At 37.1% G+C, this 144,179-nt stretch overlaps 1 protein-coding gene across 5 annotated transcripts; it reads left to right on the forward strand.

Moving 5' to 3' along the window:
* Positions 1–3,527: 3,527 nt before the first annotated feature.
* Positions 3,528–106,113, forward strand: LOC129250992 (mucin-2). 5 transcript variants are annotated; one of them, XM_054890489.1, is made up of 8 exons: positions 3,528–3,836; positions 42,933–42,969; positions 85,603–85,691; positions 98,743–98,951; positions 99,039–99,513; positions 99,575–100,884; positions 104,159–104,947; positions 105,016–106,113. In XM_054890489.1, the coding sequence occupies exons 1-8, from the start codon at positions 3,719–3,721 to the stop codon at positions 105,889–105,891; spliced, it is 3,903 nt and encodes a 1,300-aa protein (XP_054746464.1). In that variant the 5' UTR covers positions 3,528–3,718; the 3' UTR covers positions 105,892–106,113. The 5 variants fall into 5 exon arrangements, with proteins under 5 accessions (XP_054746464.1, XP_054746469.1, XP_054746468.1 ...); XM_054890494.1 differs by having other exon boundaries at positions 99,575–100,215; XM_054890493.1 differs by lacking the exon at positions 42,933–42,969 and having other exon boundaries at positions 3,792–3,836.
* Positions 106,114–144,179: the final 38,066 nt, after the last annotated feature.

Consider the following 144,179-nt stretch of genomic DNA (forward strand, 5'->3'; position numbering starts at 1 on the left):
CGGTATCTGAAACCCAAATGACCATAATTGAATGCGATAGCTATGGTATTTTTATATTTAAAATTCCAAGCAAAATTTATAAAATTTGTTACAAAGGCACAGAAGTATAAGCATGAATACGAGTAAGCACATGAATACGTGTGCATACAAAAATACATACATACAAAAAGCATTCTTAGCACTCAAATCTAAAATTCCATAAACTAGGAAAATCATAGCTTACTGACTCAAACACACTCACAGAAGTATGATAGTTGATGTGTGTAAGTTCAAAATGTAACTTCGGAAAATGTGGTTTTCAAGCAAAATTAAAAGAGAAATTACAAAAACTAAAATTGAACGTTCTAAGTAATTAACAAATTGTACCTTTTGTTAAATAACAGATTTTACAGAGTGCATGAAGAGCAAGAAAGTAATTAATAAGTAATAATAAAATTATACGAGTCTGATTGTGTACGAAGAAAAAAAAAATTTTTACTCTAAATTAAGCCGAAAGCATATTGCTTTAAAATTATTACATATGTATGCATGTATATTAGGGCGGCTTAAATTGTTTACCTACTTTTTTTCACTAGAGAGCGTAGGATTGAGGGTCCTATGGTAAGACCGATAGTAATATTTGCAGCACTAGTCTGGTGGCCGGCTATAGAAAAAAAAATACAACCAAACTAAGCTAAACAATACACAAAGATCAGCATGTATCTTAACAACCACAGGAGCGTTTAGCATCAGCCCTACTGAAGCGCTTAATTGGGGGAAACCAGTTTAGACTGATCAAAAAATCGAGTTTTTTTTATTGCATAAATTGTTAGTATAACTACTCAAGAAAATGTGGTAAAAGTTTTAAAGCGAAATTCGCATTATTCCCGATTCTATGTTCACTTAAATGACCGCCCGTTGGTGCGGCACCGTAGCGCTTACGATGCGATGCTTTAATTCAAACGCGTTTTTCTCGAAACGCCTTTTTTCAACTGGTGGGCACTCTATGATCGTTACGAAACTTTTTCGGAGTATTCTTTATTCAATTTTCATTAATATGAACCTAATTCTAGGATTATACTATCTCTAAAAATATTTTTTTTTAAGCAAAATAGATAAAAAATATGGTATGAAAAAATGACATTGTGTTCAAGCGCTACAAAAACATGCAATTTTCAATATTATTTTATCAAAATTAGGTTCATATTCTTAGGAAACATGTTGTTAAAAAAATAACAATTGTTGATTACAGAGAAAAATTGAACTTCAGAAATGCCCACCAGCAAGATACTCGGATGGTGATCGCCCATGGCCAGCAAGCTCTATCGTCACTATTCCCGGCGAAAATGGCTTGAAAAAATTTAAAAGTCTACTTAAAAATATGAATGAAATGCCCTCTAAGTTTAAACAATTTCTGATTATTCCTTCCTTGTTCAAAAAATTCACGGGAAACACCCAAATTTCGGCCTCCTAAACTGGTTTCCCCCTTAACGTGCTAAGACATCTGTTACCATTAGTACGGTGAGACTCAGAGATATAGGAAGCTGGATAACAAAACCGCCTGGTCACAGCAAGCTCATCCTACAGGGACCTTCACTGCTCAAAAACAAATCAGACTTCACAATCCCTGACCTCACCTTCAATAAAGACTTTACGGTACGTTTCCCACCGAGAACCGAATGGAGGAAAGGGAAGGTGATTGGTAGATTCCATGTCGAAACCTACACTGACGGTTCTAAGATGAACTATGGTATGAGAGCTGGCCTCTATTCGGAACCGCTCAACTTATCCAAATCAATTCGACTTCCCATTTAATACAACAACATCAATTTCTTCACACTACTATGCTTTAGCCGAAAGAAGGTGTAAGCAATTAACTACATGTACTACAACAAGGAAAACATAGCCGACGTGCAACATCCAGTCGATGAATTACCTGTTAGGATGCTCACGTTCAAATATTCTACGTATCACTGCAACCTTTACAGGTCACTGGAAGGTAGGGGATAATGTAGCCATGCTTAACCTTCCTTTCAGTCCCATCTGCAGAAGCTGTCAGGCGGAGGGGGTGAAAGAAAGTCTTTTCCGCTATTTATGCGAATGTCCACGTTAAGCTAGAACAAGACTTTTGTGGGACGTCTTGATGTTGTTCCACAAGTGGAGAAACCTACAGTTTTAAGTCAACTCCGTATGGTAAGTCGTTTTTATGAGGAGCTTTTTCGTAGCAAAAATACCCTCGGAGGTTTGCCATTGCTTCCCGAGAGGCGACCGCTATTAGAAAAATAGAGGTTGTTTGTAAAGTCGGTTTACTGACGATAGTTTAACGTGACAACGTTATAAGAAAATACTGATGTAATGGTTGCACTTTTCAAAACAAAATTTTAATTTTATTGGTTTGATAGATATAGAGAAGGAGGTAAATGGAATCGCAATGGAATAAGTCAAGTTATATTTATATACAAATGCCCATATACATACATATATATACTCACTCAAGTAGGAGAGAGCCATTTGTGCTCTTTGTCGTTCGTTCCGCGCTATCGCTTGCAGTTCAAGCAAGGTAACGACGATTGAGCAAGATAACGACCCATTTTTCGCGCGTGCAGCCGGCTAAATCGAATTATAAGACATTATCACGTCAAAAATGTTTCTACATATAATTTTGCTGCTTCATTAAAAAGATTCAAAAGTAAAGGGTTTTCCTATAACAGGTGTTATTTTGAATAGGATTGCGCTATCGAGAGATGATTAACGATTTTTTATGGCTGAAATTGGATGGTATTGTTTAGGACAACGTTTATTTTCAACAGGACGACGTTACGTACCACACAAGCAACGAAACCATTGATCTTTTACGGGAAAAGTTTCCGGACCGTGTTATTTCTGGAAGAGGGGGTCACAATTAGCCACCGAGATCTTGTGATTTAACACCTTGTGACTTTTTTCTTTGGGGCCACGTGAAAGTGAATATCTACGCCTAGTGCTAGAGTTGTTTTTTATGAAATTTTTAATGGTATTTTTTATTTATTTTCTTAATCATTTGATTTAAAATAGTGGAATGAATAGTTTTTGGTTATTTAAAAGTAGTAAACATTGGGTTCCTTCCTTCAAAATTTAAAAATAAGTAGGCTTGAAATCAATACTTCAGCCATGCTTCCTAAACATTTTTGTTCAAAATTGGTTATATTTTCTAAGGACAAATTTCCCCGCACTAATATACATACAAACGCACATAAATATAAAAAAAATTCTTCAAAAAAGTTTAAAAGCATGTAAAAAAATTAATGAGAATTGTCAGTAGAGGAAATCTACAAAGGAGCTAACTAAACAAAAAGTGCTGCTGCGGCAACGTCAAGTGCGATTGATGATGTGATGCAGACGTGATGATGTGACGTGATGTGATGTGATGCGATGATGTGATGGCATAGTGCTGATAGTCGTTCGTTTCGCACATTGCAAGCGAAACTTAAAGCTATTTAATAAAATTAAAAAATTATAAAAAAGAAAAAAAAAGAAAAATCATTAAAGAAATAAATTCAAGGGGCAGTTGAAAGTGTAACAAACAAAAAACAACAACAAAAAAAAACGGCATAACGCCACAAAAGTACATAAATATCTACATACCCACACCTACTTGTATATGTAAATGCCCACCTGAGTGCTATAACTAGCGGAGAGATACGCTGCTGTGGCAAGCAGACGGCGCAACGCAGCAGTCAGACAGTGGCGAAAACGTGTCATGCATTGGCTCGATGGCAGCATTTCCCTGGATGAAAATTTAATTAGTGGACGCGTCAGCGGCGGCAGTAACGGTGAAAATAGCGACAGCAATCAAAGTAAAACATCGTTGAAAGCAAGTAGGTTGCGTTGCTAGCAGGGGTGGAGGGGTGGTGTGACATATGTATTTGCATTTGTGGTGGGGATATGTATTTGAATAGACACGCGTGTGTACATACATATTTAAATGCCTACATACACACATATGTCACCACCCGTTGTGGGTCTCGTATTTCAATTTCGATTTCGATTTCATTCGATTACACATACAACACAAACACACACATATATATTGTTTACATTGAGTTTTAAAAAATACTTACATATCTACACTCTTTCCTACACACATTCACATACATTTTAACATCGATATACATATTTAGCTATGCAACAACAATACAAATTTCCAACGAAGCGAACTCTCAATCATTTGGACGTTAATTGTGCAGTGCTTTTTTTTAACAGAGATTCCATATGCTTACATACATTTGTATATATGTATGTATGTACGCATATAGAATATGCTGAATTAATTTATAGCATCGATTTACATTTATTTGCTCTGCTTGATAAGCTCACCATTTTAATATATTTGAGGCTACTTTGCCACTTATTTATTTATATTCAGGTCAACTATGCCAGTTGACATCTGACCAAGCGACAGGCGCGGAAAGGTGTCGCAATTATGAGTGAATTGCAACAGTTGTTGACTTTAGGGCATATTTAATTTATAAAAAGTATCCCGATTAAGGTAGCTAATAAAATTTAAGACTTGATGCACTAATTGAATTTTTGCACTAAGTGGTCAACTCAAATTCATGCACGCAATCATGCAGTTTTTTATTCGTTATTATTAATCAACTAACAGGATGCTTACAGACTAAAATATATAATAAGCAATAATTAAAGGTGCTGTAAGAGGTCTAATTTTCAGCCTGTGCTAGCCATCTTGAGCTACTTAAAACCTTTGCTTCATCTGGAACGGTGTTTCATAGGTGTTTCTTTAAAAGCGAGTGAAACGAAAATGAAAAAAGATTTTTTATTTTTGTTTTCAGTATTTTATTTTTTGAGCCATTCTTAAAAGACAATCCTTTGGCCTAACGACGTTCATCAAAAAGTTGTCAGCCTTCAAAAAACGGTCTTCCAAAAACAGGTATGTCGCTGGCGACACGGATTCCCGGGCCACAGGTGTCTGAAATCAAAAAGACAAAAAGGCTCTTGTTCAGTATAAATGTCCTTATCGTATGAACTAAGATCTTAAAAAAAATAAAATCTGACAATAATGACATAAAATAAGTAAGCGCATGCTGGTAGCCTAAAGTATAGCTCATGCTGTGAATCCTTCTATCCAACATTTAACTCTTTTGTAAACAAGCCAATTGGATCTCGCTGAATCTTGATGGGTTGATGTAGTTGACAAATGTTTGAGTTGTGAATCGATGCATCCACTCATCCATTCTCATTGCGCTGAATTCGAAGTTTCTCTGAAGTTTTTAGTGTCTGTACTCGTAACCAGAGCTAAGGCTAAAACCCATGCGTTTTCTGCGACTGCAATTAGCTCTGAGATATATGCAAGAGAGCTGATCTGGCGTGAGACGCTGATTCGAAAAAAGGTAGCTCTTCGCATCCTTATTAGTTCTCTATTCAGCGTAACTATTTCTAGAGTCGAAAATAAAACTTGAGTTAATATTTTGCGTTTCCATAACCTGCCCAATTATTAAAAATTTGCGTGAGTCATCTATAAACTATCTATCTCGTCGGCACAATAGTTTATTTTTCTACCCTTTTCTGTTTTTTTCCGCATTCGCTCTTTTCATAAGTTAATTATACATAAATAAGTACAACCATTCACATATTTATGCATATTCCTTTATAGATTTACAAATCCATTAGAACGAAACCAAACATTTTTAATCGACCGGAATATCCAATCAAACGAATACCAACATCGCCATATATAATTAGAAATTGCATTAGTAGAGCGAACAACTGTTGCAAATTCAACGATTCAAAATCGAAACAGAAAGTTAAATATTTTCTGTTTTACCTATTTTTGCTTGAGTAAATTATTTCTTTCATTTATAAAGCATTTCAGTTTGCCTGCGATATGCGCTCGAGTATGAAAGGCAATTGTTTGGTAATTTAAAAACATTTCAAGTGCATGTTTAATTGGAAATATATTCAATTTTCAACGAAATAAAACGATTCAATGATTCGAATTTTAAAAAGGGAAGAAAAGCAACAAAGAAAACAAAAAAAGGAAAGAAAAGGAAAATGAGTGCGTGTGCATAGACTTTTGAAGTAAAATGAGCACGTGAAGAGGCAAAAGTATACATGAGGGTGAGTCGATGTCCATACAAACAAGCAAAGAGTATGAGAAAAGCACTTTCATTTCAAAACATACGAGTATGTGAAGAGTATGTTGAAAGTAAAAAATCTGGATCAACCTAAGAATCCCCAAAATATTTTTTTTAATTAACTTGAGATTTGAGTCCCAATTTTTATAAATAGCTTGCATCCAGTCATGAATTTACTCCTTCGTTGGTCTTTTTTGTGTCTGATCTATGTAAATCCCACAGACCTCTTAAGAGTATACCAAAGTGAAAAAAAAAATTATTTTGGATCACCCTAAAAACCCTCAGAGGACTTTTTTCATAAATTTGTAAAATGATTTTTTTCCATAAATCTGTCATGTGAGTCCCGATTTTTATAATTTTCTTACGTCCACTCGTGAATTTAATCCTAACCTGGTACTTTCTGATCTACCCAAACTCAATGAGTCTATTAAGGGTACGCCAGAATGAAAAAAATTGGATAACCCTAAAAACCTCTAATATGATTTTATTCTCCAAAAATTTAGTATTTGGATCCGGATTTCATTGAGGGGTATTATTACGTGGCGGATACCAAATCCAGCGCACAACCAGATATCCTGGGTTGCTTCGCTTTCTCATATTAGCTCGCTCCCAAGCAGATGTTCGGAAGCCACTCAGAGGATACTTGGGCGAAGGCCGAAAGTTTTGATTAGTTTGGACCATATGCAGAAGAATCCTCCTGGCCACGCCCAAGTGAATGGCGATCAAGTACTTTCTCAACTTATGTGGACTTCTACATATGGAACTATTCTCCATCCAGTGGTACTTAGCTGATGCAAATAAACTCGTGAACCTTATTAGGCCACATTGAACCTCACGTGGACCACTGACCACAAAAATTGCATGCTAGTCACAACAAATAAACTTTCATATGTACATATATGTATATGGGGTGATCAGATAGGAACGATAGGAAAAAACATTTAAGCCCACTCATTTTGATTTAATTTTGAAGCTCAAGTGGATCTCTCGGCTTCGTTGGTAGTATTTCAATCAATCAATAAAATTGTTGATGACTCGGTCAAATATCTGCGAAATATTCCGCCAATAACGTCTCGAATGTTGACCTTGAGCTCATCCAAAATGTTCGGCTGTTAGCTTAGACTAAACATAGGATGCATAAGAAGATCTAGAGAAAATAATCCAGGTGTGTCGTGACGGCCAATTTATGAACGCCGTCGTAAGTTGACCCAGTAGACAAATTTCTGTTTCACAACTTTGAAGGTAGTGTCGCTTATATAGCATATTGTGCCCTTTGCTTGGGACCACTGTTTGAATATATCGATGTTGTCGAGTTCTGGCCACAGAAAGTTGGTTAATATTCCTTTATACCGAGGATCATTCACGGTAACTTGCCTGATTTCTCATTTCGAAAGAAATAAGCGCCTATGTTGCAGCCATGCCATAAACTGTGCCCTGCAGTCAATTTATGAGGAAGTTTGGATGCCTGGTTGAACACTTCTGGATTGTGTTCGAGTCACTTAAGCAGACTAAAGAGCAGTTAAAAAACAGTTAGCCATGCACACATAAAGGCTCTCCCAACCGCAAAAAAAGTTCTCCCCCGCCTTTTTCGATCGTTAATTTATAGCAGGCACAAAATAGATAATGTGAGGAGTCGTTGCGTTACGCTGAACTACTTGCTGAGTCTAGGGAATTGCGTTATTTACTCTCAGAAGTGAATATTTAGAACGACATACTAGTTTTTAGAATAATTTTCAGAATAGTTTCCATTGAACAATTCGTTTTATAGATGTGAAACCCTTAATGAAAAAATTTGGATCCCGATGGTAATTAGATTCACGATTTTATGAAACAGTAATTTTTAAATGAGCTTGGCTCCAATTTTATTGATGATTTTTATTAAAAAATTGGAAAAAATTAATATTATACAATATTAAAAAATATTTAAATTAAAATTTAAGTTTTGTATAGGGAAAATATACTTACAAACAAAAATTTTTAGAAAAAGATAAAATAAATGTTTTTAAATAAATAAAAAAATTGGAAAAAATTAATATTAAATTAATATGATTTTTTTTTCCAAATTTTGTTTTTTTAATTTCTAAAATTTAATTTTAAAAAATTTTAAAAATTTAACTTTAAAAAACTCCGTATCATACTGAGCGTTGAACTAATATTTAAGAAAAAGTGGACGTAACAGCAAACAATTTTTTTTAATAAGCTTCAGTTTTGGGCATATGTCACAAATTAATCAAAAATTACCTAAATAATAATGCCTTAGATTAACCAGGACGACTACCGCGGTAAGCCCCTATAATTACAAAGGGCAGAGTCCTAGAAAATTAAATTTTGATTTTTTCGATTTGCTCACAAAAGTGAGCATTTTTGCCTTCATAATGTAAAAGCTTTCAGAATGCAAACCTTCCAGTGCTGTTCTCAAAAAATTTCGACTCACAGCAACGTATGCTGAGTCGGACGCGTGCGCCGCTGTAAGCACTTTTTGTTTCAATTAAATGCTTGCCCTGATTCCAGTTCCTCCAGCCAAATAGTATTGAATTCCCTATTTTTATGCTTTGATTTTTATTGTTGTTCTGTTCGTTTGATTTCCTGTGCACACACACACACACACACACACACAAATATGTATGTGTAATGCAATAAGAAATGTTGCCATTGATGTTTCATTTTGATTGCCTATATACAATTATAGCTATTGTTTGTATTACTTCTCCTCGTACGAGTATATTGCGCTTTATATTTATTTATAAAAGCGCTTTTTAAAATTGCTGCAGGCAATAATGGGTTTCAAGAATTTTGAAAACTTGTTTTACTTTTAAGGTGATACAAAATTTGCACACTCTTTTTATTTATTCCACAAGACCATTTTTCACACGCGCTTATTTTCCATGTATGCATGTGTATGTATGTGTAATCCGAATGTTTAGTGCGAATTGATGGCTGTAATGAGTTGAGCTGAGTGATTGGGGAAATTGTGAAAATGTGCAAATTTCGAATGGTTTGAATGATATGGAATTTGCGATTTATTATTTATTTTACGATTCTCAATTTTGGAACTCGTAGAGCTGAAATATTCATTTAAATTTATCAAGAAGTAAGCTTGAACTATGTTTTTTTTTAGTTAATATGTTTTTTCCAAAATTTCGTACATTATAATTATTTATTTTCCCATCAGCAACCAGACAGAATAAACAGAATCTACTTTCGCTGAAAAACACACCATGTCAGAAATCTGACGGCTTATTAACCCTAGAAAGCCATGGGACACTATAGAAAAAAGATAGCCGTACGTCTTAGAAGCGCTTGATTTTGAAACGAGTCAGTTTTACTCTAGTATTGAATATTTATGTAAAAAATCTAATAGTTTTATATATAGTTTTAAAAACGAAATGCAAGCTTATTATAAATTTGTGTATTATAAATACTTTTAAACATAAATCACTTGAGTTCTTATGAAAAATTAACAGTTTATAAGTTTGCAAGCTTTTCGGACGGGCGCACAGTGGTGCAAAACTGGGATTTACTATTCAAAACAGCCTACAGCACACATTTCTTGACCGATTTGCAATTTATTTTTTTTTAATTGCTCAGGATAAAATTGCTAACAACTCTGTCGTTGCGGATTTTTAAAATATTTTGCTAATATTGAAATATTTAAACAAATACATTTAAAAAACAAAACTTTCAAACTTACAAAACTTACAAAATCTTTTAAAAATTAATTATTTTTATGAAACTTGGCATCCGGGGGTTTTCGGGGTCGCTGATGACGAATCTGATATCATATTTACAAAATTCAAAATGGCGGATCCAATATGGCGGACAAACTTTTTTAAATCCAATCGAATTCGCTTGAAACTTGTTACCTGAGGGTTTTTGGGGTCGTTGATTACGAATATAATGTCATGGGGCTTATAATAGATCAGCCAGCACATGGTTCTGGATCTTCTAATGATGGCAACACTGCGCGTACAGGATATTGAGTTAACATCAGAAATAACAAAAGTAGATAAAGAGTTAATATATAGATTCAGTATAATTTTAAAAATGTTAAGTGGAAGTAGAAAAATACCAAAAGACTTTTTGAACGACTATACTTACAAAACAGCTGAGTTGTTCATAAAGCTCTATCCCTGGTACTATATGCCGCCTTCTATTCATAAAGTGTTAATACATGGTGGTAAAGTAATAGAAAAATTTTTACTACCTATAGGGAAATATTCAGAAGAGGCTGCTGAAGCCAGAAATAAGGATTTCAAACGTTTCAGGGAGTTCAATACTCGTAAAATGTCACGAACCATAACAAATGAAGACTTAATACATAAACTTTTAGTTTCTTCAGACCTTTACATAGCCTCATTAAGAAAAGAATGGAGAAGCAATTCTGCAGCAAATGATCCCGAAATAGAAGAACTTATACAGCAATTTGAATCAAAGAAAATGTAAAACTTTGTCTTTAAAATCTACTAGACTATTAGACTATTACTAGACCTCTTGCCTTTACTGGCTGGAGATCTTCTCCCCTTGCCTTTACTGGCTGGAGATTTCTTCCTCTTGCCTTTATTGGCTGGAGATCTCGTCCTCTTGCCTTTACTGACTGGAGATCTTTGTCTCTCGCCTTTACTGGCTGGAGATCTCTTCCTCTTGTCTTTACTAGCTGGAGATCTTTTCCTCTCGCCTTTACTGGCTGGAGATCTTTTCCTCTCGCCTTTACTGGCTGGAGATTTTTTCCTCTTGCCTTTGCTGGCTGGAGATCTTTTCCCCTTGCCTTTACTGGCTGGAGATCTTTTCCTCTTGCCTTTACTGGCTGGAGAACTTTTCCTCTCACCTTTACTGACTCGAGATCATTTCTTCTCGCCTTTACCCTGTTTTGCAACTTTTCATCGTATCAGATCTACCATTTCAAGTTTAGGAATATTAACATCGGATTTGTAATCAACGATCCCAAAAACCCCCGAGTTACAAGTTTTAAGTAAATTCGAATAAATTTTAAAAAATTTCTCCGCCATATTGGATCCGCCATTTTGAATTTTGCAAATATGATATCAGATTCGTAATCAGCTACCCTGAAAACCCCCGTATGTCAAGTTTCATAAAAAATAATTAAGTTTTAGAAATTTCGACCGCCATATTGGATCCGCCATTTTGAATTTTAAAAATCTGAAAACCCCCGGATACCAAGTTTCATAAAAATAATTAATTTTTAAAAGATTTTGTAAGTTTGTAAGTTTTGTTTTTTAAATGTATTTGTTTAAATATTTCAATATTAGCAAACTATTTTAAAAATCCGCAACGACAGAGTTGTTAGCAATTTTATCCTGAGCAATTCAAAAAAATAAATTGCAAATCGGTCAAGAAATGTGTGCTGTAGGCTGTTTTGAATAGTAAATTCCAGTTTTGCACCACTGTGGGGCGTAAAGTGGGAATTTTCTGACACATTTGTTCAAAAATGGCTACAGGATCCAGTTTTTGACCACTTTTAATAATTTTATTCTTCAAATGCTCGTAAAAGATTTTCGAAGAGCTTGTCCAGACCTGAATTAATTTTTGAAGTGAAACTTCTTAGGCGTCGATGGATGAGCGAGAATGGAGAGTAAAATTTCAAGGCCATGCAACGTTTTGAGCATTTTCGTTCCACGAGAGAGAAAAAAGATATAGCGTAGAGGAAAAGGAGACAGAGAGCTATACCTTATATATATCTAAGATACACTTCAGGCTATTTTTCCTGAGTTTTTCCTTGTGGTTGCTAATTTCTAGTGAGAAATAACACTGCCTACTTGTTGGCACTTGTTTGTTGGTGCAAACTTGTAGGAAATATATTTTTGGTGCCTACTTTTTGGCGTTATATTTCCCTGGTGCCTACTGTTTTAAGCGTTTTTTGGTCCCAATTTTTTTGGCGTGTTTTTGGTGCCTACTTTTTGGCGCTTATTTCCGTTTCCTGGCTAGTGCTTCTGCGTACTATAAAGTGCTATATATTCTGGAGTCGAATTTATTGGTGTGGTCCTGAAATCGCTGCGTTTGTGCGGGTGATAAACGCTCGGAGTAGTGCGCGTTGTTGTCACGGTTTGTGTCCGGCGTTCACCTACACCGGTCGGCCCTTCTCCGTTTTTTGTAAATTTTGTCTATTTGTATTCTCTGCAAATGTTGTGAATTTATTTACACATATATTCTTTGTCTCTCTCTCTCTTTATCTCTTTCATTCTCTCTCGGATCTCTCCGTCTTTCTTTGTCTGCCTTGAAAGTTTCACTTCTGTTATGTGTACTACGCTGCACGCACTTTTTCTTTTTATTATATCAAAACACAATATTGAATATTTGAATTGAGAAATTTAAAAAAACTTAAAAAATAGAAAATTGTATGAATTCAAATTTCGGTTTGACATATTTTAATGCAGCTCGAATCAACTTCAATGCATCCCAGCATCAAATTTCCAGTCCCCCTTTAGTTCACCTCTTACCACCTAAAAACTGAAAAACTAATTTTTTTCCAAGGACAAACTTAGAATATTAGCCGAAAAAATCAAAAAAATTTTGTATACACGTTTTTGGGGTTGCTGAGTTCGAATTTGTTGTCCATTTGTCCTTGTGGGATCAAATTGAAGGTCAGTTTAAAATGAAACGCAGAATATTTGTCCAAAATAATAAAAGAAAAATAGAGAGCCACATATACAAGAATATAACAGAGAGAGAAAGAGAGTGACGCGTAAACGTACACCACTAACGCCATATTACTATAGTAGAGCGAAAGAGAGCAACATATTGTTAGAACAGGATAATTAGTATTGCGCATGCGCGTGCCTTGTTTTTGTAAATTTTGTTTATTTGTATTCTTATATATATATTCTTTCTCTCTCTCTCTCTCATTCTCTCTCGGGTCTCTACCTCTTTCTTTGTCTGCCTTGAAAGTTGCACTTCTGCTTTTTGCACTATCTGGCATATCGCCCCGTCTCGAGGAGACTTTATATCGTCAATAATAGCCCACAATACATATACAAGAAAAGAAGGTTTTGTGCTATCTATCCATTGACGGTAATAATATTTCCAACTGCATTTTCGAATATTTTTTTATACCGTTTGCCACGGTTTCTTGAGCTCCTGAAAGAACTAGTGCGGTTTTTAGGTGATCCTGAGAAAAGCATCGATTTTTCTTTAAATTGCTCTTAGCAGATTCGGTTCCTGTATTAAATTTTTGGAAAAGTAGTCCATTACAACATAGTTCTAAAGCCAATTTTGAGCAGCCCAAATTTAAAGAAGCTATTTTCAGTTTTTCTGACAGTTTCTCTCGAAAGAATATATTTAATGCATGAAATATGTTGTACTCTATAGAATTAATTTTATATGATGATATGTTGACGAGCTTGAACTGGACGTCAATATCATTCAAACTTTTCTTCTTTCCTCTTGAAGTAGCTAAATATTTGTCCTCAAAATAAACTTATCTTTATTGAAAGAACGGGAAAACATTTGAAGTAGAGAACTATCAGCAACCTACATATTTAAGTATTTTTCGAACAGAAAAAAAAATATTTTACTAAAATTAACTGCCATATTTTTGCATCTCACTAACAACTCGTGAATGCTTGCCAAAAATATTAGGGGGTTTCAGGCAGAGCGCGGTAAGGCAGTTAAAGCTTTGTCATAGGCAAAATAGTTTAGATACCAAATACCAAACTGGAAAAAATCGAGTAGTTACTTGCAAGTACAGGTGTCGAGGAAACACTAGTCACGTTGCGAGCCATTTCTGGGATGAAAAAGCTCTTTATAAAATTCATTTATCATACTCAGGCGTCATAGAACTGTAAATAGAGGACAACATCCACAAGTTAAAGTTGAATCTTGGAGAGGGAGTACTATACTGAATGCTGCAAAGTTTATATAGTCACATACCCATGCTCGGAATACCAACAACATACACTTCTTTACACATTCTCTCCCTATCTCTCCTACTCAAGAATAATAGAAACAAGATTGCGCCCATCAGAGAGGGTGTGAATCTTTAAGTTTGGTGTTTGATTCTTTTTTTTTTAATTTAAAGCTACCGAAAATGTAAGTTAAAAAGGAAACTCTATTATTAAACAAAAGAAGGTTAAAAAAATCACTCTCAATTTTGATAATATCAAAGTGCAAATTTAATTTTTTGTTCCTTTTAAGGTTATGCAAGAATATTAAATCTTCTTTTCTAAACTATTTTTAACATGGCAAACCTTTTTACACATTTTAAAAAGCGTTTGAATTTACTGAATGCAATTTAAACTACAGAGTTCGTTTTTTCCGGTCCTCAATCCTTAGTGGGACATAGGTCATCAAGAGGTGTATTCATAGTAAAAATAAACAAAAAAATACCGAGAAATACAGAAGAAACCACAACAAAATTTTTGCAAAAAGAGTGCCTTATCTTGTTAATACATAACCTCAAATATAGCAAAAAAGTCGTTCTCTTAAAAAAAGGGTTTCTCTTAACAAAAAACTTATAAATTAAATTGTAGATAACTATAACACATTTAGTCAAAAAAACAACGCACATTTTAAATTCAATTGGTTACGCATACAAAGTTCTTTAAGTAATTAATAATAATATAATAAATACCAAATAAACCAATAAAAATTTGGTATTCTATTTTCTTTAAATGGGCATTTTAGATCGTTTTTATATTCAAATCTAGGCAACACTGCAGTAGCGAGGGAGAGACTTGACTGGTGGAAGGAGAAGAACATCAACAGCAACCGCAATCGCGGGCAATGCGACCAGATGTTAAAAAAAGGGAAGCTAAATAAAACTCAGTGAATTATTGAATTAATTTTTAAAAAACGTATATTTTACAAAATTTTAATTAATCACTCGGTAGCAACGGTACCACGATAGGCGCCATCTCATTATTCTTTCCGTTATATTCTCACATCTCTTCTTCAAGTTTCTTAATTTGCTCCCTTACTAACTGATCTTTTTTGAAATGACATTATCAAACCAACCTATTTCTTTTGTTACATAACAACAACAACGTTTTACATTTTGACTCTTCCTAAATTGTTAAGCTTATTTTGTTGCAAGATTATTAAAGCTATCTTCGAAAAGAACGGATTATTATATCATTGAGACCCATCCAGTTGCCATGACTTACCTTGTAAAGTCACTAAATTGCGAATTTGCTATATATTCCCATGACTTGCAACTTTATTTATAACTTTTTATTGTGCTGAGTTCTTCCTTTAAAGTCTAATGAATTAAATTGCCACCCAAGTAAACATTTCAGCCGAAACATTATTAACTGCAGGTTTTAGCATCAACGCAATAATATCTAAATTTCTCGAGTAATTTCCAAAATTGGCACACCTCACTACTTCCAGTTTATGTTTAGTCTAAATTTATTTCCATTTTCAATCGTTTTCCGACTATAATAAAATTTCGCCAAAATATCGATCGTCTCTATGATTCATTGCTTTTGCTGTACATAAATATTTCGGTACATTTAATTGCATTTTGCGCGCGGTTTTTATAAATATTTATAATAGAATTTAATATGCTAGTGTGCAAAGTAAATTTTGTGAGGAAGGCCTGCCTTTATTTTTATTTATTTAAACAATAAAATAACGCAAATAAATCCATAAGAAATCTAAGTCTAAGCTAAAGCACCTGACCAGCTAAATATTTCTAGGTTCGCTAAATATTTTTGCTAGTTTGGAATGCTTGGAATTTCTGTCTTGAAATTTTGGTGAAAGCAGAGAAATGTCTTGAACTGCTCAAGAGCGAATCGATTAATTAGCCTCTTAAAGCGATCACCATTCTCGCTGACGCTGTTGACGGCTCTTAATTTGTTTTACTTTATTTATTTATTTACATTAGAAGGTATACGTATACACATAGGGGGAGATATAATTAAAGCATTTACTATATTTTTATTTTGAGCCTCTTTGCCTTGATTTATTTCAATTTTGTTGCACCACTGCGCTCTGGTGTGATGGCTTTGCAGGCGTCGCGAGTGTCTGAGTTACTTTGTGTTTCGGTCTGGTCGTAACGAAAATCGATTTTGATTTTTGACACATTAAAAATGCGTTTAAATATAAACATGGCACGGAAAAACGCGAAATGCGCTGTGCTGAAGAGTCGCGCATCAGAGCAAAGAACCAATTAGTTTTCAATGATAGCCACACTGTAAAAAAATAGCGGAATAGTGAGATGACAAGAATGATGGAATACAAGAATGAGGGGAATTTCGGTGTGATGTGCGTTGTGAGAGAGAACTGTGTGGAAACTGTCAAAATTGCTTACTCTTGTAAATAAAAATGAAAAGTTAAGTTAGGTTACGCTGAAAATGGAGGGAGATTAAAAAGAGAATAAATGGAAAAAAGGGAGAGAGAGATTATAATATAATAATAAAAGTCATGATGGAAAGAATAATGAGATGGCGCCCATCGTGGTACCGTTACTTTGCTCTCCGCGAATTTGACAATGAGTTACGTAACTTGATTTAGCATTTTTTTTATTTAGTCTCAGAGTTTCAGTTCTTTTTTCATGACATTTTTCTAGCCTGTTCTAATTAAAAGTAATGCTTATAATTTTGTAAAATATACAGTTTTTAAAGATCAGTTCAATAATTTACTCAGTTTTATTTAGCTTTACTTTTTTTAACATCTGGTCGCATTGCCCGCGATTGCAGTTGTTGTTGGTGTTGTTCTGCATTCAGCAGTCCAATCTCTCTCTCGCTATTGCAGTGTTGCCTAGCTTTGGATATAAAAACGCACTAAAATGCTTATTTAAAAAAATAAAATACCAAATTTTGATTGAATTACTTAAAGAGCTTTGTATGCGTGACAAATTGTCTTTAAAAGGTGCGTTTTTTTTTTAATAAATGTGTTATGGATATGTACGATTTAATTTATAAGTTTTTTGTTAAAAGAAACTCTTTAGTTAAGGTAACGATGTTTTTACTATATTTGAGGTTATGTAACAACTCTTTTTATAAAAATGTCATATTAAATTTGCACTTTGAAATTATCAAATTTTATAAGAATCAACAAATTTTCATTAACACTAAAATCTTCTCAGAGTGACCTTTTTTAACCTTCTTTTGTTTAATAATATAGTTTGTTTTAACTTACAGTTTCGGTAGCTTTGAATTAAAATAAAAAAAGAAACAAGCTCGAAACTTAAAAATTTTCACATTTGGGATATAAAAAATCACTAAATTTATTGCGGAGAGCGAAGGGTTGGCAACACTGCACAACTCGGCAAACGTGACGTCACGCACTCTTGATGGGCGCAATCTTGCTTCTATCATTCTTGAATAAAACTCATAAATTACGCCACAGATTTTATCAAATTCATTGACGTCCAAGTAGTGGTAGCACAGTATCGTCTGATTGATTATACTGGCTTACAATTAACTAATAATTTTTTGTATCCAGGTAAAGTTAGGTTAAAATGGTTGTCCAAGAAGTAGGCACATTTGTACGAATAAATCGAGTTCATCCTTTGTGATACTATCGCGAAGGAAGTACGGTGGAGAAAGACCGATAGGATGCTGCTGATGAAGCTCATCAAATTTCTAATGTCAAGGCCTGATACAGCAGCAGGCGTAGCAAAGAGGTAAGAGCCAAGGTACCTAAATCTAAGCACCGTGAGAGCGGGGCAGCTAAGGAGAAGGTGCTGAGATGATTCAACCTCATTCTCCATACAGCTGACTCAAAAAGAACTCGAGGTAATTCCAACACACACCTCGCGGATAGTGTTCTGTGAGAGTACCCACGAAGTTTGAGAGCTGAGATTTTGTTAACTTCAGAAGGTCGCTCAATCGCCCGCGATCCCTACGGGGCCAGAAAGATTTCGCGACCTTACAAATTTGTTACTTGCCCAGCGTTCGCTGAGTTGGCGCGAAGTCCATCACTCCAAGAGCAGATCACAGGTGGTTAAGGGGATTCCAATCCTCTTCCTTCGCGGGAAAATCAGCTCACATGCCCTTTGTCTGGCCAGCTCCGCCTCACAAGTTTTGCTTACTAACATAGCCGCCGAGATGAAAATGCACCTGGACAGAAAATATGATTTTCACTTGTTTCAATAAACGCACTGTGTGGACTATAAAGCACTGATTTTGTAAATAATTTTCCTTCCGCGGAGATATGATACTGACTTTCGGTCAGGATTTCCAGTAGGAAAAAGCTACCACTTTTAAAAAAACATATTAAAAAACACTACATGGGCTTCGCTGTACATATACAGATACATACATGAACACTTCAATCGAGAAGACTTGAATCTGAAAGCTTTTTCACTTCTCGATCTTAAATGTGCAGGGTGACATATTTTTAAAACTTTCACTGCATTAGTCGGTTTTACAGCATTTTTCTACCAGCTTGAGAAGCCCATTGCTTACATATGTGCTTATGAGATAAAGTAAAATAAGAAAACATTTTTAATTTCAATATTAAGCTATTTTTTCAGTGTATGTGCAACAGCGCAACAAGCCGCAAGATAGCGAGCGATATATTTTTAGATCCTTCTAACGGCTAAAATTTCTCTGAACTAAACTAAAACTAAATTGTTCAATAAAAAAATTCTTAGACACATAAAAAACGCATAAATATCAAAAACAAGCAGCCGGAAAAGAAGCAAGAAAAGATATACTACAGCAATGCACATAAATTCAAACAAACTCGTACACACACTTGCATATTCTTAGATATGTATACATGAATGCAGAAGCAGAAAGAATATAATTAAACCAATGAATGTATGCCTGTATGTGTGCCCCACAATTGTCCACAAGGCAGTGGCGACACCAGCAAGAACGAAGTTAGTAATGTGCAATGAGCAGCAACCAGCAAACACGCAATGCAAAAACAACAAACAGTATTCGTTTAGGCAACAGCAACAAAACGCAGCTAGGTAAAATGCAGCAATCACTAGGCATTCAATATGCAAACAAAGAAAAAAAACAATAATTATTTACACTAATACTTGCGCGCTGATTTGGATACCCGCTAAAGCTTTGACGTTCACTGCTGCGCGCTCAGCTGGTGCTCACTACTTTGTTTAGTCGACGTCGCTGCTGTTGTTGGCGTTGCTGTTGGATCTGGTGCTGATGGCTACTCACCTACTAATACTTTTATTTGTGACTGTTTACACTTTGTTGCTATAGTTGTTTTTATTATGGTTGCTCGTTTTTTTATTGGCCAATAAGGTGGCTTTAAAATGTGGAAAGCTTTAAGTTCCAACTAGCCCCTACAATACGTACCACAACACGTGATTGGAGAAATTTTTGTTTTGATTTAGTTGGGGTAAGCATAGTATTGTGCATAGGTGACTTCAGCTTCGTGTGTAGCCTTTAATTATTATAATACATATATAATTAGTTTGTTACCACTGCCAATCGGGAAGTCTGAGACTATTCTCTGCCATTTATCGCTGGATCTCCTTATATAACATCTAGTCACATACTCGCAAATACTTGGCTACTGCTGCTCTGCAGTTAAGGAGAATTATACGCGAAAGAGTAGCGAGCAACACAATTACAGATCAACAGATATAGAAATTGGATATCATTCACGGACATTTTTTATAACTGCTTTAGGTGCTTACTCCCACTTAATGGAGCACACAGCACTCATACACATAAATTGCAGTTTTTTCTGAGAATGCTCCTTTTGTTTTCAAAATTTAAATAACGAAAATAAAGAAACAAATAATCGTTATAGATACGAAGAACCTGACATATCACTGAACCCGTATTCGTTACCTACCCAACAGAGAATAGAGGAGAGCGTATGCTGATGGATTCAAGCAAATTTAAGTCGTTAACTCACTAAGGAAAGGAACTCACGAGTAGCTTCAAAGCAGAAGAGCTTGGTACACATATCCGGGGACTGAAGAGTTTTGAAAAGTAAAACTAGAAGTTAGTAAATCCTTGATCGCTTGTGCTATTTCCTTTGCTTCTTGCAGTTAGTACTTTTGCGATTGCACGTCACTACCTGAATTGGATAATTTTAAAATATTTTGCGAATGATGCCCTGTACAACTAGCACTCGTTCATTTATTTTGCCTACTTAGCCAGCCTATTATACAACCTCAATTTCCACATGAGCACAAAAAACGCATGTAACCTCACTTTTGCGAGAATGTAAAGGATATTCGGAATCAGATGCTGAGTGGTTGTAGCAACTCGTTTACAGGTATTCTTCCAACAACTTTTTTCCTTCTATTCTCTGTGTGTTATCTGCCACGGTTGCATTAATCTAACCTGACTTTTAAGTTTTATGTACAAAAGCTGATTCACACTCTCTTCTTAATTATTCTCATCCACAAAAAAGGTAAAGCATAGTTTCGTTAATATTTCCACATCATTTCCTTTGTGGAGTTACGACTGATTATTTGGTTGCGTAGAGTGAATTTCAAGGCTCTCTTTTAACCTCCTTATGCTTTGAATGACGTAGCCGCACTGTGGAAAAATTTTGTATATTAATACGAAACATTTGTTAAACTCGGCCAAAATCGCGTAACAGCTGGATTAGTTCTATTGAAGATTAATAAGCATCAGCAACCGGTGATTTCTTGCCTTTTATTTGGGAAAAAATTTCGCATGAACGCCATTCAATATTTTTTTAAATAAACATATACATACATATACGTACAGTGGCGAGCATAAGGCAAACAATTTGCTTGCTTCAGCGTCTTGGTGCACTACAGGGGTGATGGGAACTATTGCAACGGCAGTGCTTGAAATAATACTCAACCTGATCACCGATTATATGTCTCTGAAATTCAATTGGGTGGGGGAATTCGGAACAATAATAGAAGAAGAGGGGTGGAAAAGAGGAATGTAACCTAGTCTTAATATTGTTAATATATTTACTGACGGCTGGAAACTTTTGGATGGAGTAGGTGCAGAGATCTATTGCGCAGAGCTAGGCATCAGGCAGACGTTCAAGAACCCAGTTAACCAGGAGCGCAGTTTACATGCCATTTAAACAAGAAAACAACATATTAAAACCCTTAAAGACGATCTGCAATGGCATCGTGACGGATATGAAAGGCCGAATAGACAGGAGGTGAAACATTTTAGCCACTTGTAAAACCGCGAAAATGATGTGTAAAAAGAATGCAGAATAATATGCCAGATTCGTAGCCCTGTCTAGAAAAGAGGGCAGAACTATCGTAGGTATACTGACAGGCCACAATTTGCCAGCGGCACACGGATGCTAGATAGGAATTAGAAACACTGATAACTGCATATTTTTCATTGATCTGGAGAGAGGGAAACTTTAGAACACCTTCTATGTTCTTGCACTGCATTAGCTAGAAGACGCAGACTTATTGCAAGATGTCTACTATAGTAGGCCTCCATCTGGTACCACTAAGGACCATTAACTCTATGTGACGGCTTTCAGAGAGCCAGGTCAACCTAACCTAATCTAATATGGCTCATGCAATTTTTTAATTTTAAGCGACTTATTTTTTTTTAATATTTTCTGTTCATAATAATACTTTTCTGAGGGCTATTCGTAATTTATTCCAAGTAAAAATTATTTTCTTGTGGAAAAGAATGCTCAAGATTGCTTGGAATAAAAAAATCGCAAAAAATCAACTGCATTTTGTATAAATTACATGGAAATTTTTTAAATCAACGCGTGAAACTCTCACTTTATTAATTATATTAAATTTGAATGCGATACAAAACTCCATAATACAATTTATTCTAAAATATCAGATTGAAAATTTTGACGAAAATTGTTTTTTTTTTCATAATATTGTATGATATAAAGCTTAAAAGTTTGGTCCCTATGGTTTTGTTAAAGAACAAACAGAAATTGTATCTCGAAAGCAGAGTTTACTCAATTGTGCACACAACTGTATGTCTATATTTGTATTATTTTGTTACTTCTGATATTTTGCGATTTGCACCCAAAAGCTACTGGCGATTTAATATAAATGTAGGGTATTCAGTGCTTTTATCAAATCAAAGCCAAATTTTTCACGCTTTGATATAAATTTATGTTGATTTCTGTGCCGCCTGATAGTTCAATGGAAACCCCAAGGCGAAACTACACAAACTTGTGAGCAGGCGGCAAAAGTAGGATACAGCTGTGCGCACATGACTTGAGTATGGCGCGACTAACAACAAATATTAGAAAACTATCAAAAACAAACACAGGAAACAGAAATGCAAGTTTTGTATATACATACGTACAAGGTGGTGCAAAATTAATCATCCAATAGTGCCTTTGAATAACTTTTGAACTTAATAAAAAAAAAATAGCTTTGAGTGACGGAAATTTCTATTTCGATCTTTACGCGCTCCAGTGCCTGTCTATTTGTGTACTGCAGCTGTTTAATTCACAAAAAACTACATGTTACATAAATTAATTTTGCGCCACCTTGCATATACACACACATGCAAGCCTTTATCAATAGGTGAGACTCAAAATCTCTGCAGTGATCGGTGCAAGCCTACTTAAATTCTTGTGGCCAAATGTGTGGCCGTAAATTGCAACCGCTCCATATGCAAGCTTTTAAAACACCTTGGCAGCAGCAATAACAACAGCCACGAAATCACAGCGCAAGCGACGATGACAACAACAATAGGCAAGTGCAAAATTAAGCAACGGAATGCCCTACAGCTCAACACATATCAAGGAAATTTATTACCATTACCGCCGTTGTAAGCATTGCATTTGTTTGTGTTCCATCACACTTTATGTTATTGTTGTTATAGTAGTGGAACAATAGTTTTTGGCTACCAAACAGCAGCGTTTGTGTCTACGACCACGCCTCCGTCGCAACGTTAACGCACTGCCTGCACACAGCGCGGCTGTCGTTGGCCGCTGCTCTGAGCGTCGTACGCCAACACTTCCGCCGCGGCTGGTGTAGTGGATGCGTGCTCGCTAGCGGTTGCCCGGGTGCCTGGCTGCAGTTGATAGTGGCGCTCATTGGCGCTTACAACGGCCGCATACGCGTCCGCATTGATGCAAGAAACGATCGCTCGCACTTTCGCACCACCACTTGCCACACTGGCACGCACGCTCGCAGCGTTGGAGACGTTTTTCATAGTTCGAGCGCGCATTCATCTGTTGGCCACGGCGCGCTACTTTTTGCGCGTGTTACACTCGCGCCTTCGCACCTACTTAATTGGAACAGTTTTTGTTTTTCGTTTTTTGTTTTCTGGTACTTAATTTCCGTGACGCTCACTTTTGCATTGATTCGATTTGTTTGCTGCTCGTTTCATTGTTTTCAAAATGAAGTCTTATTTATGCTTGTGAAATGTTTGCGGAATTTTAAGCGCTTTTCGGTGAGTTATTAAAAACTAATTGAAGTAAACAAAGTGAAAATAATCGATTTATATTTCACTACTCACTCAACATAGCCACGCGCCGTATGCTAATGCTTACGGCTGAACGCCTCGTGGCTTGTCAGCATCCCGCAGTCAGCGCGCGTCCAGCGAGCGTCACACTCACGCGGTTGCCTGTTCGTCTGTCGTATCTGGCTGACAGTCATTTTCGGTAAAAAAAGAAAAAACAAATATTAAAAACAAGCGCTTTAGTGTCGCGGAAAGGCAGGCCGATCAAAGGCGGCAGGCAAATTGTCATTTCGCTGCGAAATACTTAAACAAGTAAATACATGCACGCATACAAATGCAAACACGCACACACACACACGAATGTACACATGTATGTATTAATAAATAAATATTTTCAGTTAAAACGTCTGCAACAAAAAGTGAAAGTGCCGGCGTAAGTGAGTGTGCAAGTGTGTAAAGTCGCCAGGCCGCGTGTGGTACACAAACACACACATACAAATATGTATTTATGTATACAAAACGTACAAATATAGACGCGAACGAACGAGTGCTTAAGAAAACCACTCCTTATGAGCTATTTTTACGACACGGAGTAAGTTGATGAAAAATACAGATATTTTAAATTGCAATTAACCAGCTGAGGCTAAAAGGTGCTTGGCCGACTTAGGTTGCTTGCAATTGTTGCTCCCAAATTTGTTGTCCCCAAGTGATTGTTGTTATTATCTGTTATTTTAGATAGAGCATAAAAGTGGCGAGAATGCACACTCACATTCACAGCCACACTGAAATAGAAATAATTTAAATAATTTTTTAACAAACGAACTTCTTGATAATTTTTTTTTAACAGGGCGGTTCATACATAGTTGTGTTTTTGACGTATTCATATACAAAGTGGCGCGAAATTAATCACCATATCAGAAAATGCATAATTTTTGTGAGCTAAACAGCTGCAGCATACAAACATACAAACAATGGAGTGCGTGAAGGTTAACATGAAGATTTCAGTCACTCAAAATTATTATTATTATTTTTTTCATTTAATAAAAAAGTTATTCAAAAACAAAATTAATTTTGTGCCACCTTGTAGATTGCTCTGACACTGAAAGATCTCCTCTACTCGTTATATTGACTGTCAGGAAGTATCGCACAACCACGGAATGACATGAGTCGGGTTACGCTGAATCTGAGCGCTCGGTTGCCTAGACTGAGTGTTTATGGAAAAGAAATTTTGAGTAGACAAAAAAACAAAAACAAATGTGCACGTGATTTTCAAAAAGTTAATGCCGTGAGCCACTTCTTCTCTAGAATAACAATAATATTGTAATAATAGTAATAGTAATGATACGAAAATAATAGTAAAAGTTAAAAAATTGTGAAAATTTACAAAAAAAAAAGAAAAAAACAATTTTTGAAAAATTAAATGCTGATTTAAAAATTATGACACCTTTTCGCGCACGAGCACGCGGGTATAAAAACTTTGATAATTAAGTGCACATTTCATAAAAAAAGTAAAATCTGAAATGACTCCGGCTGGCTTTTTTCTCTTTGATAAACGCAAATTACCAAATTCTAGTCGATAGACAATTTGAAAGATATTTGAGTACCTCCACTTCACTTTCAAATTTCTTTCGAATTCTTTAAATATATTTTTAATACTCAAACTCAAATTATGTAAACCATTTCAATTCACTCTACTCTTCAATTTCAATGACATAATTCTTTTCATTTCAATTTACTCTACTTTAATGACATAATTCTTTTCATTTCAATTTACTCTACTCTTTAATTTCAATGACATAAATTCTTTTCCTTTTTTTTGAAACCCGAAACATAAGTAAACACATGGCATACACCAAATACATTTTTTTGTCATATGATACCCCACTCCAAAGCAAAGCCATAGCTTACTGTGAAGTAAGTTAACCTAAACAAAATTTAAGTCAACCTAAGCAAAATTTCATTGTATAGTATTTTTAAGTGATTTGATTTTATTGATTTTTACTTGTAACAATGTTTGATTGTAATTATATATATTTTATTGATGACAAGACAAAAAGAAAGTATAAAATAAAGCCATTCTATCAGAAGGCAGCGCAGTCTCAACCTGATAGTTGGAAGGCAGTCATTTGCCCTAACTGAATAAAAATCTTTTATTTGAAAAGGAATCTTTAGTCGGCAGGTTTGCTCTAAAGCTCTTCCCCGAAGAAAAGCACTTTTCACCAGAACTTAAGTGAATTCCGAAAAATATGCTTGTAATGGTTTTGTTTTTGTTTATTACTCAATGGCAAATTTCGGAAGGGGCCTATTTGGAGTGAGATGCAATAAATATGAATCATTAAAAAATATTTCGTGCTTTTTACACTAATTCTAGAGACTTTTCTGGCTGAGGTTATCAGGAAAGGCATTCTTACTTACTTGCTTAGCTGGCAACTACAACCGATGGTCAATCTTGGCCGTTGGTACCAAAATGTTGCGCCAATCGCCTCTGCATTATGCGGATTGACGCCAGTTAGAAACACCAAGAGCGGTCATATCGTGTCGACTTGGTTTTTTTTAACATAGATGCGCACGTCCTTTTTGGTGAGTTCCACCAGTACATTTCCAAAAGAGCGCCTTCTTTGCTAGAGCGTAATTGTAAATTTGCTCAACGTGACCTAGCCAGCGCAGCCGGTGAATTTTAATGCACTTCACTACGACGATATTGGCGCACAGCTCCATCTTATCCGGTATGCATCATTTATATTTATATTTATATTTTTATATTTATTCATTTATTCAGTCTACCAATAATTCTTACAGACTATATTAGACAAATTTTTAATTATTAATTAAAGATTATAAACAATTGTTGCCTAAAATTATATAAACTTAGTCTAAAGTCGAGGCTAGGATAATTATTGCAGAATCGAATGCATCTCACCATCGGTTCATTGAGGGCATAGTTAGTTCTATACCGTTGGTCTACAAATAAACGAACCTGCCTTAAATCATGGTGCTTTGTTTGAAATGTAATTAGACTCTGTAACTCACGACAATTTATATTGAGATTTAGAAGATTATACACGAAGAGAATCGAAAAGTAGATTCGTCTGTCCTCAAGGCTTTGTAGTCCAATCAATTTGCGTCTGCCTATATAACTAGGGAGCCCTTTAGGCCAGCGCAGCTTACACAATGCATATTTGGTAAAGACTTTTTGGACTTTTTCAATCTTATTTATATGACATTGGTAGAATGGGTTCCATATTAGAGAACAATAGTCTAGTCGGCTTCGAATTAAGGAGACGTAGAGTGCTTTCAAAGTCAAGGGATCTGAAAAGTCTTCCGTATTACGACGTAAAAATCCAATCATAGAAAAAGCTTTAGAGATAATGTAATCAATATGTTTCGAGAACGTAAGTCCTGAATCGAAGATTATGCCCAAGTCTTTGATTTCTTCTTTCCTACTAAGCATAATATTGTTCAAGAAGTAATTAAAGATGAATGGATTGGGTTTCTTCCTGTATGAAACCACGTAGCATTTGTCAGTATTCAAGTGTAGGTGGTTCATGGTACACCAATCTTGAAGATGTTTGAGATCCTTTTGAAGATTGGAACAATCTTCAATACAGCTGATTTGTAAAAATAGCTTTACATCATCTGCAAACATTAAGCATTTTACATATTGAAATATTTTAGGTAAGTCGTTTATGAATATTAAGAAAAGAATTGGCCCACAGTGAGTCCCTTGGGGTATTCCGGACCAAGCATTAATTAATAATGTAGATTTAGACGATGCTATTTTAACGAATAATTTCCTTCCCGTAAGGTAGCTTAAAAAGAATTTTAAAAGTGTTCCCTTAATACCGCATGCACTCAACTTCTTAATGAGAATAGAATGGTCGACTTTATCGAATGCCTTTGAGTAATCCGTGTAAACTACATCTAGTTGTGCGCGATTTACAAAAGCGTTAATAATATTATTTGTGACTAGTGCCAAATTAGTACAAGTGGATTTTAAGGGGACAAAGCCATGCTGGTACTCGCAGATAAGATCACTAATACGACTTAACATTTTAACTTTGAGAATAGAATCAAATAATTTCGAAATGGTGCTTTGTTTAACTATTGGGCGATAGTTGCATACCTCATTTCGGCTTCCTGACTTATAAATTGGCGTGATTGAGCATATTTTCCAAGCATCTAAGAAAATCGATTTGTTTAGACATTTTTTTTTTTTTTTTTTTTTTTTTTTTTTTTTTTTGTCGGGACAACTAGCAAGTGCAGCACTCAGACATTAATTGAGTCCATTGTACTACACTTGGATTCCCTTTTAATTTTCTTTAAATCTACCCGATCTCCGAAGAAATCTGAGTAGATCTTGTGGTGCCAAGGAGCCAAGATGGTCGCTTCTTAACACATCAGTGCCAAAGACCTCAAACCTGATTCGGGCGAAGGCGGGGCAGACACACAGGAAGTGGTCCGCCGTCTCATCCTCCTCTTCACAAGCTGGGCAGAGTACACTGTCTGAGATGCCCAACCTTTCCATGTGCTTTGCCCACAGAAAGTGGCCCGTCATTAGTCCAACCAGCCGTCTGCACTCCCCTCTGCTTAATGACAGAAGGGTTTGCGACAGTTGATCGGACATGACAGGTAACATCAGTTTTGTCCATCTGCAGCCTCTCTCAGCCTGCCAAGCTCGCTTGTGGGTAGTAGTTACCCATTTGCTAACCGTGGCCGTGATGGCCGCAGAGGGGAGTGGCAAAGCGGGCTCTGGGCCAAAGAAGTTGGCTTCAGAGCCCATCTTAGCTAAGGAGTCAGAGGTCTCGTTACCCGCGATACCCACGTGTCCCGGGACCCATGTTAGCATCAGGCTGTTATGTCTGCCGACATAGTTCAGCCTGGATTTACAGGACTTCACTACCCCTGATGTGGTTTGAGGGCTGTCTAAGGCCATAAGCGCTGCTTGGCTGTCGCTGCAGACACAAATAGATCTGCCTCTCCATCGTTTTTCCACAACAAAGTTCATCGCTTCTTGAACTGCATACACCTCCGCTTGAAACACAGATGCATGCATTCCAAGAGCAAAGTGCAGTTTTGTCCCGCTGGATTCCACGTAGACCCCAGAGCCGGAGCCATGCTCGGTCCTGGAGCCATCCGTAAAAATGCGAAAACAGTGTTTGCCGGGCTCATTTTCTGAGTCTCCCCACAACTGAGCCTCTGGTAACACTACACTGTATCTCTTTTCAAGTACGACTCTTGATGGCATTGAGTCAAGGGGCATGGAGAGAATCGTTGGATCGATGTCCATGCCTTCTCTGTGTTCCAATGCTGGACAAGGGCCGTACCAGTTCCCACTGTGTTTCAGTCTGCAGATGGCCTTCAGGGCCTCTCCTCGGATGAAAGCATCAAGTGGTGGTAAACCAATCAGAGCATCTAGTGCCGGGCCTGAAGTAGTCGGAAAAGCTCCGGTGCAACAGATGGCCACAGTGCGTTGTAGTCTCGATAAGGTCCTCCTGACTCCCACTAAGGATAGTCTACTCATCCAGACCACTGATGCATAGGTGATAATGGGTCTTATCATAGCTGTGTAGATCCATAGGACCTTGCTAGGAGAGAGACCCCACGTTTTCCCAAAGACACCTTTGCACTGCCAGAAGGCTGTCAGCGCTTTGGATGCCTTTGTCTCAACGTGTGATTTCCATAGGAGCTTACTATCGAGGATTACTCCTAGATATTTAATTTCCTTGGATAGCTGGATTGTGACTCCTTTTAGCTTTGGCAGAACTATTCCGTCAAGCTTCCTCCTTCTGGTAAAGAGGACAATACCAGTCTTGGCGGGATTTGCCGACAGCCCGTTCGCACAGCACCAAGTGTCAATCCGATCCAGAGTTTTCTGCACTTTCCTGCAGATGTTCATAAGCGAAGAGCCTGTTACTAAACAAGCAACGTCGTCCGCATATGCTTGTGCGTAGACTCCCGAATCGTTTAAGGTGGTGAGCAGAGGATCGATTACCATGCACCAGAGTAACGGAGACAGCACGCCGCCTTGGGGGCAGCCTCTGTTAACCCCAGATGACACCAGCAGATCTTCCTCTGCTCGCACCGAAACGATTCTTTGGGCCAGCATCGAACGAATCCAATTTACTAGCACCCGGTCTACGCCGTGCCTACTAGCAGAGTTACACATACTATCAAAAGTGGCATTATCAAACGCCCCCTCTATGTCTAAAAAGATACCCATAGCGTAGTCCCTCCTGTCGATGGCCAGCTCTATCCTAGCAACAAGGTTTTGCAGTGCCGACTCGCAGGATTTTCCACTCTGATAGGCATGCTGAAATAGAGACAGAGGGTGAGCCTTCAGCGACTTCTGACGTATGCGCAGTTCCACCAGTCGTTCGAGACTTTTCAGCATGAAAGAGGTCATGCTGATTGGTCTAAAGCTTTTGGGGCTGGTGTAGTCGTCTTTTCCAACCTTTGGGATGAAAGCGACCCTCACCATCCTCCAAGAGCGTGGTATGTAAGCCAGTGCCAGGCATGCCGAGAAGATTTTCTTCAGGGCTGCTGGCACGAACTCTGCACCCTCCTTCAGCATGGCAGGAAATATGCCATCTGGCCCGGGCGACTTGTAGTCGTCAAAAGATTTGATGGCAAATCGAATGGCGGCCTCATTCACCACAGATCTGGCAACGAACCAGTCATGCCGAGAAGGTGTAGCAGCTCTGACAACTGCCTCTATCAATAAGGGCTGTTGCCGGCTGATGCTTATCTGATTACCAGGAAAGTGAGACTCCATCAGCAAGCTGAGTGTCTCACTTTTCCGCTCCGTGAAGGAGCCATCAGATTTCCTAAGTGACCCACGCCTCAACATCTGGAGCTCTTGGTTCCACCACGGAACGGGAGTCCGGCTCGGGAGAGGTCGAGTTGGACAGGCTGACTCAAAACAGTCGGTTAGGGCAGCGTTAAGTTTCTCAACAGCCGCCTCAATGGCCTGTTCTTTTCGAAGTCTTGGTGGCGCAACGTCAAGGTCCCGCAACGCCTCCCTAAACTTCTGCCAGTCTGTTTTTCTTGGGTTTCTAGAGGGCAATGGCATATGTGCCTCCTCGCCACACTGAAACTCAATGTACCTGTGGTCCGAGCACGAATCTTCGGCAAGGACTCTCCAGTTCTTGATTGACCACCCAAGTTTTGAGTTTGATAGGGTTAGATCAATCACCTCCTGTCTTCTAGACGTTACAAACGTTGGCTGTGAGCCCTTGTTTTGTATGTCTAGGCAGGAGGACGCGATAAATTCGAATAGTCGAGAGCCCCGTCCATTGCACTTGCTGCTGCCCCAGATTGTATGCTGGGCATTAGCATGGCAACATAGGATGAGACCCAGACTGCGCCGCTCACAGAACCTCACGAGACTATTTATTGAAGAGAATTGAGATCGGTTTCGCTATTGAGGTGGAGACGAGTTTAAAAAATACGGGGCAGAAACCTTCGTGATCGGTAGATGAGCTATTATTCAGTTTTGAAGCTGCTTGTACAACATCATTGGTTGAAACAGTAAAGTCATCATAAGATTCAGAAGAGGATACATTAAGGTTAAGAGTGTCTAATTTGTCAAATTTTTCATAAACTTTTTGGAAAAATTTTGCAAAGAGGTCGCATGAGTCTTGTTCATTATCCGAAACAATGCCATCGTAATTTAAGCAAGTGGGGAAGCCGTTGGTCTTCCGTTTATTGTTGAAATAACGCCAAAAGCTAGAGGGATTTGATTTTAAATTTGATTCAATTCTAAATATATAATGTTTAAATAAGTAGTTATGAAGACAATTGAATTCCCTTTTCAATCGGAGTAAGTTGTCTCGATCGCTTATGCTATTGGTTCTTTTTAACTTCTTGTATGCTTTATTTTTTAAATTTTTCAGATGACAAAGCCTCGAGTTAAACCAGGGGGGTTTCTTATGAGATTTCCAATTTCGTAGAGGAACAAAGCGGGAAATTGTTGATTGTAACTTGTCACATAAAATACTATAAGATGTTTTAGGATCATCGAAAGTGTCCAAAAATGACCAATCTGTGTTATCAATGTATTCGCTCATCTTTGTAACATCAGCTTTAGAGTAATTGCGACCAAGTGTAGTGATCGACGATAGTTTATCGAATTTATAAAATTCAAAATTTATTAAGAGCGCTTTATGATGTTGACTATTACTTAAAATAGGTAAATAGCATTGTTGGCAAGATGAATTCAAGTCTGCAGAAATAAAAGCTAAATCCAATATTCGATTGTTATCGTTTAGAACTGAATTGATCTGTTTAAGGCCAAACGATAATAAAGTGCTTACAAACAGTAACTCTATTTCAGATTTAACGTTAGAAGGTATTAGATTATTATTATATGACAACCATGAAATATTTCCTAAATTAAAGTCTCCAAGATACATAATTTCATCATTTTGAGTTAAATTATTATAAATAGATGCTAAATTATTTAAATGCTTTTCATAGATATCATACGTGCTATCTGGCGGAATGTAGGATAACAAAAAGAAGATACAGCGGTTTAATGAAAATTTTATCTTAACGCATATTTGTTCTATACTGTTAGAGTATAAGTTTAGAGAAACATTACTACTACACAAATTAGCTTTTACTGCCCACAGTACTCCACCTCCTCTAGATAGGCCAGAGGTTGTTGGGTTGCGATCTAAGCGATAGACGTGATAATTTTCGTCGAAAAATTCTGATGAAAATATTTGCTCGTGAAACCAAGTTTCTGATAAAGCAATAATTTCGTAATCGTGTAAATGCATATCACGACGAAACTGAGCAGATTTAGTTCGCATTCCACTAACATTATGATAATATACAGCATATTTGTTAGTAGGATCACTAATATGGTCTTTAGCAGTAGTATGTAGTCAAATTGATTTCTCTGCCGGCGCCGCTGTTTGAAAAAATTTAAAGGGCCGAACGTTTACACTGGCTGGCCATAAGTTTGGATTCATCAATTTATCATAGTATGATGAAGAGATGCCTATTTTAAAATTTACCCTCTTTAGCGAGTCAATTTGGACGTCTCTTTTGATTAATTTATAGCAAGAGATAAGGTTCTTGTCGATGTTTGCATGTTTCGCAATGTATGCTATTATATCTTCCGCTGATACCGACGGTTTAAAAGATGAGATGTGTAACCATATTGAGCGAGTAGCGACGTCAAGTTCGCAGTTATCATTTGCACCAACAACAAGAATATTATTTTCTTTTCTCTTACGCTGTATTGCTAAGCTCGGCACACACAATGAAGAGTTGGTATTACATGAAACAGCAGGTGAAGAGATTACACCTGCACCTTTGACATTTGCAGCAGCAGTAGTATTTGGAGCGAACGGGAGAGGTGTTGTAACGGATTCAAGGTGAGCGGGAACTACAGCATTGGCTTTAGCTACGGCGGCAGTTTGAGCGTAAGAGAGAGATCCAGTGAGAGAATTAGCAGCATTAGAGATCAACACATTAGCATCAGCAACGATTAAAGTATCAGCATCAGTATGCAGAGTGGACGGTCTTAGTTGACAGGGAGAGCTACTTAGAGAGTTTTTAGCGTTGTTTTTGGACCGAAGAGCTGGCGCATCCAGTTTTGTTGCTACGCAAACGTTGTTAGGTTCATTGACCTTTGCCTTAGATCTTGTTACAATTTTATTATCAGCAGCTTTAGTGTTGTTGTTAGAATGCATATTAGAAAGTAAATTAATAAATTCTTGAACATGATTTAGCTTATCCATGACTTCATCAATTTTTGACTGGCTAAGAGATAGCATGCGATCTTTGCAGATACCACACCTGTATACTACATTTAAATTGCAGTTGATTACATTTATGCAGCTGGCACTCAGATTTGAACATTTTATATGCGTTGATGAGCAACATATACCGCACGTAATGTACTCGTTCGCTAAGCACTTTAATTTGCATGACACGCAATTAGCCATAACAAAAGACACAATTAAGCAGCTACAGCTACTTAGAGCACTGTCGATATTAATTAAAAGTCACTAAAATCACTAATTATAGCTTATTGTATGGAGAGTAAATAAATACACGTCCGATCGCGACGAATGCTGCTAATAACGTCCATATTATCGGCGTAAGCGAGCAGCAGGACACTTTTATAGAAAATAATGCCGGAGATGTCGATGTTGACGGCGCGAATAATTTTCGCCATCATCAAATTGAAAAAGTCGCACGTGGCTCGATTTCAACAAATCCAGAACTGACGAGTTGTTGAGAAAGCCACGAGCAGACATATTCAGAATTACGTCATCAATAACCGGTCACTGGCCCTTGGGTGAGCATGCCAGGAAGATGGGGTAGAAGAATCCAAGGAGACAGTATTTCCCTATCTGTGAGAGTGCGTAAGTTTGGATGCTCTACAACATAGAATACCGGGGAAGCCTGGATGGTTAACTTTAAAGAAATTGCAGAAAAGAGAATTGACGACATAGGCTGATTTATAGTTAAATCAAGATGGTTCGACTAATAAAACAAACAGTGGCTCTGCAAGTGGTGTATAAAAATGGAATCTTTTGTGCTAATTGGGTCTGGACTGTGTCGCTCAGACAAAACCTACACCACCACCACCCGCACCATCATCCTTGAAATAATTTCTTTAATTGGTAAATATTTTACCGAAACTTCATTAATGGGTCGTAAAGTGCGTTGATGATTGCGAGGCAACATTAAGGTTGAGTTCATTGTTGGTTAAATTCAATAAATTCAGATTATTTTGCACTTCAATTGGAATTGAGCTAAAAGCATATAATAATTAATACAATATTTGCATACTTTAATGAAGTTTCTTCAATAACTGTTTTCGTATCTTCTTTCATGAAATTTAAATGTCCCATTGACTTTCTGAGTACGTCGCCCTGGCAGACATTGTGACAGATCTATAGCCAGCATTAACAGCAGAAGATGTTGGACGTCAACATAGCTCCCACTCCTCACATGCAAACGTGCACACATACGAGCACAAACCTTCGTATGTGTGCACAAGGATTAGAGCAAATTCGCCTCTAAATCGATAAAGAAGGATGATGACAGGCAGCCAGATAGGCAACTCTGTAGACAATCTGGTTAATGTGCTGTTGTGTATGAATGCCTGTGGCAGCCTTCCAGTACTCACATGTTGCCTTTATGTACCCAATCATAATACAATGCTCACATTGGCAACACCGTTAACGCTAGCGATAGCGTTGACAACGGCAATGGGATAAACATTGTCAACGCTTCTCGCACAAATGTATTTGGAATATTAGCATGTGTGCAAGTATGTGTGTGTATATGTGTATGTATGCATGCAAAGCATACATTAATGAAAGGAATCTTGTTGACAATGTGCACATGGAGGCGTTAGTTGATTATTTGCTGGTAGGTACTTGATGATTTAATCGATAATCAGTCGAATGTGAATGTGTAGGAGTTAGATATTGAACATTTGCGTGCATGCAGCTCTAATTATATAATACGAACGAATACATATACATATGCGAGTACGTTAGAGGCTGACTGCCGCCTTTGGCGTAGGTTGGAGATCAAGGAAATACTCGGCATTTGTGCGGATGTGGCAAAGGATGCGCGACGGTGTGCCTAATTTTACTGCTATCAGAAATGTCATTGAACATCCGCAGCGAAGCAAACAAAGGGTACTACATAACTACAACTACATATGTATGTTTATTGTTGCCCTGTAGGGAAAAGCTGAATTCAAGAAATACATGACTGGTTATGAACTAGTCTGATTTTGCTATTGGCGTGCCACGTTTATAAAAAGTGCGAATAGCGGTCGCCGTCAGCGGTTTTTAACGACTAAATTAAAATTGTGTTAGTGATAGAAGAAAAAACTCACCTTACTTCGTTATTGCCTGATCAACGACAAATTGGACGAGTGTGCGAATAAATATGAAATGAGCGGACTGAGTTTCCGGGGACGTGGCAGTCGATGTTACTCTCACAATATTTCTTCGGATGGCCAAAACTGGTAATTTGATATCCTTAAATTCGGTAATTAATAAAAAACATTCTCCTTGGAAAAACGGCTTAAACTTTATTGGTAGACCCCGGCTTCTGATTCGTAAAATTGCTAATTCGAGTCGTCAAGTAGCGATTATTTTTTTTCTCCCAAAGTCAGTAAATTAATGTCTTCCTTCTGATTTGTATCAAAATAAAATTTTCATAATGCAACAAAACACATTTTTTTTTCAAAACAAAAAGATTGCGCTAACGAAGTGTGGAGTACTTTTGGGTGTGGGTTTACTTTTTGTAGGTAAAAGGTGAATGTTTACAGCAGTGTCAAAGTTTACACTTCCTCAGGATGAGGTATGCAACATATGTAGTAATCGTAAATGAAATATTGGATATTTCTTGGGATATAGTAACTAATGTTGCGGGGAGAATCCTAAATATGTTGCAAGAGGACCCAGTTCATAGAAGCAATAAATTATCCGGCTCGAAGGACCTCACTAATGATGAACACAAATTCCAGTTGGTTATTGTAGCGATGATGTTGCGGCAAAACTCCCAATTTAAAACTAGTTGTTTCAGATTCAAAATTACAATTTTTCCCACTCAATTTATTACAAAATATTCCCTATATACACATTTATTTCAAACAAAACCTACTTATTTTCACAGAAAATTATAACGAATAACAGGAGTTGGAAAACATTAAAGTATTTTAAACGAATACTAAATTGGACTCCCATCTTATTATCTATGGTTCGAACACCAACGAAGCAACATAGGCGTTGATTACCCTGGTAATTTTCTTATGCTACAGTGGACAAACTTCTTTATATGTATGAATAAAATGATTGAAAAAAAAAATTTATGATTGCAAATGTGTTTTTGTTGTTTTCCGGTGCCTTTTGTGCCACACATCTATAACAGAAACACGTGAATATAATTCCAGTAGATACAATATTACAATATTTTTTATATGTAGATATTTTGACAATTTTCAGGGTTTGCGGAGGGATAATTTGTTTACTGAAAATAAAAATAAACTATTGGAAACTCTTTTCTTTAATTTCGGGTACAGTTTTGAAAACATTAAAGGAACTCAGCATTGGATTGATCTCTTTGAGCGCCCCTTTACTAGTCATGTGAGCAAGTATGATTTCGAAATTCATGTAGAAATAATAATCCTACGAAGCGAGATACATTTTTATAACAGAAGCGATATAACTGAATTCTGAAGAAATTTAGATAACAATTTGTATCCTTAACTCAAAGAATTTTCTTTTAAGATAATATCATTTTTTCTTTCCACGCACTTTTGCGAAAAAATTATTTCTGAATTTATTATTTCTATTAAAAACATATACTTCTGACCAGAAACTGTCCCAAAAGTATAAATATTAATATTGAATAAATAACGTTTTGAAGGATATGGTTTTTTTTTCGTCAATTTAATTCCTTTCCAATGCAACATAAATTATATGAAAGAGTTCAATTTCTTTATTTTTCACAGAATCGATGTTTTTTATTTAATTATGCAAATATATAAATTATAATTTTGGGCGTATCTATATCATAGTGGAGTACAACCGTATCCATTTTTCATTGTTGGTGGTTTTGGTCTTTAACTTTTACTCTTTTCACCACTGTGCAGTTAGATTACTCTGTCGAGTCAATTTGCCGACCTCTGATGAAGAGAAAATGCCAACGACCATCGCTTCAGAAAAAAAATTGTCAAAACTTAATACGATTTTTGTGTTACTTGGAACTTGCTCCGTTTGTATGGCAAAATTAGGTGAGCCATAATTCGGCATGCCAAAAATTTTTCTACAAATACTGATTAAAATGTGTGAAATTCTGACCAAATTTGTATAATTTTTTTTAATTTTCAGTAGGTTTGAAACTTGGATTTATAAGGTTTTCGTAGAATAATGAACTATACGAGAATTTCTATACAAAAATTATAAAAATTAAGTAAGAAACAAATAAATTGTCAAAAATTCTTACTGCTACAGTTATTTTACGCAGTGTAGGCCCCCCTTTCTGGCCTTTTCAAGGAAAGTTAAAGCAAAAAAAAAAAAACACCAAATAGGTGCATCCTGGCTTAAAAAGAAGTCAACAAAATTGGTGATTTTTTTTTGGTAAATATAATGTAATATTTCTACTTAGATAAAGTTAATTTCACACTTTTTTGCCAGGTTCATTATTGTGTACTTTAAAATTTAAAGTTAGGCTTAATGTTAAGTAAACTGAAGGCGGTGTGAATGAAGATTAGCAGGGCTAACTCACTGGCTTGACCAGCCTTCACCATACCTGAACCAAATGACGGACTTTCATTGCCGTAGTTTCGCAAGTTTTTCTCTGTCAGGCAGTTAAGTAAATGAAAAGAGTTAAAGGGTACTTTAAAATTAGAAATAGTTTATTGGCTCGATAAGTAAAGATGAGAATTTCATCTATAGGGTGGGCTATGTAAAAATTGCTTTTTGAATCGGCTATAAAAAAAAACTAATCAATATTTTTTCAAACTTTTTTTTTATTTTGAAGACTGAACATTGTCATTTATGAATGAAAAATAATATCGTTCAAATGACTGTCATGGCTGGCTATACAGTAGGCCATGCGATCAACCCAATTTTTAAGCACATTTTCGATTGTTTGGGCTCCAATTTCATGAATGGCAACTTCGATTTCGTGTTTTAAAGCATCAATCGTCTCTGGATGGTTCGCATAGCATTTGTCCTTAACGGCTTCCTACAAGAAATAGTCCAATGGGCTTAGATCACAGCTCCGAGGCGGCCAATTGATATCGGAATTTCGGCTGATTATTGGGCTTTCAAAAACGGTAGCCAAAAGTTCGAGTGTAACTTTGGCAGTGTGACAAGTTGCACCGTCCTGTTGAAACCAAATGTCGTCCATGTCATCCTCTTCAATTTTTGGAAACAACTCGTTGAGCATGTCACGGTAACGCTCGCCATTTACTGTAACCGCGGCTCCTCGCTCATTTTCGAAAAAAAATGGCTCGATGATGCCGCCAGACCAAAAACCGCACCAAACAGTGACTCGTTGTGCATGCATTTGCATCTCTACAGTAACGTGTGGATTTTCTGAGCCCCAAATCCGACAATTTGCTTATTGACGTAGCCACCGATGTGAAAATCAGTAAAGAAGAAGAAGACTCACCACTTTGGAAATAGGTTTTCAATATTTCCCAATTTTGTTCAAGTGTATAGCGTCCCATTTCGTAAATGTCAAACCTTTAAGTAAATTATGAACACATTTGACATGTAATTTGTGTTACCATTCTCAAAAAAATAGGTGGTTCAAAAAGCAAACGCTATATGGTCCACCCTGTACATGTATTATTTATCAAGAAATACAGAAAGAAAAAAAAGTAGAAAAAAAAAAAAATAAATAAAAAAATTAAAATTAATCGAACCTAGCAGCCGTCCACCTCTTCAACTTCCACGCAAAAAGGGAATTCGGTGACTATCGGATCTCCTCTGTCGAATTTAGTATTAAACCTGAACTTTAACACAAATTGATTTTTTCTAGGGTGGCGGTGTTATTTCTAAACTCACTAGCAGCAAAACAGTTTGGCTCTAGCGAATTTTCCAGCTGGGTGTACGAAAATATGCGAACGAGTATGTAAATGTGTGTGTGAATTTTAATATAGGTTTTTTGTTGTAGCTGCAATACTTTTTTCTTTCTAGATTATTTTATATTTTGAAGTGTTAGCATTTCAGTTGATTAAAGAATATATAACAAAATCGTGAAAATTGTGATCGGATCAAATGATTTTGGTATCTGAAAAAAGGCCGTTTTCTCAATGCCTGGTTATTATTGCCTATAACACAAGGCTCGTTAATCAGCTGAGAGCTTTAAATGACAATTTTGCTGTTAGCAAATTATTAAATATTAATAAATCGTTTTTGTGCGACATTAAAGAGACACTCCTTTCTGTAGGCTGATTTTGGAAACGCTTTCAACTTCTGCTGCAAATTTCTCTTTTATTGCCGAAAATAATTAGAGCAGGAAAAGTTATAAGATAGCCTGTCGGCTGATTAGCAAATAGTCGCACACATTACGAGAGTTCTTAGCCAATGCATTAGCGTAAAGAAGATACCTTTCGCAATGAATATTTTCTCTGAATCATCTCTCAATACTTCCATACTTTTTCAACATTTTCAACATTTTCTAAGCAACGAATTTGTGAAGAAGTGTTTCTAAATTAATATACTCGTAATTCATACACAGCTTTTATAATTTTATTGTATTTGAAATTTTAAATTTTGAAGTCTGTAAAACTTTTTTAAAATTTGTTTAAGTTAACGCTATTTTCACCCACTAACAAACGTCTGATTTGCTTTTAAGATTTTCTGTCTACCTTTTTATATGTAGTAGAAGTTCGGATAGTTGCCTAAACTGCTGTCGTAAAAAAAATATTAAAACAATCTTCTCGTATTTTTCTTCTGACACTACCCAACAAAAATGAAAAAGTCGCGCTTATTTTTTGAAGGGAAACTTCTTAGGCGTCGATGGACGAGCGAGAATGGAGAGTAAAATTTCAAGGCCATGCAACGTTTTGGGCATTTTCGTTCCGCGAGAGAGAAAAAAGGTATAACGTAGAGGAAAAGGAGACAGAGAGCTATACCTTATATATATCTAAGATACACTTTAGGCTACTTTTCCTGAGTTTTTCCTTTTGGTTGCTAATTTTCAGTGAGAAATAACACTGCCTACTTTTTGGCGCTTGTTTGTTGGTGTAAACTTGTAGGAAATATATTTTTAGTGCCTACTTTTTAGCGTTATATTTCCTTGGTGCCTAGTGTTTGGAGCGTTTTTTGGTCCCAATTTTTTTGGCGTTTTTTTGGTGCCTACATTTTGGCGCTTATTTTCGTTTCCTGGCAAGTGCTTGTGCGTACTATAAAGTGCTATCCATTCCGGCGTCAGATTTATTGGTATTGCCTTGCGATAATTTGTGCCGTTGCTGGAACAGCTGCGTTTGTGCGGGTGATAAACGCTCGGAGTAGTACGTGTTGTTGCCACGGTTTGTGTCCGGAGTTTACCTATACCGGTCGACCCTTCTCCGTTTTTTGTAAATTTTGTCTATTTGTATTATCTGCAAATGTTGTGAAGTTATTTCCACATATATTCTTTCTCTCTCTCTCTCTCTCTCTCTAATTCTCTTCGGGTCTCTCCGTCTTTCTTTGTCTGCCTTGAAAGTTGGACTTCTGTTATGTGTACTACGGTACACACACTTTTTTCTTTAAGAAGTTGGATTTGCAAACTATAAAATTCTAAGAAACAATATTTTCAAGAATTAAAAAAAATGAATTTTCCAGAAGGCAGCCGGGTAAGTTTTTTCGATATTGTTCCTAGCACTGCCACTATATTTTCCTTAAGGGGTTCGATTTTTAATACTACGAAAGTAAAAAAAACAATATTTTGAGGAATTAAAAAAAATTAATTTTGTCAGGAAGCAGCCGGGCCAATTTTTTTCGACCTCGTTCCTACATAATTTGGAAAAACTCCACTAGAGCATAGCTCTTAAATCAAGATCTAATTTTTCGAATATAATATTATAGTAGGAAAAGATGGTTCCTAGGTGGAATATAGGGGAAAAAGAGAATAGATGTGAATATCAACACCATCGAACGACGACTGCAGGAGGCGAACATATCGTACCCTCAGTCATCATCAAAACCACTGCTCTCTGAAAAACACACTGAGAAACAACAAAACAAGAAAAGGGCGTCACAGTATTGGACTGGCCTACCCAGTCCCCAGACACCAACCCCATTGAAAATGTGTGGAGAACTATGAAAACGCATCTTGCCGGAAAGCCAGTCCATGATTTCAAGCACCTCGTTCATCAAGTTCCCAAAATCTTCCTCTTTGCCGACGAGCTACGCAGAAAAGCTGGTTCAAAGCATTCCGAGAAGATGCCAGCTATACTCGACAACGATGGAGACTACACGGCTTATTGAGTAAATGCATCTAGTAGTTATTTAAATACTTTCATGTTAAAAATTTAAATATATATCTTTTATATTTCATGAATAATCGCGGTTTTTTTTACTCACACAGACTGTATATATTCTTGGCCTTCACCCAGGAAAATTTTATGAATTTACCCGAACTGCTTGAAAATAGCTGCTTGTTCTTTGAGGATTAGTAGCTAAAATTAAAAATAAGTAGGCTAGAAATCTATTTGGAGTTTTGTCTCCCTAGTTATTTTGTTCAGAATTGCCAGTAGAATACTGCAGTTGCCGAAACAAAATAGAGAAAGAATTCAACCCAATGTTCATACATATGAAAAAATAATCTATACAATTAATTTCCAGTATTAAATTGCGCTTATATTTTATAAGATCCAATGAATGTTGAAAAAAAAAAAAAAAGTAATTGTTACTTGTTTTGCCATTTTTGGAGTTCTTTCCCGTTTTGAGATATATAGAAAATTTGTTTACACCAAAGATTTGTCAACTTCGGTTGTGTTACGCTGAATTAAAAATGCCTTAGGGGTAACAACTAAGTACTCGTATTATGCAAAGAAAAACCATAGGGCATAAAGTCAATTTATTGAAAGACTCGCATTTTTCTCTAGCGACGAATTAATTTGTTCTTCTCATAGGGACGACTGTGAGCCGTCTCGTTATGACGCAAAGTTGGTTTTAGTAGACCTACTTTTGACTATAATATTATATGAAATCTGTTTTTGAGCTTAAGTTTAATTTTAGTTAAAATATGTTTTAATTTACAACTATAATTAGTGTGAAAAAATTTTAATTACAAAAAAATTACCCTTACGTACTATTATAAAAAATATTGCATTCACTCATACATACACATATTGCTGTAGTCGTGTAGAAAATTCTACATACTTCACAACTCAAGAATATGACCAAAAAATAAAAAATAGAAAATTCAAATAGAAACTAAATATCCATTTTAAAATTCGATGACCGCTGCATTCTCGAACGCACAAGGCAAAGCTGCATGTCTCAATGAATGAGTAATAAATTGTAAAGTCGATGCTAAAAGTTCACAAGCGTAAATCAACAAAATGAAAACACACACACACATACATGCACAACTTAAAATAAATAAACAATTTAAGTATTTGTAAACAATTCTCTAAAAACAAAAAAAAAAACAACGAAAGAAAAAATAAAGGATTTTATAAAATTTGTGCTTATGTTCAATTTTTTTCTTCTAAATCTTTCTCTTTCATCCAAATGCTGCACCATTTGCCATACTCATTCTAATATTTGTTTGGATTTACTATTCTTATTTATTTATGTCCCATCTCTTTCAAACCAATTCCAATCGTCCATTCTATATAAATGACATTTATACCGTTCGTTTGTTCGTTCGTTTGGTTATTTGTTTCCTTTTTGCGTACTGTTGTTCTTCGTTTCTGTTTTTGTTTTTGTTTTTTTTTCTCGTTTATTTTCAATTTTCTTTTTCTTCTTTTGGTTGCCATTGGTTTCTTCCCATTTTGTTTTTATTCGCACTTTTTGTGGGGGAACCTAACGCAACAATATGCTACGAGAACGAAGACGCCTCGCCCATTACAAGCTCAGCAGCAGGTAACTTATCAATGTACAATACTATTTAATACAATATTTATTTTATATTTTTAGCCATAAATGTTTGCAATTTTTTATATTTTTTACAAATGTCTGTAAATATTTATTTAGCAGTTACATACACACATAAATAGATGGACACACTCGAACGTGCCACTGTGTAGATACAATAAAATCTAAGATATGGTAAGAATGGTAAACACAAATCGCCCACGCTTACAAATCGTAATGCACCTGCCCACAGGCATACATTTCTACGTTTTGTGTAGGAAATTTCAGCAATTTTTGCCTCGTGAAATCTGTAAACATTCGAAATGCCACGAATACAAATCGACAGCATTGCCTATATACAGCGAACAGTGGCTCAAACGCTTAATCGTATATACTTAGCGTGCAACTTGATTGAACAGATTTTCGAAACAATAAATTCATTTTATTTCAAAAACATTATGCTTTTAATTTTATTTATGGTCTACTAAATTTAATCACTTTAAAAAATGATATAATATTGAATGTTTGTACACTGGTAAATAAAAATAAACAAATTCGGAGAATTCATGTGACACCAGTTATTTTACCTTGATCAAAAAGTTCACAGAATATATTCAGGAAATTCAAAACACATGGAGGTTTATTCCTCAAAACTGATATTATCGCTTTCAAATTAATTCCTATCAACTGCAATGCATTAATGCCGGTGTTTGATCCAGCACTAGAAACATATCTGGAACTCACTTCTCGGTATAGCTGTCAGAGCCTTCTTCGATTTTTCCACTACTTCCTTTCGGCTGTTAAAACGCGTTTCCCGTAGTAGGTTTTGACTTGATCAAACAGAAAAAAATCACTGGAAGCCATATCAGGTGAATTCGATGGCTGTTTGATATTATTCGTTTCGAGTGGTTTTCCCATAAATTCTTTTTGTTTTTGCAGAATAGCTCACGTCAACGTCTTCAATTTGACCCTGCAACGATAAGGGCATGACGAATTCGTACTTAGAAACCCCAAAAACGTAATTATATAAAACTTTTTCAGTGAATTTTCTAAATTTGTCATTGAATAAAAAAAAAGTTTTTTTTAAGTTTTTGCGTAGTTAGGGGATGATTTAACCTTTTAAGGGGGCTGGAAATTCGCGTACGTTTCGGGATGTATTACCGTTGAGTACAACTACAAACCGAATTTAAGTACATACAATTTTTAATTTTTAAAGTGTTTCAGAATTTTTCATAAAGATACCCCTTTTGAAGGATGTTTGATATAATTAAAAAAAGAAGAATTCGGGCCTAAAAAATCTCTTTCCAAATCATTTATGAGCATTTTAAGAAAAAAATATTAAAATAGGCTAAAAATTGGATCCTGTATCTATTTTTGAACAAACATGTGACTAAAAGTCTCCACTGTGCGCTTGGATGTAATTTGACACTGAATGCACAGCGAAGGATATATATACTTATAGACTTCTAAAATATGGTAAAATATAACTAAATCATTACTTCTTGTACTTATCCTACAAGTATTATTTTAAGGTATTATATACGGCCTCGGTAGTCTAGCGTAGTGCACTAGCCTGCCATCCTAGAGGTTGTGTTTTCGAACCCCACATAAAGCGGTCCTCGCACTTTTCCAAATTTACCTACTTTCCCTGTTTCCAAAACAAAAAACCTCATTCTTCAAACCCAAAAACTTATCCTTTCCATCCTTACTCCCGCACAATAGTCAGCGCATTATTTGCATTGTGGCTGCTAAAACAAGCAAAAACAAAGAAAAGCACACAGTTACACAATGCATCAGTGGCGCCAGCAAGAGAAAGCGGGCAATCGCAGTTTTAGCGCAGACACACCACTTTAGCGAAGTCCTCAACCATCTGTGCGATCCTTCTGCCAGAAAAATGTGACACACAGATGGCGCCCCAAGCAGTAAGAAGGCGTTGTTTCAAAGCAACGACAGGTGGGCGTACCCACTACTTAGGACTGATAGCGTCACGCTAATCACCTACCCTGTCAAAAATCAAATCGATTAACGAGACCAACGCATGAAAAGTCTTGTCGAGGCCCTATGCTCCCGAGAGGAGTGAGCAAGGAAACAAAAAAAAAAATACTGATGAAAGCAGATATAGAAGGAAAGTGTTATGCTGCAGAAAGCTCAATATATTGCATTTGAGTCGAATAATGAAAAGCTATTGTGGAGCATGGAGGTGTTTCCGCGTGGGCTCAACTACAATTTTGTGATCTCACTATAATCGATCATATTTTGGAGAAATTGTGCACAAATCTAAGTAATAAAGCTTTTCGAAAAAAACCCAACTCAAGGTAGCCTTGAAAACTGAATGATACCATACTTCAACAGATATATAATATGTATGTACGTAAAAGCTTGGTAGAATCTATGCCAAGATATTTGAATGTTGCAATAAAGGCCAAAGGATTAGCCACTGGACATTGAGAAGGGAGATTTTGAAATTTTTTAAGGACATAAAATTTTGTACGATTATTCGTTTGTAGCACAATGGTTTTTCTTACTTCTATTTCCCAGCACAAAAATGTTGAATGCAAATATAATCGATTTATGTAAATAAATAGTGTAGACTCTAAACAAATGAAAAGTATCCCGAACTTTAATTAGCTTACAGCTCTGAAATTCTGTTTTTACCTATGTTGGGCAGAGAGTATTGTACGATTAAGCGTTTCAATCACTGTATATATAAGTATTTTTCTCTATATACTTACGTTATATTACAATACATATACTTACATTTTTTACTTAGTAAAACCCTTACTTTGTTTTTATGCCTTTAAATCTTTTGATATCTGAATTGATGTCAAAGTAGGCGTATTTACGTAAGTATTTTCAAGTGTGCGTTTAAATATAACTTCAAAAAGTAACCAAATATGTAAATAAAACGAGAATCGAACTATTCATTGATAAATTTTTATTCTTTTCCAAGTAATATGCACAGCACACAGCAACCAATGAATACATAAGTACATACACGCGTACACGGTGTGTTTCAAAAGTAATTTGTAAAAAGTAAAGTAAACTCCTCGTCCTATTTGTGGTGTGCGTCTTGATGTTGTTGCAAAAATGGAGGGATCTACAGTTTTAAGCCGACTTCGAACGGCAGATTTTTTTATGGGAAGCTTTTTCATGGCAGAAACACACTCGGACGGTTGCCATTGCCTGCCGAGAGGTGACTGCTATTAGAAACAACTTTTTCTTCATTTTGTGGTTTTACCGAGATTCGAATCTACGTTCTCTCTGGATTCCGCATGGTACTCACGCACCAACCCATTCGGCTTCGGTGGCCGCCATAATCACCAAATTAACTGGAATTTTTATTGCTCCCAAAACGTAAAATACCCAAAAAAGAGTGAGATTTGTCATAATTGTGGGGCTAAAGTTCGCATCGTTTGAAGAGCTATTTCCACTATTATTTTACATATTAGTTTTTCCTTTACCTCCTAGTATATGGCGTGGAAACGGTTTTTGGCCAGAAGTGGTTCCAGAATTAGCGAATAATTGGCGTCAACACTTCTGTTAGGTGTATGGCCGAGCTCCTTCTCAAATCCACTTTTTCCACTTATCTGGATCTTCTCATTCTCCTTTTCTTTACTCAGGGGGCATCAGAACGGACGAATTTTGATTATTTGTCCAAATGGACCACTCGCAAGGGCAACCATTTATCCTAACCTAACCAGGTACACAGGACGTAGAATCCTTTTCGGCTTTTGAAAATTCTTAAAACACACGTTAATTTAAATTATAACGTTTCAATTTGATTTATTTTGAAACAAATAGTTATAAATATTTAAATCGCGATATTTTTTCATTAACGCAAAAACGAACTGTTTTTGTCAATTATTTTTGGTGCCTTGCCTCTGGTAGTCCGGCATTTCTACTATTAGCTATTCATCAGCCCAGGGAGTGGCAATGCTGCCAAGTATTGGTTACGTCAGCCAATCAGCTGTTTCTATGAAATTCACTGATAGTCTGTTAATGGCCACAACTTCTGAATTCTTTGCATCATGTATTGTTTCTTCTAAAAAATCGCAAGTTCCATTCAAGGCCACTCAACTTACTTACGTACTTACTTACGCATATATGTAGTATATATACACCGGCGAACAGAATAATAAAGATTCTCTATAATACAAAATGCACTGCAAGTGGTATATAGACCTCTAGTTTTGCTTTTGTTACATTTAATATGAGAAAGTTGATAGTGCTGCTTTATTTTGTTTTATCATTTATGGAAAGTTGAGCAATAGAGCTACTGTTAAAGTTGTATCCAATCACTTATGAATAAAAGATCCTAAAATTCGTAAAAAAAAAGTGAAAAAGTTAAAGTAAAGAAATATAGAAGGATCATACAAAATGCGGCGTGAGCATTGCTATTATAAAGCTCTAAAAGCTGTTTCAGGAGCTTTGTATTCGAATTTTTAAAAAGTTTTTCGCGGATTAAACTTTACTCTAAAAGCTCCCCGCCTAAAAAGCATAGCAAGATCAGAGTCTCCTGATATGTAAAAATTTGTACGATGGCGCTTTTAAAGCTTTCAGGCTATTTTGATAAACTGAAGCTAAATGTGTGTGATAAAAAGTCAGCACACGAGTAGCAGCGCCTAAAGACAAACAATTGAAAATGAATAACGCACAGTTCGTTAGTTCCATGAATTTTGTATTGTAAAAAATAATTTTTAAGTGGCCATTCTGCTGCATGAATGTGTGTAATGATGGCAGCATGCCTTCGCAAAAGCTGCAGCCATAAAGAAGAATTATAAAGAAAAACAAAAATGTAGTTACAAAAAAAAAAAAAAAAAAAAAACAGAAACAACAAATTATATATTTCCATTAACCAAGCACTGACAGCTTGCAGGAGATTTATTTCCACATTGATGAGTGAGCGTGCCGAGTATTAATGCCACAATTCAAGCGTAAATAGCTTATAATCTCCTTTGTGACGCTTTTACTAGCGGCTATTATTACTTAAAATCCCTCAGAAAGTGGGCAGAATAAATAAAAAGAAGACATGGCAATTGAGCAAATAATAATTGAATTACACACACAGTGATATAAATGCGAATAAACAGTTGTAACTGTAAATATAAATACCTTGTATAAAAAAATATTTAGCTCTTTAATGCTGTTGGATTTGGCAACATTTCCTGTGGTAATTTATCACTTCTGTCACCGGCACGTCAAAAATTTAAACGGTTGGAAATTAACAAAAAAAGTAAGCGCATATATATAAGTTTGTATGTATATATCTCTGTATGTATTGCTATCATTTACATGAGTGCAACGTGTGGAAAAATGGTTGTTTATGATTATTTGGCAATTTCCCTGTAAAAATGTAACAATTGCCAAATTTGCGCTATTTGGAGGACAAGTGAACAATTATGGTAATGGCTTCGTGTACAATTATAACTGCAGTTTTAGAAATGCGGTCATTCATGGCGAATGGCAGGGGGATTTGTTGCTAAAATGTTGATGGATACTCTCGCTTTCATTGTTGCTGATTTGCTGTTATTGCCGAAATAATATGCAATCGATTATTTAGAATTCTTTCGGCACGTATCAGTCACACCCGGGCGTATGAGTGATTTTATGGTACAAAAACGTTAGTTATTGGGAAGCGACAGAACATCACTTTTTCAGGCCGAATGCGAAGCGAACTGAGTGTCGGACAATTTTTGCTAATGTTCGACTGAAATCGAAACGAGGGGAAAATTGCTAAGCATACCAAAGATATGCAAGGATGTAAAAAAAATCAGCTTTTTGATTAAAAGGGGAAGTTTTTCAAATTAATCCGAATTCTCATTATAAGATAAATTGTAGAAAAAATAAGTTGAGACCTCTTTCGATTAATTTTTAGAAAATTTGCGTAAAATATTTCAAAGACTATGCAAGAATATCACTATTTTAAGAATATCACTGGTGAGAGATTAGCCTGTGGGTTAAAAAATGTTCCATCTCATTAGAATTTTGATTCGAAATGACCAAATAATGCATTTTAGGTTAGAAATGAGCATACATAATGTGTATAGATTTTCAAGAACATTCGATTTGAACTTTTTAGTCATTGTGACCGACTTCTTTCGTGCCAATCAGTGTATGTAATTTAACAGCTTTAAGGTAACACTTGCTCCTTTAACAGCAGCTTTGAACAAAGTGAAAGCAAACATTTTTAAAAAATTGCTTTTTGCTACTATAATCAGTTCATTCACATCAATGCCGAAAAATACAGAAATTGTGCTTTTGGTAGATATGATAACAAATAGGTATTTGTTGTTGGGTGCAAATTTCATATTCCAAAATCTGACGTAGCCAACTAACCACTTGGTGGTGAAAAAACTTTGATGTACAGTGTAATTATTTTAAATTCAAATGAATAATTATGTTTTGTAAAGCAAACCCAATAACTTATATGCAGTTATGCCGCGCAGATGGCAGCTGATATCCTGAGTAGGTGGCAGAACTGACCTGGAATCCGAAAAACTGCTCGCTAGTCACACTAGTTTTCGGAGCAAATAGGTACTTTGAAGCCATTGTTTTAATAGATAATGTTGCCTTTACTGTGAGTATTCGAGAATGTTAGAAAAACTAAAAGTTTCTACAATTTGAACATAAATAAAAAATATAAAACTAAAAAATTCGGCCACTACAAAGAATGGACCGATCTTTTGCGGCCGCAGCTGAAATTCGGTCAATCTCTAGCAAATAAATTTTACTGCAATAGTATTCTTCTCGCAGGTACGTGTATTTGCTCTAAATTTTTTCTGAATTTCTAATTGCAAAATACTCCAGTTTTCTTATTGAATATTTTAATTTAATTGCTTAGCAGGTGATTGCGTATTGAGCTTAATTGCCTTATTTGTAGTGGCTGAATTCTTTCTTTTCGAACATGCATATTTACGTAAAAAAAAATTTAAATGCACAACCCAGATTTATAGTGCGTATTTTGGTCAGTAATGCAGAGATAGGCTGATCAGATTTGAATAGAAAATATTTGTGGTTGTTGCTTACAAGTTTTATCACCGTAAGCTGAGTGTCATGACAAAAACCTGACCCATTGATATTTTGCTATTTTAAATGCTGATCGGATTTTCAATATTGAAACTGAAATTTCAGCTTAATTTAAAAATTTAGCATAGCTTCGTGTGCTTTCATCTTTGAAGAAGACTTTGCAAAAATTTTATATATTCATATCTTAGTTTAGAATTATCTGCAGAGCCTATTGGCTTGATTTTTTCGTGGAGAAGGGAACGGCGAACTCTTTAACGCAACTTACCTTCGGTGGCTTGCGTACCAAATATATAAATCTACAACCTCTGAGTTATTCACCGGAAGGGAGTTCATCACTACGCCCGTTCCAAGTTAAAGTTTAAAAATGGGAAGCTTACAGTTTTATGCCACCTCCGAACGGCAAATTTTTTAATTAAGATTCTATGAGAAGCATCTTCATTATAGCAGTACACTCTGAGGGTTGCTATAGAACAAGAAATTTCTATCTTTCATATTTCATGTCCTTATGTTCATATTGGGATTCCAAGCTGAATACTACCGAATGTTAGTAATGCACCAGCCCATTCGACTAAGAGGTTTTATAGGGGCGCCAACGTTATATAGATAATTTATTTTTTAATGTAGAGGACTTCTTCTACTGAAATCTACAATTAAAAATGCAGAACTTTTTACTCTACAATACCTATATTGGAATAAGCAAATGGCGCAGTAAAGTTTTTTCGGCAAACAAAGTCCATACTTTAGATTATTGTCATTAGATTAGATTAGATTGTCATATTTTATGACGTAGAAGTATGGAAATAATAAAATCTGATGCTTTGCACGCTGGTCGGTTCTACGATACCGGAACGAGGCGGATTTATATCAGCCTGAGGACAGTTAAGTCAGCAGAATTTCCTAAATATTTATAGAAAAAGTTTACGATGTTACAATAGTAACAACAACATCTGATGGGGCTATCTTCTTTGGAGTATTTGAGCAAAAGATTCTGCTAGAGATATTTTTGCGAAGTGGGCTTAAAATGGATTGCATATTTGCCTCGTACATTTGAGAATCCCGGAGCATTCCATTTCATTCACATTTCGATATATTTAGTCAATGATATAACCGGTGTATTTTACAAATTATCTTGGAGATACGCTTCCCGGTATACGGACCTTTGAAATCCCTTGAATAGCGGCGCAAAAATGCTTGATTACTGTAAATATTTATATGATTTTGGAACCTGAAATGCTTATTGAACACAACTCCAAGATCAAAAAAATCGTTTACTGAAATAAGTTGATGATTAAAGCATAAATAAGTTGATTATAGGTATAGCACGACTGCCGAACTTCGATAGAACTAGAAATAGACAAGTGGCCACAATTCATGATATTAAACAATACTTTATTCGTGCGATTCAAATTGGCAAGATTATTTAAGCTTCGTTGCAAGAGATGAATACTGGCCTCACAAGTAGTATTACAAAACTACCGCAAATAATCTGAATAGAGTAGAGAATTTAAGTTTTTGAAACAGGAACGGATGCCATTAATAAAAAAAATAAATAAAACTCGAGCCTACGCTTCGCGGAACTACTAGGGCGCTAAAAAAGAGCACGACTTGCAATTTTCTATTTCAACAAATAGCAATTCGTGCAAAAGATAAGAGTTTAGCCAAATCAAAAAAAAAAAAAAAAGAGTACAAACCGATGCATTCGAGTTAATGCAATAATGGGAATGTGTCCGAAAGAAATTCCGAAAATTAGATTTAGTTGTAGTAAGATACTACTACACCCCGGAATTTATTATTAAAGTATCGCTTGTTGGCAAGTTTTGACTTATTTAATTCTTAATTCCAAATATTTTTTGTACAAAAATATCGCAGATTCTATAAAAAAACCACATCAATTCAAGTTTTAACACAAGTTTTGATTATTTATTTATTTTAAATTTTTAAATTAAAAAATTTTTTTTTTAATATATAGCTCAGGCAGGTAGGTAGGCAAGAGTACCCCAGGTACACTTCAAGTAGCCCGTACGTGCCATTTTGATACCATAATGTGGACCACTACCTGTGAAAAGATTAGGGAAGAGAAAAACCGTCTACAGCCATCCAGTGCTTTTGATGCAGTGGAGGAGAGAAAAGGGATCTAGGCTGGAGAATTTCATCAAGTCATCCCCAAAGGTCACGTTAAGGAATCTCAAGCGCCTAGCCGCCAGAGCCGGACATTTGCAGAAAAAGTGTTCCACAGTCTCTTTTTCTGCAGGATCCCCACAGCTCCTGCAATAGGGGTTTTACGGAATTCCAAGCTTCTTGGTATGAGTGCCGATCACCCAGTGACCAGTGATCACCGCAATGAGTTTGGAAATTGAATCGCAGGGGATTCCCATCACCTTAAGTGTTCTGTTTCTATCGTATTGAGGTCATAATATTTTCGAAATAGCACACAATGAGATATGCCTCCATCTGTCTTGCGCTTTTTTTAGAAAGAAATTGTGTAGTTTCTCTTTAACAACGGACAAAGGGACACCGATGTCTGCGAGGGGGACAGCTGAAACCGGTTCTGTCGACCCCTTCCTGGCAAGATCATCGGCAATTTCATTTCCCTCTATATTCCTGTGCCCAGGAACCCAGATAAGGGAGATGTTTCCTGCTCGATCGAGATGTTTGAGTTCCTCTTTACAGGAGTTCACCAGAAGAGATCTGCAATACGGCGACGACAGGGCCTTGATCGCAGCTTGACTATCTGAAAAAATATTAATGTCTCCCTCCCAACGGCGATCCCAAAGCATTTTGCATGCCTGCAGGATCGTGAAAACCACTGCTTGAAAAACGCTGCTTGTTTCCGGCAGTTTAAAGGATACCGAAATACGGGCTGATTTAGAGTAAACCTCCGTTCCCACTCCAGATTCCATCTTGGATCCGTCAGTGAAAACAGAGGTACCTATATCCGTGCCGACTCTCCGAAGTGCATAGAAGATGTTTCAAGATGCTACTATGTCCTACAAGAAGTTGTCTCCAAAGGCCAATCTCCTTCAACATAATAGCACCTTGAGCAGCAATGGATTTAACCTGCAGATCCACAGGAAGTAAGTGCAGAATAACCTTGAGCGCAGCAGCGGGACATGCTCTACAAGCATCAGTGATGCCAACACCTGCAGTTCTCTGCACTCTCTCTAGTTTAGTGGTGTTGTAGCCCTTCTAAAGAGCTACCCACCAAACTAGGCAACCATATGTCAAAATTGGCAAAACAACTAAGTTGTACATCCAAAGTACGACACGTGGCTTGAGACCCCATTTTTTGCCGAACATAGATTTAAAGGCGTAGATGCCTATACTGGCCTTCCTAAGTCGATTTTCTATGTGCAGCTTCCAGTGGAGCTTGGGGTCAAATATTACATCAAGATACTTGACTTCCGATGAGAGAGTAAGACACTGGTTGTTTAGTCTTGGAAGCCTAGAAGATGGAAGCTTCTATTTTCTGGTGAATAACCTCAACTCCGTTTAGTCAGAGTTGAATCTGAGACCGCAACTGGCAGCCTATGTACTGAGTGTAGCCAGTGCACCTTCCAAAATTTCAGCCATTACTGATGGGAAGGGTCCTGAGACCATTAGGACCAAGTCATCGGCAATATATAGCTCATTCTATAATAAAAACTTTAATGATTTATATTTAAAACTTTGTACGAGATTTATAAAAATTTAGGAAAATTTTCAAAATTTCAAAATTTTTATTCAGACAAAAAAAAAATTGGTTATCAATTTTATAGTCCATTAGATTTTAGTATAACAAAGAGCAACTTTAAAGTTGCTCAAAATTTTCGCAGGTTTGTAGTAATTTTCCTCGAAACGATGTTTTGCATTTTCTATGTATAAAAAACAATGCCAAGCATTCGTTACAAAATGTGCTTGCATCCCAAGTTTTTGTGCAAATAAGTACTTTTACTAATTTCCTATTCCCAAATAAAGCCACCAGCGTAATCCAACGTAGGTGTAAATGGTTTTCTATATTAGCGCATCGATGCAATTTGAAATCGAATATATTTTTCATTCAACTGCATTTATTGTAGTTTTTTTATTTGGATAAAATAAAAACAGTTATATAATACTGCTTTTTTAAGTTGCAATTTGTCACTTTTTAAGTTAAAGTCAATTTGAGCCGTTTTTTTGGTGCGCTTGTACAAGGTGTTGGAAAATTAATCACCCTATAGGAAGATTTTAAATTTTTACGTCAATCATATTTGGCACTCTGCTGCACTGCAGGCAAACAATGGAGCGCATAAAAATAATAAATCAAAAAATGAGTCTCAAAATCTCAAAGTTTTTTTTTTCATTTAATAAAAAAGTTATTCAAAACTATAAATGGAAGATTCATTTTGGGCCACCTTGCATGTATATGTACCCAATGAAGTGCGTAAAGGTCGAAACAAAGATTTCCGTCACTCTGACCAATTTTTTTTATAAAAGTTATTTTAAAATAAAACTGAATAATTCATTTTGCGCCACCTTGTATGCATGTGAACATAACCTCAGATAAATGTACACTTTTGTATTTTTAATACAGGTTTTTTCGCATACATAACCATTGTTTTTTACCTTTTTTTTCTAATTGTATTGGCCCCACAGCACTCAATAACGCATATTGCGCAATTATCTCTCCCCTCGATGCATAATTGAATTTTAATGCGATTACAAAAGTCCATAAAATCTGCCGTACAAAGTAAAAGTTGCAAAAAGCTGGTATTTTAAATATGTGAAAAATTGTATTACTAGTGTGAATTCGTTATACTTAAAATGGGGTCAAGCATTGGCGGAGTGGGTGTGTATTTTAATGACCAGCCTACTTTGTATTTACGATCACATACGTACAAATACAAGCTTACATATATATGTAGGTACAGCATAAAATCCCTGCAGTGTAAAACTGAGCTACTCCTCAAGCATTGCAGTTTATGCATTGATATTTAATGGAGGAAGTAATACTAGTTCGCGAGTGGTTAGAATTGTACTAGTTGCAAAATTATTAAACTGAGGTGTGGCCAAATCAAATAGTTTTCCATTGAATAAGAATGGCTGAAGTGTTGGGGATGCACGTACTAAGAGTTCTTCTTCTTTATTTGCTATTTGTAAGTGAATAGAAAATTTAAAAATAATATAATATTAAAACTTTCTTTTTTTTATGCTAATTTTGAAGTATATTGGAAAATAATTCGCGGTGTCTAGCTGCTTCCAAGAGCTTACTCATACTTTGTATACCGGTCCACTGTTCCTCAACCAAGAAAACTGCTTTCGAGCTTGCCCTACAATATGAGTTCTAGCAGTTTATATTTGGCAGACTATGACCCAGATGCAATGTTTTTCTACGTTTGACACACCTGAGTAGTTGTCTGCCACCGTGAACTCTTCGCAGCACTTTTTCATTAGAAACGTGTTTGATACAAAGCATTTTGAGTAATCTCCCGAGAAGCCAAATTTCAAATAAAGGGTGTTTTTTTAGAGGTTAGGTTTTCAAGATGAAATAAAACGTATATAATTTAATGTTATGGCCAAGAATTTAGCTTTATTATAAAGATAAGGGTTTGCCATTATGTTTTAAAAATGATTTCGGGCAAGTGGCCGCTGCGGCTGGCTCGAATAAATTCCAGCTGAGAGGCCCAATTTTCGACCACTTTTAGCAGCAATTGGGGACGTATGTCAGCAATAACGCGCCGAATATTCTCTTCCAAGACGTCAATAGTCTCGGGCTTATCTGCGTAGACAAGCGACTTCACATAGCCCCACAAGAAATAGTCCAGCGGTGTTATATCGCACGATCTTGGAGGCCACGCCACAGGTCCACGGCGCGAGATAATGCGCTCACCAAAAGTTTCCTTCAATAAATCGATTGTTGCGTTGGCTGTATGGCATGTAGCGCCGTCTTGTTGGAACCAAAGGTCGTCCACATCAACATCGTCCAATTCAGGCACGAGAAAGTCATTAATCATGGCTCTATAGCGCTCTCCATTGACTGTAACATTATGGCCGGCTTCATTTTTAAAGAAATATGGACCAATGATTCCCTCTGCCCATAGAGCACACCAAACAGTGACTTTTTGAGGATGTAACGGCGTCTCAGCAATGGCTTGTGGATTATGTTCACTCCAAATGCGACAATTTTGCTTATTGACATACCCATTCAACCAAAAGTGAGCTTCATCGCTGAACAAAATTTTCTTCGATGCGTCGCGCGAACCGAACCATTATTTTCGTAATAAATTTGCTCGATTTGCAAACGTTGTTCAGGTGTAAGTCTATTCATTATGAAATGGCAAACCAAACTGAGCATAAATCAAGTGACAGCTGTCAAAAAGACCATCTACGAAAAAAGTAGTGCCAACTTGGTTAGGTTTAACCTCTAAAAAAACACCCTTTACCTCCAGTCTGTTCATGTGTGACAATTTTATGGACCATATATCCATGGCATATAGCTGAAATGACCATACATAGCATTTTATGAAGCGTATGTTTAGTTGCTGATTGAAGTCGCGACAATTTAGGGCTTTGCCATATTTAATAAATGTAGACCTTACCAATTCAATGCGAGATCTTTTTTTGGTGATACATCCCATGAGCACACATCCAATGTATCTCAATTTATTTACTCTTTCTACAGGAGTGGATTTTGAGATTTTGAGGCCGTATAGTTGACTGTAAACTGTCAAAATTTATGTTCATTAACACCATCAAAACGCAAGCTATTTAGATCGCCCGCACCCCTTAGAAGTAGTAAATGAATTCTGCTATCTCGGCAGCATTCTTACAAAGCGGATCAGCTGTAGATATTCGCAATCGCATATCAGATTGACGTTCTGCCTTTGGTTTGCTGGATAAAATCTGGAGATCGGCGCATATATCCTAAAACCATAAGTAACACTGAGAAATGGGTAAGCACTAAACAAGTGCCCATCCTCCTCGAAGTAGGACGTCGCAAATACAATTCGTAAACCCCTGGACGACATCACAAGAGCTGCATTATATTGAATTTCTCAAAGGGTTTCGCAGACGCGGGAGATCTACTTTGATACCTCAATGCTTTCTAATGCTTCTTGGAGTATTCTTTCAGAGTGCATTAACTGGTAAAGCACTGACGCAGAGGCACACAAATGACATTTCATAGAGCAACGGCATGTTGAAAAAAGATAGAAGATGAACTACTTCAGCTGATCAGCGATAGTAGGATTGAATAGAGGGATATTGCGTGGATACCATATTCAACTTACACACATACATACATACATGCTTATAATGAAGTCAAACCTTTTTTCTTGAGTAATAACTGTATTTGCGCAAAAGCAAATGTATTATATATTATGAGTCAAGTGTTTTCCAAGGCTTAAGGGAATTTTTTCACCTCTATGGATTTTAAGTCTGGACATATTTTTTATAAATTTAATACAATAAAGTCAATAATGGTTACATGTTCTAGTATGAAATAATTTTTTTAGAAAAATTTAGCTGGAAATATAAATATTCTATACAAATAGGTAAGTCGGTAAGGCGATTAAATTACAATAAAAAAAATATATAAATTTAGCGACTTAACTTTTTTTATAAGAGGTATAGTGGAGTGAATAGAAAGTAAATTGGAGAAACCATTTTTCCATTACTGATACCAAACTAATAAAATTAAAACTGCTACACCTCACGAAAAAGTTGTAATATCAAATAAATTTCTCATATTTTTATTATCAGTTTAGGGCTAACAATTTATGTTTTTAATATTTAAACTTTTTATGATGAATGTTTTAAAAATATTCAGAAATAAGCACACATTTCACGCAACTTAAATGAATTATTAAGAAGAGTAAAATCTATAGAACGAAAAAGGGATAAGAGCAGTGCTATTATAAAGGGGGGTTAAGTTTCAAGGGCCGGTGTTGATTTTGAATAAAATTCAATTTTTTGTAGGAAATTATTTTCATTTCTCTTTATTATGATAATGCTGGTATGGCTCAATTATGTAAGAAACAAAATATTGGCCAAATGGCCGCCGCGGCCTCGGCGGCACACCTGCATCCGATGGTCAAAATTTTCGATGACGCTGAGGCGTAATTGAGGTTCTATGCCGTTAATGTGCCGAATTATCTCATTCTTTAGCTCTTGAATTATTGCTGGCTTATCGACGTACACCTTTTGATTCAAATGAGTCCATCGGTGTCGTAGACGTTTAGGTATGGTTCACATTCAACATCGGCCCTTAAAATTTAACCACTTGTTATTTAAAATAAAGAAATATAATTTTTGAGATTATTTTATAATTTGGTGCTGAGTAGTTTGTGCTTGATCCCTCTTTGACTATAATTCATACTTTTATGATTATTTTTGTATTTATTTATAATATTTTGATAAATTTTTGTCCATTCGACATTAATCGCACTTCTAAGGCCTTTAGCGCTATCAAACTGTCTTAAATTTTTAAAACCGATTGAGAAAGCATTGCCTTCCACGTTACATATGAAGGGTGCCTTGTATATGTCGGGATTTGGCAACCCTGGTATTGCAATCTGGCAACTGACAGCTGTATCGCAAAGTTTGACATTTCATTTTGGCTTTTACGTACTCAGAACGTTTTGAAATACCAGCGCTATTTGTGTTGTTTACAGTAACTTAAAAGATTCATCTCGGTCCAAAAATGGAATTAAATGGTGAACATTTTCGTGCGATTATTTTTTACAACTTTCGACATGGATTAACTCAGCAACATTGCATGGATGAACTAAATTCATTTTTTGGCGATGAAGCTCCATCAAGGACCAGTGTTTATCGATGGTATGGTGAATTCAATCGTGGTCGTAGTTCACTCCAAGACGAATTTCGTGAATGTCGTCCAAAATCAGTTGTTGTTCCGAAAACCATTGATGCTGTGCGCGAACTGATGTTGCAAGATCGTCATGTGACCTATCGTGAGATTGAGACAATCTTAGGCATTAGTGGGACCAGCATACATTCAATATTGCATAAACATTTGACTGTCAACAAAATTTGTTCGCGTTAGATCCCACACAATTTGTCAATCGCTCAAAAAAAGGCTCGTGCCGATTGGTCGAAGGATATGCTCAAAAAATACGATCGCGGGGCTTCGAAACACGTCTATGACATCGTGACAGGTGATGAATCATGGATTTACGCGTATGAGCCCGAAAGTAAACAGCAGTCGACTGTATGGGTGTTTCAAGATGACCCAAATCCAACAAAAGTTATTCGCGCACGAAGCACTTCCAAGCAAATGGTCGCCTGTTTTTTCGGAGAAACTGGACATGTCGCAACCGTACCACTAGAACAACGCAGAACAGAATTCTGAGTGGTACACAACCATTTGTTTGCCGGTTGTCTTCCAAGAAATTAGGAAAACCAATCGCCAAAGACGGATCACTCTTCACCAGGACAATGCGAGCTCTCACACATCGGCTCAAACAACTGCATTTTTGAGCACCCAAAATATCGAATTAATGGGTCATCCGCCGTATAGTCCTGACTTGGCACCGAATGACTTCTTTTTATTCCCGTACGTAAAAACCAAACTGAGAGGTCAACGTTTTTCGACACCTGAAGAAGCGGGTGCGGCATTCAGAATGCATATTTTGGAGGTACCTCATTCAGAGTGGCAAAAGTGCTTCGTCAATTGGTTCAAACGCATGCAAAAGTGTATAGATCTTCATGGAGAATATTTTGAAAAACAAAAAAGTGATTTTCGATGATTAAAATTTGTTTTTGTTCTCTTATCCCGAAATATAAAAAGCACCCCTCGTATTCGATTGTATTAGGGTGAAGGCTGCAGGCAGGGAATTTTCGTTGAAGAAATTCAATTGTTACATTCGCAGTGTGGCATGGCGCACCGTTTTGTTGAAACCAGTAACCGTCTTAACCTTTCTCACGCATTTGCGGGCAGACATAACGAGTCAACATCCATCGATATCGATTTCTCGGTAAAAATATAGCCCAATGATAGTTTTGGCACAAATGCCGGCCCAAACAGTTACTTTCCGGTCATGCAATTGAGTTTCATGAATCTCGTGTGGATTCTCAGTTCCCAAATGCGACAGAGAGGTTATTCACGCTGCCAGAGAGGTTAAAATGTGCCTCATTAAATGTGTCACTCATTAAAATTTGCTTCCAAAAATTGGGTTCAGTGTTAACCATTCGAGCAACTGTTTGGCAGGATTGCAAGCGACGTATTGGTCTGTTAGCAATATTCTTTGTGTCAATTGCATTTTATACGGAAACAAATTTAAACCATCCTTGAAAATGCGCCGCATTGACACTGTTGGCTCCTGGGCAACGCTCTCCCTCACTGCTTCAAAAAGTTCAATGGAACATCTCGGTTGTTGATGAACGGTATATTGACGATCTCCAACTGTCCCGTGCTCAAAAAAATTCGATATCAAACGGCGAATAGTATTGTCAGACGGTGCCTGATTTGCGGTTTGTGACGTGTGGTTAACTGAGATTCAGGTATTCGTTTTACATAAGACTAGAATCCGCTTGCGAAACTTGTTGCTCACGGGTTAGTGACTTTCAAATGAAGAGTGTGCTCCATTTCAGCAGGGCTATTTTATTTATTTATAGCTAAATGTTTGATTTCCCGAATATCACTAGCGCTAAGTTTTGGAGCGTACGTACTTTTCTTTCAAATGGAAGTAATGCGAAGCCACAGTTTTTAAGACCCCCCTCGCATATTAACATGTATCCCTGCTCAAAATCAGACAAAGTTTTTCCACGCGGCATATTTTTGTTTCTAAACCAAAACAACCACACAAAAAATATAGGAACGGGATATTGAGCGCTTTATGATCGCAGTTATGATATAATAATTTTAACTTGTAAGTTATCAATTGTACACTTTTAAATAAAAAGCAAATGCAAAATTTGGTCTTATAATTTTACGTTTTGAGCAGAACAAAATACCGGAATAATTTCCGTTATGAGATACCGTTTTAAACATACATTCAACGAAATGATATGGGGACATTTTTCTATTATTTTTAGTCATCTTGGTCTTATAATTTTTCACGGTGTATCAAATACAGGTATAGGGTTGCCACTGATTAAAATGAAGTAGAAGTAATATCGCAGAAGTAATAAGGCGGAATACAATATACGTCATTTGTCTGATGTTATTTTCCACTATTAACGGCGTACCTTCCTCTTTATAATGAAATAAACATCCGATCATTTATATTAAAAAATAGCATTTTTCTTTGAATATCAAAATAACACCTCTCATTGGAAAACCCTTTATAATAAAGCTATTTGTGAAAGCTTTAATTTGCACACATTTTTTAAAAAGGGTTGTAATCTATCTCAAAATGAAGTAAGTAGGTAAGTAAATAGTTGATTTTGAATTTTGTTATTTTGACGTATTTTTTGAACACGATTCCCACCTATCTAAAAATTTACTAAGTAAAGACATAATTGATTTTGAATTTTGTAACTTTCGACCAGATAATTCACTAGAAATTCTTAAATGTCTACAAACACCAGCTAATTTATTTTTTAATATTAAATAATATTAAATAAATAATTTATTGCAATGCAAGCATACATCGAATGTAGCACCTGTTTCATTTGAGCCCCATTTTAACTAGAGTTGCCACTTTCTTAATATTTTATATAATTATTTCTAAATAATTTTTTATTTGATCTGCACAAATTACAAAATTTACTTTAAACGGGAAGACTTTTAAGCTAAGCATATATTTAATTAGGGCTGCCACTTACATAAAAATTTATATAAACGATATATGAGTTTTAATGAAGTTGTTTAAAAATAGTTTAATTTGGAATATTTAGCATAGACCGAAAGCTGATTGGGAGTGTTTTAATTTGTGAAACAGTTTTGTAGGATTACCATGATTTTACTAAAGCAATGTATTACCAACAACACCAGCAGCGCCGTCAGAATTGGGAAGGACCTCTCCGAGCCGTTTGATACCAAACGAGGTTTCAGACACAGTGACTCGCTGTCGTGTGACTTCTTTAACCTGATGTTGGAGAGCATCGTACGAGCCGCAGAACTTAATCGCTCAGGTACAATATTTTATAAGAGCGTACAATTGTTGGCGTATGCCGATGATATTGACATCATTGTCCTTAACAACCGCGCTGTTAGTTCTGCCTTCTCCAAACTGGATAAAGAGTCAAAGCGAATGGGTCTGGTGGTGAACGAGGACAAAACGAAGTACCTCTTGTCTTCAAACAAACAGTCGGCGCACTCGCGTATCGGCACCCACGTCACTGTTGACAGTTATAATTCGAGGTTTTAAAAGACTTCGTATATTTATTTAACTAACACTCTACAAGGCTTTCATTATGCCCGTCCTAACGTATGGCGCAGAAGCGTGGGCGTTGGAAAGATCAGGTGAAGAAGGGCTTGGCTTCACTTGGTGTGTCCAATTGGCGCCGGTTAGCACGAGAAAGAAACGAATGGTGCGCTTTGTTAAGCTCGGCCAAAATCGCGTAAGCGGTTATAGCGCCAATTAAGAAGAAGAAGAAGAGATTATCGCTGAAACTGAGTTCTATTTTGAGGCAAAACCATAATACCACATAAGTGGTATTGAAATCTTAGAGCGGTGCTGGAACGATTGCGTTTTTCTTGATGGAAATTACGTTGATGAATAGAGTTAATTTTGAACAAAGAAAATAAAACGATTTTTCTTTGTTAGGCCTTTGGTTTTTCAGCCCATGTGTTAAGTGGTGCTTTTATTTTATTTCTTTGTTTTTTTTTCCTTGGTCACTCCACTCGGGAGCATAGGGCCTTGACAAGACTTGTCTTACGTTGATTATATTTGATTTCAGACAGCGTAGGTGATTAACCTGACGCTACCAGGGATTCGAACCCACAACCTCTGGGATGGCTGGGAGGCTAGTGCACTTATGCTAGATTACCGAGGCCGCAAGTGCTTTTGTAATATACGATATTACATTTTGTCTTTGAACTTCAACATAGCATAAAATTAGATTTCCCCGATACAAATGAATTCTTTGACACGTTTTTTGTTTTTTTTTTTTTCTGCTTGCTAATGAGGTAAAGCTCTCTTTCGGCGCTTGTGGCAACAGTTGCTTCTCTATTTGCGCGACATCAAGCAACTGTTTGGCAAGCACTGCCAAACTTCCCGCCAATTTCCGGCTCCCTCAGGCCATTGTGAGCACAGAATGACGTTATTGTGATTTGTTGCTAGTTTAAAGTAAAGCTGCTGCTTTGGATTTCTTGCAAATGTTTGGTTGGTGATAATTTCATATCAAACTTCTCACTTTATCAAGCATCTTGTTAAGGCTTTGGCAGGCAAATACAATTTTTTGGGACGAAAATCTATTAGGTAACTCCCCGCTCATTAGCGCTATGCTCAATTAAATAGCTCAATAAGTTTGTGTTGCTCATAATTCGTCAATTTTTTCAGCAATTTTAAGCATTTTCATATATTCATTAACACATACATACATAAATATGAGCGTGTACCATATTTTGCGTCCACAAATCGTTTCCGTCTTCGCTCTTTGCCATTCCAACCACACACACACACACCTATACACACACGCACAACATTTTGACTTGAACTATGGATTTTGGTAGAATTTAAAATTTGTTAATATTTACTATTTAGTGGTAAAGGCAAAGAGATCGACGTAACGAAATTAATATGTTTTTCAGCTTTGCGGCAACGGCTCCCCGTTGGCTGTTTGTATAGGGAAAGGTGGTGGTGGTGGCGGCGGCGGCGGCGTTTGTGGTAGCAGTCTCGCTGGTCAAAAATTATACCGCACAACTGTCAGTTTTCAAAACTGTCAGTTGGCGGCAATACAACATTAGCGGACAGTGTGCGTTGCTGGGCCATTCGGTTGCTTGCTTGGCGCTATTGATTTCAGTTGTCATGACAATTAGATTGAAAAATTAGTATTTCGGACGCAGACGTGGACGCGCATAACGCCTGTAGCTATGAAAAAGTGGCGGTTGAAATTCGAATTCACAAATGCTTGATTCTGTGGCAAAATAGTTCCAACTTACAGGCAAAGATTTGCAATTTGTGAACTAACAAATTTTAAGACTCAATAAATTTGTGTAATGTGATTAGAGGGGAAAAGCGGTAAATGCTGCTTTGGAAAAAAATTACATATAAAAAAAAATATTAAAAGAAGTTTCTTAAAATAAATTGATTGAAAAAATGTATGAAAAAAAATTTATTAAAAAAAATTATTTAAAAAACATCTATAAAAAATGTGAAAAAGTTATATGTGCCTTAAAATTGGTGATTTAGTTGCATTAAATCATTGACTGGCTTATGCAGTTTTTGCCAGTATTCAAAATAGAATTATTTAAAATTCCACATCAATCCAAATACAAAAAAGTGAAATAGGTTTCATTAACACTGAAAATATTTAATGAAAAGTTCGAAAAATCGACGCCAGCAATATGGAAATTCCGAACGCAAAGGTGGCGGCAGCAAGCGTGAAAAAGGATCAAAGTATGAGCATCATTTTTTTCGTTTTTTTTTGTGTAAATAAACGAAGAATGAAACTCGAATTAATTAAAAGATTAAATAAATATATAATATTTCGAATTTGTGTATAAAAGAAATAAATACAAGTATTTTCAATGAACACTAATGCTATGAGGCTTAGCTGGAAATATTGCAATTTAGTTTTATTCATTTTCATAGCAAACAAAAGTGTTTATTTGTTCATTTATCATTGCCTTTAGGCAATATTTCCAGCCATGCATACATACATACAGTAGTATACAAATGTGCTTATACTACTCCTATGGTTTTTGAATCATTTCATAACATCTTTGTGGTTGGCTTGCTCTTGAACTCAGCACATTTTTCTTTTTATATTTAAATTTTTTTTTTGTTTTCTTTCGATGAAATGAAACAATGTTAAGTGGTTGTGTTGTTGGCGTGGTTCACATGGCCATTAGCATATAAAAATATACTCATCAAAAACCCATGCACATACACAGATTTCTACATTCATAAAGAATGTATGCGCCACTCTTCAAACAATCTACAGAAATTCTTTAAAGCGGTCTACCCTATAGGGAACTTAGCCAATTCTAAATTGATTGTATTTCAATCAATTCCCACAGATTGATTGATTCGTTTCCAAAAGTTTACAGAATTTTTGTTTTTAAACTATGGCGCGATAAAATTCGCCAGCCTTGTTTTTGAATAAAAAAATGGCGCAAAAAACTCATAATAGTTTTGATTCCAGAAATCATTAAGAAATGTAATTTTTCAAAGGTATATCGTTGTTAAAAGTAATAAATTTAATTTTTTATATATCGAAAATAATATTTGATAAGTGGTTGCCACTAGAATTGATCTGAATTTCGACTCGGCTAAGGGCATTTCAAAAAATTTTGTGAATTATGAATTTCGACATGTCTTAGGGCATTTAAAAAAATGTTGGCCTAATCACACGATCTGAGCAGACAGCGCACCATAGTTGAATTTTTTGTGATGGACTGATACCTCGCGCAAAAGGCGATGTCTGTCGGTTTTGGGCAACCTACAGAAAAGCGAAGATACACCTCACTGCGAAATTCTTCACTTACGAATTACTCCGTAAGAATATTGTAGCAAAGTTTCAGCATTCCATTAGCGTATGAAATGCAATAGGCTTTGCAGTCGTTATCTGTAAATTATAAAAAAAAATAATTACATTACCCACCAAGTTGCGCTTATACTTTTTATTTGGGTATTTGGTCGGGCTCCTCCACCTCCTCTTGGTGATGTTCGTCTTGATGTTTTGCTACAGGTGTAGAGACCTAGAGTTTTATGCCGCTTCCAAGGTAGGTAAGTAGGTTGAAGTGAGAGTCGGTATCTAAAGCCGATCCATAGCAGTTTATCTGCTACTCCTCGTTAAACCATTTTGTTTGAATTGCAAACTCATTGATCTGGATCACACTTATATCCCTAAAGCTATCAGTATCATTTAAAAATGATGAGCCTAGTATCTAAACTTAGCGGTGTGCCACGCAAGATAGTATCAAAGAAGATGTCCGGCAGACTCTCCCTCCTCCTCATTCAGCTGCTACAGTAGTCGAAATGAGGTACTTACAATCTTTGGGCGAGTCAACCTATAAGACAGTGAACTGTAATCAAAGCAACTAACAGAGAGAGGTGTTTCCTTGACCGATTAAGTACCGCCTTTGAGCGCCTGACGTCCCATTTTGGCCAAACTCTATTTGTAGCGTTACGTATCAGACTATTAATCCATCTCGTGTTGGCAGAAGTGGCGATGCTGTTTTTACCATGCAGTTTGTAGGTTGAGAGGTTTTTACCTAGAATTTCCATGCCAAGAGGGAGCCGAGTGGTAGTGTCCCCTCTCGTTAATTTGTCTGTCTTACAATTCCCTGGTATGTCACTATGCCCTGGAACCCCTATCATATAGATGCGGAACTATTCTACCATCTGGAGTTAAGTGACCATCCTACCAAGAGATTTAATCGCCGAGTGAATATAGACTTCTCTAGAGATAGTCACATTATTGCTTAGTTCGACAAATACCTCATTCTTGGATAGAATTTCAGCCTGAAATAGGCCACAGTTGCCACTTTCAAACGGCAGATCATTTTTATGAGGAGTTTTTCATGGCGAAAATACACTCGGCGATTTACCATTGCCTGCCGGGAGGCGACCGCTATTAGAATCCAATTTTTCTATTACTTTGTGCTTTCTGTCAGAGGTTCCAAGCCTAAGCACATCAGTGATCAAATTGAGGAAGTACTTCATCATAAATTTTACAATTAAAATTTATTTCGTCGGAAAAGTCAGATAAATTGGTCCAGTGCTTATGGATCTATGCAGGGAATGCTGTTTTGACTAATTGAATGCGGTAGGGGTGCATAAATCTTGTCTGATAACTTCTTACATCCATACAATATTACCTGCCGGTAGCTCCGTCAAAAAAAAAAAAAAAAATTGTCCGTATCGTAGTATGAAGCAATTCGGCATGGCAAGATCAAAAGTGGTTGAAAAACTATTTTACATGTAAAAATATTTCCTTTCTCTATTAAGATCAGAAAAGTGAATTGAAAAGTTTGCTGCAATTTTTCACCAATCAATTTCGAAAATTAATTAGCTTTTGAAAAGGGTAGTTCCTTTAGTCTGAACTGCAATTAACAGAAAACAAATTAATTCGGAAATTTAGTCTTAATTTACAATTATTGCTTCTGGGCAGTTTGGTATTTTCATTCAAAGCACTTTCCTTCTCTCGTCTGGCAATACCTTTTGTGCTCAAATAACTGAAATCTGGCGAACCACAAGGCCTATACAAATGTGGCGTTTCTGCCTTCACACTATGTTGACATGCTACCACTAGCACTATAACATTCTTCCTCCTCGGCTGATTTCCACCCTGGAACAGCGTTAGCATTTCTTCAAGGTGAAGCCGCGCTTATGTCTATTGACAGAACAGGTTCCTGCGTCCAGGTTCTACTCCTGTTGTCCTATGGAGACTTTACACCATAAATAGTATCCACTCCTCCCACTGCGTTTATAAGCGGCTGTGGAGGAAATAAAATACCCGATAGTCCGATACTTACAAATTATTATCTTGTCTTCTGTTTCTTACTGTAGAGAGTGTTTGACTCAAGCGTCTGTGTCTGCCGTCGATTTGTCTGAAACAGTTCATCACCACTGCCAAGCTGCTATCAAAGGTGTTTACAAAATTAAAAAAAAAAAAAATTAGTTCAGATTGATGCGAAATTTCCAAGGATTTTAACACATTAAAGGAAGGGAATCTTGATAAAAGTATGCTAGGTAACGCGGCGATTGCTCCGCCTTGTTTTTTTAACCTAGAGCGGGTGATATTTTGTGTGTGTCATAAAGAATTTTGACTTAAAAAAGTTTATTTAAACTGTTAACATTACAAGAAATATTAAAAAAGAACTAAACGCCAATTACAAAAATGTTTTAAAGCACATATTTATGCGAAGAATCTAGTATTTTTTATGAGTGTGATAATGTTGATAACACTCGCCACGGCGAAGAGGTGCATTACAAAACTCGTATTTGAGGCAAGTGAACTTTATTCTACAGCTGCAGTCGAGATAAATCGTGGTACTACGACTCCCGCCTGTAAAGTGTTAAGTCCAAGCAAAATCTTATTCGAAGCCCTATGTGGAAAAGGGAGATAATGAAAACTTTTTCAATAGAAGCAGTTTTGTGCTTGCCTGAGATGCCTACAAAGTGAATTGTTAGCATGACGCGCTAATAGAATTAGTGTAGCGCACTTTTCAGCTTACCTTCATAAACTTCAGAAAATCTCACTATACAAGACCCCATCAGATGTGACACATTCGCCACAATACTTTTATTGCTCCCGTATTATTAACGGTTTTTTTGTTGATATACAACATAATGTATGAATTACAAAAGTCGGAAAACAGTCACTGAATTCAATAAAGATATTACCCAACAAACACGACAAAAGAAAACCATAAAATAGAATATTTAATTGATAATTTTTTATGCGGTAATATCAGGTTGGCTAGGTGAATAAACCACATCGGATTATGTGGGTGCTAATATTATTATTATAACTATTATTTATTTATTTCTTTATTTAATATCATGGCCAGTTTAAGACATCTTGTCATAATTTGGGTGTTTGGCCGACAGACAAACTTCTGATTTGGGTTCAGCAGTGTCGAGTTTCCGGCTTTACGTGCATAAGGAGAGGCTTAAATGAATTCAGAACTGTTTTTTATCCCCATCTTAGTTACCACTTCAAAAAACTTTTTAATCTACCTGTGACTATGTAACAGGAAAAAGTTGGATGCTATGTTTATAATGAAATTATGAATAGTATTTGTGTCAAAGCAGTAACTTTAGCCTAGTAGTGAGATTATACCGTGATTACTTTTTGGGTAGGGCCCAGTTTCGAAATTCACTGTGGACATGAAAGAAAAAATGATAAAAATTGTTTTCTTCTAATAGCAGCCACCCCTCGGCAGGCAATGGCAAACCTCCGTGCGTATTCCTGCCATGTAAAAGCTTCCCATAAAAAACCATTTGCTAATCGGAGGCGACATAAAATTGGCGTAACTGTGAAGTCTTTCTACGAGTATTTGTGAGAAACCATGAAGACGTACACCGCAAATAGCAGAAGGAGCTGAGCTACATACCAAAGAAGGGCGTATACGCCAATTATATAAATATATTAGTTTTTTGTTGGGACAACTAGTAAATACTGCACTCAGGCAACATTAAGTCCATTGCCCTGCAGTCGGGTTCCCTTTTTAATTTTCTTTGAATCTAGTCGAACTCCGAAGAAATCTGAGCAGATCTTCTGGTGTCAAGGGGCCAAGGTGGTTACTTTTTAACACATAAGTGCTAAAAACCTCAAGTCTGATTTAAGCGAAAGCCGGACAGATTCACAGAAAGTGGTCCGCCGTCTTATGCTCCTCTCCACTGCCCACTGGGCAGAGTGTACTGTCTGAGATGCCTACATTTGCCATGTGCTTCGCCTATAGAAAGTGGCCCGTCATTAGTCCAACCACCCGCCTACAGTCTCTTCTGCTGCGACAGTCGGTGGGACATGCCAGGTAACATCAGTTTTGTCCATATGCAGCCTCTCTCAGCCTGCCAAGCTCGCTTGTGGGTTGTAGTAACCCATTTGCTAAGCGTGGTTTTGATGGCTGCAGAAGAGAGTGTCAGAAGGGGCCAATTATATAGGGTCCGGCATATAACTTTACGGAATTAAAAATGCTATAAAAAAGAAACTAGTCAATATTTTTCCAAACTCTTTTCTTATTTTGAAGTACAATCCTTCCGGTTTATGATGGAACACAACTTCATTCATATGGCTGCCTCGGCTAGCCATGCACCATCCCATACGATCGGTCCAATTTTTCAACACATTTTCGATTGTATGCGGCTGTATTTCACCTATGACATCGCGTATGTTGGTCTTCAGTGCATCAATTGTTGCTGGTTTGTTGGCATAACACTGGTCTTTCACGGCACTCCAAAGATAATAATCTAACGTTGATTTGTCAATAAGCCACCCAGTTTCTCTTACTTTTTTCTCAAAGTAACGCACATACGCTTCATTCGGTGCTTTTCTTCTCCCATTGCCGTACGTAATTTTCGTACACATTCTGCAACATTACCATGATTTTCAAAGTAATGTCGCAATATTTCCCAGCGTTCTTTGAGCGTATATAGAACCATTTTCGTTCAGCGGAAGAATAAAACTAGTTTTCTGTCATATCAGATGACAGCTAAGTGTTACCATTCTTCAAATAATACCTAGTTCCAATCCGTAACGATAGATGCCGGGCCCTGTATAGTAGTTTTAGTATTAGCTGAACGGAACTAAGATAAATTTTTCTTTTAGAACTACAAGGCACTTTAAGCTTCTCAAATTCACCCTGGCAAAACAAATTACGAACATAATGATTATTTTCGATGTTAATTTTCGAATTTTAATAAATATTCATATAATTCGATATTACTCCGTGCGACGGCAAAAGTTATTCAGAAAAAATTTCATATGCATGGGAAACTGTAGATTTTACGTAGTTATGGTTCCTACTCTGGTTTTTGGATTTTTTCATCAATTTAACTTTTTAAAGTACGAATAAAATTTTTAATAAATCGTTTTAAATATTTATACTCAATCTATGGTATTAATATGAACATAAAACGAAAGAGGAAACATTCTGCTATTACAAACACATTGTTATTGACTTTTCAACTTCAATTTTCTCATTGCTTTATAGAAACGTAAAAAATTAGTTGAGATTTCCCTCCAAAAAGTAAATTGTACACAATGAATACTAATATATAAAAACCTATATTTGTTTTGCCGAAAAATAAAAACACATTTTTTCAATAGCTGTATTTATTTTCTTTTCTTTGATATCCACATTAATATCATGGAGTTGGTATAAAAAACGTTAAAGTGCTTTAAAAATTAATTTGCTGAGCAAATGAAAAACTGAGTATACGAATAATGTATAAGTATATAAAAGCTACAACTTCAGCTGGATATGACATTTTTTCTGGATAACAAACAAAAAAAAACAGATTTTTGTCACACGGTGTTATAGACTTTCTCTTGTATTCTATACATTTATTTATTTATTAATCAACAAACAGGATGCTTACAGACTAAAAGAGAGATAGATACACATAGTGAGCTTATGACACGAGCGTCATAAGTAACTTCTTAAAAGTATACTTAGAATAAGAAAAATCAAAGTCCGAGGAAGAAAACTAAGCATTAAATTGAGCTGGCATCTAAAAGGAGCAGTCATCCCATAAACAGATTTAACAAAAAAGTGTTCATTACAATGGAAAATGCGTGAGGGACCATTAATATGAATTTTTCTAAGCAGATACGGACAATCTATCGAGCCCATACTATTATTAAAGATAAAACAAGTCGACAACCGGAAACGCCTAGACTCTAAAGAAATGAGATTTATTAATAAGCAATGAGAGCAATAGGACGAAATGGAATCAACAAAAGCTCTCAGATCAGAATTTCATCTATGTATTAACATAGACCGCATGAAATTGTCTCTAAAGGACTTCCACGTATTCTAATCTGGACCGAGCTAAGCACGAGTACATCGGTTTGAGAGTGTAAGGATCTTGAAATGAAGAACTACTTCGACGAGTTAGGGCCAACATTGCAACCGATTTAGAAAGAATACAGTTTATGTGGGTGGTGAAGCTGAGCTTGGGAACAAAATAAACACCCATATTTATTGAGTAGGTATGACAGCTGATGTGTATTCTGTAACTGTGGTGCTTAGTTGAGACTGCTACTGTTCACTGAGCAATAGCCTGTCGTCTTCCCTGCTGATCTCTATTATGATCCTTTGAATGCAAGTGAGCTGCACATTGAACAAATATTAATCTTTATATAAGAGGTAGCGCAAAATTAATCATCCTATCGGAAAGTTTATAATTTTTGGAAATGGCGTAGTACGTCAGTCATATTTGACATTTGTGAACTACCTGGTAGACAGCTGCAGTATACCAACAGGCCAGTAAAAGTATCATCAAAATCATTTATTAAGGCCCCCGTTTATATTATGTTCTACATATGAATAGCCAAAAAAACACTGAAAGTCTGCAAAAGTATTTGGATATAAAAAAATTTAAATGTAATTCGAATGTGAAATTTCTCACAGGGCACCCGCATACATACGAACATACATATACATATACGAGTATGTGCTTACACGTATTGTAAAAACGAATATTTGAAATAGAATAATAAATATGAATTTTTTCAAGGGCTTTATCAATAGTCACAAGCAAAAAAATTTATGCGCCTATTCGAAATAATGTTGAGTTGAAAATTAAAATTTTATTTATTCCATTCATTCTTGGCGAGTTTTAGATATGCTGATTTAAGTTTCTTACATCCTCTTTAAAGCTTTGTGGTCCGCCGCCACTTATGAATACAAATAAATAAATTTTAAATGCTTTTGAAACCGAAGTGTTTTTTTTTTTGAAAATTTATATTATTGTTATTTTCCTCAAAAATTCTTCATTCAGCTGCTGTAGCCAGTTGACTAATTCTAATTGATTTAATCTGTTAATACCATCAATTTGTCTACTAATCCAATCTTTCATCAGTTTTTAAAATATGAAATGACTTCTCAAAAGATGAGGTTTTTATTATAACATCAGATGTAGAAAAAATAAGATTTAATATAAAAATTAAGCACATAGTAGTCATGATTCTTTAAGATATCAATTATCAGGTCAGTCCATAAGTTCGTGCGTTTTTTAAAGGTGGTTTTAAAATTAATAAAAAAGATGTTAAAAGTATTTATTAATTAATAATATATTTTTCTTCATTATTTACAATGCCGTCCCAACGTTTAGGCAAATTTTTAATTCCCTGCTCAAAAAATTGCTTGTCCTTGGAGCCGAAATGCGCTTCGATATCCGATTTTTATAGCTTCTTTTGAGGAGTAGTTCTTGTTACTCATATGAGATTGAAGTCCACGGAAAAGGTGATAATCAGGTGCAATATCCGGAGAGTATGGTGGATGCGACATTAGCTCCCATCCGAGCTCGTTCATCTTGCCTAATGTCTGCCTTGCGGTATGAGGTCTTGCGTTTTCGTGGTGAAACAAAACTTTGCGTCTATTATAAAGAAGGTCGATTTTTGTTAAGTGCCTAATTAAGGTTTGATAGCTGATGGGAATAATTGTCAGCAGTTATCGTCTGGTTTGGTTCCAGAAGTTCATAATAAACATTACCGGCCATATCCCACCAAATAGACAGAAGAATTTTCTTGGGGTGAAGGCCATCTCTAGGGGTCGGTTCTGGTGTTTCATCTTTATCTAACCATTGGCGTTTGCGAACAGAACCCATTTTTGATCACCAATAACGATACAGTTGAAAAAACTTTCATTTTCAAGCCGTTGCAGCAGCTGAGAACACACATTCACTCTCTGCTGAAGGTTGGCGACGGAAAGTCTATGCGGAACCCGTTTTCCAAACTTTTCCCAACTGAACCAGGTGCCTGTGAACTGTTCCATGCAATGAATTTAACCTCTGAGCTATCATATCGACTGTCAAATTTGGCTCAGCTTCCTCGAGTTCGAGCAAGGCGTCGGAGTTAAGGGCTTCAGGACGACCAGCGTGCGGGGCATCCTCCACGTCGCAGTTACCACTTCGGAATTTCGAAAACCATTTTTGCGCAGTCCTTACACTCACGGTATCCTCTCCGTGAGCAGTGTTTATTTCTGCAGCAGCAGTTGTTGCATTTTTACCACTTTTATAAAAAAAAAACGAAATATGCCTCTTATACGCGTTCGAAGATTCCATCTTATTTAACACCACGTGCTTCTATCCGCAATTAAAATTACTTGTTGAATGCACAATATATCAAAGAAAATATAAATAGTTCCGTTATATTCCGCGAATAATTTTTTGTATGCAAAAATCGTACAAAAGTGAAATTATGGGTAAAATACGCACGAACATATGGATTGATTTAGTTAAATTTGTTTCTGATAAGTAAAAACAAACAATAAACAAGTATTAGTTTTAAGAAATTTTAAAATAAGAATAAGAAATTATAAAATAATAAATTTTGGAAAGTTCAAAATAATGTAAATTTGGACCACAAATAGTTATCTTGAATTTTTTCATATTTTTCCGTTAAAGAAAAATTTAAAAATTGGGCTCAATGGTCTTAAATTTCCTTCCTAATTTAAATATTAGGAAAATTTGCTCAGTCGCTCATATCAACACAAAAGTGTTTAGCCAAAAACTGAGAAGAACCAAAAAAGTGAAAATAAATATTTCTATTAGAACATATTTAATTTATGTAGTCTGTGGGAAAACGAAGCGCTATTTTAGTTATGAACCATTTCTCGTACCACTTCGTTAAGGAAAGTTAAGGTGTAGAGTAAAGTAAATTTAAGTTAAGTTAAGTAAATAACAATTATCGTAGAGTATAAGTTTTAATTTTATCGGGGATTACAACTTAGTTCCGGAAAATAAAGGAGGAAGCGTCTGAAATCCTCCAGGCTTGATTAAAGTCCACGTATACGAGTACAAATTTACTTATGGCAATGCTCGATTAACCATTGAAAGCATAGGTAGTTTTCTTCATATGTTTATTTCAATGCGTTTATATTAAAGGGTTCAAATCAGACTAATGCAGAATACAGACTAAAAAGACTTCTAGTATTTGAATAAAAGTAGATGAATTCGCGTCAATGGATCTACAATACTTGAATGAACAAAAAAGCGTGATACACGGGACGTTGATGGAGTTGCTCAATCCGTTCGTGTAGGTTAAACAGCTGTACATTGAGCGTTTAATGAATAATTTAGCGAAATCCTGAAAAACGGACATATAACTCCGGATAGTACTACAGAGTCACTGATGCACAATTGACAAGTCCACGTTGATATTATTGGATTTCATATATCGGTTAATGTGTAAATAGTCAGTATCTCGAAGAACACGTGCCATATTCTTTAAGGATTACTATACCTATTTGTGAATTGAATAGTTTAGATATGATCTCCTTGGAAATTTCGATTTTATATACGCTAACAGATCGTGAGGGTTAAGAGATAGTTAGCTAGAGATAATCTGGGAGCAAATCTGAATTTTTTAAAATTATGCAGTACCTCGAAGTTTTCGAGTGATTCCTTTAAGAGAATAAAATTTAGCAATATTTAAATATGAGAGCTAGGATAGTTATGGTTAAAGCGGTTGGCTTGGGGGACACAATTACTTCTCAAAACATTATATTGATAAAGCTAAATATTTTGTCACATCCCTCCAACTCTGTTAGGAAAATAACCATTTTTTGGTATTTTCACCATCTTTAAGGAACTAATTTTGTGCTTTTTGCATTACTAAGTTTATACAATGAATATTTATTTTCATGCCTATGAATATTATCCTGCTCTACTTTGAGTGTTTAACATTCCATGCCATAAAATAATAGAAACCACACATAAAATTTCACAAAATGAACTTTAAGATTCATATGGAAGTCATGGCAGCTTAAGATCTTTCTAAACTTACAGGATGTGGATCTAGCCAGTTCTAATCTAGTTCTTACTTCGGCTGATGTGTGCAAAATTTCATTAAGCTAACATCCAAGGTACAAGCGTTTGCGCCTGCGTGACCGTAATTTTTGCTGTGATGAACAACTTTATTTATTGTCGTTTGCAAATCATTCAAGTTGTCTGCTAATAATAATTATTTGTAACCACTCCATTAACTGTTATGTCTTCATGTGAATCCCAAAAAGCTTCTTAAAACACTTTCTCAGCATAGATGTTGAAAGGGAGAGGTTGTCTAACGCCTTTAAGAATGAGGATTTCTTGCGTTTTTTCGTTCTCAACCTTAATTACGGTCATCTGGTTCCAATAAAGATTCTTTAAGCATCGTAACTCTTGTGAGTCAATCTCGAGTGGTGCCGCTTTTTCATAGTCTGGAAAACGCATGAATACAACAACGCTTCACCAGTTCTCATACCATTTCTAAAACCAAATTGCGTAGGGCCCACAGCTTCTGCACATTTTTTATGAATTCTGTTGTGGATTATTTTTGTAAAGAATTTGAGTGAGTGATTCATTAGACTTATAAGCCTATATTCCTCACACTTTTTTGCGTTGGGTTTTTTTGTTAATGTAATTAAAACAGATTTTAGCCAATCCTGTGGAAGCTGCCAGGTATCATAAATGTGATATGAAATGCGCAGAAGTACCTGTAAGCCTTCTTCATCAATTAGTTTTAAAATTTCTGCAGGAATTTCGTCAAGGCCAGTTGGTCTGCTATCCTTTGAAGACCAAATAGCTTTTCCTATTTCGTTGTTGTTGTTGTAACTGTAATACAGGGTGGCTGATGAATTTTGCTACATTAAGAAACTCAAATAACTTTTTTTAGTGTATGGAATTCATTTATTTTTTTTTCAAGTTGAAGGTCATTAAATTTTATTAAATGTAGCTTAACTAATATAGTTTTAAAAATAATTGAATTTAAATGCCCCCCATGCTCGTTGACACAAGTGCGGCATCTTAGTAAAAAGTTGTTCATTGCTGCTTTGAGAGTTGCGACAGGAATAGCCGCAATTGTTGCCCGAATGGATTGTTTTAGTTCATCCAAATTTGTTGGCTTTGTTTTATAAACTTCTTGTTTACATAAGCCCCACAAGAAAAAGTCAGGTGCAGTAAGGTCAGGTGACCTGGGGGGCCAACGAAATTCGGAGTTTCTTGAAATCAGTTTATTGGGAAATTTTCGTCGCAACTTTGTCATAACAGTCTGGGCTATGTGAGACGTTGCCCCATCTTGTTGAAACCACACAGAGTTGAAAGGAATTCTCTTTCGGCGTAGTTCTGGATAGAAAAATTCTTTCACCATTTTCAAATAACGGTCTCCAGTAACCGTAACGGTGTGACCATTTTCTTCAAAAAAATAAGGCCCGACAATACAGCGTGAAGAAACCGCACACCACACTGTCACGCGAAGAGGATGCAATTCCGTCTCGTGGAGTATCTGTGGGTTAGAAGTACTCCATATTCGACAATTTTGTTTGTTCACATTGCCGTTTAAATCGAAATGGGCCTCATCAGACATGAAAAGGCAGTTTAACATGTTTTGGGTCTTCTTTCACCATTTGCAGGATCTTCTGGCAAAATTCCAAGCGAATCGGCAAGTCTGCTGCATTCAGTTTGTTAACCATTTGAATTTTGTAGGGAAATAAGTCTAAATCTTTGTGCATTATTGTTTGCAAAGACTGTCGGCTGACACCAAGTTGAGCAGATAAGCTTCTTGTTGAAACCCTTGGATTGATTTGTATAGCTGCAGCTACAGCAGCGATCGTTTCCTCCGTCCGAACTGGTGGGTTTCGATGATAAGGCCTTCTTGCGACTATTCCTTGCTCAGCAAAATTATTCACCAGTCTCATTATGGTTCATCTGCTCGGGGGATCGCCGCCAAACATCCGCCTGTACTCTCTCTGTACCAAAACTACGGACTCCAGTGCGTGATAGCGGCGGACTATCCAAATTCTTGTTTGCGTGTCCCAGTTATCCATTTTAATAAATTTTAAAGATCAATCTGCAAATTAAAACAAAAATGGAACAGATAACTTAAAAAGAAAAAAAGTTATTCAATTTTTTTTTGGTAGCGGCTTTCATCAGCCACCCTGTAGAAGCCCCGTCAGTGTAGGGTACATCACCGGTCGTCTTCGTCTGGCTCATCTAAAGTTAGGCCCTGGAAACATGCTTTTTCGACGGGTTGGGTCCAGAGGGAGAGGGGGGTTAGATGAGTAGGTTTTAGGGGGCATGTGAAGAGCTGGTTAGTGTCGTGCGAAGTATCTTCGCATGCTGGACATGTGTTTGGTATGTCGGGGTCAATTCTGGATAAGTAGGAGTTTAACCTGCTACAGTATCCAGAATGTAGTTGTGCCAGTGTTACGCGTGTATCACGGGGAAGCTGGAGCTCTTCATCTGCAATAGGCGGTGGTTGGTCTCCGATTATGGCATTCACAGGGCGGGAGCTTAAGAAAGTGGTGACGGTCTCCCGGTGAATATCGTTTATTGACTGTCTGAATAGTGTCTGGTCCAGTAGATTTCTGTCAGTTTTGCCCCGGATGTCGTTGGCATAGTTTAAAAGGTGTCTCCTAATGCAGCTAGGAGGCGGCTCTGGCTCAGGCAGGTGTCTGCAAGGGTAAAACCTGCGGTAGCACACCTGCAGGAACTGTTTGCTGAGCAGTTTATTGTGTTCCATTACAGGGAGCATTTGTGCCTCGTTGTGAAGGTGTTGAATAGTGGACATCAGGAGGCAACCGGTCGCTGCCCGAATGACAGTATTTTGGTATGTCTGTAGCTTTATCCATTGCGTGTCACAAGTTCCAGGAGACCAGACAGGCGCAGCATAGTTTAGAACCGGCCGACCAATTGCCTTAAATGTCGATAGCAACAGTTCTTTGTCTTTGTCCCAAGTGCTGCCGGCAAGCGACTTGAGGACCTTGTTCCGATTTTGGACCTTAGTGGCAATTGCGGTTGTATGCGCTGAGGAGGAGAGCAAACTGCCAAAGGTCACACCCAAAATTTTGGGATTGTTTACCGTCGGAATTGGTGTGTCATCGACTTTTATCTTGAGGGACAGTTTGACCTCCTTTGTCCAGGTGGTGAAGAGGGTCGCCGTGGATTTAGCGGGGGAAAGTGGGAAATTCTTCGCAGTGAAAAAGCGAGAAAGGTCGGTGAGGTAGCTGTTCACTTTGGAGCACATACCATCGATGTCATTGCCCGACGCCATTATCGTACAGTCGTCAGCATATGAGACTAGGGAGACTCCCTCTGGTGGTTGGGGGAGCTTCGAGATATAGAAGTTGAACAGCAAGGGTGAAAGGACACCACCCTGCGGTACACCTTGCTTAATCTTCCTCTGCTTTGATATTTGGTCTTGAAAAATAACTGACGAGCGACGACGGCTCAGGTAGTTTGCGGACCACTTCTTCAGCCCTGGCGGGAGTGTCGACTGATAAATATAATCTAGTGGCGTGGAATGGCTGACTGTATCGAAAGCTTTCTTGAGGTCCAACGCTACTAGGACAGTCCGCTCGCAGTGGCGGTTGTGGTTAAGCTCGCGCTTTATCCGGGCGTTTATGGCGGTGAGTGCAGTGGTGGTGCTATGCACTCGTCGGAAACTAGCCCTGTCTAGTGAACAGTTTTCTATTTCGTCTAATGGTATGGTGTAGCTGGTGACGCCATTTGATAGGTTAAAAGGTGGTCAATTGCTACTGAATAAATTACGGACGTTCCGTTTCCATAGAACTTTCTTCTCATTTGTTTCTCATTTTTTTCATTAAATAGCAAAGGGCCTTCGTTTTATGGTATACGCCGTATGTTCTTTTGAGCATTTTGTGAATGTTGAAATCATCATGTGCGGCTTGCAGACTCTTTATTTCATTGCATTGATTCTTTGGCCGCTCAGTTTTCGTAGCACGAACTTTTCGACGAGTTTCCTAATTTAATTTCTGCCACAAACAATTTTTGTCTAGCTAGTTCCCAATTATTCTCGAATATTCTTTCTGTGTAAACTGCAAAAAAAGTCACACTTCCGAACTTAAAACGAAATAAGTAAAGAAAAAGTTTCGATTCAGCTGTTAAATGAAACATAATTTATTAGCCTTCGTCTATTTTTCATAGTCTGTAAGAAATACTCCATTCCTCGATTATTATTAATTTAAAAAAAAATAAACAATTTTAGGCTTATGTATATAAGAAAACTGTCACTCTCACACATTCATATTGGTGTTTCTCTGCACTTTTTGGTGGTCCCCCTGTATTCGCCCATTTAACACTATTTTCCATTTTTTATGTTCGCATACATATAAATTATGCCGTTAAGCCATTTAATAGTGGCAGTTGGCAATTAATTGGGCAGAGGGGCTAGCAAATATACAAATACTTTTAATGCTTTTACTTCCGCCCCTCTAGCGCTCGGTTCCAATCATCTGACTGACCAAACGTACATTACCGCTCCAGATGAAAGTGCCAGCGAATGGTGTTCGACGCATGTTTCTTAGGCTTTCGACGATCGATCGTCGCTATTTAATGCTAATGCGTAACACATTTTCCTATTCCCCCAAATACCTTTGGCATCTGAACATCTTTTTTTATGATTTTATTTATTCTAGACAAATGTTTTGTTTGCATATATTTCCACGTTTTTGTTTTTTTTTCATTTTGCCAAACGCACGCAGATCCACCTAACCAAATCTAAAGCGTTGGCAAATTAAATGTTGATGATAATTATTGGCGGCAACAGTAACAACAACAGCAAGTAAATAACAACAAAGGTGGCGGAAGACAGCAATAACAAATGGGAAGCAACAATAACAAACACATTGGCAAGAAAAAATCAACTAATCTTCAATTTGAGACTGGTCAGCTTATTTAGTCTACTTACAGAATCCGCTGGAGCACGGTTGATTTCGTTGTTTTTTAGCTATTCTTTCAATTCGTCTAAAAATTGGCAGCATTATACGAATGCTGATCCATTGGACTTTACAGGGATTAATTTGGAATATAAAACAGATAAACGTGGTTTTGAAAAAAAGCAAACGCGAAGAAGAAAATAAATATAGAGTGGAAAATTTTGTGTGCGGGGATGATGCTGATCCGAAATAGTCAATGGGACTATTTTAAGAATAAAAGGCAAACAGTTTAAAGAGCTATAATTAAAAGCACTGTAATTAAAAACGAAGTTGAAATGAGTGATTGTGATGAAGAATAACGAAAAGAGGACCGCTCATCGCAGGGCAAAACTTGTATAAAAGATGCAGGAATATTTTTTACTAATACCCGTAAATTTGTGGCTAAGTAACTAAACCCGCATCATTGATAGCCTTAACGATCTGTGTAACTATACGAAGCAATAGTTTTAGGATAGAAAAAGTTTGATTCAAAATTTCCATTCTTTGTTTTAATCTGAGCATTTCTTACAAAGCTCTGTGCCATGCATTTATTCAAGGAATTGCGCTCCGCTAGCCATTGCTTTTATTGGTTTCTAGTATAACCTCTGGACTTCTTCTCGAAAAGATAGCTTGCCTAATTTTTATATCACCAATTTTAAATTTCTTTGAAAACACCGAACCTTTGACTAGCCAAGGCCTGATGCATAGTTCGACACAACCAGCAACTCCCAGGTGATATGTTTGTTGAATACCGTCTGTGGGATATCAGCTGCTATTTGGGTGTTTTCAAATTTGTGTTGATAATGCCGCGCTGATTTTTGACAATTTTTGCGCTAATGGCATAAGTTGTTTTCTCCATAAAAACATTTCGAGCGTGCGTTATTTGGAGCTGTTTGTGGAACAACATCAAGACGCACGCCACAAAGAGGAGAAGTAGTTCGGTCGAACACTTAATAGAAGTTTTAGCGCCATTTATTTTTTTTTTTTTTGGTTAAATGATTTTTGTAGAAAAAAAAATTGTTTAAATAAAATGAGAACAAAAGAAACAAAAATCAAGATAAAAGGACCAAAAATCAATGCGATTTTTGAACCACTTCAAACTTAGGTATATATATACATATAATTGGCGCGTACACCCTTTTTGGGTGTTTGGCCGAGCTCCTCTTCTTATTTGTGGCATGGGTCTTGTTGTTGTTCCATTAATGGAGGGACCTACAGTTTTAAGCCGACTCCAAATAGCAGATATTTTTCTCAGCAGCTTTTTCATGGCAGAAATACACTCGGAGGATTGCCATTGCCTGCCGAGGGGCGACCGCTATTAGAAAAATGGTTTTCTTTATTTTGGTGTTTCACCGAGATTCGTACCTACGTTCTCTCTGTGGATTCCGAATGGTAGTCACGCACCAACCCATTCGGCTACGGCGGCCGCCTACTTCAGACTCACGTTTTATTATATCTATATTGTAAAATCTCAATGGGCTATATATAAAACGTACTCAAATTCTACTTAAAATTCTAAAAATAAGAAACTTTGAAATGTGTATTAAACTTTGTGGATTTGTTTTCCTAAGTTATACAAAGTTTTTAACTTGGACTTATTGTTGTTATAGGAAAATGACCTATATTTTCATAGAAAAAGTATTAAAATTAAATATGAAAGAAATAAATATTCAGAAGTTGTTAATAAGTCCATGTGCATAGTGTGAATGTTCATACACCCAATAATATTCAACAGATCAGGCACATATGCGGTACAGCAAAAATAATTTCATCATTTGTTGGAAGTGTTATACAATATTCGAAAATTTCATTTCTAAAGTCAGCTTAGTTTGGGACGTTGCTGTGGTGAAATAACCGTTGAATTAACTCTTCAGCCATTCAGTAGGGTGCAGTCATCGGTCGCCGTCTAAGCCAATGATAGGCTCAGGTACTATGCTTTTCGACGGTGAAACATGTGAATAAGTAGTTTGTGACGCTGGACATATTCATTTGGGGAAATAAACACATTATTTTCTCGGTAGATGGCTGTAGTGATCGATATCTCGTAAGGCATCGATCAAACAGGAACAATTCAAAGTTTATGCTCGTTGTCAAGGCGGCATTTCACACTAAAAAAAAATCTTTTGCTGTTTTTTGTTTCTTCTATTCAGTTATGAGTTACAGGGTGTTAACAATGGAAGTCTACAAAGAGAAAACTCAATTCGGTACCTTTTAGAGTTTTTCTTTGATAAAGGTGAAAATGCAATCCAGGCCGCTGAAATTGTGAATGGTGTTTATGGTGTCGATAGTGCAACAGTTAATTACTTGCAATTTTGGTTTCGTCGATTCTGTTCAGGCATTCGTTAAAGTTAAAGAAAATGTCGATAAAATCACAGAAATAATCGAAGTTGAGCGGCATGTTAGTAGTCATAGCAACGGCCAGGAGCTAAATATTGGTCGTAGTGGATGATCAAATAATGTTGATTATGTCAGGGTTCATTCAGGTAAGGTAGGAGCTTAATTTGCTACAATATCCAGTACGTAATTGAGTGAAAGTTGCGCAGGTCTAATGAGGCAGCTGAAGTTCTTCGTCTGCGATTATTAATGGTTGGACTCCGATGAGTGGGGAGTTTAGACTCCAAGTGAATGTCGTTCAATGCCTGTGAATACTTATATACTGTGCCTCTTTCGTTAGCTTTAGTCCCATTTTCTGCATTTTCTCTTGTTCGGCACTTCTCTTAACAAATACAGCGCCAACATCTTATCTGGTGTATATTTCAGTTACTGTGTCTTTTTACATATTTTTCGTGCACCATTTTTTTTGTTAATTTTATGTAAATATATTGTTTCAGCATCACCTTTCTTCAGCTTTCTTTACAATATTTCTCCTTTTTCCCCTTGAGGGTCTTCTGCGTTTTCTATTCTATTCACACAAGAGTTGAAGAACTTTTTCGTTACCAAAAATATGATTTAGTGTATAATAAAAATCTTATATATCAAAGTTTTTTCTAATAACGGTCACCGCTCGGCAAACCTCCGAGTCTATTTTTGCCATGAAAAAAGCTCCTCATAAAAATGTCTGCCATTCGGAGTCGGCTCGAAACTGTAGGCCCCTCCATTTGTGAACAAAAACAAGACGCACTCCACAAGTAGGAGGGGGAGCTCGGCCAAACACCCAAAAAGGGTGTACGCGCCAATTATATACATACATATACATACATATGTATCAAAGTTTCATGGTTTGTACAAAATTCACAAAAATTTTACAAATTTTAAACAATTATATTCAAAATTTTCTGTTTTTTAATCAGAATCTTTAGAAAGCTTCTAGGTGTGTAGTTTTATAGCCCTATTCAACTTAATTATAATAAAGCATAAGTTTGAAGTCGCTCAAAATTGCGCTGTTCCTTCACAACTGTTCCTACGATGTAGAGCAATTTCTTCCATATAAAAGGCTTCCGAATATGGGCTTTATACCAACTGGGTTGCATTACTTCCAATGGTTAACTAATTTCGTTAAAGTGGTCTCGCATGCGGATACCTATAAAGATATGTTGTGATCATAAAATATTTAGTTGTTCGTTTTTGAAAACTATGTTTTAAGGCTTCGGGCATCTCACAGTTGTAAAGGATTCGGAGAATCAAAGATTGTCAGTTTTACTTTCAGATGTTTTTGTTGTTGTGGTAGCAGCATAAACATTTCCTAAATTTGTCCGGAGGAATAGAGGATAAATAGAGGATTGATAAAATAAATAAATCCAACTTCACTTCGTGGCCCTCTCAACTTAGTATGGGTCGTTTAGATGCACAACTTTGTTTCCAGCGTTTTGTGATTCCTAAATATCTTTCATTTTCAGCAATTTTTGTGTTGACGGCTTTAGACTTTCTCTTATTGTCATTGTATTGCCCCTTAAGACTCCCAGATCGATGTAGCATCTTTAATGCTGAGATCTACGTTATAAATAAAGCAGCAAAACTGATAAGACGAATGGGAAACCTTACAATTTTTGTTGATAGTCAAGCAGCGACCTAGGCACTGGCTTCAACTCGCATCAATTCAAGAGCTGTTAAAAATGCAGAAGGTCGCTATCGAGTATCAAAAAATACAACACCACACTTTGTTGGGTCACCGGCTGCTCTGGAGTGGAGGGAAATGAAAGAGCGGATGAGTGTGCAAGAAAAGGTTATGAGCTTGATTTTCAGCGAGTGGTAGCGAACATAAGTATTGAATTGGGCGTAATCTAGGAAACCAATAGGAAGTGGTCTCTGACTACTAACTACAGGTTCTCCAAAGCGCTCAGGCTAAAACTGAATCTGAAAAGGACTAAATGTTTGCTTGGATTGAACAGATCAAATACCAACGTCCCCATTGGTGTTATAACGGGTCAATGTTTTCTGCAGGATTTGCGGAGATAAAAAAGAAATTGAGCTCGTACAACACCTCCTCTATGAATGATATGGAGTCTTCTTCTATTTATATAAAAAAATATAAAGTTTATACTCGATACTTTTTATGGGAGAAAAGGCCTAAGGCCAACTAGCGAAAAAAATTGTCAAAAAGCACTGGTATTTTGTAAACTTTTGAAACTTACTTTTTCAGACTATGGAACTACACATCCAGAAATATTCTAGAACTTTTCATTAAAAGTTGAAAGCTTTGATGAAATTTTGAAAAATATTGACAAAAAAAATTTTTTTTTAAGTTTGAAACTTTGCATTAAATGACTTTTTTCAAAGCGAACTGTATAAAAAAAATGTGGTGTATTTATAATTGTGCAATGGGATGTATATGAGAAGAAATCACACGGGCACGAATTAATAGTAGCTACTATTATTACTAATTTTTTTCTATTAAAAGCTAGTTAGTCACAGAAGAAAACGGGAAATGTTGATGAGCTTTTGAAATCAAATTTAAAGTTTCGGGTGTAAAATTCTTCATTGCTACTTTCATCTTCATTTAGTATGAAAAACCCTTCGTATGTGGCCGAAAAGGACAATTTGGAATGGCTACTCTTCGTAAGCGAGTTTGGTTGTTGTGTTTAACATTCTTGACCACAAATTTAAAAATACAAAAATTAAATGTATATATTTTATATTGTATATATTACATTATTGAAGAAACCAATATTGCACTTGACTTAGGTACTTATTTTACTAATATCGAACTCTCGAATACCCACTTACAGATTGGATCGAAAGTCATCACGTGGCATGATCTATGAGAATGAGGAACTGAGGCTGCGTACCATCAACATAAATGCTGAGGTTGAACGAGGTAAATATGTTCGCTATAGATGTATATATGTACGAAGCTATGTGTATATTTGTAATACAAAAAAAGGTTAACTACAGTCAGCGTGCATATTAGTGAGCACCTGCCGAAACTACTTTTTGGAAAATAGCTACGCACAGATTTGCCAAGTGGTTAGTCTTAGCATATGTGACTCTATTAATGTTAGGTAAAAAACTTAATTAAAAAATTATTTATGAGTAATTTTTTCATAAAAAATGGCTTAAAAAGAAAACAACAGGTGACAAAGCGTAGAAAAATGTGCCTATGAGTATAAAGCTGTAATCAAATAAGAAACAAAGATGAAAGGCAATAAACATAAAAAATGTCAGCCACTTGGTCTGCTCAATGTCATAGTGGCCATTCAAAAGTAGTTTATGACTAGTAAAGGGTTGTCCATTATGGGTGGATCGAGGCGTATATGGGATAAATACTGTTGAGTGTGAGTTATTAACTAATATTATTCACTGTTTTTGAAAGTTCCATGTATACCATACGACCAGATATCCACAAAACGCCGAGTCTTGGAAAAGGCCCATGAAATGAGAATCGATAAACACAACTTTTTGTCTATTTCAAAGCCGCATTATACACCATGAAAAGGAATTGTGAATGTGCGATGTCTGAATTTGGTATCCCCGCATAACTAATCCGGCTAGGCAAGATTGCGGTGAGCTATACCAGCAGCGTTAACAAAGTTGGAAAGGACTGCTCCGAGCCCTTTGATCCTAAACGAGTTTTCAGACAGGTTGACTCGCTGTTGTGTGACTTCTTTAATCTGATGTTTGAGATGATCGTACGAGCCGCAGAACTTAATCGCTCAGGCACAATTTTTTATAAGAGCGTACAATTGTTGGCGTATGCCGACCTTAACAACCGCGCTGTTAGTTTTGCCCTGCATAAAGAAGCAAAACGAATGGATCTGGTGGTGAACGAGAACGAGAAAACGAAGTACCTCCTGTCATCAAACAAACAGTCGGGGGATTCGCGTATCGGCACCCACGTCACTGTTGACAGTTATAATTTTGAGGTTATAAAAGACTTCGTGTATTTAGGAACCAGCATTAACACCGATAACAATGTCAGCCTTGAAATCCAACGTAGAATATCTCTTGCCAACAAGTGCTACTTTGGACTAAGTAGGCAACTGAGCAGTAAAGTCCTCTCTCGACGAACAAAACTAACACTCTACAAGACTCTCATCATGCCCGTCCTAACGTATGGCGCAGAAGCGTGGACGATGACAACATCCGATGAAGCGACGCTTGGAGTGTTTGATTTTCGGACCTTTGCACGTTGGCAACGGCGAATGTCGCAAGCGATGGAACGATGAGCTGTATGAGCTTTACGACGACATAGACATAGCGCAGCGAATAAAGATCCAGAGGCTCCGTCAGCTGGGTCATGTTATCCGAATGGTTACAAGCGCTCTGGCTCTGAAAGTATTCGATGCGATACAAGCGGATAGTAGAATAGGAAGATCTCTTCTGCGTTGGAAAGATCAGGTGGAGAAGGGCTTGGCTTCACTTGGTGTGTTCTACTGGCACCGAAACGACCGGCAATTTACGGTGGTATAGACTTAAACGGTTCCATTTTCAATGACTTTCCTGCATAGGAAAGACTGAATTTGTGTAATAGGCTGGGTTTTGTTGATGTTGAGAGCGTCGGACCATTGGTGCTTAGTGACTTAATGACATCTCTAGATCTCTGCGACTTCAGAACCTCTCTAAGAAAAAGTCCCACGATCTCCGTAGATAGTTCGAGAAAAGATATCCAAATCGATCGTGTAGAATATCCATCGTATGTAGCACAGTCTTACTGAAACCGCCTTCATTTGGGCGACAAAGGTAGGTTAACATTGATTTGGTCCATTTGCTGCTGATGGGATGGCTTTGTCAGTGCTTTTCGAGTGCAACTCATTCAATAAAGGGGACATAAAGGGACACAACCCACATTGACGCCACCATAGCGTGTCAACAACGACCCATCCCTATTGGGAAGCCCTTTATAATAATGAAATTTGTGCTTCCACCTTGAGCGTCTAGACAACAGCGGCCAGATGTGCGAATGCCGTTAAATGCGTATCTGCGGAGTGGTGGAACGGCAAAAAAAAGGCAAAAAAAAAATAAATAAAGATAAATTTAAAAAAAGAGATAGTAAAAATGAATAGAATATTTATTTACAATCGCATAACCTATTCGTTTTCAAAATTAAATAATTAATTGTATTGCGCGTTTTGGGCGAATGCACGCCAGCTGATATAGCAAAGACTAAAAAAATAATAGTGAAAAATGTAAACAAACCGCAAAATGGAATATACAAAATTTAGTTTCATTTTTTTCTCGAACTTTATTATTTTCTTGCCATTTTCCTTGACTTTCTGTGCTTTAATTCAGTAGACTAGAATCGCACATCGAAAATGTCACTCTTTGCATGCGCTCTCAATCTTATAAATTATGTGCGATCACTCTCTCTCTCTTTCCCACTCTCCCTCTTTCTCTTTCTCACTTTTACACTCTATCGCTCTGTCTCTGCCATTTAATCACTCTATCAGAGATTTTCCATCTCAACACCAGATCTCTACAGCTTACCGGTTTCGCTCACCGCCAGGCATTCTCTCACACTCCCTGTTAGAAAAGCTTTTTAGGTCCTGCACTCGCGCAAAAACTACGCGCCCTTTCGCACTTCCTTCTTCTCGCCATCTCTTCTCGCTCCACTCATTCACATGGCGAACGAAGCATTTGTTTTGTCTGTTTTTGAGACAGATTTTCGGTTTTCTGTTTATCTTTCGCGTATTGTCAGTCCAATAATTGGCGTCAACGTTTTTGAAAATTTTTAATTTCGGCAGTGTGTAAATACTCACTCATAGCTACGTAACATACGCATACATGCAAATATCTTATAAATGCAATATATAAAAGATTATGAATTTTAGTGATTTTGCTGAAATTTGTGAAATTTTTGAAAATCTGCAAAATGTCCAACCAGTCAGTGTTGACTTTTTAAATATGCTCGAACGAACGAACAAGCAAGCGCTAGCGGGCACGTGTGTTGTATACTCATATCCATATATACATACATATTTTACTTAAGTATATTCAATTTCACATATTTCAACAGCCGATCGATCGACAGTTCATTATATACAATTTTTATTGACGTTTCAGCAAGAAATGCCTTTTTGGTCAGCGCATACTCATGTACATACAAATGTATATGTACAGGCATTTTTTTTGTAAAATTTCCAATTTTCACATAATTAACGAAAAGTGTGTGTGTATAAGTGTAGTGCTTGTGTTTTGTAAATGATTTGTGAAAATTAGTTTCGAAAACGAGACGCTAATGTTGTTATTTATTTTGTGGTTGTAAGTCTATGGAGAACAAGTTGTTGCTGCTGTTGTTGTTGCCAGTTGAAATTAATGTACTATATGCTTTCGCATTTCGTGAAGCATTAGTTCATGTCACCTTATTATTTCAATATTTACGTATTTACATATGTAAAAATGTATAAAGGGTCGTCCAAATGCAAGCTTAAAAATGAAAAAGAAAAAAAAAATAAACGAAAATTATATTTTTTCATCGATCAATTGACATTATGAAATAAATAATATATTTCACCTATTTATGTAATAGAATTTCATGCCGACATGAGCCAATTCTGGACGCCTCAGGAAAATATATTCTTCTTTTTTTACGCGATTGCAATCAGTCCTTGGTTCAGGTCTAGGATTAAAAATGCCGCCAGTTGCTTTTTTTCTTTACACGGTTGAGACTGTTATTTGTAGCATTTGCAGACAAGTCCCTCTGAACTTCGTTTTTTCGTTCTCGTTCCCTGTCGAGGTCAAATTGCATTTGTGCAGTGATAACAGAAATCAGGACTAGACGACAGGAGATACAAATCAGATATTAGAAAACGGGCACTAGATGATAGAGGACAGATAACAAATTACAAAAATGAGATGTAAAAGATCCGATAAGAGTGGCTATATGGATATCAGAGGCTTGATCACTGGAGATCAGTTCTCAGAAATCAGGGACTAGGGACTAATAAGAACAGATACCAGTGAGACAAAGGGGAGAGGAAAAAGATCATAAAAGATATCTGAAACTAGAGAACGCAGGATGGAGGTCAGGATGGATCAGGAGGGAGCCTCCGTTTGTGATAGATCAAGATGATTATCCCACTTAGTGCGCTAAAGATGCATTGCCTGGATAAGCTTAATGCTAGTGGACTCAAGTTTGCAATCGCCACTCTGTAGCGTTCATCCTCGTTAAGTGAAAGTGAGCTTTCAACAGCATTTTAGAAACAAAAGAACCACTGATGCTTTTATCTCACACTTTCCCCTTTGTCTTTTCAAAATCACGTTTTTTCTCCGTAAAGTCTCGTGGCGTGAATTATTCTCGTTATAAAAGATGAATAACGACTTCTAGATACGAGTAGTTCAAGCTGTTCTAAGCAACTAACTGAGCAGCAACAAGGAAGATCGCTTAGCTTCGATAGCTGAGGAAAGTGGAGCGTAAGCAAAAACCCTCATAGATGCGATCTTTGTTCAAATTTTCATTATATTTTGAGATCGATGCCAAGTAGATACTTTTGGATAGAGTTTTACACACGCAATCACAGCAGCCATATTCTCGTCGATGCTACGGGGGTCATGTTATTCCGCACAGACAAGTTAGTCTCATGAACTTTTGTTCGAACTTGCGGAGAGAGGACGCTTCGTTTGTGTTGTTACTTTTTTTGTTTAAGTAGATCAATAATTATATCATTAAAATATATTAAAGTGCCTTGCGATTCAATTTGTTCTGGATAAATATTTTTGACTGTAATTAAATATATGTATTAATAATATCTTCAGTGAATAATGAAACAAATTTGACGCTATTTGGTAGGCAGAAATGATATATAATTGAATTCATTCTGAACTGCTACTAGGTTTTTCTTATAATTTCCAAATCAAGAAATTCAATATGTACAACAAGATGGCGCTACGTGCCACGAAACCATTGCTCTTTTACGGGAAAAGTTTCCAGCCCGTGTTATCTCTCGAAGAGGTGATCACAATTGGCCACTGAGATCTTGTGATTTAACACCTTCTGACTTTTTTCTTCGGGGCCACGTGAAAGCGAAGGTCTACTCCAACAGCCCAGGGTCGATTCAAGACCTCAAAGATGGAATTCGTGAGACTATCGAGGACATAGGGCAGCCACTTTGCAATTCGGTTATGGAAAATTACATGAAAAGGATATTGTACTGTAAACGTGGTCATGGTGGTCATTTGCCTGATGTTATTTTCCACTATTTACATTTTTAATGAGCTAATATAGGGTTATTCAATAGGTGCGCTTCAACTTTTTTCCGATAGGGAGGGCGAACGACGCAATATTTTTTATTTTTCGCTTGTCATTTGTAAACTTCATTAGTATACATTTCATCATGGAACGTTACACACTTGAGCAACGATTACAAATCGTGCAAATTTTTTATGAAAATAATCGTTCTGTTGCTGCTACTTTAAGAGCATTACGGCCATTTTACGGTCCATTTAACAAGCCGTCCCGTTTTGGGGTTATGTGAAGTCATTGGACTACAGTAACAAGCCGACGACGAGTTGAGAGCTCTGAGCCAATATTGAACGCGAAATTGCTGGAATTTCGGCCGATTTATGCAAGAGAGTGGTTGAAAATTGGGTTCAACGATTGGACTTCGTAAAACGTGCACGCGGTGGTCATGCAAAAGAAATCGAATTTCATACTTAAATGTATATGTTCAAACTCGATAATAAAAAAAATTAGTTAAAAAAGTCAAACCGTTTGTGTTTTATTCAAAAAAGTTCAAATGTTGAAGCGCTCTTACTGAAAAACCCTATATTTTTTTTCAATATTTCTTGCAGTTTATCAGCATCATTTATAATTATTTTTTTTTTAATAAATTTATTTTACCAGATAATTTTTTCTGAAAAAATATTTTTTTCGGTTATCAGTATCATTTATTTATTTTATAAAATTATATACAACATTGTTTTTATATTAATTATTAATTTTTCTTTGAGTAATAACTTCTTTCGGAAACATTTTTTTGTTTTTGTTATCTGCATCATTTATATTTTGTATAAAATTCTATATGAAAAATTGTTTTTTAGTAAAATACTTTTTGTATTAAAATATCTTTTCTTATATTTCCTTTTTGCTCAATAACTTTTTTTTTTTTAAATATTTTGTTGTTTGGATATTTTATAAAATATGTGAGACTAAAATTTTTTTTTATTAAAATATGTTTTGTAACCAGTTTTCTTAATAATTTTTTCCGAAAATATATGTTTCTTGGTTGTCAGCATTATTTGTTTTATTAATTTGATATTAATCTTTTTTTTATTAAAATACCCTCTTTATAAATTTTTTTTTTGCCTAATCATTTTTTCTGAAAAAATATTTGTTTTGTTTTGGTTATCAGCATCATTTATATTTTATACAATACAATATGAAATAACATACGAAGAAGGTTTTTTATAGAATTATTTTTTTTATTAAAATATTTGTTTGTAACCATTTTACCAACTAATTTTTTTCTGGGTAACAGCATCATTTATATTTTATATAATACTAGAAATGAAAAGTTTCTCTTTGTTAAAGTATGTTTCTTACTTAGTACTTTTTTTTCTGAAAAAATTTTTTTTTATAAAATTTTATGTGAAAATGTTTTTTATGAACTATGATTTGTGGTTCAGGATCAGCTATATTTTTTATAAAATTTTCTATGAAATTTTTTTTATTAAAATATTTGTTAAAAAAAAAATATTTCGTTTTGCCCAATAGATTCTTTCTGAAAAACTTATGTCGTCATCGTTATTTTTTTGTGTTTCGGTTATGAGCATTACTTACTTTTTTTAGAAGTTTATTTTAATATTATTTATAATTTATTTTATTTATGTGAACATATTTTTTTATTAAAATACTCTCGTTTTTATTAAAATACTCTTTCTTATAAGTTTTTCCTAATAATTTTTTAGAAAAAATTTGTTTTTTGGATATCAGCATGACTTATATTTTTTATAAAATTAAAAAAAATCATTTTGTTTTATTATAGTAAAATACTTTTTATTAAAATATTTTTTTTGCCAACAATTTCTCCTTTCTTCCGAAAAAAAAAATTGTTTTTTTTTTATTATCAAGGTCATGTAGAATTTTAGGTTAGTAATTCACAACTAGTAGAGGGATTGAATAGCCACGGCAATCTAATAAAGGTAAAATATAAAGTCTCAAGAAATTTGGTATATCATTAACTACTTATAGAAACATTGAGTCAAGAATTTAAGTAGCAAATTGCCGATAGCGTTGCAATACAAATCCAAGCTGATATTTGGACCACCCTCTGTGGAGGTGCATAAGCGTGTACAGGTATTTACATACATACGACTACGAGTATGAATTGTTTAAGGACACTCTCGTCATGGGCTGATTAATGTAGTGTAATATATTTACTGTGGAGGTCGTCAAACTGTCGACAATTGTAATAATATTTGAGAAAATTATGTCAGCACTTTAAAAATGTAGCAAGAGTAAAAGAAGCAATCGAAATATAGACTAATATACACTTGAGGAAAAAAATAATAAATTGTTGCTGTTGTTGTTTTTTAAGTGAAGATATGCATTCGTTATATTCGAATTAGGGCCCTAACAAAGATACTCATACGTACTCAGTCTTTCCAGTTCAATTGGCAATTTCTTTTAAAATGCATTCGAAAGTTAGTCATACCATCTTTATTAGAAAGTATGAAGAAATATTTTGCATTTTCTATGAACTGCGGCTAGTGTGAGTAACACTCAAAGTGAAATTGCGAATTGATCTAGACAACTGAGAATGCATACCTTCTTTTAGGCCTTATGGATCGGTGATATCAGTAAAATATTCATACTATATTCATAGTATTTTAATGATAATTTGAATAGCCAATTTGAAGTACCATAAAAGCTCTGTGGCTACTCAACCCATTGCCTTATGAATCGAGCGACGATTGTATATGCCAATTTCGATAAAAGCTGTATTTTCAGTTTTTTAAATATTTGTTCAATAGGATTTATTGCGTGATTTTCGGCACGGAAGTAGGATCACGTCTTCTAAGGCACGCAACATTAGTAGTAACTAGAAAACTAAAAAATAATTAGATTTGCTAAAGATGGTATCCTGTTCTGCTAATGAAGCCTTTTGGAAATGTCAGTCAAAGTTAGCAATGAATTTTCGACAATTATAAAAATTCTTGCTGAGAGTGACCGCCCATTCAACGCTTTTTGTCCATGAAAAATGTGTTTTCTTTGTGCTTTACAACGATGTGCAATTCTTCTAAACCTGTGATGCATGACCGTGCGTAATAATGAAATTGTTGTTGTGGTTTTTCGCATGCATAGATGATTTCATTGAATTTATGAATGCACATTGCACTACCTTCTGATTTGTGGCTACCAAGGCGAATGTTTTGTTTTGATAAATTTTTTGTTTTATTGTAAATTAGAAATTTATATACAGTAGCGGTCGCTGAAATCTGGGCACCCTGTTAGAATGTGTACACTTTATTGCGGACACCTGAGGGACTGAAAAATTTTTCTGCTTATGGAAGGTATGCGTTTATGGGAGGTGTCCGCTTATGAGAGAAGTGTAAAAAAAGTAAATAATATGTTATGGGAGCGTTAAGGTGTCATGGGAGAGTTGTACACTCAAGAGAAAACAATTAATAAAAATTGTTAAAGATTTGTAATGTGTACTAAAAAAGTGTCCTCATATGCGAGGTATCCGGTTAGTAGGGGTGTCCGCTTTGTTATTCATAAATTTTCACTTAGAGAAAATAAAATATTCACATTATAAGATATTCCTGTAGGAACTTTCATAAAAGAAACATCTCTCATCCAAACTCTTGTTTTTCTATACATTGTTGGATCTTTGCCTACGTCTAATACACTAAAAAAATCATACAAATTTTATTGTGTTTTTCCGCGCCTGAATTCAATGTCAAAATTCATTTTAAGGCTGCCTCAGCTATTTTAATATAAAATTCCAAAAGAAACAAAAAAAGGAAGAATTTGATGGAAATTGTAATTTATTTATTAAACGAGTTTTTAAAGTTCTTAATGGCCATTAGAGTATTTTTAAAAAATATTTTTGTTGCACGGAAGTAGAAATTAATTTAAGGAAAATAATAACCTTATACAATTTAACTTTAGCACTAATTTACGAGGGGTATAGTTTTTGTGAGGTAAGGTACACGTTTTTTGTTTTCCCACATTCGCTTATTTTTTCACACTCAAATTATGACAGAAAAAGGTACTTGTAGTGCAAATAAAAAAACAAAAAATAAGACTAATAGCTTAATTATTAGTGAATCTATTATTATTATTACTATTATTTAATTTTTTACTGTTATCAGTTCTATTGCTACCACACAAGTGTTCGGATGTCAGTTTCATGTAGTTTAAGGGGTTACATGGGTTTCGTCGGGTAAAAAAAGGCTTATTTTCAATTTTTTTTCTATGTAAAAACTTATTTATTTAATTCAAACTTTTTTTTTGTCTATTCGTCTTATAGGTACATATTTAAAGAATATTTTCTGAAATTTTCAAAAAAAAAAAATTTAAACTCCTCCATTGTGACGTCATTTCAGGTGACCCCTCGAAAAAAAGGTGCGTCGGCGTTGTCAGCATAACTCCTGACAAGATCATATAAAATGAGAAAACAAAAATAAGTGTTTTAGTTAAGACCATAAACTCGTGCTTGAACGAAGGAAACAAAAAAAAAGTAAAAATTGGAATTTTGACAGACATTTTTCGAAAAAAAGTGAAAATTTTTGTCAAATTTGCTTGATATTTTGTTTTTTTTTAAATAGTTGTAATTGAAAAAAAAAAAAAAAATCCTTCGTCCAAGCACGAGTAAATTGTATCTCGAACACAAAAATCCATCAAGATCGGTTGAGTAGTTTTCGAGAAAATTTGACAACCGACTTTGAAAACACGGTTCCGAGAAAAAAGTTTTGAGTTACAATAAAAGTGGAAAAAAATGTTTTTTTGTAACTTACAACGAATCGTCGATTCTTGGGCCATAAAGTAAAGATCCTGCAGCAGTTGCAATGTCCAGGGCATTCTTTTGCTCCTGTCGATGACGGATTCTGTCTTCGCGAGTCTCGCTCGCGGATTTTTTTTCGGCTGCGTACACACTGTTTTCATCCGAAATTCGGGCATATTCGTGGGAGTTTCGGCCTAATTTTAAATCCATACCGTGCATAATCAATAATAATAACCAATGCCGCAATATTAACAATCTTTGAACCAGCATTGTGTATCAGCTTCACAAATGACACTAGATAACCACAAATAATACCACGTTTTTAATAAATTATATTATAGAAACTTGAGAAGTAATCACCAAGTAAAATATTTTAACTAGTTTTCCTTAGGAAGTGAAAGTAATATACAACAATGACAGACACACCTTCCAAAGGCTGTCTCTCCGAAACTATTATTCGGATCAACTTGAAAATTTAGGATAATATTCTTGAGACGTTGTAGAAATTAATAAGCCAAAAAATCGTTTTTTTGAACCCACGAAACCCATGTAACCCCGTAAGCAGTGAATATTTATTTTCTACTGGAAGATTTTCATTTCATTTATTTATTTTCATTTTCATTAATAATCAGAAAATTTCAAAATTTTGATACCAAAATAAATTAAAAATTAAAAAAAAATAATAAAATAGTATCTGACAACGCTTGAACATTTTTTCCGACAGTTGGTGGGCAAATTTCTCTACTTTGTAAAATATTTGTTGCTTCAATTGCGAGAGAAGAACAGCTAGATTCTATGAGGCCTGGATATCAGTAGTAAATAATTCTAACTAGAGGGTACCTTCTTTTTATGTCATGTTTACCGTTTGACAAGTAGAAAAATGTACAAGAAAGACTAACGGGTTCAATTATTCAAACTTATTATGAAAATGGTCGACCGACATATAACAAAATTCTTGATTCTGTTTTAGGAAATAATCATCCGAATGACTCGAAAATTCAAAGGTTGGTGAACAAATTTCTAAACACTGGTTGGGAATAGAAAGCGGACTGGCGGACCAAAAACTGGAAGTTCTGTTCGCTGCTGTAGCGAAAAGGGTTGCTGAACAATCTATTGATTGTTTTTGGGAATGTTTTTTAGCGGCACAGCTTTTAAATTTTTTGTGTATTAGGAATTACTGGGCGGGTATACATTTTTTTGATATCTACTTTTTCCTGTGTGTTTTTTTAAAGCTTTTATCTGCACGTCACAGATTTTTAATTTTCTATTTTTTTTGTTTTTTTGATATATTGATTTTTTTTGGGAATATTTTTCTGATAGCACTGGCTTTAAGTCTTTCATGCAGTGAGAAATATTAAGTTAAATTGTTTTGGATACATATATTTATTTTGGTTTTTAAGTTTTTAGCTTTACACCACGGATACTTAATTCTTTGACTGATCTTTTTTTTTTTAGCGGCACTGCTTTTAAGTCTTTCGTGCAATAAAGATTTTTGAAGTGGGGCGTCGATGTACGAACGAGAATGGAGAGTAAAATTTCAAGGCCATGCAACGTTTTGGGCATTTTCGTTCCGCAAGAGAGAAAAAAGATGCAACGTAGAGGAAATGGAGAGAGAAAGCAGTACTTTATATATATCTTAGATACACTTTAAGCAATTTTTCCTGAGTTTTTCCTTGTGGTTGCTAATTTCTGGTGAGAAATAACACTGCCTATTTTTTGACCCTGCTGTTTGGGGCGTTTTTCGGCCCCAATTTGTTTGGTGCCTACTTTTTGGCGCTTATTTCCATTTCCTGGCTAGTGCTTGTGCGTACTATAAAGTGCTATCCATTCCGACGTTGGATTTATTGGTATTGCCTTGCGGTAATTTGTGCCGTTGCTGCGGTCCTGGAATCTCTGCGTTTGTGCGGGTGATAAAGGCTCGGAGTAGTGCGCGTTATTGTCACGGTTTGCGTCCGGCATTTACCTACACCGGTCGACCATTTAGATTTAGTTTTCTCGCCACAGCTACATTGATATTTGCGTCGTCTCTGAGTTCTTTCTTAAATCCTTTGTGTGTCTCTAAATACCAGTCCTATATAAATTGATCGATCTCATCTCTTTCGATGCGAGCCCTTTTGGCAAAACGCACTCAAGACAGCCACCACTTTGGTTCACAGCAACGATAGCTAATGCAGAATTCTCAAACCTACCATTCGTATTTTCACATTACAGAAATAAATCTAGTTAACTCTAGAATAGACTGTGGTTCACTTCTTAGGCAATATTGCATGCTTAAAGCGGTGCTTTAGAAGTATCTAAAGTTCTGGTCTTAAATAGGAGAATGTGCAAGGGTGATACGCATCATGACCATAAGGTCTACTGCGCTCTCAATCGTTTACAATATTTCATCCAAATTCAATTCCCTTATGGATTCTAAAATTTGAATTTCTTCAGCCATAGCTCACAGCTGTTGTTTAGGAAGTTTAGTGCATATATTTTTTTTATGTAATACCAGAAATGTTTTGTTTTGACTTCCAGTGAAATTTCAGCAAATTCACACGGTATAGAAGCTATTTTTAACAAATTTACATTTATTGCTGCAAATTAACGCATTCATGAAACAAACTGCCTTTGAGCCAAATATAAATACAACAATCATCCCGACCAATAGCCATACGTACATACATATATTAAGCGCCAAAAAGCATCTGGCACTGGAAGCATTCATTGCTGATTTTTGCATATACATATCTATATTATCTTTGGTTGATATGTGTAGCGGGTTTTTTCTATGGATCACAACACATCGTCAAAAATAACATGAATGTGGCGGGAGACGGCTAATGGAGGCTAATGAAACACTTTTCTCTAGATTTTATTGATTTTATTTTTTTCTTTGTGTCAAAGAAAAACACAGAAAATTAATGTGAAAGTGATTGCACACCCAATTAAAAAATCAATACCAGCTTTTAATTGATTTCTCTTTCAACTACCTGTCACTTTCAGGGCAATCCGATATCAAACGCTTGCGTAGAGAGAATGAACAGTTACGTCGTGAGATCTGGACATTGCGCGACGAATGCGACCGCTTAAATAAGCGCTTCAAGGCGAAATTGCTGGAGCACGATCATGGAGGATGCAATGCGCGGCATAGCGGTTGTAGCGGCGGTGGGCGCGGCAGTGGCCACGTTTGTGACAGTAACTGCAACAGTGATGTAAGTGAATATAGAAACAATTTTGTTGGAATTTATTAATTTTTTACTCTCAATCTTTCCCTCTTTCTCTTTTCCTCTCCCACTCAGGACTCAGATTCCTGTGATACCTGCAAGGGCAACGATGATCAGTGCAGCGACGAATGCTGCACCGGTGGCAGCTGCCCACAACTGGCTACAAAACAACCCATTATTGAATTTGCGCCTGCCACACCGTCAACTCCAACATCACGTACAGATATGCCAAACCTGGCTGTCAACTGTGTGGGACCTGCGTCCGAAAGTACGCCAAATTTACATCAAGCTTTCGATCATCTATCCGTCGTCTCTGAGGAGACGATGAGCAATGCTGAGCTGCATACACAAGTGCCCCATAATGAGATGTTGCACATTTGCATGCCCGAAAGTAGCGGTTCGCAGATGACACTACCTAGCCTGGTCGGGCCGCTGACGCCACTGACGCCCATCGAACAGGTGGCTAATCAGCTGAATGACCTACAAGCAGTTGTGCCGCCACTATCTTACTTTGAGAATGTTTTACAGGATCATATGGGCTCCAATATAGGTGGGTAACCACAGCATAAGGGATATTTGTTTTTCAAATACTTTGTTTTGTTACTTCACAGGGAATGTAGCCAACGCAAGCTCACCAACTTCGAGATTAATGCGCCATACAAATGGTTGGGACTATAAACTGCAATCGCCCTTCGCACATCGCAAGATTTCGGGTGACAACTCGCAGCCAGCCCTACAGATTGCGTCACTTTCACCGAATACCGGCCAACAACAGCGTCAGGCGCCTTCTCAGCTATTGACCACATTTGTGCCTACGATGGTGGCGTCCACGTCTAGTAACGGGGGCTTAGCAAATGCAACAGGTCTCACAGTAACAGCGCCCAGTCTGATGAGTCAAGCAAATAACCCCGCCATAGAGACGGTCGCAATCACCACCACACCAGTGAGTGCGCCGCCAACCCTGAACAGTCCGAAGCATTTTTTTGCGCCACTGAAGCCGCGTCTAAAAATTAACACAGCTTTGGCCAATAAGTCGCTGAATGCCACAAATTCGTCGGGTGTGCCAGTCATAAATACAGTAGCAACAACACCGGCAGCCGATCCGGAAATAAGTGGGTGTCAAAATTGTGAACCACCCGATCTTTATGTGCACAATGCCTTGGCTGCCCCCTATCAGCGTCAGGCTTTGATCGCGACGAGCGCGGCCAACGCGGTGCCCCCGCCAGTGCCACAACGCGGTAGCTCTTCTCAAGTAAGTCCACAACTACGCGCTTGTGCGCATTACCAACACCAACATATGCAAGAACGGCAGCAGCAGGAGCAGCATATCCATCAACATCTGCATCCGCACCAGTACTCGCACCAGCACCAGCAGCAGCACCAGCGGCCACTGCAACAGCCACACACTCAACTGCAGTCATCTCCAGTGCTGCAGCAGTCAATCGTTACTATCACAGTGACTGTAGACGATGCTGATGAGGTCGCCGCCGGTGCTGATGCTATTGCCGCCTGCAGTGACGGTGCGGCTGTTGCTGCCAATGCCGGATCTAACGCTTCTACAACGGCATTAATTAACTCGCCATATTCGCTGAAAGCATCGCTTCATGGCGCAGCAACCTTGCAAGCTCTGCTATCGCCCGCTGCAATGCCGGCGGTTTTCGTTGCACAGCCTAACACTGTAATAACCAAATTAAGTGAGCCAATTTATGCTACCGCACAAAAGCGCTGTAAAAGCCTAATAACTGCACCGGCCCTCACCAAACCGCTGATGGCAGTGACTATCAATCCCACCCAACGTCTAACACCAACACCAACAACATCAAACAAGAGTAGTGCGGTAGCAACGCCAATGCACTCACCGTTACCAGCGCCTACGCCAACAGGGGCATTAAAAGCAAAGCTTGTGGATAGTCAGAGTCAGGTGAGGGGTCCAAAGGGCCGCTCTTCCAAATCTGCTTTGAGTGTTGATTGTTGTTGGTAGTGGGTAGCAAAAAAAAAGCACATTGAGTAGCCCCTAATTACTTATATGTTATTGTTGGATGTTTATTTAATGTACGTTCAGGTTATCCCTTTACCGATTTTATTTCTTTTATATAACCAGTTATGTATTGCCTAATTTGAAATATAGTTGATATATATGTTTGCGTATCCTCCTACTAAAATCAATTGCACTGTGCATTAGTGAAAATAATTTTTATATACGAGGGTTGCTATTTATATACCTCGTTTCGGACCCTTTGAGTGTTGTCCGATGCCATCTTACAATTCCATTGAAAAATTTTAAGTATTTTTAGAGTATCTTTATGTGTGGACCATATGAGTGTAGCTTACTGTGACTTTAAAAATTCATGTTGGGGAAAAATAGGAAATAAATGGGGAACATTGTTGCTGTTATGTGGCGCTACAACCGTGTGTCGGCTTTGGCTGAATCAAAAATAGCGCGCCAGCTGTTTCTGCTCTGCGCTCGCTAGTGCCGTTTGCATTTGGTCCTTCCAACGGAGATGCGGTTTTCCTCTATTCGCCTTGCTGGAGTGACCATGGACAAACCAGCGTAGCCATTGTATGTTTATACACTGTTCCACAGTACGTGGTACTCCTTACTAACAGAAAGATCTTACGTAGAATTTTCCTCCCCAAACTTTCTAATTTGCTGTTGACATAATCCATGCTTCTGCGCTATACAGGAGGACGTAAAGAGCGTTTTTTTTGTCTCAGCTTGGTCCTTCGAGAGAGAGAGAAAGCTCTACTTCTCAATTGCCTACTGTTGAGAAGTGCTATTCTCCGTTGGCAAGAGCTATTCTCCATTTGATCTCCAGGCTAACGTCACTTCTGGTCGCCTGGTAGACAAAATCCTTCACAACTTCGAACTGTTGGTCACATATGAACATATTGTCCAATACGTGAAGACTCCTTGGGTGCTCACAGCAGGTACTTTATTTTGGTCTGCCCTCGTTCCCCGCAAAATATTTTCGTGCGATTATTTCCCACAATTTTTCACGACGATTAAGAAGAGAAGAATGCATTGAGTTAGCATCAGCTCAGTCACTGATGAATTCCGTGAAGGTCGTCTAAAATTCTTGCGCATTAGTATCATGGGCATTAATAAGATTTCGCATGATCACCTTGAGCTAAAAAGTGTGTGTTCGTGTTGGATACCAAACAATTTAATAAACGCCTGGACACGCGACTGTAAAACGGGTACTTTGAGAATCAGAATATTCTGAAAAACAATACACCCATTTTAACCGCCAATGCTTATCTTTTTATTGTTAGGTCAGAAATGCAAATAGCAACCCTCGTACAGATATTTAATTTTATTTATATATATAAGTAAATATAATAAGTAACAAATTTCAAAAGTCACCCGTCGGATTTTTTTTAATTTTAAAAGATTCTTTTGCTTACTAGGGTCTGTTAATAAGTCGCTGAAAATAGTTCGTTTTACTCCTCAACATAGTCTTCCTTAGGTTTGATATAAGGTAGTAGATCCCGCGTTTTCAAGTTAAGCTGTTGATTTTTGTGAACTCTGACAGCTGAAATAACATTTGTGGTGTGTTAGAAATTCAGTCTTTGCTTACGATTTTCCATTTGCCTTCATCTTATGTTTCTTGAAATTTTCTATGCTCTGCAAATAATAAAATTTCCGTGTACTCTCCAAACGACATTTACCTTAGTGGTGACCTCTTCATGTGAAACAAGTCTCTTACCAGTGCGCCATCTCTTTATTTTTAGAAACTTGAATGAGCTGGAAGAAAATAAACGATTTGTATTCTAATTCGAGCAGTCCTTGACGACTTCGGACTTGTGCGCCAGTGTGCTTGGAAGTAGGGAGCTTCTTCTTTTTCATTTGTAGTTGTTTTTTCAGCTCGGTTAGAATCGCTCAATGATCATCTTGTCATTTATCCCGCTAAGGAAAAGTGAAAGAAACTGCGTGTACAGAAAAAAAAAATAATGGCAATTACCTTGCTGGTCGATGGACACATCGTGGTCTGCTTCGACTTTGATCAACTACGAGAATCCATGTATTGCCTTCGGTTACGAAATGGCGCTTAAACTCTTGCGGCTCTAAATTGTAATATTTTAGTTTGATTCCACTGTAAAACAAAGTCCAGAGAAATATAATAATAAAATTCAGTCAGGAAAGTATGATGAAGGGGGTGTAACAAAATTTTACTACTAACAGTTTTTTTTGTACATTTAACCTATTATATCTTCTTCTTCTTGATTAGTGCGATGATCGCTTACGCGATTTCATCCGATTTTAACAAAGCGCGCCAGTCGTTTCTTTCTGCTGCTAACCGAATCCAGTTGGATACATCAAGTGAAGTCAAGTCCTTCGCGACCTGATCTTTCCAACGCACAGTAGGATTTCCTCTCCTCTACTACCACGAGCTCGCACCGAATCGAACACTTTGAGAGCCGGAGTGTTTGCATACATTCGGACGACATGATTCAACCAATAAAGCCGCTGGATCTTAATACTCAATATATTTTCTTTAAATGCGTTTTTTCTATTTTCTTCCTCGCAGTGTGTCACATTAAGTTGCTGAGCCGCGTAAAGTGGAGTATACTTTAGATGTAACGATCTTGAGATTTTGCGGGATGTTTCATCATAAAAAAGAAACTAAAAATAACCTTCAGGTATCTCTTTTCGAATTCATAGAAAGAGCTTCTTAGTTTTTAATGTGACTCGAGAGAAAAAATATGCCATACGTAGGCAAAAAATCGTTTAGAAACTCTGTGAGATTTGAAGGGTGAAGACCAATCCTAAATGAAGATTTAAACGCCTTTCTCGACACAAATTTTGTGTTTTGGTGAAGTGTAGCACAAAGAGGACATCTGATGACTGACTCGATTTTTACTTCGCTTGTCATTATAATCATCCGGCGCTACAGCTTGGCTTGCAAAAGTTTGTAAGCAAATATTTTTTAAATTCGAGTTCAGCCCTCATAGGGCTTACAAATGAATTTCGAATATGAAATTTTTGTTGAATACTTCACCGTAGCTGGACAATTACGAATGTGAAAAACGTCAACACTTTTACGTTTTTAAACTACTAAACAGCACTAGAGCTTTCGAAAGTAATAAAAAATAACTCACCCAGTAGAATTATCTGGTAAAGGAAACGCCATAGCTATATTATAGTAACGATACTCAAAGAAATCTATTAAATCTTATCTTGTGTTTCTCCTCAGACGGAGTCCGTCAACCTAGAAACCATCCTCAATGACATCCAATCCATTTCCGAGGACATTTTGGCAATTCAGCTAGACAAGCGAAAGGGAAATGAGAATGACATCAGCAAGCCGCTGGAGCAAGGTGACAAGAACAAGAAGCCATATCGCTCTGAAATGAATTTAACACTCCAATACGATGGCACAAAACAAGCTGCCACCACTAGTAACACCAACAAGACCGCTGCCGCAACTCAAACATTACTCAGCAGTAGTGGCGGTAACAATGGACGTTGTACGCGTTCACTGGAACGCGAACATACCGATAGTCCGTCGCCCCATATACCCGACGCAATGGTGCCCTTCCCAGACAAACGTACCTATATCGGATTTGATCAGATAAACAATGATGCGAGAATCGCGCTGCCGCCTACGAGCGTTGCAAATATGCCGCGACCGCCACTGCCACCTATGCCAGGAGCAGCAAATAAAGCACAGCCCTCAACACCCCCTGCACGCGTTTTTCCAGCGGCGCTAAACATACGCAGCGTGGGTATGGCGCGCGCTACACCTGTATCGATACCGCAGCTACCTACCGAAGAGTTAGCGGCGGCTGCGGGCTTACAGACTGCTACGCCGGTGGGGGCAGGGCTTACACCCAATAAGAGCCAATTGTATACGGTGATAGCGAGCGCGGCAGCAAAGCGTGCACAATACCGTAATGCTATGGCGCACTCGCTCGACGTGGACTTGGACGCCGCCACTGCAGCAACGGGGAATGATGCAAATACTGCTGATGTGGCGAGTGAGGTGAGTATACATATTTGTATGAATAAAATGTGAACATGTAAAAAATTCGCATATTTTATTAATTTCAGGCGCTGAGCAGTGAAGCAGCGCGACGAAAAGCACGACGCGTCTCAATCGCTTGCGGCGATTCAAGTACGCCAGAGTCACCTGACCCGGTGACAAATCCACACTTAGTTCGATCTCAAGCACAAATAAATTTAAGTGACGTGCAAGAGGGCGTTGCAACTAACGCCACGACCACCAATTCCAATACAACGACAACAACAACAACGAACACGAAGCATTCATCCATCGGCAGCTGCACAGATCTGCCATCTGCGTTGGCTAATCCAGCTCTGAGGAACCTCAAGCAGACCAGCCACAGCACACCCAATTCACCACATTCCGCGCGTCGGCGCAGCAACAGCAACACCATGAGCCCAAATAACGGTGTTGCTGACGGCGCATATCCTCCCCAATCGTTGTCTGCCAATACGTCGCCACGGCACACGGCCAACGTGCACCATCATCACACCAATAGCAGTTGCAGCAATATTGTTGTGGCGCATCAACGCAAGTCCAGCCAAGACTCGACACGTGGCAATCCGGCAGAGGTGTCTGCTGTTGAGGCTATCACGGGTCGCTCACGTTGTTCTCGTCGCCACTCGGACGGAACGGTGGCGAGTAATGCGCAACGCGTCAGCGGCACGTCCGGCCACCATCACCACCACCATCATCATCATCACCAGCACAGCGCGTCGGTGCTGAGCAACAATCTGCATCACAGCCATCATTCGCATCAGGACAGCACCTCTTACTCGGAGCACGGATCGAATAGTTCGGCCTCGTCGCGGGAGTCGTCGACTTCGTTCAGCGTGCGTTCGAATCGGCGGAAAATCTCCATTAGTTCGCACACAGGCGGCAAAATACCGTGGTGCGGGTGTTGGGGCAACGGTTGCTTGTAGGCTAGATAAGCGTAGTGGTGTGTGGAATGGGGTTTCGAATTGTAAAATATGTAGAACGGCGAAGTGAATGTATGTAGTACTAATACTTATAAATACATATTTATATTATATTTTAGATTTATTATTGTATAATCGCTTTGTTATAAAAATAGTAGTTCTAATGTATTTTATTATGTTAAAAATTAGATTATAGGGCATTTGTTTGAATGTAGAATACTCGTAAAATTGAAACACATAAATAAAAAGAAAATTAAAATATGAATATAATAAAAGAATTTATGTTACGAATTATCGCTGTACAGTTATTTAAGCTTAAATTGAACGCGTGAAATTTGGGATATCTAAAAGTGTTACAAGCAGCCAGTTTGCTAGTAGCCCACAAACAACATTACTTTCGCATCTTTCTGGACACCAACTCTTTCGTAGCCGAAGAACCAGGTTCACACAATTCTTTAGCCTTTTGTTTTGATTAAGGATCATGGTGATAGACCCAACTCTCATCCGCTGTGATGAATCGGTCCACAAAATCTATTAGGTTGAGAACTAAGTAATTGCAGATTTCACTCATAATTGGCTTCAGTTGAATTTTTAGACGTAGCAGACGTAGTACAAATGTAAAACACATTTTGTTATTTAATAGTTGGCAATTCAGGTGCCTATAAGTAAAAACAGTTTTTTAATCGGTTGCGTAGTTTTCGTTTGGCGTTCGTTGAAAAATGGAAAATCAAAAGGAATATTTTCGTCATATTTTTCTTTTTTATTTGGTGATTTCTGACTCAAATATGAAAAACGCTCGGGTCGTCCAGTTGAAGTTGATGATGCCCGAATCAAAGCAATAATCGATTCGGATCGTCACAGTACAACACGTGAGATTGCAGACAAGCTTCATGTATCCCGTACACGCATTGAAAATCACTTAAAACAACCTGGCTATGTTCAAAAACTCGGTACATGTACGCCTCACGAACTGAAAGAAATGCATTTAACGCAACGCATTAATAGCTGCGATTTGCTAAAGAAACGTAATGAAAATGATCCATTTTTAAAACGACTGATAACTGACGAGGACGGTATTTACAACAACATCAAGCGGAAAATATCGTGGAGCAGGCCAGGTAAATCAACTCAAACAACGTCAAAAGCTGATATTCGTCAAAAGAAAGTTTTGTTATCAGTTTGGTGGGATTACAAAGGAATTGTCTACTTTGAACTCTTAGCACCCAATCGAACTAAATTCTGATTTCTACATTGAACAACTAACGAAATTAAACAATGCAGTTGCAGAAAAGCGACCCGAATTGACAAATCGAAAAAGTATTGTATTCCATCATGACAATGCAACGCCACACACATCTTTGGCCACTCGGCAAAAATTATTGGAGCTTGGTTGGGATGTTTTGCCACATACACCATAACACTAACTTTGCACCATCTGATTACTTTTTGTTTCGATCTTTACAAAACTCCTTGAATGGTAAAAATTTCAATAATGATGATGATGTCATATCGTACCTGATTCAGTTTTTTGCTAATAAAAACCAGAAGTTTTATGAACGTGGGATTATTTTGCTGCCTGAAAGATGGCAAAAGGTCATTGATCAAAATGGGCAATACATTACAGAATAAAGTTATTTAGTTCCATGAAAAAATTGTCTTTGAGTTTCTAAAAAAATCCACAATTACTTAGTTGCCAACCCAATACTTTAGCCCTTCGAAAACGCTCTAAATGTTGCTGAGGAAGTCACATTCGAATGTGATTTTTTCCATTGTTAGTGAATGCGGCTCCCATTGTCCACCCAAGACTTCACCCATTGAGATTCGCAGGACTGCTACTAAATCTCTTTCAAATACTCGTCGATTTTCCAATGCGATACCCTGTACTTTTTCTACGATGCCTAGCGTTGCTGCTGTTTTTGAACGTCATTGGTGTGAATCGTCTTCAGGGCTTGCACGACTACATTTAAATTCAGTAACCCAACTTTCTGCTACACTAATTGATAGCGAAAAGTCCTTATACACCTTCAACGTTCTTTCAGAAATTTTCTTTGCTTTAAGTCTTCCAAAAATAAAAATTCAATCATTTCACGTTACCTGATTTTTTCCATTGTAGAATATACTGTGACTGTGACATGTCGATACTAAGTGGCTTGTAAACGAAGAGTGAATTGCCTGGTTGAAATGAAACTTCAAAGGCTGTACTAACATAAAAAAGGTGGCGAAAGAAAGAAGGCTTTGAAAGACCAGCAAAAAATATGCGCTTAGAAAGAAATTGTAGCCAAAACTAAAGCGATTTTTTCAACTTCGCCAGATTCCGTCAGACAGAATGTGGATCAAATACTCAAAATCGTGGACTACAGTTTTGCAGTTCTGAATGAATTTAAGTATCTAAGCTAAGTAAGGAGTAACAATTAAACATTACAACAAAATTTCTGCAGAAATTGATTACAGAAACAGATAGCAGAAGCTGTTGATCTTTGAAAGGAGAGTACTGCGAAAAATCATTCATAAATATGTCATAAATGCGATAGACGGAAGCGCTACAATCATGAACTCCAAAAACTGTACGTAGTTCAGAAAGTACAGAGAAATGTTTAATTTAAACGAACCGCGCAGTTGGGCACCGGTCCATATTTTTTTATTATGCTGGTAGGACTGTAAGACACACATCTGTCACTTTTTAGCGCCGAAATGTGGGCAAACAATTCTTGGATTTTGCAAGATGATAACGCGCCATCGCACCGAGCCCAAATTGTGCTGGATTACTTGACCAAACACCAAGTAAATACCATCGTGCAAGCACCGGATTCACCTGATATGGCCCCGTGCGATTTCTTTTTGTTTCCCAAGTTGAAGTTACCACTTCGTGGAAGGAGATTTCAGTCGATGGAGGAGATTAAAGAGAATGCGACGTAGGAGCTGAAGGTCATTCCTTCGTCGGCCTACCAGGAGTGCATGGAGGATGGGTTAAACCTTGGGATATGTGTGATGCTTCATATTTTAAAGAAGATAAAATAAATTTGCTTGAAATTTAATTCTGTCTTGTTCATTCACGGTACTTTCAAATCATAGGTATTACGGGCTAATATCAATCACTCATCCCAACAAATACTTTTTGGAAAGTGCTTAGAAGAAAGGCTCACCCGCCGCTCAGATGGATTGAATACCCGGTCAAGGTTGTCCATCCGACAATGGTTAGTTTTTGTTTTCAATTTTGTTTTAATTTTTTCAGCATTTACTTATAGTGCAAATTTTGAATTTGTACCCTGAAAGGAGTTTCATCTAATTTTAAGAAAAAATTTATTCTGCATACATTTTTAATTCACTAGACCAGTCTGATAGTCTTATGCTATGGAGCTAAATCGTGGACGATAATTGAAGCAGATAAAGTAAAACTGCAAATCTTCGAACAAAAAACACTTAGAACATTTTTTTGAGCAATCAAAGATTGGGATAAGGAATTGCAGAAAAGTCGAAGGCGATCGAGATGTAATGGAGGTCTCTCGTGCAACAAGCCAAAGCTCACAAAGAGCTGTAGTGTCAAAAGATGATGATAATGATACATTTTGAAGATGAAATAAAATATTTTGAAACCTTGAAATGGAGTCGAATGGATGTTTGATTTTACCTTGTAACTGGTCCAGAACTGGTTATTTTAGGAACATATTGGACTAAAATTTGTTTTATTAGATGGTAAACAGGTATTTTAATTGGTATTTTGCTGATGCAAGACCGGTTAATTGACATTCCGTAGGACACCGCCGTGTTAAAAATACCACTTACTGATATAGAGAAAAGATAGAACACGAACTGGTTGAGCTGAAAGTGAACTGGTTGAGCTGAACCGAGATTTGGTAGTATACCAGTTCACACCTAGTATTTTCCCTTCAAGGTAGTATTTTCGCATATAAAACTTAAAGCGATGAAGCACTATTCCTAACTTTCACTCGTACACACATACTCACATTCACACACACATGTACATAAATATTTTAGTAGCAATAAACTTTGCACATAAAATAAATTGAATAGTTGGGAAGTGCGTGTGTGTGTACTTATGTGCATATGCATATGGATCTGTTTATGTACAGTTGCAAGTCAAATATATATATTTGCATGCCCGTGGTTTGCGTACACAATAAATGGCAATAACGGTAAATAAACATACTCATAAGTAATAATAATTGCAGCAGTAATTAAAAATAAACAAGTAAGCAAACTGCATACAAATGGCAAGAGATAAACGCACACATTACGTAATAACGCATAAGTTAATATTTATAGAAACATAAGCATACACATACACATACAATCATTATATGCTAAGATGTGTTTAATAATAAAATAAACACTAAATATCTTAAAACGAACAAGCAATTTGCATATTATTTCAGAGGTCAAATTTATGTTAATACATACCAACAAATGTCTATTCGCATGAATCTATTAATTAGTAGTATTTAGAAGCCGAGTGCGGGTATTGTTGCATTCCACATTCTAAAGGCAATTTCATAAGTGTTTGCCAAGGCATCGCAAAAATTAATTTTTTAATTCCCATTTTGTGTGCTAAAGTTTTTCTTAACTAATCATGCATCCCATTAGATTCTAAAAAGAAATATAAATGTAATAAAAATGTTAAATATATTTAAATAATTTTATAAAAAAAGAATAAGTTAAGGGGGTATTCTGGTCTAGATGCCTTAATTTTAGGTATTTTTAAAACTAAGATAAAATAAAAAATGAAAAATATTTTCACTATCCATTTTTTTATGGTTTTTATTAATATTTTTTATTAATATTGTTCATTGATTTTAAACAAGCCTTCAACGGTGTTAAAAGAGATAAGATCCAGCACATATTGCTTATTCTTTGACTACCTGGGAATAGGAATGACTTAAAAGAAATTTTCTTAAAAATTAACTAAATTGCGAACGATATTGGCCTTTTTGTAAACGAGGACAAAACCAAATATCTGTTGAAATCAAAGAGGCCTGCACAGATGCTAAATTTCCATGTGGGAGCCTATACTTTTGAAGCAGTGCAGCATTTTAAGTACCTAGGAGTTATGTTCGCATGCAGCGGTGATTCAACTTCCGCCGTCAGGGATCGCATCAACGCCGCCAACAAAGCGTATTACGCCTACCTTAACTTGTTCAAGTCCCGACTTTTGTCTAAAGCTACAAAGTTCACTATGTACAAGACCCTTATTCGATCCATTCTAACATATGGTTGTGAGGTATGGACTCTTAAGGTTGATGATTGTGCTCAGATTGCTCGCATGGAAAGAAAATTTTTAAGAAAGATCTTTGGCCCAATAAGAATCCGAACGATCTAACTCAGAACGAGACAGCTGTGCGTTTTGTTAAAGCGCAGCGCGTAAGATGGCTAGGCCATGTGATCCGTATGCCTGTTGACTGTACCGTGAAGAAAGCCTTGGCAGGAAAGCTATTGGGCGTGAAGGCCAAAGGCAGACCGAGGAACCGTTGGATAGACGTAGTGGAACACGATCTCAAAAAGCTGGGAATACGTAACTACGAAGCAACAGCTCAAGATAGACCCCTTTGGAGAAGCATTTTGAAGGAAGCTTTGACGCGCCCCGCGTTGTAATACTATGGAAGAAGAAAAAGAAGAAGATATTGATATTGGAAAAGCATAAAAAAAAAATAAATAAAAAAACGAAAAATAAAAAAAATTGTGAAATTACAGGCCGGCGGAGTGCGGCTACATAAAAAACGGTGCTCCATGGTTGAGATGATTCCAACCCTTGTAGTGATCTAAAACAAACAAATTAAAAAAATTGTTCATTAGTTAGGATGTCGTTATCGGATTACGCCAAATCAAAGAAAAAAAATTCAGAAAATGGCGTCAAGTTGGAAAAAAAAATTTTTACGCTATTTTTTACCTTTTCAAATTTTTTAAAAATACTTAAAAATTAAATTTTCGTAATCCGTGGCAGGCGCGATAGACAGATGTATAATAAAAAATGCTTATCTAACTTCAAAGTGATCGGTCAAGTAGAACTTGAAATATCATGGCGACCATCTCAAAAAAGTAGTTTTGAGAAAATCGCGTTCATTGTGAGATTCGCTCTATTCGGTCGGCTTAGACGCCACGTCATAAAATCCGCTGTGTCTCCGAAAATAATTCGAATTTTGAAAAATCCGTTGAAAGGTATATTCTTGAAGGTCTAAACTTCGAAAATATGTAAACTTTGAAAATATGTAAAAAAAAATCGATTTTTTTCAAAAATTCTATACCAGAATACTCCCTTAAGCAGAAATTATTGCAATAAAAATAAAAATGCCAGCTACTCCGCCGTACATGCAGATAATGGCGCCTCTCTCTCAAATGTTATCTAGCGTTCCACAGTGTTGTAAGTGAGGTCATTCATAGAAAAAGTTGATGCTTGATTTAAAAAATAAAAAATAAAAATATTTAATTGGCGACCGCCGAAGCCGAATGGATTGATGCGGGACTACCATTCGGCAGTGCATGACTCGTGCCTATGCACGGCCATTAAACACCAAATGATAGAAAAAGTTTTTTCTAATGGTGGTCGCCCCGTCGCTGGCAATGGCAAGACACCGAGTGTATTTAAAAGTAAAAAACAAAAACATGTGTAAACTGGTTTTAATAAAAGTCATAGCACATTTGAGGAGTTGCTGTGGTAGTAGTTCTATTTTCCCCATGACTGTTATTTCCTCTTTCCTATGTGGAAGTAAAGTATGGTCAGTATTTCTCGCTTATAAGAACTAGAAAATGTCTTTTGTATAAAAAATGTTTATCTTCCCACCTAGAGCACTGAAATAAAGTTTAACACTAATCACTACAAATAAGTTATGCTTAAGATTGTTAATTACAGGCTTTTTTAAAAAAGCCATAAAAACTCTCATTTAAAAGCTAAGGACAGCCATTGAATAAGTAATAACACAGAGTTACAATCACTCAAATTTTGGGAAAGGGGCATATTGGTGTGATCGGTCAGGTGAATAGAAGAGGAAGAGCATCGCGATGAGCTCTAGAGGCGAGCAACGATGCTTTTGCTCGTACACACAAAAGGAATGCGACACGATGAAAGTGCGGTGCCCATTTCCATTTGCCTAAGCACTGATCGAGCGTTCGTTAAACGTATGTATTTGTTGGGGAATAAGTTCGTAGCGTTTTTACCAAAGACTTTTATTTAAACAAAAAATAAATAATTATATCAATAAGTTAATCAATTTATATTCGCCGTTGCTCTGTACAATCTCTTCCCACCTCTCGACTAATTTGCGGATGCCATTCCGCCAGAAATCGGCTGGTTTGGTGTCAAAGAATTTGTTGAACCAGTTTTTAAGGGCATCTTTGCTATCGAAGGTAACGCCCTTAATATGATTTGACAGGCAGCGGAGACTATTGTTATCGGTCGGTGCGAGGTCCGGAGAATACGGCGGATGGTGAAGGACCTTCCATTCGAGCTCTTGGAGTGCGACTTTGTCGACTTTTGCAACATGGGGCCTGGCGTTGTCGTGAAAGATTATGGTTTGACCATGTCGATAAGGTCTTTTCAGTCATGGCATTCCTTTCGAGCATTTCCAGCCCCACCAAACACATATCATTATGATCTTCTTTGGATGAAGAAGTCAAATTCAGAAGGCCCTCCGCTGCGGGATGTGTCAACGATGTCAAAGTCGCGTCTTTTGAACTTTGCAAGCCATATTCGTGCTATAGACTCGCCTATGCCACTTTCTCCATACACGTCGCAAATGTAAAATAAATAAAATAAAGAAATAAATAAATAAATAAATAAATCGATGGAAAGCAAAGAAGAGCAGGTATCGAAAATGTTGACTTTTGGCTCCTGGGTAATTCCTTTCTAAGCCTAAAAACTAACAAAAAATTAAATAACTCAAAAACACAATTTGCAAAGAATTCGTTGTAAAATAAAAAAAAAATTCAAAAACGCTATGAACTTATTCCCGAACCCAATAAGGGCATATATAGTATATTATTTATATATTACTTACATGAAATTTTCCGTCCCCGGTAGATATTCCAAATATTGAATTTACGAAAACAAAATACTTTCATAGGCGTAGAAGCAGCAGCATGCGCAGCGTGATGGCCGCTAAGCATTTCAAAATGTTCTTTAATACAACAAAAATTATTTCTTTCATAAACGCAAGCGCATATTTTTCAAAGCATCGCTCGTTCATTCATAAAACGAGCCACAACATTTTTTCTCATGCGCCTGAGCTGTCAATAAGCCTATTTTTTGAGGAAGACAAAAATATTTGGTGAACCGTAAATTTTTGTCATGGCAAGTGCCCGCATCTTCTTCAATATTCGATTGTTTTCGCTACTGTGTGTCAAGTGTGCGTGGAGTTATACACTAATAATGTAAAAGAAGTCGCCGTTAGCTTAGAACAAGTTTACGCCTTCGACATTTCATCCTACTGAAAATTTCAAGTCCATTCCTTTTTGCTCTCTTCATTATTACCATCATCATAGCATCACAGTTCGTAGAGAACCATTGCTTCCATTATAATTCAGCTCCACGTCACTCGGGGATCAGCTTTTCGTTTGATATCAGATATGCCCATAGCTCCAAAGTCGCCTTCAATGCCATCTCTCCATCGTTTTTTTGACCGGCCTCTTCTTTTGTCGCCTTGTGGATTTGTTTCCAAGATATTTTTTAGTGTTCTATCGCTGCTCACACGTAAAATGTGCCCATACTATCGAGTCCTTTCCGAAATAAAGATGTATTTCGATTGTTGAAATGCTTCAGAAAAAATTGTAACCCTTACTTAGACTTTAGAGGGGCGAAATCGCTTCCTCGCAAATTCTCCCGGCGTACAGCCCCGAGGGCTGAAGTTCCCAGTGGCAGCAAAATGTCGAAATCGGCTAGTATGGTAGAATACAAGAGAGACCCTGACGGGAAGTCGGAACCAACTTCCAGCAAGACCTTGGGGGTCACAAGCGGGGACCCGCTTATGGTAGGTAGGGGACTGCAGGCGGAACCGTCTGCGTTTCCTAATATAGTGGCACTGGATGGGGTGGCCAGTGCCAGTAAGGGGTTCTGCCTCAAATTTCCGGGGGCTTCGGGATTGCCTATTCGGGGATCCCCTGTTAAGCTTAAACGGCAGGCAGAGGAAAGCAAATGGTCCTTCTCCAACCTTCGTCTCGCTACTAAAATCCTGGAGCGCTACGGCTACATTCTCAGACGTTTGAGTGGGTCAGGAAGGTTCTGCGTGGGCGGAAGAAGGAAGAGGAAAGGAAGTGAATGCGCCACAAGTGGATTCGGGGGTGAAGAGGCAACGTTCCTAGGAGGAGGATGTTTCCCTCGAAAAGAGACCCAAGACTGATGCCGGTCTGCCCAAATCATTTAGCGAAGTCGGTAAACAGACAGGCTACATCACTCTTGGGGTCATGGACAGCGGTAGGGAGGACGGCGCCACTTTCAGGGAGGAATGGAAGAGAGTAGCGTCCGTCATCTCAGCCGTCTTCATGAGGGTAGTAAGGGAAAACCCTGCAATTCGAAGGTATTTTAGGGAAATTGCATTCTTGACTGCACCTAATGGTGTGAGTACCGATTCTACAAGAACGTTATTCATGGCAGATCCCCCCCTTGCCAGTTCATCGGCTTTTTCGTTACCTTCTATGTTCCGGTGTTCCAGGACCCAAATTAAGGTTACTTTATGGTTTTCACTCAAGGTGGTGAGGCTATTCCTACTTTGCTCCACCACTTTAGAGGTTGTTGTAGCCGATTCCAGCGCCTGGATTGCAGCTTGGCTATCCGAAAGAATAGCGATATTGCCCTTAAAAGAGAAATCTGTGTTTAGTAGCCTACAAGCTTCCCCAATTGCCAGTATTTCCGTCTGGAAGACACTGCTGGTATTAGGGAGACGCACAGATTTTTCAATTCCAAGTCTGTGAGAATATATACCAGCTCCAACACCACAATCCATTTTACTGCCATCCGTATAGAGTGCAGTGTCGAAGTTGTTTAGAGAGAGTTCCTTATTCCATTCTTCCTTAGATGGAAAGAGAGTGGTAAAATTTCTATTGGAAGTTACCGTCGGGACGATGTAGTCAGACCTCACCGAGATTAACTGAGCGTGTCGAAACAATAGACTAGCGTGACCATAAGTTTTTTTCTTTCCAGCGACTCGCTTCATTTAACCTAAATGCACTCATGGTTGCCGTCTTCTTTATATGTAGGTCTATTGGAATAACGTGTGTCAGTGCATTGAGAGCCTCTGTAGGACAAGATCTTATGGCAGCGACCGTTATTGCGCAGGCTGATCTTTGTATTCTGCCGAGTAATTTGGTATTGTACTCCCTCCCTAGAGTTTTCCACCAAACTACCGAGCCATACGATAGAATAGGTCGTATAACCGCCTTATACAGCCATAATGTCGGCTTAGGTTGAAGACTCCATCTTCTTCCAAGCATACGTTTACAGGCATGTAAACCAATTTCTGCCTTCCTTACCCGTTCTTCAACATTTAATTTCCAGCTAAGATTGGAGTCCAGAATTACCCCTAAGTACTTTGCACTGGGTGAAAGTGAAAGAGGTTGTCCGTTGGTAAAAAGCATAAGTTCTGTTTTACGTGGGTTTAAGAGTTAAGCTCGCCTAACGCCCTTTGGCACTGATCGTGTTGGGACACAGTCCTGACACCATTAGCACTACATCATCAGCGTACGCCACCTCTTTTGCCCCACCTCTATTAAGTTTTATCAAGATTTTGCTGATCACACATAACCAAAGAAGTGGAAATAATAATTCCCCCTGTGGAGTGCCCCTGTGGACCTTCTTAGTTATGTTGATATTACCCATATTAGCTTTGATGATCCTAATGCAACTGTCCACCTCTAGGTCTATCAACGTCCGTTGGATGGTATCTGTACTAACATTGTTGAAGGCGCCTTCTGTATCCAAAAATGCCGCCATGGTATAATGTTTGCTCTCTAGAGAGCCCTCTATAGTTCGGATTACCTTGTGAAGCGCTGTCTCCGTATATTTGCCATTGAGGTATGCGTGTTGTGCAGTTGATATACCAAAGCCCTCCAAAGAGCTTCTGAGGTGTATATCCAAAAGTCTTTCAAAAGTTTTTAACAGGAAAGACGAAAGACTTATTGGCCTGAAGTCCTTTGTTGATTCATGTCCCCTCCTACCTACTTTTGGTATGAAGACGACCTTGACTAGTTTTCAACTATCTGGAATATGGCCTAAGTTTTAACACTCTTTAAAAATTTCCTCTAGCCATGGTAGGATACATTCCAGAGTTTCCTGTAACATCTTTGGAATAATCCCATCTGGCCCCGGAGATTTAAAAGATGAAAAAGATTTGATTGCCCATGCAACTTTCTCCTTTGTAATTATTTCATTTGCAAGGTGCTGTGGATTATATTGCCTCCGCCTAATATTTCCCCTCCCACATTCGTGAGCACTGCATCCCGGAAAATGCGTTTTTAGCAGAAGTTCTAGCGATTCTTCTGCCGCAGCAGTCCAAGTACCATCAGGCTTCTTGACCCAAGCCATTGAATGGTCTTTGGAAAGAACACAGCTGAGCCTAGCAGAATCCCTGGTGGGTTCGATTAACGAACAAAATTCCCTCCAGCTCTCTTTTTTGGCGGCCCTGATTGCCTTCTTGTACTGTCTCCGACTTTCTCTGTACAATTCCCAATTTCCCGTCGAGTAGGTTAAACGTTGATCTAGATTTTTCCCTTAGTTTTAAGAGCTCACTGCTCCACCAAGGGTGCGTTTTTTACTGAATTTTTTGGGGCAGGACGTTTTGTAGGCCCTACTAAATGCCTTTTTCAGTGTTATGACCCTACTCTCAAGGTTTTCCGTGAGAGTGATTAGAGGGATTGGAATCTCTCCTATCCTCTTTTTTACTGCATTTTTGAACCTCTTCCGGTTGGTTCTTAAACGATTTCGATACGGTAAGGGTGGATCTACCTTAAGATCCAAATCGTAGAGGATCCAACTATGATCCGTAAAGGAACTTTTATTGGATACCCTCCAATTATCTACCGTTAGTGAGCTATTTTCAGACAGTAAAGTAACATCAATCACTTCCTCCCATCCTCTGAAGTACTCCGTACTAGGAAAGGTGAAAGTGGGAGTGTTACCCCTGTTACATACCGATAAGTTAGTATTGATAATAAAATTATAAAGTTACTCACCTCGGTCGTTTCTCTCAGAGCTTTCCCACAACGCATGCCTCGCGTTGGCGTCGCATCCGAGTAGCAGGAGTTTGTTTCTGGTTCCTTCAAGCACAAGCCTACAAGCACAAGCCTACAAGCCTCCTCGGGAGGTGCTGGCCGATCATGTGCCATATAGATGGAGGCAAGTGTGATGCTAACACCATCAGCAGCTTCCACCGTCACATCCTGGGAACTATATGATGGGATTAAAAATATGTTTAATTGTTTTTTGGCTACAATACATGATATAGGATTACCTTGAGCTCGCTTATAGTACGTATTGCAGTTTCTTCCCGAGAACCCCTTCACTTCGTTGCTCCGCACCCAGGGTTCCTGGACTAAGGCTATGTCAACGTTCTCCTCTCCTAGGAGAACGGTTAGGTTGTCCGTTGCAGTCTGTGAATGCTGCAGGTTAATTTGGACAACCTTTAAAACCATTTTTATTGGTTTGTTTTCCCAGGTTCGGCGTCATTTAACTGCATGCTATTCAGCAGTTCGCTGGTGCCGTCGACCTCATCCTGCTCCTCCTTCGGATTCGCAGAACGGAATATCTTCAGCTGGGCCTTCCGTATGCCGAACCGAAGTTCGGGTTCTAGGCTCTCTTCAGTGATTGGAAGCAGGAACGACACGCTGTGCTTTTGCGGAGCCTCCGCTTTAATGATCGACCAATCGGCCACCGGCACTGAGCGGTTGTGAGCCTGGAGATAGGGAATTAACTGATTGGCTACAAACTCCATGTTTGGTATCCAGATGCGAACCCTCTACTTCAAAGAAAATGCAGGAAATCCACCCGTACTGCAACCCGAAACTCCCCACGCACAATTGGAAGGTGGTTAATGTGGAGAGGACTGAGGGGTCTTATCGGCAAGCGCTAATTCTGCTGAATGCGGAGTCTCTTGGTCCTCTCGCTGAAACAAAGGGAGTTATCAGCTATGGCTTCGAAAAGGTGGTCCTTAAGGTCTACCTAAGTGATGCCAGAGCGGATGCCTCTGCACATCCGGAAGTCCTGGAGGAAGAAGGGCCCACAGTTTAGGAAGCTCCTGTGGACATGGAAATAGACTCCGTCACGTCGGAGGTTGGCAGTGCTAGTGACTCCCTCTCCCGACCAGGGCTCGTCATAGACATCGGGCCATTCTTCGACAGGGCGGAGGAGGAGAGGCTTCTGGCCTCGGATAATCTTCAGCACTCCAAGGCGGCGTCCGCCAATCTACTGCTACACCTGACATGGATCCTCATTGATAAATGCCTCCAATTCAGCGTCTTCGAAGGTTTTTGGCCTTCCTTCACGCGGACGGTCGTCAAAATTAAAATCACCGTCTTTGAAACGACGGAAACAATATCGGCACGTTGTTTCACTTAAAGCAGTATCTGCATACGTTTTTTGTAGCTCTCGATGTGCTTCAGCCGCCGCTTTTTCGAATGAAAGAGGAAAATCAACACTTCCCGCAAATGAAGGATATTCGGCACAAAATCAGAGATTTTCACAAAACCAAAAGTATGTTATACCAAAACAAAATCACTAACTAAATCACTAATCAGTTTGTTTTAGCTAAGCTTGGTTTATGACGTTCAGGTTATGTTAGAATCGACTAGCACACACTGCTGGCGACAACTTAGTTGCGCACCTACTATTAATTATTAATTATAAATTTATTTAACCTGCATTACTGAGGTGCTTTACGATAATGCAGGGTGGGCCATATAACGTTTGCTTTTTGAACCACCTATTTTTTTGAGAATGGTAACACAAATGACATGTCAAATGTGTTCATAATTTACTTAAAGGTTTGACATTTACGAAATGGTACGCTATATGCTTGAACAAAATTGGAAAATATTGAAAACCTATTTCCAAAGTGGTGAGTCTTCTTCTTCTTTTCTGATTTTCACATCGGTGGCTACGTCAATAAGTAAAATTGTCGGATTTGGGGCTCAGGAAATCCACACGTTACTGTACAGAAGCAAATGCATCCACAACGAGTCACTGCTTGGTGCGGTTTTTGGTCTGGCGGCATCATTGAACCATTTTTTTTTGAAAATGAGCGAGCGTTACCGTGACATGCTCAACGAGTTGTTTCCAAAAATTGAAGAGAATGACATGGACGACATTTGGTTTCAACAGGACGGTGTAACTTGTCATACTGCCAAAGTTACACTCGAACTTTTGGCTACCGTTTTTGAAAACAGAATAATCAGCCGAAATTCCGATATCAATTGGCCGCCTCGGAGCTGTGATTTAAGCCCGTTGGACAATTTTTAGTGGGGAGCGGTTAAGGACAAATGCTATGCGAACCATTCAGAGACGATTGGTGCTTTAAAACAGTTGCCATTCATGAAATTGGAGCCCAAACAATCGAAAATGTGCTTAAAAATTGGGTTGATCGAATGTCCTACTGTAAAACCAGTCGTGGCAGTCATTTGAACGATATTATTTTTTATACATAAATGACAATGTTCAATCTTCAAAACAAATAAAAGTTTGAAAAAATATATTTAGATTAGTTTTTTTTTATAGCGGATTGAAAAAGCAAATTTTACATCGCCCACATTTCATTATAATATGTCTTACTTATCCGCTAAAGTGAAATAAAAAACAATTTTCAACAATCTTAGAATTACAAAAAGCTGAAAAATAGAGTTTTTAATAATTTTTACAAATTCATAGCTTTTATCCATTATTTTGAGATTATGTATTTTTTTTTTATTTATTTATTTTGTTTTTTTTTTTTTTTGTTTTCTTATTTATCTTTTGAATTTTTTTTTTTTTTTAATTTTTGTACTTATTTTAATTCTTTGTATTTTTTTAATAAGTTTAAGTTCGTGCGGTTTTACAACAGATGGCGTAACTTGATTATTATTCCATCGATCCACATTTCCAAACATTCATTGGAGAGCTACTGTCGTAAGGCACAAACGTCAGTATAAGTTTTTTATTTGAAGCGTAAACAACAATATTTTTACCACACTTGAAAATGTCGAATTTCGTGCCAAATAATGTGTTTTTGCGGGGAATTCTTTAATATGAAGAAAAAAGCAGCCGAAAGTCATCGTATCTTGGTGGAAGTTTATGGTGAGCATGCTCTAGCTGAGCGAACGTGCCAGAAGTGGTTTGCACGCTTTAAAAGTGGTGATTTTGGCCGCGCCGCCAAAGTTCATGGATACCGAATTGGAGGAATTGCTCGATTAAGATCCGGCTCAAACGCAAGAAGAGGTTGCAAAAACTTTGGGAGTTGATCAATCAACCATTTCCAAACGTTTAAAAGCCATGGGAATGATCCGAAATTTAAATTTCGAAAAAAACCGCACGAACTTATTCATAGACCTATTAATTTTAAATTTTTTTAACAATTCAATAAAATCTGTTAAGGCCACTAGTTTCAGCACCCATCTGCATTACTCGAAATGTGCCAAGCCTGGTAATCGGAAGACATTTGGCTTTCTCTACGAAATGCGATAATTAATGATCGAATCTTCACAAGCAAAGTAAAATATGGGTTAGGAGGAGTGACTTTGTTTTATACGCACAGATTTAAAACTCGAATAAGAGTTTTCCTGTCAAATATTTCTGTGTATAAAAATTTTTAATCATTCCTCTCCACTCCGCAGAATAAACTGAAAAAAGTAATATAGTCAAAGAAATATTAGTAGTCTCACAACTTTATTTAATAGTCGCATAAGATGGTTGCAAGCTCAGTAGTGTAATCGGTCGTTTTTATTCGCATCATGTGGGTAATAAATCTAAAATGTGACAGGGAAAGCAGAGGAAGGACTGGCAAGGAAATCAGTTGTCGACTAAAAGACATATCCATTCATGCCGTGGCGTCTTGCAAAGTTCATTTGCTCAAGAAACTTACCACAATTGGTGCGACAAGAAGTGTTTGCGAAGGATGTGGGCGAACTCAAGCGCATACAAATATACTCCTATCTACATACATACATACATACATTAGGCAATGCACGAAGCATGCAATGATGTTATTAGAAGAAAAGCGAAAATATTTGTCGCCAGTAACTTGCTGGCACATGTAACGGTCCAGAGCGACGTGAGACCGTAGTGCAAGAATGCGACAGTAATGTGTGGTAAGTTCACGAGACTATGCGAGTGCCATTAAGGAAGTGCGGCAAGGCAAACGGGAAATTCACTTGACATAAGGGCACACACACATGGATATATGCTTATAATTGCAATAAAAAAAAAATGATAATGCACGGTGAGCTTCCGAAAAGATGGAACATGCAGTGTTAAGCACTAGGGTGCGCTTATTGTGCACAAATTTTAATATTTTAAAGGCCCCAGTAATCCACAGATCCTGTTATCCAATGCAATGTCTCTTTAGCTCCTTTCCGGAGAAATATGCTGAAAAAATAGAAAAATTAAAACTTTAAATAACCCAGTGGTTCAAAGATCCTAATATCTAATGAAGTTTCCCACTTACTCTTCTCAGGCGAAATGTGAATGACGCAAAGAAAATTGATTCGGCCTTTTTATCTTTTACATTTTTCAATACATTTGGTATTATCGTGAGATGATAGGACTAACTTTCAAGGGGGAAAATATTGTATAAGTCTGGCCAATATCATACCGTTAACCAGCTCTCAGTGGGTTTGACAGAGTCAGAAAAAAAACTGAGCTCGTGTTGGTGATGCACGAAAAAAATTAACACAGTGTGTGAATACGTATGAAACGGCCTTCGGAAGCCGAAATTGCTCGTACAATTTTTTTTACCGCTTAGCGTGGTCTACTAGATGGTCTAGTTCAGTGACCCATGGGCCTTAACTCACTGAGCGCTTTGAGAGCCGGGGCGTTTGTGTCCCATCGGACGACATGACCCAGCCAACGTAGCCGCTGGATCTATATTCGCTGCGCTATGTCTATGTCACCGTAAAGCTTATACAGCTCGTCGGTCCCTCGCCTATGCTACTCACCGTTGCTAGAATCTTTCTCTCAAGCACTCCAAAGGACGCCTCATCGGATGTTGTCATTGTCCAAACTTTTGCGCCACACGATAGAGGGTGGTTCCGTGTGTAGCAGCACACGCAAGTGGGAATAGATTCTGATTTCTATTCACTTGGGAGTGGACGATTCTTCTGCATACAGCGCAAGTAGCTCACAACTTCCGGGCTTCACCCAAATATCTTCTCGATTTACTTCGTCTAAAAGAATTTCAGTTGCCCTCAAACGCAAATAAGGTCGAGATTTTTTTGCCCAAAAAATTAAGTTTGAATTAACAAATCATCGATAAATAATCGAGTTTGGTCATTTTGAATGTTCAGTTAATTGTTGACAGCTGCTTTGCTTGCACGTGTTTCGGCTCGTCTTCGATTTTTACCTATTCAAAAAGATGGATCAAAGAACCTGTATCAAATTTTGTGTGAAAAACGAAATTGAGTGCGCGGATGTATTCCGAATGCTGACTGTGTTATACCGAGAAGCTACTTTGGACCAAAGCAACGTTTATCGGTGGTATAAAATGTTCTCAGAAGGCCGAGAAGATGTGAACGACGAAAAGCGTGCCTGACGCCCGAGCACTTCAACAACAGACGAAAAAATTGATGAAGTGAAGAAAATGATATTGGCCAATCACCGAATCACCGTCAGAGAAATTGGTGAGGACTTAGATATATAGATTGGCTCGTGCCATTCGATTTTATTCATTGACTTGGGCATGAAACGGGTAGCTGCAAAATTCGTATCAAAACTGCTCAATTTCGACCAAAATGTTGGACTCGGTACGCGACAACCCAAATATGCTCCAGAGGGTCATAACTGGTGACGAATCGTGGGTTTATGGCTATGACGTCGAAACCAAAGCTCAATCATCTCAATGGAAGCTGCCGCACAAACCAAGACCGAAAAAAGCGCGCCAAGTTCGATCGAATGTAAAAGTTTTGCTTACCATTTTCTTCGATTGCAGGGGCGTGAGTTCTTGCCACAGGGTAAAACGGTCAATAAGGAATATTACCTGTAAGTTATGCGCGAAACAATCCGCCATCCGCCAGAAACGCCTGGATTTGTGGAAGAACATAAATTGGCTCTTGCATCACGATAACGCCCCTGTTCACACATCGTTGCTTGTGCTCGACTTTTTGGCCAAAAACAACACACTAATGATGCCATAGTCACCGTATTCCCAAGATCTGGCCCCCTGTAACTTTTTCTTGACAATTTTTTTCCAAAACTGAAGAGGCTCATGAAAGGATGACGCTACGCAACGATTGACGAGATAAAGACGGCATCGAAGGAGGAGCTGAACAAGAAAAAAAAAATTTTTTTTGAAGTGCTTTTGGCACAAATGCATAATATCTCATGGGGATTACTTTGAAAGGGACAAAATAGATATTAATGAATAAATAAATAATTTTTGAAAAAACATAGAATTCGCTATACTTTTTCAATACTCCTCGTATTATAAACTTTTCTTGCCATACTCAGGGTTACTATCAGTTAATAACCGGGTCCACACAATATGTTACGGGCATCATTTACACAAAGGCACACTTAAAATCGGAGAAATAGAAAAAGAAGAATAAGAAAAACGGAACTCGATAAGTAACAGCATGCAGCATTTGTCTCTATTAGATTGTTTGGTTGGAAAGGGCGGAGGTGTTCCTGCTACATTACCCATCGAAGTTCTGAATCAAGTTTAAATAAGTAGTACCTCTCGTGTCAAGAGCGGCAACATGAAAACTATGCTTCTCTTAAAGAAAAAAAAATATTTTGAGTTATCTTTCTAATTTTTTTAAAATAACAACAAAAAATATATACGCAAATCATACATATCAAAAAAGTTAAAACCTTCCCAGATAAGGCTGGCATAATGAGTTTTTTCAAAATGTTTGCTCGCCCTGCATCCCACTTTCGTCAATACCATTATTTTTAACACTGAGCAACTAATTGAAAATTTTATTACATTACCACTTTTGCCTTACCCTACTATGCGCGGTGTAGCGGCCAGTGGAATGTGAAAATGACGTGGTCGAGTTGTTAAATGAAGCTGCAAGCAATTGACGCTGCAGTTTAAGATTTTAGCGAATGTTTAGAGTTATATGCCATTTAGAGAATATATAAACCTCCAGAATTTACAGAATTTATAAAATGTATAATATCTATAGCACACACTGTGGGAACTTGAACACATACAATTACAAAGTTGAAGGGGTTTTCGTGTAGAAACTATAATTTGGCTGAGTGAGGAGTTTAGTTATTGGAGTGGCCACCATAAGTTTACCAGCGAACTACTAGAATAGCTTATTCATTTCCAGAATCGGTATGAAGATAAAATGTTTTTAGGCTGATTAACTTCTCTGGGTCCTAACACTAAAATATCAATCAACCTGTGTGCCTATTCTCGGGTCGAAAGTCTCGAGATCAAATCGGGCATGCCGAGCATTCGTTATAGTTAAAGTGTAAATACACAAAACCGACAGCAAAAAAAAAAACAATTCAAAAATGCACACGAGGTTTGTGACACTCGAAACTTGCATTGTACTCAATCAAAATTCGATTGGCTACAAAACTGTTTACTCGAATTTTTATTCAAAAATTATATTAAAAAAGCATGAAATTTGGAAGACAATTGATTCAAATTTTTTTCAATTTTGCAAGTTCTCAAATTTGAACAATGGATTTATTGGGCCTTCTGTAAGAGATTGAATTAAATTTTCACAAAAAAAAAAAATTGATTAAGCAAGAAACAAATAAATTGTCAAAACTTGCCAATAAGTCCCTATTCTACCCTTCTTTGACACAGTCTATATGCTTATACACTCTTGCTAAATGCTAGAATGGTTCACTTCCACCGTAAAACACAACATCCCTCGTGGTCTTAGTCGCCCATGGGTTGCAGTTCGAAAATGAGCAATACCACCAAACAAAAATATTCTAAAAAATCAACGAGAATTTCTGAGCTGCTTTAAAGTTGGACTAAAATTTAATGGGCTATAAAACTATGAACCAAACTTTTTTTTTTATAAATTCTGATGAGAAGTTTTGGGATTTTTCAAATTTTTATAAATGTCTAGATGCTGTGAAACTTCTATTTATATGCTATTTTTGGTATATTTTTATAAAAAATGAATGAAAAACTAAAAAATGTATTAAAAACTAGGAAAATATGGCTATTATATTATTTTTTTAAATGCTTTATAAATAAATTCAAAATTTTGAAAATTTGAAGAAATTCGTCGAATTTATATAAATCTTTTATCAAATTTTAAACTTTGGCTTTTATGATATTTGTTTTAAAATGAGATTAATTTAAACAAAAATTAATGAAAAGTAAAAAAAAGTCGTAAAAACTAGGAAAATATGGCGATTATGCTTTATAAATAAATTCAAAATTTGTAAAAATTTTTTCTAAGTTAAAATTTTGTGAAAATTTTAAAACTTTGGGTTTTACTATATTTGTTGTGAAAGAGATACATTTTTATAAAAAAAATGAATATTAAAAAAAAAAAAATAAGTCAAAACTAGGAAAATATAGCGATTAAAATTTATTATTTGTTTAAGCTCTAATGAAATATTTTTAAATTTTGATGAACATTTGTTTAATTTATATTATATAAATCTTGCACGGCCTCGGTAGTCTAGCGTAAGTGCACTAGCCTGCCATCGCAGAGGTTGTGGGTTCGAATCCCACGTAAAGTACGGTGATCGCATTTTTCCAAACTAACCTACTTTCCTAGTTTCTATAAAAACAAATATAATAATTCCTCAACCCCAACAACCTTATCCTTCCTTATCCTTCAGCGCATTACGTGCACGCGTGCGCGAAATCTGAGATTGGGAAACTCCGGCTTTACTGGCAAAATAAAGTTACTTTACATAAATACTGCCCACTTCATTCCCCAGTTTTCCTTCAATATTTAGTATTTAATTCTAAAACTTCACACGCTCATTTATCGGTTTCTTGTATGTGAGGGTTAATCACTCGTTGTAACTATTTTATAAAGCCGTGCTTACTTTATAGCGCAGAGTTTACCTTAAGGATGGATTTATTTACTATGTGGATGTTCCCCACTGGAAAGGGTAAATATTAATTTCCTAATTAATATTATTTACCTGAAGCTGAAGAAAACATAAACTCGCAGCCCACTCTACTTGCTCTCTATATACTCACTTTATTTGCTCTTGTTGCGCTGCCTCCAGTTTACCCATTTCGCCCATGTTACCACTTCATCATAAAGCTACACTGTATACATTTCAATTCTATTAAATTTACTTGGCACTGGATAAGCGCCTAACAATTTCATTTCATTTGTAATCAACAAAAGTGTCTCGGAATGAAGTAATCGCACAAAAAAAAAATCGTACTACCGGAGCACTCATACGCCGTGTGCGCCCATCAACGCCACTTGCACTGACAGCACACACTTCGGCATTTGAGCTGTGACGTACGCAACATATGCGTTTATATTTATTACGCAAGGCGTTCGACTGTCCAACCACACAAATACACGTCCTCGCATTTGTTACGCCCACATGCGCACAATGCTTTATTGCTGGTGCAAGTAGCTAAGCAATTTCCACAAACACTCGCACACCCATATGAAGCCAAACTCTGAAGCATTCACGCACACAGTTCTAGGAGTTGCTTCAGTTCTTGTTGTATGCATACTTTGGTTATACGCTGAATACTTGGCCCAGTGGCGTTGAGGTTAACCGGCAGTGCCACGGTCGTTGGTCGAGATGGTCTCTGGACTCTGGGCCGCTTACTCGCTGCCGTCGTTGTGCCGTTTATGTCTTAACTGGCCTGACCGGGCATTTTCAATAGTGCCACAACTCAAGTGGCGGTTACCAAATATCATTAACTGCCATTGCTGATGTTGTAGCGGTGACGGCTGGCGCTGATAGCATCGTTGATACTGTTTATATTAGACGCCACTGCTATTACTTTCTGTGTTGTTATTGCTGTATACAGCTACTTCTGTTATTGGTGCTGTTGTTGTTGTTGTTATGTCTGCCATGCGAAACTGCTGTTGCGTGCTGTTTGTTTGTGAAACGCACATTACAATGGGTTGCAATGAGGACACGGCTTGTTTGCTTGCGAGTGCGAATGTAGAAAGACAATTTTACATATGCGCATATGTATGTGTTTGTATACATGCATATATGCATACACGCAAGTGTACAAACAACAGCCACATTTTATCCACAAGGTCACATTATGAGGCCATGTTAAGCATTCTGGACATTTAATTAATTACTTAGTTTTGATTGAGTTCCTGGTGTGAGTGCAATTGCGACTTTATATACTGGATATACATAAACACAGAGTAAACACATCCATACACATACACTCACACACATAGAAAGCGTATACTTAAGCCCAAGAATAACTGATGAAAGGATGTAGAAGTGCTTACTTTTAGACTGCGCGTTGCATGCAACACCTGCTTCTGAAACGTGAAAGCATTGAATAATTACTCCAAATGGATTTGTTAATCTCCAAATGTTCTTGAATACATACAGACATAGGTACATACCTGTATACACAGGCATATAGTGTAAATTTACTGAGAATTCACTGTGTAAATTAAACAACCGTAATATTATATTTACATATATATGCACCTATGTTTGGATGTGTGTGTGCAAATATATTGCAGTATAGTATCGTAATGTTGGTGTATGTGCGCAAATTGAGACTTACGCTTAGCAGCACAGGCAGGAGGACACTCACATAAAATACTTGTAGAATTTCATTTTCACCATTAAAGCCATTAATGCTAATAAATCACCTGGCTAGGACTTAATACCAGTGCAAATAATTAAGACCAACTATGAGACAAAGTTCTAGTGTACCTCAGGAAAACATTTAATAGAGTTACAATGCGAATAGGGTTAAAATATTTCTCTAAAATATGGGAAAAAGTCGTTTTAAGAAGAAAATCAAAATCACCCACAATGTCACACTTGAGATTAAACGGGGAGGAGCTCTTACCAACAGTTGATATCTCAAACTCGGTATGCCATTAAAAAGCATTCACGCAGGCCGCTCCCTCGACGAATGAAAGCGATCGTCACCATACATCGTTAGGAATATAATTTTTTTCAATTTTTATGATCCCAGAATTTCCGGGATATGCTTATTACAATTCCGGGATCCTGGGCAAGTTTTGGAATTTACAAGTTCATTATTTTAGCATCCCGACCATCAGCTATAGTGAAATTGAGCGAGTAACTTTGGCTGCTACGTCACCGGGGACTCGGCAGCAGAATTCTGCCCATTCCTTTCACGCGCACTCACACACTCGTCTAATCAGTCGTTGTTCAGCCATGAGCGTATGCTGTGTTGATGTTTTCCCATACATCACCAACACAATCTCAGTTTTTTTTCATAAACAAACCACTGTCATAACCTCGGCTACGTCACCCAATCAGCTGATTAGTTCAAAATCTCTGAGAGCCGATTAACGGTCTGGTCTTCGTCACATCTTTAAAAATCTTTTCCCCATTGGTTTTTACCACTAAATTTGGTGAATTTTTTGTGCCGTGAATAAAACTTCAAATTTAACGAGAGAAAGGGTTATAAATTTCTGAATAGAAGTATAAAAGTATTTGAGAGAACTCGCAAGATACATACACTTGTTGACAATTTGTGCGACTTTTAACTACTTTTATTTTATTTAAAATTTTTATATATTTTGTTTTTATAAATATAGCACATTGAAGAACAAATATCATATAAATTATATTTTCAAAATGTATACAAAAATTTTGATGAATTCAGAAAATTTTAATTTAAAATTTGCACCTTTTAATCTGAATTTTTATAAAAGTTTCGATTATGCATTGAGTTTTAGTATAAGAAAAAGCAAATTCAAAGCGGATAAAGAGCGCGTTGATTTGAATTTTTTGTGTGTGTCTACTCTTGTGGGGTTTTTTTTTCAAATAACAGGTGCAATTTATAGACGTTCTTTTTTAATTTTTTTTGCCAAACTATTTTGCGTATTTTCTTCCACAAGAATCTCATATTGAGTAAAATGCTGAAAGCCGTCAGAAAAAAAACTATTAAACACGTTTTTTAGCCACTTAACACTTGTTCCTGATTTACTAAAATCTCTTAAGCCATTTTCTAAAAACTCGACATAAAAAGAGTTCAAAATTTAAAAGGGATGTGTGAAATTTTTCTGAATTTTTTACGAAGTTTGAAAATTTTATGTACACTTATTGTATACATGTAAATTTATTGGTTTTGAAACAATAAAAACATAAAAATCCGAACCCGAAAAACATTATAGATAAACAAAAATCATCGTGTACTCATTTAAGCTCGGCACTGTATTTGAGTCAATTATATATTACTAATCATGCATATATCGGGTGTTTTTTTAGCTAAATGAGAACTATTGATATCAATAACTGTGGTTTGACAGCTGAGATTGGCAAATTGTGTTAACATTTCTGTTCAGTGAAGTTTGGCAAGTCTCATGATTCGTCTAACGCCAGAATGACGCCTCCAAATTGTGGCCATTTATTTTGAAAAAAAAGAAGTCTGTTCGCAAAGTTCATATAGAACTGACGCCAACAGTGCTTCTAAATCTGTCGAATTGGTCGGCTTCGAGTTATTAGGCCATGCCGATTGACTTTTTGTTTCCAAAAATGTATCAGCTAAACACCGACGACACTTGGTTCCAACACAACGCCATAGAGCGCTAAGCAATCGATTTATTCCAATATTCAAGCCACAATTGATGGCATACGACCAGCTTTATTGGAAACAGTTGCCAAATTTGGCTGGTTGGAGAAAGCATATAAATCGTAGTGTGGGGCATATATGTCGGACTTCTAATTCAAGAAATAAATGCCATGATTTAGCAGAGTGTTACAAAAAAGCCGTTCCAATTTTACATTTTCTCCATTTCATGTTTCATAAAATCATTTTAAGCTTTCAAGATCTTAAAACTACTCCCGATATATTAGTTTGGGGAAAACGAAATGCATTTTTTAGCGTAAGATTTTTATGCAAATGGTTTAAAATTGCTTCATAATCGATCTTTAGCTCTTGGGCGATGCTACGACTACTAAAATTGATTATTTCTGTGATTTTATCCACATTTTCTTTAACTTCAAGAATGCCATAAACACCATTCACAATTCACATTCACATTGTTAACTCCCTGTAACCCGTAACTGAATAGAACAAACAAAAAACAGAAAAATAATTTTTTAGTGTTCTTGTATGTTCGATATTTTACGAGATATCGATCGCTACAGCCATCTACCGAGAAAATAATGTATTTATTTTTCCCCAAACAATATTTAATGGTCTCGTATTCTTTGCTCGTTTCTATAGCAATAATTACTTTAGCTTCAAAAATGTGTGAACGTAGTTACATTCGGTCCTTAAGGTCGTAGTCTGGTCAAATAGTCATTTTTTATAGATATTTTTAAGGAATTTTTTTTCTAAGAAAGTAAAATGCAATTTTTTTTTACATATTTTTTTTGAACATAACTTTTTTCAAAAGTCCGCCATTTTGTTATTTTTTTTTTTAATTCTCCCTTTGTCACACATGCCAGAATAACCAGCCTACATAATAGTAATCAGTTTAACTTTTTCGTTTCAGATGCCCTGAAGAGTCAAAATCTTGTTGACAAGCCACCTATCTTTTCTTAAGACGCTTACTTTGGTGCCACCCTACAAAACCAAATATGTCAAAAAAACAAAAAATTTTTTTATGGTATATTATTTGATGTCAATAATAACTTACTATAAAAACAATTCCTAAAAAATATCTTTTATATGAAAATATCTTTTATATAAAATACTCTTTATTTGACCAGACTACGTCCTTAAAACTATTTCATAAACCCGTTGGAAATATCATATACAGTCAACGTCAAAAGAAAGCGTACATACACCATAATTTGACAAGTTTTGACTATTTACTTTTTAATTTCAATTATTCTTTTATCGAAACACAGGTCATACTACAACAAAAACCATATAAAGCAAATTTTCATCAAAATTTAAGACTTTTTACTCATAACTTCCGAAAAAGTTTGGAGTCTGCAGTTTCATAGCTCATTCATTTCATTTCATTTTTTCGGTTCCGGTCTTGTTCATTTTCTCCATTTAACGGATACTCCACATTTTGTTTATATGGAAGAAAATATTCTTAAAAACCACCGCGTTTTGTGAACCATATGAAACTTAGACTTTCTTTCTTGGGGGTTAACACTGTGTTTTGGTTCTATTATAGAGGTAGGGCACACAGAGGCGACTGGCAGGAACTGCCTAAAGCCTAAAGACCGACCATTGTGGTAATGTTCCACTCCTGCACGAGGTGCCCCTGCTTTCGACCGAAAATGGCGGATCTAGAGAGGCAAACTCGAAAAAACCCGTAATCACAGGTGTTATTCGTATCGTGCCTAAGTGATGAATGGCACTACGTCAGTGTGTCTTTTAACGGTGACCTCCAGATACCGGGCGCCCTCTGGTTGTAATTAGCCTTACCGCAACACCGGGGCACTGTTGCGGCTCGACCTCCATTCCCCTTTACTCGTGGGATTCACTTATGTCTGAAACTAACGATAAAAACGAAAACAAAGAAAAGGCAACAATGCCTTCTACAAACCAGGTCAGCAGTGACCTTTCGGCAGCCACTGTCGAACAACAACAATTGCCGCAGGCAACAAAAGGCAGCGAATGCCCGACCTCTGCCATAGCGCAATTAGAGATGGAAGTAGACGAAATGGACCTAGGGCCCATCGGGAAAACTTCCGCTTTATCACCAGAGGAAGAGGAGAAACTCTTAACTTCTCCCTCAAAAAACACAAGTTCGGCTAAGAATGGAGCGGAAATGGAAGTGAAGCTGCGGCTCAGCGGTGCCGCCAGAAAGCGACTCAGGTACCACCTGGGTAAAGGTCACTCCATTGAAGAAGCGCGACAACTAGCACAGCAGCCAATGAACTTAAAGCGTCAGCGCTCCAGCAGCACCACCCCTAAGCAAAGATCTCCCAAAAGAGCTAACTTAGTGGAAAGGACAACTGACCCATCAGAAGCCGAAAGGGCAAAGGCAGCAGTGTCTAACCTGGAGGTGAAAGAAGGGACGGCTAAAATGTCCTACAAAGATGCTGCATGTAGCACCAAGCTGGGTATCATACCACCTGATTATCCGGCAACGATATGGCCTACGGATAAACTAAAGGCCATTCAACACGCTATCCTGGACAGCATAAGGAAAAAGCAGACTGGTGGTGCCAAGCCAATCTTTAACAGCTGCACCTTCCGCGCAGGATACATAGTTGTCTCATGTGGCAACGATGAAACAACCGACTGGTTAAATGCAGCAATGCCTAAACTTGAACCATGGAAAGATGCGCAAATTAAGATCGTTTTAGAAAAGGACATACCAAGGCCTTTGATCTTCACATGCCACTTTCCAGAACTGGACAGCACATCCACAGAGGACATCCTCAACCTCCTGGATGGGCAAAACTCTGGCCTGAACGTTCAGGAATCGCGGGTACTACGTAGAGTACAAAAGGGTAAGGTGACGGAGCTAACCATCGCAATCGACCCCATCTCCGCCATTGTGATCAAAAAACATCACTACTGGTTGAACTATGGGTTTAGCACAGTTCAACTTAGAACTAAGGCCAAAACCCCGGAGAAGGATGCTGAACCAGAAGCGCCCAAGCCTCCCGCATTGCAGCGGACCGAGGAACAACCCTGCACTTCGGCATCGGCGATCGCAGCAACCGCAGTGAGCGTAACGCAAACTGATGAGCAGCCATGTTGCTCTAAAGATGCGCCACACGCCACCAAGCCTGCACCAATGTCAAGTGCTCAAAGGGTAGAGGAAGGCATAAGAATGCGACCCCCGCTTCGTGCCGACAAGAAAAATAATGGTCCAAAGAGGACCAAAAAAGGCGAGCGTCACTCTGCTGAGGAAGCGGCCTTGCTGGGTAGCAACAGAGGCAAGAAAAAGGCAGCCAGTGCCAAAAAACAGAGGCGATAATGCCACACGCTATCCTAAGCAACAATAAAAGGCAACTCGGATGCCTTCAATTAAACCTCCATCATGCAAAGGCTGCCTCGGCTGAACTAGCAAGGAGGTTTAACAAACAAAACTTGGATATAGCTCTAATCCAAGAACCGTGGGTACGTGACAGAGTCATTGAGGGACTCCAAGATGTTAATGGTAAGTTAATCTATGCCAACAATGATCGCCCTAGAGCGGCAATCTTAATTAGCAATAATTTAACTTTCATTCCCATTTCGCAGTTCACTACCACCGATCTCGTTGCGATCTGGACCAAGGTGCCAACAGACAAAGGCGAGCACGAGGTAATCATTGCATCTGCCTACCTTCCAGGAGATGAGGAAACTGCTCCAACAAGGGAACTTGTAGCCCTAGTCAACTACTGCAAGGAGAACCACCTACGCTGGATAATAGGATGCGATGCGAATGCCCATCATACGATATGGGGCAGCACAAACATCAATGCGAGAGGTGAGTGCCTTCTTGAATTCTTACTTAGATATAATGTATCAATAGTAAACCGAGGCAATGAACCAACATTTAGGAATGCAATAAGGGAGGAAGTACTTGATCTTACCCTATGCAGTCCAAATGTACTATCAGAAGTCTCAAATTGGCATGTGTCCGGGGAAGCATCAATGTCGGACCACAGTCTTATCAGGTTTGACTTAGGTGCTACCTTACCGCACATAACAATTTACAGAAATCCAAGGAATATAAATTGGAATGTCTTTCACTTTAACTTAGAACAAAGTGCTAACTACTCTAAGCATCACCTAGTGCTTAAATCTGAGCTTGAGATGGGGGCAAATGAACTCCACTCAAACATTACGTCTGCATTTCATGAGAGCTGTCAGGAAAAAGTGAAAAAACCACGAAGGGATGTCCCCTGGTGGAATAGTACGCTTTCAAGACTACGCCATGAAACCAGAGTATTATGGAATAGAGCTAAACAAACAGGGGACTGGGACTCCTACTCAAGAGCTCTAACCAACTTCAACAAAGAATTGAGGAAATCTAAGAGAGCTTCCTGGAGGGATCACTGTGTTAAGATTTCAAATCTTCCTAATGCTATCCGCCTCCAGAAAGCCTTATCAAAGGATCACTCAAACGGCATATGTACCCTGAAAAAGCCAGATGGTAGCTACACTAAAAACCCAGAAGAAACTAGCCAACTTCTACTGGACACCCATTTCCCGGGATGCCATGCTTTACATGAGACCACAATGTTGGTAGAACCTACCACCTATGCTGACAGGGAGGACCTAAAGCTGGCAAATAAGCTATTCCATGAAAATCGGGTACAATGGGCTATATCTACATTTAGCCCATACAAATCTCCTGGACCTGATGGGATATTCCCTTGCCTTCTGCAAAAGGGAAGCCAATACATTGTCCCTACTTTGTCCAGACTATATAAAGCAAGCCTATTGCTAGGTTATATTCCTACGAAATGGGCTGAGGTAAAGGTCGTATTCATTCCAAAGGTAGGGAAAAAACCCGAACAATTGCCTAAGTCATACAGACCGATTAGCCTTAGCTCATTTTTCCTAAAAACAATGGAAAAAATATTGGATCAGCACATACGGGAGAATAACTTGGTTTATTTCCCACTGCACCAACTTCAATTTGCCTACCAACAAGGTAAATCTACTGAGACTGCAATACACAGTCTGGTAACCATTATTGAAAAAGCTATTGAGGCAAAACAAATCGTACTTTGCGCTTTTATTGACATAACAGGAGCTTTCGATAATACGTCCTATGAGGCAATCAACAATGCCCTATCTCAAAAGGACGTACCTAAACCCATCAGACGATGGACTATATCGATGCTGAAATCCAGAACGATCAGTACAGAATTAGGAGGAAGAATAAAGTCTATCAAGGCCACAAGAGGTTGCCCGCAAGGGGGAGTACTCTCTCCTCTTCTGTGGACACTAGTAATAGATGAACTTCTCCACAAACTGAACAACCTAGGATTCCACACCCAGGGCTATGCTGATGACCTGGTAGTATATATAGTGGGCTGGCATGAAGAGACCATCTCTAACCGCATGCAACAAGCCCTCAACATAATAAACAAATGGTGCACTGACAAAGGGCTCTCTATCAACCCATCTAAAACTGCGCTAGTGCCGTTCATCAGGAAAAGGAATATCAACATCAAATGTCCTGTCCTGAATGAATCGACTCTACAACTCTCCACAGAGGCGAACTACCTTGGTATCAACCTTGACAAAGCGCTTACCTGGAACTCGCATCTTGAGAAAGTTACTGTAAAAGCCACAAGGGCATTCTATGCCTGCACAAGGCTTTTTGGTAAAACATGGGGGCTCAGCCCCAGAATGACCTACTGGACATTCACTACAGTTGTTAAGCCTATAGTCACTTATGCTTCCATAGCATGGTGGCCCAAAGTTAAGCAACGAAAGGCGGCAAGCGATCTTAACAAATTGTACCGCCTCATCTGCATCGGTATAACAGGAGCAATGAAAACATGCCCAACTGACGCTTTGGGCGTGCTCCTAGGTATACCACCGCTTCCCATCTTAATTGAAAAAGAAGCAAGATTGAGTGCCTTAATACTAAAAGGCAACGCCGATCTTAAAAGTGGAGATATGAGAGGACATCTAAAGATCTTAGAAGACTTTCGACACACTCCTATACTACACAGGGTGGATACAATATCTCCCAAACCCATTCTCTACAGAAACTTCCGAATTATTATTAATGAACGAACAACTTGGAGAACTAATTCTATCAATTTCAAGCCTGGATCTCAATTATGGTTCACTGATGGGTCCAAGCTGGAAGATGGTAGAGCAGGGGCAGGAATCAATGGGCCTAAATTTAAAAAATCGATTCCGATGGGACTCTACCCAACAATATTCCAGGCAGAAATACATGCCGTTGAAATATGTGTGAGAGAATGCCTTCGCAGGAAAATGAGAGGTACTCACATCTACATACTCTCAGATAGTCAAGCGGCTCTAAAAGCCCTTCTATCAACAACTATCACCTCTAAATTGGTAAATGATTGCCTAAACCTTCTCAACATGTTAGGAAACCTCAACACAGTAACTCTAGTCTGGATTCCGGGACATGAAGGGCATGAGGGGAATGAAATGGCTGATGACCTCGCAAAACAAGGAGCAAATATGCAACTTACTGGTCCTGAGCCTTTCTGTGGACTCACGAAAAGCCACATTAATGAATTCCTCAGGAAATGGGAAGAAAGGAAATTTGCTGGACACTGGCTAAATTGTGCCGGTCAGCGTCAAGCCAAACAATTTCTTAGTCCCAACAAAGGAATATCAGACAAGCTACTCTCACTAAACAGAGTAGATCTGCGTCTTTTAACAGGATACCTCACAGGTCACTGCAGCCTGAGGTATCATTTAAATAACATTGGTCTATCAGAGACCAATGTCTGCCCTGCGCTGGGCAGACAAAGACTTCACCACCTTGGTGGTATCGTAGTATCTCCATGTAATCTTTGGAACAACAAACCCACAATAGTGCTAAAATTTATAAAAAGCCTTAAACTCTAGGGTTACAAAAATAGGTCTTGCACAATAGATCAACTCTGGTCGCAGTGCGTAATGGCCTTCTAATAATAATAATAATAATAGACTTTCTTTGACCACCGAATTGCAACAAAATTTAATGACTAACAAAACTGTATACCCGGAAGTTTCTAACGATTCTAAGTAACATTTCAGAACTTTGCTTTATATGTTTCTTGTTGTAGCAGAAATTGGATTTGTACGAAAAAATAATTGAAAGTTAAAAATAAATAAAAAGACAAAATTTGTGAAGATGTGGTGTACACCTTCTTTTGACGCTGATAGTATTTCTACATACCTATTGTGGCACTTTATTTCGAGAAGTTTTGCGTACAATTTTCACTACACGCGAAACACCACGTGCCCCTTCTTGATCATATTACACAGACCAACAATCGTACAGAAATGTTACTCAAGGCCATTTCATCAAACGGACTCTAAAGAAAAGCATTACGTGATTATTTTCCTGTTAGATTAGAAAGTTTATGAGGTAAGTTGTTACGACTCTTGCTTCTTTCGACTCTTGCTTGCTCCCCTTATCTACCGGGATGATGAATGGACAATCATTGGACAATTATTGACAATTAGATTTTCTCGACTCAGAGCTACTGCAAATAAATATGTAAATAATTTTGAGAGAGGATCAACTTTGCCGAAGATAGTCTCAGTTTTTTTAAGAAAAATGCAAATAACACTAGTTTACACCAAAAATGGTCCGCGAGCAAAAAGTGTTTTTTAAACTAATTTGAGTTCGCTGAAACCAAAAATGAATTTTATTTTCTTTTCAAAGAACGGTTTCCGAGATATTCCCAAAAAACCTGTTTTTTGTGCAATAGTGCAGTTATTACCTGCAATCTCGAAAACAGTGCGCGCCATTTCCTTGAAGTGCATAGATTTCGAAAGACACACATATAACCTACATGGCAATATAAGTATAATTCGTGTCAATGGAAGTCGTAGTTTTCGCAAAACAGCTGTTGAAAGTTAAAAAAAGGCATTTTTGACGTTTTTTACTAAAGTATCAAAGTTTATTACAATAACTTTTTTCTGGAACAACAATTTTTTTTCTATCGACATAAGATAGGTTTAAGCTTAAGTTTGTCTGAATCGACGAAAAATTGTAGAAGTTATAACCTACCTATTATGTGAATGAAAACAATTTCATCGTCTGTCGTATATCCTTTTGATGTATACAATACGGTTTCGAACAAAAGTAAATGATGCCTGCATATTGAGTCACGCAAAATAACTATTCTTAGGCTCACTATAATTAAAAACAATATTTATTTTATCCAAACATATATATATATATATATGTTGTTTTATATATATATATGTATACATAATATGTGTCGCAGAATAGGCTTATTTGCCCATTGTACCAATTCCAGCTAAATAAGAGCTAGGTATAACCATTGTACGTCTGCATATATTTTTCGGTGGCGCCATATTTCTGCAAGTATAAATTTGTGCACGACGACAGAGGAAAAGAGACGGACTCTGTTGTCGAGTAAGGTCTGGTCGTAAGGCGCAGAATACATAAGTGAAAGAAAGAGAGCAATAGAATAATGAGATGATGAAATTATACAGGCTTCCTTTCGTAAGTCCGTCAGGAGATCGGGCAGTTGAGATTGCGCCTTGAACTAGAGCAGAACTTACTCGAATAAAAAATATGGAGAAAACGTGGACTCCAAACTCTGTCTGCGCTACATGTTCTGCACGTTTGAACAAATTTACCAAAGGCTCACGGTCATACTTATCTTTTGGTAAGCCATTTGAGTGGAGCAATCCTATTGATCATGTGAGTGATCGCTATTTTTGCCTGACCACACTTCGAGGAGGAGAATATAGCAAAGCTACTTATCCCGACGTATCATCAGAGACAAAAACCGCACCTTATTCTATCCAATATCCAAAACGTGAACCACCAACACCAAAAACAGAAAGAAATAACAGCTTCAATTTCGAATGTCAGCAGTTCCCCAAGCACATCGAGTCAGAAGGCAGAGCCAATTAATCAGAGAGCATTAAACGATTTATGTCGTGATCTCAACTTATCGAAAGAAAAATCAGAACTCCTAGCTTCACGTCTACAGGAACGCGGTTATTTGGAATCAGGTACTAACGTAACGTATTACCGAAACCGCAATAAAAATTTCGAACAGTATTTCTCAAAAACAGAAAATTTTTGCTGCTGCAAAATGTTAATAAGTTGTTTGCGGCACTTGGAGAAACTCATGATCCAAACGAGTGGCGTCTATTCATTGATGGTAGCAAGTATAGTGTTAAGGCTGTCTTACTGCACAAAGGCAACAAGAAACCATCGATCCCCGTTGCTCATTCTACGAATGTCAAAGAAACTTATGAGACAATGAAAGACTTAATTGACTACAGTTCGTATAACTGGAAAATATGCTGTGACTTGAAAGTTGTCGCTCTACTGACTGGTCTGCAGGGTGGCTATACCAAATACAGTTGTTTTATTTTGTTTCTTTGGGAAAGCAGAGCGGATGACAAACATTTCGCTCAACAAGTTTGGCCGAAGCGTGTGATGAAAAAACAACGTTATCAAAAAAGCACTTGTTGAGAAAAAAAGTTATTTTCCCCCTTTTGCATATAAAACTTGGGCCAATGAAGAATTTTGTGAAAGCTTTGGCAAAAAACCGGAAAACGCAGCCCTTAAATACTTGAAAACCAAGTTCGCAAGATTGTCAACAGAGAAAATCAAAGCGGGTATATTCGTCGGTCCACAGATAAAGAAATTGCTTACGGACACAGAATTTCAACAATGCCTTAACAGTTCCGAAGTTAAAGTTTGTTCATGGATTCTTGGGAAACAACAGGAGCAACAACGAGCGTCAATTGATTCATACAATGATGAAATACTTTAAAACTATTGGTTAGTATTGTAAAACGTACATACTCCAAAATATATTTATCATATAAATTGATTGGAAAATTATTGGAAAATTTACAATTAACTTTGTTTTTGTTAGCAGGTGCTCACATGTCGTTAAAAATGCACCTACTTCACAGTCATTTGGATTTTTTCCTCCGAATTTGAGGGCTGAAAGTAATGAACAAGGCGAGCGGTTTCATCAAGATATTGCTACGATTGAAAAGCGTTATGAGGGATTTCGGGATCAAGAAATGATGAGCGACTACTGCTAGATGCAACTTCGTGAAGATTCCGTGCAACATAAAAGAAGAAGTTTGAGAGTAAAAGAGTATTTTCGACCTCAAATATAGCCATGTCAAAGGCTGCAAAATCACACGTGTTGACTTTATGCGTCATAACTTCTACAATTTTTCGTCGATTCAGACAAACTTAGGCTTAAAATGTAGGTGACAAAATTGTCTTTCAGAAAACATATCTTATGTCGATATGAAAAAATTTTTGTTCCAGAAAAAAGTTAATAAACTTAATGATAAATTAGTAAAAAACGTCAAAAATGCCTTTTTTTTAACTTTCAACAGCTGTTTTGCGAAAACTACGACTTCCATTGACACGAATTATATATTGCAATGTATGTAAGTTATATGTGTGCCTTTCGAAATCTATGCACTTCAAGGAAATGGCGCGCACTGTTTTGGAGATTGCAGGTAATAACTGCACTATTGCCCAAAAAACAGGCAACTCGGAAACCGTTCTTTGAAAAAAAAAAAAAATAAAATTCATTTTTGGTTTCAGCGACCTCAAATTAGTCTAAAAAACGCTTTTCATTCGAGGACCATTTTTGAAAGTAAACATTCGTAAACTAGTGTAATTGATCGAAAATATTATGTAAGAGTATAAAACGACTTCAAGTATAATCTCTGTTCACTCTAGAACTTTAAAATGTAGTAGATACATCTTAACTCTCGCCTTCCGCTTCCTACATTAGCACATTACCTCCCGTGTGCACATATTTGGGCTTTTTGTTCAACTTCACAAAACTCCCGTACGCATACATTTGAGTGAGCAAATTAACGTTTATTTTAATTTCGAATCAAATAAAATTAGATTCCTTTGTTTCAGCTAAAATTTTGCTGGATTGCATTTTTCAGTTCTCCATTTGTCATGTCTAATCATTCTTTGCCTTGGGTATCTTGCGGCATCGCTAGTGAGTTACCACATATTTCAATATTTGACTTCGTTTCGAGCTTATTAGGGCTTAAATAAATGAATATATTTTTGCTAATGTTTGGCCAAAAGAAGAAGTTATTTGGAAAATAATACAGGCAAGGTTAAAAAGTTTTTGAAAACCAGTTAGTGTAAAGCTTGTTATATATTTTTTTTTTAGAAAATTATGTGTATATAAAGTGAAAGGTTTTCAAGCCTTGCAAGAAAATGTAACGATTTTCGGGCATCATGGCAAAAAAATCATCAGAAATTTCTTCCAATTTTTTTTTAATCTTTTTAATTTCACGCCCCATAACTCCGGTCAGAAGGGAAGTTGGGAGTTAATGAGACATTTGTTGGAAGGCCTAGACTATTAGTTATCATAAGATATAAATAAACTTCATAGAATCTACACCGACAAAATTATAAGGTCTTACGAAAAAAGTATCTAAAATTACAAAATTCTTTCTACCTCCAAAACGAAGCGTTTCACCCTTCCGCACGCATATGATTTTTTGTTTCTATTGGTATCCCCTATCTTCCCTATCTTCTCTCGAAAAGCGGTACATCTTTTTTTTGATTCTTTTGAATTTCACCCGGCACCAGAGAAACTCTTTTTGCAAGCATTAACGGTAGGTTATGAGTAAACGAGCATTTTCGACCCTTTCTCAAAACAGTTAGAATGAAAGTTAGAACTTTCTAAGTTTTCATGAAACTTCCTCTAGAAAATATAAAAAAAAACATTCAAATAGACGGCAGACAGCAGAAATATGCCGCCAAAACATTGGAGTAAAAATTTTGTTACAGGTGTCTGAGGAAAGTAATTACTGTTGGGACCAATTTATTGTATCTTTTAATTCAATAAACATAGCTTTGTTGACTGAAAAGTTGGCGCTTTAACCTTTTGCAATAAAAAATAGAAAAATTGTTGGGGTGGATTAAATTTTTTTCAAGTATGACTAACTTGCATAGCTGCTAAGCATTTGAATTTGATTGGTTGAGGTCCTAAACTGGCTGCTCTACTTTGTTTAATGACGAAAATTACTGACAATCAACGAATTGGGCAATCAACTACTCTGTTTATTTATATGACAGAAATGCAATTCAGTTAAAAAAAGTGTAATAATTTTTGTATACGTGCACATAAAAAAGACTTGAAAATTGTGTATAGAAAAAAAATATAATTTATTAAAGAAAAATTTCACAAATAAGAAAACGTTTTATTTTATAAAAAAAATTTCAAATTATTCTTAATATTATATTACATATAAAAAATGAATCCAACTTACTTTGAATTCTTTACCATGCGCCAATAAATATGCAATGCTGTTTGCAAAACAAAAATTGGGAGCTCCATGAGCTTGCTATAAAAAGCTTCTTAGCCTGCCATAAAGAGCAGTTACGCATTTTAGTTATATGCCACTAAATACTCTTAATTCTCAACTGAGGTACTGGCATTTTCTCTTTCAGTACTCAGAAAGCTGTGCTCTTTGGCATAAGCTGCAAAAATCCAAATAAATGGGTGTTAATTGCTCTAATATGCACTTGGGGAAATACAGAAGAATGAACGGTAAATAAAAAAAGGATCTTTGATACATTTTAATGCTATCAGATTTTAGATGTACGTAAGTGCGAAATTGCTGGAATTTTATGGTGAGACTTGCAATGTCTCATTTTTATATAATTATATGTGTATATCCATACACCTACAAATATATTTACACAACTATTTTGATATACACATACATATATGCATGTACAAATGTCAGATTTAAAAAGATAAACACTTTTTGATTCTACTTGAAAAATATAAATAACTATTACCTATGTATTTTATCGTACAGTTAGTGATTTATGTTTATTAATTACACCATGTATTTGCCAGTGGGTCTTTTAAGTTCCTTTGTTTGAACAAAAATTCATTCATTTAGTGTCGGTTAGCATTTTATTTCAGTTTAACGGAAGACAATCGTTCCGAGATCTTAATTCGCAACCTCTATAATTTAATGAGATGGTTGGCAAGTTTGCGCAAGGCCGCTTAGAGAAGGCAGTAAAAAGTGAAAATTTCATTTCAATTTATTTCATCATCATCATTGTTGGCTGGACAACCCTGGTCAGGTCTTCGTCTGCTGTAGCATTGCCTCCAATTGTCTCGGTTTCGTGTCTGTCTCCTGCATGCCCGAAATCCTAATAAGCCTGCGTTTTCTTCTAAACCGTCAATCCATCTAAGCGGCGGGTGGTCCCTTCTTCTCTGTCTGTGGCATTTATCGAAGAGTATTTGCAATATGTTACCTACCCATCTTAATGTTGTCTGTTGAAAAAAGCAAAACCTACAGATAAAACAAAAATGGTCCAAGAAAAAATGCATATAGAAATTTTATAATGTCGCATGTACTGAGTACGCAATGGAGACAAAAATTATGTAGCAAGTATTGAGT

This window comes from Anastrepha obliqua, chromosome 1, assembly GCF_027943255.1.
Source record: "Anastrepha obliqua isolate idAnaObli1 chromosome 1, idAnaObli1_1.0, whole genome shotgun sequence".
In the NCBI taxonomy this organism is placed as follows: Eukaryota; Metazoa; Arthropoda; class Insecta; order Diptera; family Tephritidae; genus Anastrepha; species Anastrepha obliqua.

Bases quoted from the DNA above. Each gene is read 5' to 3' on its own strand.
- LOC129250992 (XM_054890489.1), top strand. From the start codon at position 3,719: ATGCATTGGCTCGATGGCAGCATTTCCCTGGATGAAAATTTAATTAGT. The intron at 98,952-99,038 runs GTAAGTGAATAT...TCTCCCACTCAG, and splicing joins ACAGTAACTGCAACAGTGAT to GACTCAGATTCCTGTGATAC. The intron at 99,514-99,574 runs GTGGGTAACCAC...GTTACTTCACAG, and splicing joins TCATATGGGCTCCAATATAG to GGAATGTAGCCAACGCAAGC.